Genomic DNA, 142,985 nt, shown 5'->3' on the forward strand with positions numbered 1-142,985 from the left:
CATCCAAATTGACAAAAATAAAAAAAAAATAAATAAAAAAGAGATTTTGAAAAAAAGACATGTTTTAAAACGAATTGTTACAAAAAATGAGACCTATTTGAATAGTTTGAGAACTTTTTAAAATAATTAAAAAAATAAATAAAATAATAAAAAAATCAAAGGAATCTTCACATTCAGTATGTAACTAAAACATGACTTGTAATCCTATACCAATAAAACTTTAATAAAAAGCACATATGTAATATTATAAACAAATCTTGTCACAAAAAATTCTCTTTGCTGTGCTCGACATCCAGTAACGATTTGTTTTTACTTCATGCATGACGAAAACATACTTCGTTTAAAAACAGCTGAGAAGAATTGAGTGTTTTAAATCGTATCAGAATGTCGAAAAATTTTCTTTTCAATTTTACAAAAAAAGGAAACCAAGCAAGACGATTAGCAACGAAAACGGAAGTTTTTAAGCCTTTCAATGCTATTCCAGGACCAAGTAATGCAAATTCGATTGGAGATCCAAAGAAGTAAGTACTTAAAAAAAAGAAGTTTTAATAAATTGAAATCAAACCTTCGCTTATTTCATAGTTTGCATAATACCATTCACAAGATGCACACGACGTATGGTCCAATTTTCCGCATAAAATTAGGAGAAGTAAATGCCATCTTTGTAAGCTCATCGGAACACATGCGAGAAATTTTCCGTTATGAAGGCAAATATCCCAAACACCCTTTGCCATCGGCATGGCTCTATTTTAATAAGAAATTCAACTGCAAACGTGGATTGTTTTTTATGTAAGAATTATTATAAAGAATGTTTGTTGTTTTTCCTTTTTTCACATTTTTCTCGAATTCTTTTGTCATAGACACAACAAAGAAACTAATTTGGTTCTTTTTTTTAGGGACGACGACGAATGGCTGCGCTATCGGAAAATTTTGAATCCCATGCTTCTGCAAAATTTCAATCGATATCGACACGCAGTTGAAATGGCGTGCGATAAATTGATCGATGACGAGAATAACCGCGTCGTCGCTAATAGACGGGATAAAAGTCTACGTGACACGGAATTCGTTGAATGGAGGGATTTAGAGGCACGTTTGTATCGATGGTCGATAGATGGTGAGTAATGGAAGGTTTCCCTAACCGCGTGTCAGTCTCTTAAGCTCCGTTAAAATACGCCGGAGAATGAGTTGAGAAGCCCAGAAACACTTTAAAATTATTATTCCGTGGCATATTTTTTTCTGTACATCTCTTTTTCCCTTTTATTCAGATTTATGCAGAATCATGTCGTTGTTTATTCTGTCAATTATTTATTCAAGTGTGTTCGATGTTTTAATGTGATTTTTTTTTATTTGTATGTATCTCTTTTTTTCGTTTTTGCCATAAGTGGTTATCAACGTGCTACTTGGAACAAGCAACGATAACATTATTCCACAAACTTTGATTAAGGAGTTTGGCGAAGTAGTTCACAAAATATTTGAGTACAGTGTACCGTTGCAAGCAATGTCTCCTCTCGATTTCCCGGAGAGCGTTGAATGGGAGAAATTTGCGAAAGTTACAAGCCGCACATTAGAATTGGGAAATCAAATAATTGACAAAGCGATTGAAAATTGTCCGCTTAACAATGAAGGATTGTTAAATCAATTCAAAGAACAAGGAATTGCAAAAGAAGACATGAGAAGATTGTTTACGGATTTGATTGTTGCTGCGGGCGATACGGTAAAAATTGTTTACATCTGTATTTAAAATGATTTCGTTAACAGTTCTCTTTCAAAAGACTTCATTTGCAACACAATGGGCTCTCTATTTAGTAGCGAAAAATGAAGAAACTCAAGAAAAGTTGCGACAATCTCTGTCAATAGATGATTTTGAAAAAGAATCAGAATTAATTAAAGGAGCTATCAGAGAAACACTTAGATTGTATCCGCCAGCAACATTTATTGGAAGAATAACGGCAGAATCGGGTGTTATTGGGAATTATGAGATTCCAAAGGGCGTAAGTTGAAAAATTTATCAAAAATTTTTTGTGAAAATCTATTGAGTTTTGTTTTTTTTAGACTCTTGCTTTGTTGTCTCTCTACACTTCTGGTCGAAATGAAAAACACTTTTCTCAACCTTTTGATTTCATTCCTGAGCGATGGTTACGAGATCCATCCAATTTTCACAAAGCAGATCCACAAGCATCTTTGGTAAGTCATCATTTCTTTTTTTTATTTCCTTTTAATAAAAATATCAATAAAACATTCTTTTCAATAGCCTTATGCAATTGGAGCTCGTTCCTGCATAGGCCGTAAAATAGCAAATTATCAAATGCACACGTTGCTTACAAAAATATTGATTAACTTTGACATGAAGCTGCTGAATAAAAAACCTATTGAGTCGGTAATGAAAATGGTTATTACTCCTAAAGAAACTATAAAAATCGGTCTGAAAATGAGAAAATAAACATTCGTAACGGTTCTACGAGTTTTTTGAATTTCAAATCGAAAAATATTAATCAAATACTCACAAATTTATCCAAATACACAAATATCGTACAAATACCATATGTACGCTGACCAAATATTATTCATTTCTTTGAAATTTGTCTTTTGCATCCTCAGCAATTTATTTAAATTAAATTTTTACAATTTAAATTTTTTACAAATTTTGTATAATAATAGTAAAAAATAAAATGCCAAAAATTTTTTTATAAAATTTAATTGCAAAATCTAAATTTTTAATGTAAATTCAAAACAATAGAAATAAATCACAATTAAATTTAAAAAATAAATGAAATAAATTATAAAAATTGAAAGTATGATTTAATTATGTATATATATTAATATAGGTATATTAAGTTAAATTTTATTGTAATTTTGTTGTTTTTTTTTTTATTTTTTTTGAATTATTTATTTTATTTGAGGTTTTGACTTCAACATAAAATTTATATATTTTCAATAAAAAATTTAAAAAATCAAATGAGAACGATGATTAAACAGAATTGCTTTTGTAAATAAAATATAAAAAATACTTTAAAATCTTAAAATTTTATCCTTGCTCTTTTTCTTATAGTCAGCGTATTTGGACATAAATATGAAAGTATAAATAAATAAGTAAATAAATACAAGAATTTCTTCGCAGAGAATTTGTTCTTTTTAAAATTATTTGTAATTTTATCAATAAAGTTTAAAGAATTTTCCGCACCAATAGATGAAAAGCCTTTCAACATAATTTGTATATGATTAGAAAGGAAAATGTCTGTCGTTGAATGTTGCATCAAAAGTTGCAACAACAAGAAAGTACCCGAGAGTTCTGTGAGCTTTCATTAGTAAGGAATTCATCATTAGAACATTTTTGTAAAGAATAATTTCGACTAAATTTTATATTTTTTTGACAGTATGCGCTTCGACTGGATTTTGGATCTCAAGGATAAAAACGCCATTAAAGAAGGATTGACAAAAAAACTCATTTGTAGCAAACATTTCAAGCCGGAACTTGTGATTGAACGAAATGGTCGAGAATTTCTTGTGCCAAATGCTGTTCCAACTGAACATTTGCTAAAAGTGCGACAACTATATTTACATATATCAAAAAAATTTTTTGTAAAAATTGTTTTAATTTTAGGAACCAGATGTCGATACAAAAAAGACGAAAAAACATGTTTTGACAACTAACAAAAGGTCTTCAGAAATTGAGAAGAAAACGTGTGACATAAAAAAACTCCAATTGCCAAACTGCTATGTGCACATTAATAAAATGGTTTTGAAATGTTTCGGTCCAAATTGTGGTATCATCAATAACTCTCACACTTATGTAGCACAAATTTCTTCTGATTCCGTTAAATCTCAGTACATTTTTTTGTGCAAACAACACAAAAATGTTTTCAAATCGGATAAGCAGTTTCATTTGCGAAAAACTGAAAATGCTCTATCGTTGAGAAAAGGTTCAATTTCTATTGAAGATTCAGAAACGGAAGAAATTACCGTTTCAAAGAGAGTTGAATCAAAGAAAATTGTAGAAAAACGAGCAACACGGTTCTCTAATTCACAGCAAAAGGAGAATGTTTTGTCAAAATCTGTGAAAACCCAGAAAAAGAGTGCAAAAGAGGATGACGACGGAAATAAATCTCCATCTGAGATTTGGAAAAAAATCGTGAAACAATCGAACACTGATAGCAAGAATCGAGTACGTCCTGAAAAGAGAAACGTTCAAGCGACATCTGAAATTTCTGAGAGGAGATCTGATAAAAAGGTTAAAGTCGAGCCTGAGGTGATTTGTCTCGAAGACAGTGACAGTGATGATGAAAAATCATTGAAAAAGCCAAAAGATGATGGAATAGCGCAATGTTGCATTCCCGGATGTAAAAGCTCGAGTGTTCATTCCATCATAACAGTCGGCGAATCGCCCAATTTCGAACATCTTACTGTCTGTTTGCACCATCGAGATTGCTTTAAAAATATTCACGCTGTGAAACCTATCGAAATACATCCCAATGAAAAATCCAAATACGGTAATTATGTGTTGGAAGAAGGAGAAGTACCTCCAAGTCCTGAAAAGTCTCCTGAACGAATTTTGCCAACATCAACAATTGTCGCTTCTCCGTCGCGAATAATTGAACCAATACCTGTTCAACGTGTTCGCCCAACAGTAAGTGTCAGTAATACCATAGAGGTAAATGCACAAGGACACACTTTGATTTCACGAAAATGTACAACAAATCCATCAGGATCATCAGAGCTTTTTGTGCTTGAAGAATGGAGCGATGGATCTAAAATTTACACGCCAGCGCCTCCGGGATTACCCCTCGGAAAATGTACAAAAGAGCAAATTGCTTTTTACAAGGCACGAATTCCTCCTTCCTCATCGACATCGATCATCCCTACTGTGATTCCAGATAACAATGAAATACTCTCAGCGCGTCATATTGTGCCAAGTGTCGCTCCAACCCTGCCTATTGCAGATATTAGTAAGAGTGAATTAGTATACATTGGAGGAAAGCCGTATCTTTTGACGGGTGTTCAAGGTTTAGGATTAACACGTGATGCTGTTCAACCATCGCCTTCTGTACAACCAACAATTTTTCCATCAGTATCATCGACAACGATACCAAAAGTGTTGTCAGTGAGATCTTTAAGCGATCCAAGTTCTTTTCCTCGAGCAACAATTGTTTCTGCAAACTCACAAAAAACCAGAATAAACAAAAATTCAATGAATACATCGACGTCATTTGAAGATGAGGAAGAAACTATTCTGTCGGATCATATTGAGCCCGTTCCTGTAGCTTTAAGACGCGTTGAATCAACATCAGGACCCTCGAGGGTACGACAACTACCTCAAAAATCTAACAAAACAACGCCAAGAATTGAGTTATGTAAATCCTCTGTGCCAAAGACCTCAAGCACGCCTTCTCCTCAAACGTCAAATACCCGCAAAACATCATTTCATTTGGAGAAAAGTTTGCCAAAACCAGTTAGTAAAAATCCAACAGTAACAACGAATACTTGTAACTCAATTCAACGATCTCCTCCAAAAATTGTCAAACCTCCAAATATTATCAAGACAATCAGTTTAAACTCTCTTACGATACCAAAGTTTCCCAAAGGGTTAGAAGTGACGTCGATACCTGCCATTGATGATGATTCCGACAACGAAGATCCCAAAATTGACATGATACAAAATGAAATGGAAATCGAAGATCCATCAGATCCACTCTCGATGAATGTTATTGAGTCAATCGATCTGAATAAGGACCCTTTGAATGAAGATTATCAACCATTTTCGAAAAGGAAACAAAAATCGCTTGAACGAAAACGTGGAGGCAGCTTGCCATTTCCAAGCTCTCTAAAACGTCAGTATTAAATTTTTCTCTCTAATCATGACAATGTAAGTTTTGTTTGATTTTTACAAACTGTTCTGATAAAACTTAAAATTAACTATTTTTCTTATTTTTTTTTAGAAAATCGGTTTTTATTGTGGAAGAAAAGAGTCTGTAAGATCAAAAAAGATCTTACTGTGAGTTCACTTTACATATGAATTATTGAAATTTTTACTTATAGTACGATTCGTTTCAGACAAAAGTGATTTCCAATCGATTTTTCGAAGTTTCCGCAAATATAAATTCCGTTGAATCTAACAAAAAATCTCCGAATTCTTCATTCAAAAGCACAAATCTAAATTTTTGCGATTCATGCGATATTTTGTTCAAGAGCAGCATGCGACTTTTGGCTCACAAAAAACTTTGTGCTGACAACCATTTGGATTTAAAAGACACCCGAATTTACGTTTGTGGAAGATGTCAGGCAACGTTTCATAAACGTTTTTCAATATTTAATCATGTTAGACAGTGTAATATTAAACCACAAAGCATCTACAACTCGCCATTCAACTGCGGATATTGCAGTCACTCATGTGCCTCTTTAGGCGAAATGGAAGCGCATTTTGAAATAGCATGCATTGTCTTAAATGCAAACAAGAATTCAATTAAAATGGAATCTAACCAATTAGAAGTATTTTAGAAAAAAAACATTACCTATATTAGAGTAATCTGTAGAAAAAATTGTTTTTCATTAAATACAATCAACATTTATTAAAATTTTTTGAAACAATAACATGAGGTGCTTATTAAATATATCAAATATGTACAAAGATTAACTTCAGAGGAGTTGAAGAATATTTCAAAAGTTGTTACGTGCTTTTCTGAATTTGTAACTACCTTTGTCGTTGTTTTCTATGCAAGGAACCTGTTAAAAAAATATGTTATTTTTCAATTTATCACAAATAACTTTTTTGAAGATCTTATTTACCTGAACTAGATTAAAGTAAATTGTTCCCAAAAGGTTTCCCGCAGACGAATTTGAATGTTTTAAACACGAAAACAGCATGTCGTCACAAGTACAATGAGATTTTGTGTATAACGAATTATTCTCCAATTCGTATCGTTTTTGGTAGGGACGAACTTTACTCGGACACAAATCATGCGTGCGACAACATCGATCAACATTTGATTCGGTACCCAAGTCATGATAACTTTTTGCTATGTCACCCGTTCCGCACCATTTTGTGCCTAAAAAAATTTATCGATTAGAATTTTGGCAATTTTCAAAAAGTTGACGATTTTTTTCTTAAAGGAATCTTACAAACCTGGAATTATACCACTTAACAAAGATATAGATGGGAATGCTTGATTGTCAAAGAGCCCGCCACGTGACTCTTGTATCGGTTGGTCGCTTTGCATTTCCTCCAAATAATCATCACGTGTCTTTTGTTCAGCCTTATCAACGAGCTCACATTGATACATTAGTTTCATCATATCCTTAAAGCTAATTTCTAATGGGCGGTTAATTTTAGAGAGCTTACGTAACATTGATTTGCCTTCCATGTCAGAACTGAAAACAAGTAAGAATAATAAATTACCAAAAAGTGAACAAAATGAGAGTTGTTTTATTATCTATGCATTCACTAAAAAAATCTCTTATAAAGGATAGATTTCTTTGAAACTGGATCAATTTGTTTTTTTTTATTCAAAAAAACCAGTTGTGTTAAACTCACAATTTTGTTAGAAGAAAGTGAATTATGAGCAACTGTAACAACGAAACAGAAGCTGTAACAACCAAATACGGTAAACACGTTTAGTAAATACGAAACAAAAAATAAACAAGAAGATGCGAAAAAACTGTAGTTAACAACACACGAATGACCCAATTCTATCATTTTGTAAGATTTTTTTGAGTTTTTTATAAAACATACTAAATAAGAGTACTTACAACACTTCAATTAACTCACAGCCAAGAAGAAGTTTTTCCGGTCCTAATTCTACAACAGCAATCGTTGCGTCATGATAATAGATCATTCGCAATGAATCGCGATCAATACGACGCCCCGTGAATGTTTTTGTTGCGGATGCTTGTCTTTTTTCAACATACTGCTGAAAGGGTGCGAACGATGTAAGCGATGGGAGTTGCAGAGATTCGCCAAAGTTGAAAGGCAAAACGGGCTTCGCTCCAGCGGATGTTGCTACAAGAAGCACCATAAATGAAAATCGTATCAGCAATAAAATGCATCGTTTTACACGTCTTTTGTATGTGACTGCTCTCATTTTTATGTTTTTTAACAAAGTTTTTATTTGCCAAAAAAATATTTTATAATTTTTTTTACATAATTTGCTTATACGTCATTCGTTGTGATGCGATATCGATACACTCACAACCGAGTTGATTCGAGTTTATTTCATTTTTGCACAATCTGTAAAAAAATATCAAAAAAAAAAGAGAAATTTTTATCGATCATTTAAATGACTGCGGAACGTCAAATACGTAAATTATTGATAGTTAATTTGAGAGACGTGATGATAACTTTGTACGATGGAATTTAATCTTAGACTGAAAACCTTGAATTTAGATTTGCGCCCTTTTTAACGGATAAAAGAAGTAATAAAGAAGATCTAATTGAGTACAAGTTATCCATTTCGAAATCTAAAGTAAAAAACGTAAACATAGAAAAGAATTCTAATTTTGTTAGTATTACAAATATTTTTTGTTATAATTTTTATAATTTTAACTGAAATTTTAAAAATTATATTTAAGAATAAAATTTTAGTGAAACTTATTGAAATGAAAAGAATAACGATCTCTTTTTCATATTGATTAAAAAGTAAACACAAAAAAGAGATCATCATCGATATATTTTAACTTAATAGAACACATGTTTATATAGTAAAACAACAAAAGCAAATTAACTTTTTATACCATTATTAGTTGTTCAATTGTCACACACAAAACAAGTGCACAATAGATACAAACATCAATATTGATTTTTATATGGTTCTATCGTTCACTCATATGCTCAATTTTAAATAATTGAGTAATCACGCTTATTGATATACCTACGTGAACTTGCCAGCTTTTTAACTCTTAACACAAAAAATTCACGTACTTTGAAATATAATTGCAGATTCAATCCATTTTTTGTGCAATCAAGTTACGTGAGACGTTTATTTATAAGGTTAAAGAAGTTGAGCAGATCAAAGATTTTCTATTACGATATTTTTGTTTCTATTTTTGCTAAAGTATTCATTTTTAAAGAACTGATTAAAACTCAGAAACGTTAGAGAATCAAATCATAACATTAAGAATAGGTTGAAATAATACAAACAAAATTTAACAATCATTCCACAAAATTATGTCATCAAACTTTGTTATGTTTAATAAATGAGCTTTATTGAAACTCTTTTCTTGTAACACGACAATTTTTATGTTTACTTTACTTTACTTTAACTTGTCAAGTTTTAATTCTCTTGTACGATCGTCTGAACGTGCCAAGGCAAACCACATGCACCTTTATATTCATACGAAAACCAAGTGTTACTCAAAGAGTGAATGATCTCTTTCAACTCTTTCTCCGAGTCAGTGAATATGTTTTGCAATGAAAACTTTTGTAAACAAAAAATGATCATAGGAATATTCCATGATTTGCAACGCCGATCGATATCATCAAAAACATATCATTAAATATTCATTATGGGAACATGACATCTGCAAAAGCCACGTTGAAGGTTGCAGGCTACTTTTTCATATCAATGTACAAGTATTTTCAAAGGTAAATAATTGATAAAAATGGTCATTGCATGTGAGACGACATGATGTCTATTATTGTATTGATTTTCATTTCTCATGAATGAAAATTTTTATAAAACATTAACGATGAATGTTTTATTGTAATTACAGGTATCGCTACTCATTTTGTGTAAGACAATGTTAATGTCATTTTTTATTTAATATACACTTGAATTATACCGGATAGTTGAAATTACATTGTGACATACGATTAGAGAGGCGTCAAACCTATTATTGACGTTTTTTTTATATATTTTAAAATTTTTTCGGTTTTTTGTGATTTTTAATTTGTAGATACTAATGCCTGATTATAAATTGATTATTGTTATTTAGCTTATATGAACAGTAATTTTTTAAACAAATAGCATAGAAATTGCGATTAAAATTTCTTATAGAAAAATTTTTAATACATTAAATTCAATTTTTTTTCTTATTAATTAGGTATAAATATTATTTTGTTTCTTGTATAATTTTTCTTATGCATGTGCTATGAATACTTATGCGTGATTTTAGTGACATGTGAAACTTTTCCCTTGAATTTATTACTAATTTATCATAACCAAATAGTAATTTCATAAAATGTTTTAAATGTTATAATTTGAAAAAACGCTCGACAGTTTTCTCGAAAGGCAATATAAACGTGACAAAAGTTTTTTGTTTTTAATATGTGACTTCGTTCATTCGCATAATGCTACAATTTCAATACTATCATTTGTTTACATTTAACACTTGGATTTCTAAAAAATTTCACTCTTCTTTCTGTTGTTCACTATTTTATTTTTCATACACCATTGGTTGTACACACTTACTCAACTTTCACATACATTTAATATATATATTAGCTTTGAATTATCGTTTAAAGTGTGTATCATTACAATTATTTTTTCATATTCTTGTCTTATTGATTTATTTTAATTAATTAAAATTATAATTCGTTATCGATTCCTCAGTATTTTTTTAATTAGTACATAATTTATTCTTACATTTTATATAATTTTATTTTATATAATAATATTGCGTAAAATATATTATGAGATATTATTTAAATTAAATTATTTTATTATATTATTTTGTTTTTATTTTAACCGGTATTTTCGCTTTGCCGCTGTGATCACTCTTGTGTCTGAATCACTACTAAACTGAAACATGTAAACTGAATTAAACATAGCTTTGTTCCACTCATGTGTAGATATAGACTGTTCGTTTTCTCTTACGTTTTGTTTAAAACGGTAAGGTTTGTACAACTGTATAACAGTTTTTGGACATAAATAAATGCAACTTTTGTAGGTGAATGTTTAATGTTTTAATAAATCAGGTAATTGTGATTTTGTGCTTTAGAATTGAGGAAGGAATGGATTTTGGTGCAAATATTTTTGTATTTATGAATTAAACAGCAGCTTTTGACGTCAAAATATTCGGAAATAGTTTTAAACGTGTATTTTTTTATCATTTTATTCATACTGTTGATGTTGATAATCAAATTTGGTTAGTTTGGAGGACAAACTGTGTTTGGGGGTTGTGACGTAACGTGAAATAGATAGATTCTTTAAAAAATCTCAAATGTTTGATGTTTTAAAAAAAAGAGTTATCATATTTTTTAGTTTGATTTTTTATTGAAACATTTCAAACTATTAATTTTTCATAGTATATTTTATTTTATTTCCATGGAAAAAATGTGTAGAATTTATTTTAAAAAATGTAAAATTTTACACTTATTGAGCAAAAATATACATTAACCTAAGAGAATGTTTTAAACTAAATGTAATAAAATTTCCTGTAAAGAAATTATTCGTCAAGTCTTATGGGTAGTTATGAATTCCTTGTGCTGCAAGAGCCTTTTGAATTGCTTCCGGAATAGGCGGAGGAACTGGCAAATGATTACCCTGAAAAAAACTCATTTATTGAAATTGTCTCTTCAATAGACAAATACTCACCAATGGTTGAAAACCATTTTCATCAGCTGTATAGTCGACTCTATATGTTACACCATCAGGTCCTAAGTACTCATAATATCCATGAGCTTTTATATGGGCATCATCTGTTCCCTTATTAGCAACACGTCCTGTTTCTTCAGCTTGAATATTGTTTTCAGTCTTATACAGATAATGATATCCATCTTCATCTATGGCACCCTCTTGTCGCAAGATTTTATAATCTCCGTAAGCGTTGGCGTAATTTTGACCGAAGCCGTTATTATGCTTATTTACAGTTCCAACAGTTAAACGAGTGTCTCCAAATGCTGAATTCGGTGAAGAGATTGTCTTTGATTCACTTAACGATGATTTATGAGCATTTGATCCCGTCTTCGAGCTAAATCCAGTTTTCGCTGCGTTCAACAAACCTTTATTTGTCGTCTTTGAAGGCGATTTTCTATCACTCGTTCCCAATGTCGTTGAATGACTTACAATTGAAGCTTTATTTCCTCCGCTAAACACACTTCCCGTTGAACTTCCGCCAAAATTATTGTTTCCGCTGCTTGTAAATCCAGAAGTAGCTACAACATTCGGCAAAAATCCAGCAAACTCGTCAGAATCTTCTAACAAAGGCGGTAAAACAGACGACGAGATACCAATAGCTGCAATTGCTGCATTTCTATCATGCTCGTTATAATTTCCCGACGATTGATGAATTGAATTTGATACATAATTTGAATTCGGACCAGATGATACTACAGAATTGTGATGTGATATGCCATGTAACGAGTTTTCAGATCTAAAGCCTTTACTAACTTCCGTTGAATGACCTTTTTGACCAAACCGAGATCCTTTAACAGAATGTGGTCCAAATCTGGAATTGCTTCCGAAACCTGATGGGCTAGTTGAAAATCTAGAATTACAAACAAAAGAAAACATAATGATAATAAATTCATTGGATATCTGCTTTCATAAGATGACTCATGTTGGTTTTAAAACAAAAAAAAAATTGCCATAAAAATGTTTAAAATTTAGCTGTGGGTGAGATGCCATCAAAATTTAATTACACAAATTAAAATAATTTGATCCGATTCGTGAAAGTAATTTAATTCATTAAAATTCGACATTAATTATGAATTAAACATTGTCTCCAAAATAATAATTTTAAAAAAAAGTGTGGGTGTTCAAAAACAAAAAAAAACTATTTAATCACTTTTACGCATCAAAACTATTTAGAATTAAAGACGACAAATAAGTAACTTAACAAGTAAATTCGAAATTTGATAATTGTTTATATTCTCGTTTCAGAAGTCAAAGTTAAGCAAATATTCAGGATCTACTTTAAAAAGTATATGTTATATGGTTATTATATATATGATATAAACTATATATATGTTATATATCTACATTCAAAACCAACATATAACAATCAAAGAAAATTCCAATCAAAGAAAATTTTTTACGTATTTTTTTACGAATTTTTTCCGTATTTTTCATATTTTTACAACTACAAAAATGCCTTTTAAAATGTATAAATCCAGTGCAAATTTTTAAATATCGAATAAATAACTGAAACTTGTTTTGAGCTCGCTATGTAAATAGCTAAAACTAGATGAAAACATTAATGGGAGGAGGAGTGCCATTCAAGTCGCTCATCCATCACTCGTCTATCCTAATTTAATAAATCATCGAATTTTATCTAGAACACTATTGAGTTTATGCCTTTTTATGTTCAAGTTCGCGTTAAAATAAAACTTTAAAAATTATAATGTAGATCGCTACTTTGCATAAGAAACAAATATTTTGTAGTTTAAATACAAATTCAAAAAAATGTTTTTCTAATGTCTATCCAAATTTGTACATGAAGAACTAATTTACATTCACTCTGACGATGATTCAAAGAGATGGAGATAATGAATGACATAACAATAAACATAAATGATGATCGTTTAATAAATGTTCAACAAACAAAAGAATATTTAAATGTTTAATCTTTTTTTTACAATTTTGCGTATGAATATGGATTTGATACGGATTTTATTTGAAACTGTTATGTAAGTTGCTATTTGGCAGATTAATTTACATTTTCAACAAAAAAAAAGGAATTTCCTTACTCAGAGCCGCTGTAATCGTGTACGTATCGCCCACGATCGTCATGTTGGTAATAACCTAGATAGTGCCCAAAGAGCTCAGGATAGTATTTACCGTCGGAAGGATCTTGGGGACGGGCGTCAATAACATTGAATGTTAAGACAATTATCTGCAAAGTGAGTTAAATTTTATTTTCTATTTTTTTTTTTTTTAATTACTTACCGCTGCTAAAATTTTCATATTGTTTCCGTTTCTAATTTATAAATATAAATATTTTTTTTAATTTTCTATCAGATCAAAAAACTTTTTTTCACTTTAATGTAATATTTTATTTCTTTTCTCATAAATATTACATAATAATATTTTTTTGCCACACTTTTATTGTTCTATTGTCTGCAAATTTTCATCACATTAAATGTCACTTAATCATTTATCTCATTTTTATGGTTTTAACTAAATGCTTTTTTATTTTAAATCCTCAAGTATATTTTTGCGCCGTGTGATGTCGAAGTCGTTACTCTAACAAAGGTTACTTTTAAAATGAGTCTTTTATCGAAAAATTTTCAGATATTTATACATTTTTTTGTCGCGATTTGTATTTAAGTTTGTTTTGGATTTTATTTGAGACAGTTTCTATTGGATATCACCAAATATTTTTGGTTCCTTCTATTTATGGTATTGAATATCTACGCTATGGATTTCATTCATACAGTTAGTTTTCTTATAGTATGACATTGTGACAATAATAAACTAATTTCTGTGGCACGCGACCTTAAGCGAAGAGATGATATGGAATTAAAAAGTGAAACATGAGATGAATCATAATTATAAGGGTTTATTTTCAATTACTTAATTTATGTTGTTGAAATAGATTTTTGTGTTAAAATGTTTCTTTCATTGATATGAAAAGAATAAAAAGAAGAAATCAAAAGTAAAGAGCGGTTAATACCTCGTCGTTAAGTTGAATACAGCGTGGGGATGATTTACTGCCAAAATTATGAAAAAAAAAACAGTGCTAACTCGAGTAATTTATCAATACAAATAAATCTTTATTTCCAAAAGTTTGCATGTCGATCATTAAGACAAGTGAATCTTAGATTAGTTGCGAACGTTTTCGTTCTAAATCGATTAAACTGTATTTTGGGTAAATTTAATGGTGTCTTACAAATGTGAAAGGAAATTCAAGGACAAAGTATTTTTTCTTAACGTTTTTCTGTTGTTGAATGAATCAATAAATAAAGTTAAGTTTCAAAAATTTAAAGGAAAAATTACCAATAGTTGCCTTCTTCATGAGAATTTTCCATTAAGAAGTTAAGAAGATGCAAATAGTTTAATTTAATATTATTTATGCGCTTTAGATTTTTTCTCAATTTTCATTATTTTGAGCCACGTGTCATTTTTAATATCTTAATACCACACACTTACTAATCTTATCATGATCTTGATCATTATTTTTTGACATAAATTGCTTTGATCGAAAGAGTTCATTATTTTCAAAGGATTTGAGTGACAAATGTGACAAAAATATGCAAATAAATGCTAATGACAGCCGATAAAATCATAAATTTTGTATGAATGACTACTGTTTGAATTCGATCAATATTTATAACGAAAAATTAATGTGAATATTCATATGAATTTTAAAGGCGTGAGAAAATATGTTCTTAACAAAGACTGGGTACTCCATTGCAATGATTTAATTAGATTTCATTGACTTTTGGGTGTTTGAGATGTGTATTTGAATCGCTTTAGGCGGTCATTTTGCGCCAACAAAATCTGTATCAAAGTCATGACTATTCAACAGACCAATAAAGTTAACCACCTTGAAAATTCTCTCGGAGTGTTTGGCTAATAAATGACCATAATAACACAAGAAGGCATGTCTCACGATGTTTTGTTTTGTTTAGAAGCGATTATTGTCATAAAATTATCGTAAAATCATGTCAAAAAGAGATCAATTAAAATAGAAGCAGAGCGATTTTGCATAATAAAATAATTTATGCACGTTACTGGAGACCATTCTCGTTTAGCAATGAAAAAAATTACAACAAGAAATGATCGTTTGCATGAGATTAAGTAAAATCCTGAGAAATTTGCATATTTTCTCAAAATGGATCTATTAGAAATCGATTTTTGGTTCATTTTTGATTGATTGTTGTCGTACCTACGCTCCGCATTTTCATTGTGACAAGAGATCGTTAGTAAAGCATCAATTAATTATGAAGTATAAAGTATTTGAAAAACATCGAAACTCATAATTTTCACAAACCTGCAAAAACAAAGATGAGATAAAAACATATATTCATACATTTTTGGAATGTTAACGACCTTTTGTTGAACATTAATATGGTAGATTGATTATCATGACACGTAAAGTTTGGTATGGGGCGTGTAACGGTCAAACGTTGGCGTTTTCATGAAGAGCGGCGACGAACAAATATAATCCAAATAAATGAATGAACAAGCAAAGACACTTGATACTTTTAGTTTTAATACTTTTTGTCACTTATCAAATATTAAATACTACCTTCAAAGGTCACATGGGTAAAGTTGACAATTTGATCAAAGAAAAATTAATATAAAATGTTTGAAAGAATGTTATAGAGGAGATTAATGACTTATGTTACCTTCCTGAAGGCTTATCAAAATTTCATACAAAACGAATTTTTGTTTTCCTATGTTTCGAGTTTGCATCCCCTTCGGACTCTGTGATGTTCATTGCATAACTTCAAAAATCAAAAGAATTAGCGTAAAGGCGATTTTTTGAGTTGCGTCGCAAAGAAAATTTAAAGGTACATACCTTTTTTCTGTTAAACATTTCACACAAATCCATGAAAATCTAATGAGTGAATTTGATGATGAACAAATGGTCTGTAAACTTTCTTTTGACAAATCAAAATAGAATAAAATAATGTATGAAATTTAACTTAATTTATTTATAAAACTTAAATGTTTAAAGTATCTTCTAAGTGTAGGTAATTTTTATTTACAGGCACTTTCACTTGTACACAAACTAAGAAGAAGAACACAATCACTGACTTGAAAGAATTCTTCTATTCCTCATTCTATTTTTCATTATACATAGTAAATAAAATAGCTAAAACTAAACTTTTGTCAAAAGCTAACTCTTAACTTATTTAGCAATATAAAAAGTGTATTTAAAATTACATATGTATATCACCTGACCTTTTTGCTTTGTCTTTGTTGAGACAAGAAAAAGATAGAGAAACAAAAAAATATATCTTAAAAAGTTTATCCCTTAAAAGTAATAAATTATTAAAAAATATTGTTCGAAGAAAATTTTCAAAAACTGGGCATGCGAGTGTATTGTCAACATTTACTCGGTGTGGTTTTCCTTGTCGCCAGAGTAGATATTGATTATGTTATTTATACTGACGGCAGATCCAGCGATCAATGCAAGAATGGAGAAGACCCCCAAAATGATATTTTTACACAAAATCCAATTGAAGCGTCCCAAATCATCCCAATGGAATACTGTTTCAACGATGCTTGGAACCAAAAGACCTGATTGAAAAATTTTCTTATGAGTTTTTTTCTTTTGCATTGACTTGAATGAAATTTCTAAAACTTACCAAGAGTACTAAAGAAAATTGCACCAACCAATGAGATGAAGGGCTCAAGATCGGGCACAGCAACTGCGACACAAGCCATGAGTAACATGATAACCGTTCTCAAGGAAACTTCGATGAGTCCTCTGTTGTTTTTCGGCAATTTATCCTTAATTTTCTTCATCAAAATATCCATGGGGATGTAAAATTGTAAACCAAATGTAAAAAGAATTGCTGTTGCAATCAAATATTGGGCGATTTGGCTCAGACTACAAAGACAAATTTATTTACAACATGTTTAAAACTTGAAATTATTTCGAATACTTACAGGTCATCAGCAGGCAAGTTCAATGTAACACTTCCTTTAACTTCGTCTCCAAAACGCACATATCCCAAGAACCCAAGAGAAGCATACAAGATGATCACGGTAAACATAGCAGTGTTCAAGACTCCCGGGCATCCCAAGAAGTGTTGTGGTTTTGCCATTTCGTTTTCTACAGGCATCACAGCGCCAATACCTTCCATCGCAAAAATAACAGTAGAGAAGAACAAAGGCAACGTTGCAATTTTACTCGTCATCAGAGGCTTATCGGAAAAGACGAGTGGCTCGTTGAACATATAATAAAGGGTTATTCCGAACACGATAACAATGAATATGTTGGCTAACATTGAGAAGGGAACCAAATATTTGAGAGAACGGAATTGTCCAATTAGCAGTACAGGAATAATGATGATCGCAATGTAAATTCGTACATCCCAACTTATGTCGAGGATCAAGTCCGTTGCAAGTTTTGTTGATTCAGCTGAAATGCGTTGCGAAAAGTTAGAGTTGAAGCTTTTAATTTCAAGGACAATGAACACGCGAATTTACTCACCGATAAACAAAATGTAGACACAACCGGCACTATAATACGTTGCCATCAATGCATAATCGATAAACTCTCTGAAAAAAAAGTATTAAATTAATTCGACATTATAGAAAGAGAGACACACAAACAACAAAAATGTGAGTTTGATTATTCGTTTGGAATGTTTTTATTCCCTTTTATGTTTTTCAGTGCATTCATCAGTTTTTATTCACTTAATAGCTCACAATATAAAAGTCATGCAATAACATATAAAGTCGTCTACAAAACTCATTTAGTCGAACAATCCGCTAATTTTGCACTAAAATAAAATTAAATACATATTATTTAAATTTAAATAAAGAGGAAATGAATCTAGCGTCAAAATTGGATATAAAACGTGAGTAACGTTGTTTCCTAATATCGCACGTGACGATGTTTTGAACAGTTACAGAAAAGAGTATTCGAAGAGTGAAGGAAAGAATTTTATCTGAAAATGTTTACATTTTGTAAGACGACACAAAAACGGAACAAAATGTTCATGGAATTTTGTAATTTGTCAACTTAACTAACTTAATCTCGTCTAAATGAACATCGTTAAGATAAACTTTAAAAATTATTGCTCTTACTTCACAATTAATAATCATAAATTAATTATTTACTCGTTGTGGTTATTAAATGCATCAAAAGCAGTCAACGGAAGTAAATTCACCTACAATTAAATAATTGTTTTTCTGTTTACAATACATTACAAGTTGACTTAATTACATACACAGATTTCTTTAATTATCCGACTATTATCTTAATGATATTTTGTGAGTTATTAGGAGTCGGTTTGCTGATCTCGTCATACTCAACTGAGAATCGTGTGATAGTGAATATAATTTATGTCATTTGTGCTGAGACGATGCCGATTTTCATCTGATTAACTAATTTATTGCATTGTACTTTTTTTTCAAGGGTAAATTAAAAATTAAGTATAAGCAAGCGAAAGTCTTTTAAAAACTTGTAGAAGTTTCATTAATTCGAAAAAGTAGCAAATATGTAAGTATTTGTTTAGTATTTTTTTTTTTTTTAATTACAAAAAGTTTTTTTATTTCTATCCAAACAAAAAATAATTAAGTTTTATAATAAATTTGTTACTCACTTTGCTGCTTTCGAGAACCTCCGGCATGGCAATGGTCCATATTCAAATACACGTTCTGCTGTCTCCGCAAATCCCAAAACAGGAACCTTTGTTTTCTTACAAACGTTGTGTGAGGTTTTTACCTGGAAGTGAAGAAACAAAATATGAGAACATGCATCATAATTTGCAAAACGTAAAGATGAGCTGTTGAAAAGAGAAGATGGAGAAGTTAATGAAGAATTGTGACGCAGTTATATTCTTTTTTGCTTGCATATTGTGTTCTGGTAACATAATTACAACGCTGACAGAACCGGTTATACATCAAAAGAAATTCATTCGACCTTCATCTTTTTTCACCGTGTGATAAATTTTTCAAGGCAATATTCTCGCTACCTTGATACGTTCTTGTTTCTTCTTTTTTATGGATGATCTTATTTAGCAAATAAAAATTATCTAACTTTTTTTTTATGACCTGATCTTCAAAGTTACTTAATTTCATCTTCTACGTAGCAAAGTTTTGTTAATTTCCTACTTCTCAGTTACAAAATTTATGACTCAAAACTAGATTTTATAAAATTACAAAAATGTTTAAGAAAGCATAGCCTCTCTTTTGTATTCAAATTGCAACCCACTTAGTCGTCTTCATTTGTGATATCTCTATTAAAAAATATAATACTTCTGCCAATCCTTTTCTTTAAATAAATACCAACAAAAACATTTCACTTGTGAATTTCCATACAAATTCAATAACATCGCATACGACGACATCACGTGAGCAAGTAAACATATTTATCACGATACAGTAAACAAAGCAATTCAATTCAATTCATGTCACAACTCAAGTATCGAGGGTTTCTTTCTTCCTCGATGAAAACAACAACACTATGGATTCTCTCTTCCGCGTTACAATCAACGTAAAAATTTGCATAAAAAGCTTTCTGAACAGGCGAAGGACGCCGGAAGACCATAAATCATCAAAAAAGACGAGTCGCGCAGCTTAAATATTCAAAAACTAAAGTTTTGAAGGTACGTGTTGGCCTATATCTATCAAGTGGCTCGTCGATGCCTTTCCTGATAATTGATATTAATGTCATGTCTATTCTAAAAGCAAGCATGAACATACAATACATACATAAAGTGTTCAGTGCGTCATTCGTTCAGTTCACAAAATGCAATTACATAATAATTTTAGTCGTTTATGAGTCTCAAAGGTAATTCCAATTAATATTAAACGTCGTAAGAACGTGAGTAAATGTAATATGCTTTCACAACTGTCGTGCTACTATACACAGAAAGCGTCAACTAGTAATGAATTTGTCTCTCACAGTACATTACTTACCAAAATATGAACACAATGTGTACAAATGAGACCAACAATTATCGTTCCAAGTGCACCAAATAACAGTCCAGCATTCTTAAATGCAGCAGGCATTGCCAAAATCCCCGTCCCTAAACTTGACTTTAGTAAATGTGCGAGCGAGCCCATTGTTGAATTGGGTTTTTCCGTTTCACGATGCTCAAATGGATTGTATTCATCGTAGCTCTCGAGATCCTTTTCCGCGAGTTTCGTACTGCAAGAAAAAAAAAACAGTAATTTTGTTATCAATTATTACAAATGTACGGAACTGAACTCATTAATTAAGTAATAATTTGGAAATCCCGTTAATCAAAACAGAAGTTATCTTATCAGATTAATTAACACTTTAATGATCATCGGCATTCTTGACGAAGCATTTAATTTAATTCCTTAGCTACAAAAATATAAGTTTTTTCGAATTTAAGAAAATTTAAAAGAAATCCGTCAAATGAAAAAATTTAGCGAAATATTTTTTGACCTAAATTCAATATTTTGTTCAATTTTATCCTTTAATTCAATTATATTTTTAACGAAAAAATTTCAATTGTCGATTGTTAAAGTGTTAATATCGAAACGCAATTTGAAAATTAATTTTACAGTTAACACTTACGTTGAATTATAATCCGTTAGATTGGTAGTTGATACACCGCCACTTTTTTCTCCAGTTTTTACATCAGCTACCATTTTTTCAATATTTTTCTAAACACTTTAATCTGAAAATAATGCGAAATATTTAGATTTATTTTTTTTAATTCACTTGTTTTTTCTTAATAAAATTTATTTGATTTTATAGCGATAAACAATATTTTGTTTCAATTTGGTCCTTCTCGGTTGAAGGAACGAGCTAAAATGATAGCGATTGAAGGACTGCCTTACACTTTTAACTCATTCTTAGACATTTACGACGATTGAGCAATATCTCATAAAACAACGTTATCGCATTGTTATTATCTTCAAAGTATTTAAGCTTGAAATCGAAGAATTCTGTATCAACGTGTGACTGAAGATTAAATTTATTCAATAGCTGACTGTCTGATAAATAATTGCCAAGTAGCAAATTAGTGTTCAATAAATGTTTAATTCAAGTTAGAAAGGAAGCTTCTTAGCGTTGGCGTTTAGCTCTGAGAAGATGGTTATGCAAAAAATCTCCGTTCGTTTGGCAAGAAATTCATTAATTTTGCATTATTTTTGCGATAATACGTAAGTGAGTTGAATGACAGTCCACTCGTGCTGAAATTGCTCAAAAAAGTAAAAGTATTTTACGTCATAATATAAAGGGGACAATAATCCAACAAGTCGTCAATAAAAGTGGTTAAGACCTCTCTTGATTAATTACTGCTCAAAAGTGTGAGGAATTTAATTCACTTATAAATAATTTTGAAAATTGGAAATTTTGCACAACTTTCAGAAACTTGTATCTCCTTCAGTTTCGAGTTTTCATTACACTTTTAGTAGTATCGAGAACTTGGTGGTTATCTTTTCTGACGCACTTTGTCCATTATCGAAACAATCATTAATACAACGTCATGTCAAAGTTATGATAATACACTTAGATAGTGTGATAAGATTTTTCATCATAGGTGTGAAAAAATTTGGTTAATGATAACACTACATCAATCGATGATATACATATATAGAGCGCGCGAAAAGTGTTCTAAGGTCTGGGTGAGGCCTATTTTGTAGGTCAGCGACAGTTTTCGTTACAAATAAATTATTATTTTACTTCTCGCGACGACGCTGCTTAAGTCCAAAACGAACGAAAAATTACAACATATTATTATAATTGATCATAATTACAGTGCACTTACTTATTATTATTATAATGTATGCACGAACACACTTGTTTTGCGATTTTTTTGCGCGCTTAAAGAGATAAAAGCATTCCTTTAAAGGTCGGTCATTATACCGAATCGCAACTTAACGCTATACATGAGACTAATCTTTGTGTGTGTGTATTTGCAACAAGCAAATTCTATTTATAATAAAGTTATATTTGGGTTAATTAGAGTGAAACAAATTGCAAAAATACGAACATGACAACGACTGTCTACCAAAATTCTTATCGTCTGAGTTTTTTTACTGTCATCGTCACGTTCCGCCGATAAGATTTCAGTTAAACAGAAGTAAAAAAAAAAAAGTTGTAAATCATCGTTTTTTTAGGTACCTAATTTAGAAAATCACGGGTGAAACACAGACAAAAAATTGCATCAGCCAAAATATATGTACGATACCTAGGATGCACATTCGACAAAAAAATGCGAGAATCAAGAATCGACAGATAATTGGTACGAATTTAATGAGACATAAGTAGTTTCATTCGCCTTTTTTGAGTGTAATGAGCAACGAAAAGCAAGCAAAATAATTATTTCGCATCATAAAAGGAGCCAAAGAAACCTGTTTTTCGATGGCAAATGCTTCCATTGCGCGACTCCATGTATCGATCATCATGTAAGTTTTGATATAAAACTTTTTCGGTGATTCGTTCATACTTTAAATTTTTTATTCTTTTGTATAATTTTATATTTTATACACAACTTTTTAATTCCTCATAACTTATTATGCCAAAATTATTTTAAATTTGTCATACAATTATACATGTAATGTATAATATGTATATTAATTTTCATATCGGGCGAAATGACATTTTTCAAGGATTTTCTGAAAACAAAGTTTGGTCAATGACTTTGTTTATATGAATCGCTGTTAATTAAAATGTTTCCATAATAAATAAGTGCTTGTCTAGCGCACTCCATAAATTTGTATTTGTTTGCACATTTTATCAATGAACATTTGAGCCGCAAAAAAAAATTCCACAAGATATCCGTTATACTTACTTGAGTACACTCGAAACGAGACTAACATAATTTACATCAATATTTACTCTTTATACCGATTTTTTTCGATTTCATTCGTAATCAAACAATCGCAGATAGAAATGTGCCAACTATTTTCTAATCAAATGAAATTTACATAATATTCCGGCAGGTATTTATAAATTTAGACTACCGGCACGTCTTTATCGTCGCTCGTCATCGTTTTTTTAACCAAAGAATGCCAAAAAGTGAATTTCGTCAATGTCGCAACTTGTAATGGGACTTATGACAATTATTGATTCACTTTTTCGAAGCCTGTAATTAAATATTGCCTAAAAAACATTTCTTGTAATGAATATTGATTAAATGTCATATAAACGATCATGTGTTTGCTGCCGATGGTGAACCAACATGATATATAGAATATACCGAGCGCCATATATAGAAGATACCGAGACAATCATGGAATTTTTCTTCGTTAGTATACTCATAATAATGAACTCTCGCTCTTCTCGTCTCTTGTCATGTGCAGACGGTTGTTACTTATGATGGTCTATAATCATTATGTTTTTGTTTTTAAATCACATTGTCATTATTGGCAACTTTGTTTCATCTCTTTTACAAGTTAAAATGAATTTTTTGTACATTAATTGTGCAAACTTAAATTTCTCAAACTCATAAAAAGTACATAATTATTAAAAATTAGTATTATTTAGTAATTTTAGAGAACTTATAAAAGTTTTCATGTTGACATAAAACTTAAGACATCATAATTTTTTTAAATATAGGTAATTTTAGAATTACCCCAAATTACGGTCTTTTATGATTCATAATGCAATAAACTACCGAAAAACTTAAAAATATATTTTTATAATAATGTTTTGTTAAACAATTAGCAAATATCAATTCTCGGAACAAATTGTCATTGCCAAACAAATACTGAAAAATGCGTAACAAATCAAATATGTTGACATGCAATAAGAGTATTTTTGAATATCTTTGAAAAGTTGAAGAATGAACTATTTTGATACAAATTTGCATGAAATATCTTCACAGTTGCCAAACCAGACATGAAACTGCATAACTTTCATTATCGGCTTACAAGGTCTTACATTCTTACAAATTACTATGATATAAGAAAAAAGACTTTTATAAAAAAAATTGTCATTCAAAGGCGATAATATTCCAAATTTTGTCGGACAAGTCTCAAAAGTTATAACTCATATACAATTACAACCGAATTACAACGTTATCAATTTATATGAAATTTATTAACCTTTATTACACACATTTCGTATTAAAATTGTTTGTATGTATATTGCTTGGTTAAATATAAAAGAAAAAACTGTTGATAGATAAACTTGAAATTGAATTAATAAAAAACTCCATTTAAATTTATACTATTTTTGTTCTTTTTTGTTTGTTGTAATTTACATTATATCATATATATTTTTAAAAAATGTCAATGAATGACAACAAAGTGATAAAATACAAACAAGACCATTAATATTTTTATACCTAAATCTTTTTTTATGTTCATGTTGTGGTTTTTTCAAAGAGTTAAAGTGATAAATGATTTCGCATTTTAAAAGAAAATTACTGTTTCGCTAGACAGCTTGACGACGACAACTAAGTGATCGTCAACAAGTTTTTTGTTGGTATTGCCGTCAACCACAAACTAGATGATCATGATATGGTTTTGCGCGATTTTTGTACGCAATACGATCCATTGGTGCGTCACACGAGACTCTTGACGAAATTTCAGTTTATCAGAACACGAGACATATATAGTAATAAAAATAATATTAGGAAAAAAAATATCTGAAAAAGTTTTACATTATTATTTACCGATAACCTTGTATTTAATGTTTTATCACACACAGCAGCACCAATTAAAGCAGTGAGAATAAAAATATGCTAAAAATATACTATAAATATATTAAAAGACAAAAAATTGTTTCATACTTGATTAATTGATCACTTTGATAAAAGCTACTGCTTTACAACATATTAATTTTCATTTAAAAAAAATGCGCACATGTTTTGGCGCCTGAAAATTGCAGCTGTTATAAATATCTTGTGTCAATATATAATATATTTATATAAAAGTATTCATAAAACGTGTAAAATAAAAGTGAAACTTGCTTATATACCCTAAAATAATATAAAAATGAGATTTTTATGCATTACATTTTCGAGATCATGGAAAACATAGAAGGACAAGCGATTTTATTTTCTTTGAATTTTTTTGAAGGTATTTATTTGCTTGTGGTTAATCTTTGCAGTTTTTCTGATGAAATTTGAATATGAAATTTTTCAATGATCAGTGCGCAGTCAAATAAAACAAAAATAAACTTTTTGTTCTGTTTAAAATAAAAATGAAATGTTTGTAAAAAAAATTGGTAATTTGATCCAATTATAATACTAAACTTATTAATTCAAAGAAAGCAAAATAAACAAAAAATATGATGATTTTAATTTTAATGTAAATCAATATATGTATGTATTAAGGCATTGTTGAACAAATTTTCAAAAATTAATTTTTAACTTGGTATCAAAATTTACATTGCATTCGATATCAGAAAAAAATTTCATCAAAATGGCAAGTTGATGAAAACAAACGTCAAGTGTTTTAGTAGCTATTGTCAATAATACTATCGGTGCACGTAAATTTCAAACATTGAAACAGCTTATCATGCTTATGAATTTTTCAATAAGTTAATATTTTTACTTTTAAATTTGTTAAACTTAAAATTAAAACAAACATAAAAATAAAGCACTCACCAACTATTTTAAATTACAGATTCAATTATTAATTTCAATCAGAATTATATTTTCTTTGAATGATCTTTTGTTATATTTTGAACCACTTTTTTTAAATATTAATTGTGTTTCATGATTTTTTATTATTACCGGTTTGTTGCAGTTAAGTTCGACAAGTTTTATAGTTAATAATAAAAGTAAACAATTTGTTCACTTGTCTGTTATGCAAAATAAAAGGTCAAAAAAAAATTTTTTTTTTTCACTTTTCTAACTTAATCTTAATTTTTACACTTTCATTTATTTATTTATTAGTTGTTTTACTTATTTTTCCGAGTTGCGATAACAATTTATAATAAAAATTACAACCGTAACGTTTGTTAAATAATAATAAAATTTTTAATTTAATTATTAAAAATATATATTTGTATATATAAATATTAAAAATTAGTGAAAAAATAAAAGATGTTAACATATGAACGATCAACAGGTGACTGAAATAAATAATTTTGTTTACCGTATATTTTATGTTTGATTTTTACTTTACACATTGTTGAGCTTTTTGTTGAACATTTCATTCATTGCGCGTTTCGTATATGTATAGTTCACGTAGGTGTTTTGTTGTTAATACGTGAATGATGTTGAATTTGCAAGGATTGTCGATGGAGACGAATGGTGTGTATGGAAAGAATATTCGCCGTCACTGACAAAATGTCTGCAATACTGCAATGCGTTGTATGTACAAAAATGAATGAAACACGAATTATTACTAATATGGTAAAGTTATTAGACTAGACACCAATCAACATATATATTGCATTTAGTACAGTTATCAATATATCGATACTGCCCATGTGCGAATTATAGTTGCTTTAGTTTTCATTTTCATCAACTTTGTTTTGACTCGAGTATTCGCGTTTATGAGAATTGCTTGAATTGCGAGGCAAGTACAATGTGTTAATTCGTTTCTCGGGGATCAACAAATTTATTATACATGCCATTTTATATAAAGGAACATCATTGATGCATTTGCAATTAGTAAGATTTTAGCAATAGTATTAGAGATAGAAAGACATGAAATGATAACAAAAGTATTAATATATCGAAAAATATCGTCGAAAATTTTGAATAAACTCAACGGCTTAACATTTTTAAATGCTCATGGAAATTTCAAATTATGTATTGGGCTTGTCTCCATCTTCATGCCTGCTAATTCAACAGATTTTCCTCCCATTTTCTGTTTTATTTTCTCTGCTGAAAATATTGCATAAATTTTGTCTACAAAAATTGACGTTTCAATCTCTATAATAAATATACCATTAATGTTCATAAACGATAATATACATTTTAAAAAGTTATAATAATGATAATAAAATTAATTATAATGATGATGGTCGTCAACTCATATGCACCAACACAAATGTAGGTTGATGATGAAAATCACATGTTTTTTTTATTTTCTGAAAAAGCACGAAGTTCGTTCTCCGTTATAGATACATGGATGTAGAAAGTTCTTGGCCGACATGTGATTTCATGTTGAGATGAATGAAATTTAGCGCATGTCTCATAAAACGATGTTGCAAAATATCTCTGTGTTTGTGTGAAACATGGTGACGATTTACTGTTTTTGTGCTTCTACATCATGAAAAAGTCACCCTGTTTAGTTTTTCCTTGTTTGTTTACCACACACACACAAACACACACAAACAGCTACCGTTATGCAATACTAACATCCAAGAAAAAACGAAACACACACACAAACAAGAAAAATAAGTTATTTTCATAGGAAAATGTGTCGTCTAGCAGTCTACATTCAGGCGCGTATCATTTAGCACCTAGTTATTCTCCTTCGAACGAATTGAAAAGAAATCTTTTAAAAGATTTTTATCTACATGAAAAACATTTTGAGAATAAGCAAGAATTCTCGAGAAAAACAAGCATAAATAAAATGTTGATGCAATTACCGTGAAAATATTATATTGTGCAAAAAATATAGTAATACAAGAAATTGTTTGAATTGAAAAAATATATAATATCAAACCGCACCACAGGGATAAATATTCTCAAAAACAAAATTAATTAATCATCGTTCATATCTCGCCCATTTGGTTGTTAAGTAGCATTATACTGTGTTTTTGCCTTGTTGCTGTCCCAAATTTATGAAAAAATAAAAAGATAAAACTCAGATAACATAAAAAACATCCAAAGTATATGAATAAATAACAAACATTTAAGCAGCATTATTTTAAGAAGAACAAGGCGAAGCTAAAAAGTAATTCAAACAATTTTTCATCATAATATATAGAATGTGTCTAACAAACGAATTCTAATTAAATTATAAACAAGGCAATATTGTTCATTTTACAACATTATAATTTTGGTTCCAAAAATAATATTATCACAAAGTATTAAATTATCTTTTTGATTGTCTTAAACCTCTTTGAAGGAAATGTGCATAATTGAATTAAAATTGTAAATATTTTTATAAAATACATTTTATTCATTTATAATCGGTATCATAATATTTACCATCGCAAACAAATATAACAACAATCCATCGCACTCAATACACAAATTACTTGTGAAATTACAAAGTGAGTAAATGAAAAAAGTCAGTTGGTAGAAACGCATTTATATTTGCGTGGTGACAACAATAAATGATATAGATTTTAAAGGATTACTTTAGCAAACTGCCACAAAACGTAAACGAAAAAGTTTAACTAACAAAGAACGCAGAGGGTAAAAAAAAATAAGGATAAGATATCAACAAAAACTGTGAGTATCGTTTAACAGAGAGTTTGATTAATCATTTTGTTTCGAAAGATTCTTTTATGTTTTTTTTTTGCATGGCTTTTGTTATTTTTTTTGTTTCCTTTTGCATTCTCATAAGAGAAAGGAAAAATCAGCAAAATACATAGATATTTTCACAATCATAACAGGTTTATTAAAAGATTTATTTTTGTAATATTCTTTAAAAAGGAGGAGAACTTAACAAAACCTTGTGATAAAACTTGACTTACCATTTTTTTGTTATATAAAATAGAACTCTGCATTAAATATAGTAATGTTCATTTTTTTTATTACCAACTCGATCCTTGTCACCTCACATGTCAAAAATTTGTAACCTGTCTACTATATTATCTGTTGGTATTCGAAGAAAGCGTAAAATAAATGTTAGTTTGTCATTTTCGCCTCCTTAAACTTAAAGACCTTTCAAAACAGTGTTGTTTTTCCAAATGCTTTCACATCATCCGAGCAAAGCAAGTATAAAGTGTCAGAATATGAACAAATTGCTATAGAATTCCTTCAAGGTAATTCTTGACGATCCTTTTGTGCATCTGTTATTACCTACTTTTGTTTTTTTAATGATAAGAAAAAATGTGAATATGCACAATATATAAATAAATTGCTTTTAATTTATGAATCTCTATAATAGAAAAAGAAAGGATATACGAATACTAATATCTACAGCTCTGAACTGCAAAGTTTTATTTTTGAATAGCGATAATGTAAATTTGAAACTTATTTCGTCCTTTTTTTGCTACTTAAAAAATTTTATGTAAAAATATGTATTTTTCAGTCGTGTCTCTTTATAACTTCCAAAATGTATGGAAAATCGCCCAAAAGTTTCATTGTTCTTACATTTTATAACATCTTCTTTTATACGTCGAGAACCCGTTCATTTTCAACTCTTTAAAAAGCAATCACCTTCAGCCTTTTCTCAATAAATTCATGAATATTTAATGACCTGACACACAGTTTGTGCGTATTTTTTTCGGTTATGTGACTGAGCAGGCTTGAACAAGCAAATAAATAACGTATGAGAAAGGCGCCAAAACATACACTCCTTCTCAATGATGATGACACGAAAAGCACCTGTACGTGATTATAATTTTAAAAAGGTAATATTTATGTATATATGTGTCTTATTTACCATACATACATGCAGAATGCAATAAGAAACAGGACAAAAATTGTTTTGCAGACAAGTTGCAAAAGACAAAAAAACTAAATATAAGATAGGTTAAGTAACACGCGTTTTGATAAATTGAATTTGAATATAAATTGTACCTTTTTGCAAATACAAATTTTGATGCTTATATAGTGTTAAGTTATTTTGTCAAAAGCATCTGTCGAAAATTTTTCACATCATATCACGACTAACTTGAAATAGTGATCTTTTTATATTTAAAATGCACTAAACTAACTTCTTTTACATTAAGCATTATGGAAATTCACTATTGTATTACAACGTAACGACTTGACTTGCTTTTCATAAATTTTCCTATCAAAAGATGAAAAGTATAACGACGAGCGAATGATAAATTAGATATTAAATATGTGTACTTCTGAGCTTAAGTGTTACGTTTTAAGGTACAAGCTTTATCACATAAACGATTTATACAAATTAATACTAATTCCAGAATAATGATAATAATAAATTTCTTCGAATAGAATGTGTAAAACAATATTTCATTGAAACTCTTGGTTATGATTTAAACAAAAGTGTCGTTTAATATGGTAAAGTAATAGAGAGGATATTGAAGAAGAAAAAGAGCGCGAAAATTAATATTAAATCCGGTATCATTAACGTTCCATCAGCATAAGGAAATTCAATAAATATACAGAGAGAAATAAGTCAATTCATTAGCATAAGAAATGGAAATCCATTTTTATTATCCCCATTTTACATTTGTTGCAACTATTTGAATAAATATAAAATTAAAGCGAATTTGAAGTACTGGGTATGCATATTGATTATTAACATATAAAAACTGTAATTTTCACCATTGAATATCAGAAAAAAATATATTATTCTATAACATAAGTTAATACATTCAATTAAATCGAAATTTCCTTTTTTTTATTAATTATAATACATATAAATACAAGTAAAATGAAATGTTTTGCTCATGTTTGTTTCATGTTTTTGTTCACATATACTTATACCTATATTTTACGAAATGTCTAAAAACAAACAATTATTAAAATACATATACTCACTTATCATGTGTAAGAATAAAATGAGACAATCTTAACATATATGTAAATGAACGACTTTTTTTAACAATGAAAAATTTGTTTAAAGTAGAAAAAAGTAGGACGAGCGCGTATGTGTACCTAAACTTCAAAACATTAAGAAAAAAGTATAAAACAAAAACTGTTGTAATAAAATAAATTTGAAAAAAGGGAAAAAATCAAGGTCTTCTCATAAGAGAAACTTTTATATTTGACAGTTGTGCTCCTTTTTTTCTGAAGTACTCTTTAATCAAAACATTTTCTTAAAATGAATGAAAAAAAAAATAATAAAGCAAATAATCGACCAAACGTGTCTTTTTAGAAACAAACATATCATTGCTATCTTTCAAATCCTTAGTATTTGTAGAAAGAAAAATTGCTATCATATGTAAATTTAGCATACGTGACAATAAACGATTGTTATTCAGTTTCACTCTCAACTCAAAAAAAAACTCTTTTATTGAGGTCCAAACTTTTAAATTCGCAAATCAATAATAATATTTTAAAATTTTACAAAAGTTTTAATTAATCCTTTGAAGAATTGGACTTTTTGAAGTATTTCTGTCTTTCCGTATAAATATAAATACTTTCAACAATTGCATTGATAAACAAAAGATCGATGTAATCGACATAATAAGGTAACAAAAATAATTATTTTCGAAATAATAAATATATTGTTGTTTTACGAGAAATAATACGTTACTGCATACATTACGTTAGATAAATGATAGTAGATGATGTGTATTTAAGAGTTTATCGTTGAGAAAATACTTTTATGTTGAAAACCCATGCAAAAGTTTTTAATTAAATTTTTAACCGATATAAAAACATGAAAAGAAAATGTTATGCCATGCTCTTTTTTCGTGTTGTTAAAAATCTGATTCATATTTAAACAAAATTTTAATCCATGAAGATTATTTGGTTCAGAAACGTGGTTTTCTGACCATTCTTTTTGAATAAATCTACATAATCCCTGTAACCATCAACTCTCTAAGCTGAGTTTATCATTTAGTGTGTGATTTTAAAAGCATTATGTACCGTTGTAATTTTATGCGGTTCACATTTTTACTGTTTGGACATTATGTGACATGTGTATGAGTTATTAGATTGCATAGTTTAAGTTGGTCGGTATTATGATGCAAAAAAATATTTCAAAAACCACTGCACAGAAAATGAAAAATGTGCTTTGTATAAAAAAAAGGCTTGCTCTCGATCACAAGAACAAAGAATTCATTGGACAATATTGCGAAGAAGCATTTTGGATTTGACAGTGCGAGACTTTTATAATTAAAAGATCTTTTTTTATGTAAATCGTGTTAAACATTAAAAAAAACAGAGGCTATTGCCTTTTTATAAATTCATATTTTGGTTTTAATTTATTATCAAAAAGGCTTAAATATTAATATTAATTTTAAATGATCGAACCTATAGAAGACACATTTAAATGATAAAAATTTTGAGACTGAAACAAAGCTTTAATAAAATTTATAATAAGGATAAACAGTGTGTTGAATTTAAAATTAATACAAAGCACGAAATACACAATGTTTATCCTGCTACTCGTCGGTTAAAAAGCAAACAAAAACACACTTCTATTTGCATACGAAACATTTTTAATGTTCAAAAACGACAAAAAATATTAAAGTTTAGCATCAGTGCGTTTTATTTTTATTTTAATCTATGTTCATCTTATGCCAATACGTGTCTCTCACAAGTTTCGTGAAATGTTAGTCTTAAAATCAGTTAAAACAGTAGTGCATTTCCAAAAATCAATCTTTTTAATTGAACAATGATTTTTTAAATGTTCCGTAAACAAGAGAGAAACAGCACAGTTTTAGCTAATTAACCACAAAATAGACATGACACAACCGCATGTTACATATTGATGTCGTCGCATATCTAACAAGTATGAATCTCAGTAAAATAACAACAGTGAGTCCGAATTGCAAACATGGTTTCATATGATATGTATCGTACATTAAGTCGCAAATGGAATTGTTTCAATAAACAATTTACATCATGTTAAATGTTATACACCTATTGGAAAAAAAATTTCTTTATAATTGTTTTTTTTTTAATTATTTAATAAAAGTACTAAAATTTTGTTTTTTGGAGTTTAAGTTTTATCTCATTAAACATAATAAATTTTAAATTTTCTTTCAATAAAACTAATTTTTGGTTAACTGTTGCAAATACTTCATATTGATTTGCAATTTTTTTTACACTACGTTTTTTGTGTGTCTCAAACATTTTACCATATTTTTTCAATTACCTTATACCTATTTATTTTTGCTAGATCATCTTTTTTCATTTTTACATTTTTCTTTCTTTACAGATTGTTTTTTCTTCCAAGATATAATATTGTTCTAATGATAGTTCCATCGTTAAATTTGTTGTTGTGTAGCCTTGAAACAGCATCACAAATAGAGTCGTATAGCTAATGGAGCAAATTGAGCTGTGTTCCGTTATCGCATGATAAATTATTTATACTACTTACGACAACAATACCATAGCGCAAGACTTTATTACTTCGTTAATACTCTTATAGCAGTTACCTAATGGAGTTTTAAAATGTTATGAAGGTGCATAGAAACTGACTGGAGTAGATTTTTTTTCTTTAAAAAATCGTTTATATCCTAAAAAAATAAAATATTATTTTGTATTATCCTGAACCCAAACATTTATTGTGTAGTAAATATTATAATAATGAATAATAATTGAAATGCTCGATGTATTTGCTCAAACAAAAAAATACGAATACAATTAATTCACAATGAAAGTTGAAATTAAAACTCAAATTATGAAAAAATAGATTAAAGTGCAAATAAAATGATACTTATACTAATGAAAATGGAAAAACTATAGTTTAGTGCAGTAAGTATACTCTCTAAAGAACTTTCGAAATCGATCACGCCAATAAAAAGATCTAACGCATAGAAGAAACAGAACATAAAAATAAATTTTAATGAAAACAACATTGCCACAAAAAGTGCATTCAATCAATTTTTTCAGTAGTTTTAGCATTCATTGTGTAAGAAACTCATTAGCATTCAATATCGGTAAGTAGATACTTTGTGTTTAAAAAAAAGTCTTTAAATGATGTCAATTTTATTAAATTTAATTTGTTTTTTTTTTACTTTCAGCTAAAAAAAGCATGAACGATAATGATAAAAATAAAGTAGAAGACTAAAAATTGTGTTTATTATTTAATTTGCTCAACTCAAAAAATATTTAAAAAGAAATATTAACAAAGTGTAAAATGAAACTTAAAAATTGTAATATAGTGAAAAACTATGGATATATTATATAATATAGAGGAAAATTTTTCTCTATTTAAGTAGTTCACTTTGAATTTGAATATTTACTTTAGACCTGCTTTAGACTTAAAGATGTTTGTGGTGCACAATAACATGCAAATAGTTATGGTTATTATGAGAGCAATTTAACTATAACGGCAACATAATTGGGTGTTTTTACATTGTTTCATTTGCTGTAACTGCATCATCCTCGCAAATCTCAAGAGAATTCATCTAGTAGTGTATTAGAGCAATCAAATAAATTCTGTTAAAATACACCACATACACATAAAAAAGAAAAACCGACATCATTCAACAATATATACAACAACATAGGACGCAAATACAATAAGAGAGGGTGTGAAATGAGGTTAATTCAAGGAGTGTTGTTCGTTATTTTTGCTGTTGTATCAGGTGAGTACAACAAATTTTCATTGTTATTATCATCTTAGTTGACAGTAAAATTGTTGTTTGCTTTAAGAAGAACAGATTATCTGATAAAATTCAGTATTATGTCCAAATGTGCGTTTACAAAGAAATCTTTTTATGTTTCTCTGGCACATAATGAAGATCATAATAATTGATTTTAATATAATACGAAAAGAGAAAACAGAAAATAACAGATTTTGAATAAAAATTGATTTTAAATGAAAAAAATAGAGTTTGTGTAATCTTAATTTGTTCATTAACTTAGTTAAGATAAATCATATGAACTGAACATATGAAATGGTCATTAACTTTAAATCATATGATTAAATTACCTGCATGAGAATATAAACGTTTGAATATTTTTTTAAAGAAATTTTAAAAGAAAAGTTTTTTCAAACTTTTGAAAAAATTTTAAAATAATAAACAAACGTTAAAATTAATTTGCTAATTTATTTTCTTATTTTGTACATACATCTAATATTTTTAACAATTGTCGAAAAATCCTCAAGCAGAATGTGCGAAAATAAAACATGTTTGGTATCCTCAATGATCATATATTGATATAGGTAATAACATTGTAGCCATTAACGTTGTCATTCCAAATGTATCATCTTTTGCATCTAAACAAAAACTCCACAAGTGCTTCCATGCAATGCAAACAAAGAACTTAGATGAATATGGACGTAAACATCGAAGGACTACTTATAATAATAAAAGAGAAAAGAGTATTGAATTATAGATGAGATGAAAAGTATGTATGTGTAAGTGCTCTATTCCAACATTTCTTATAAAGAACATCATATTGTTTAAATAGCACTTGAGAAAATTATACATATATGTATATATGCAATAGTATCTTACTATCCTCATGATATCACAGTGTCTACCACGATATTTTGTGTAACATTAGAATCCTTTTTCTTTCATTTATTCATTCTTTGGAGAGTGCCGCTTTTTCATCGTTTAATGTATCTGCAAGACTACTATAATACTCTTTCATCTGGATACACTTTCTATACAAGAAATTCGCATCTTATGTTTCAAAACCCATTTGGATCAAATCAAAACTTATTGAGTTTATTGTTTTTCTTGCCTATTCGTTTTATTCACTTTGTTATAGTGAAGTAATGCCCAATATAAAACCTTTAGATACCTGAACTTTGATAGTTGATTGTTAATGTAAAGATGTACATTGTGTATAAGCTGCATTGTGAAGTTCAATATAAAAAAATGAGACTTTTCAGTTATAAATATACACGTCTTGAAAGTAGAAAAGTTTTGAAGTCATAAGTTTGCGTGTTGCTTTGAGTTAAGGAGGGGCTCTTTCATATGACAAATTGTATCTCAAACTACAAAAAGGGTTCTACGTGTATACTTGAAAGATTAAAAAGTTTTTTCTTCGTCCAAAAGACGCATATTAAAGATGAACAGACAAAGTTTGTCATATATTTTTTCTTTTTGAAATAATGTGTGTCAGTGATGATATCTTTAGTTTCTTGTTAAACAAACTTTTGGTAGGAAAGAAACAGTCGATTTGCTTTATCGAATGGCATTGTTAATATAACAATATCTTTACTACACACTTTTTAATATTAAAATAAATTATTTTAATATATATAAAAGTATTAATGAATATCGAAATGACTCAAAACGAGTACCCAAAATGTATATTCTAAATAAGTAGTTATTTCATTACGCAACAGAGCTTTTGCAATGAAACCATGTTTAATGATTTAATTCTTGTCTTCTCTAAGCCACAATAAATTATTCTCAGTAAAATAATGTATGCACTCGACGGAGGACAAAAAACATAGACCTGAATGTAAACCTAAAACTTTCGGCATAACAACTCAATACATCAATTTGACCTTTGAAACTTACATAGCGGTTAAAGAAGCATTTAATGTATCATTTTAGCTACTAACTCATTTCCTTTATCTATTTCTCATTCTCGTAATATGGAAAATGTATGTTTTTTAGGTTACGGTCAGCACAATAAATTCGTATGCATACGCATTATTTTAATAACAAATGAAAGCATAATTCATTTAGTTTCTAATACTTTACCGATTTATGTACATTGTTGATATCTTAATATTTAATTTTGATAGTTGACTTTAATTAAGCTTCACCAGTCGGTTAATTTGAGAAAATTTAACATACAAAATATGCCAACATATCCTAATTACAATATACTGTGTAAAAGAGTAATTTACCGTTATTTTGGGGCACATTTAAATTTGTAGATATGGAACAGAATGAATTCGTGCGTGGAAACGAAAACTCTTATAAGCAGTCTCCTGAGTTCTTTACTTTTTCTGCTTTTGTGTATACTTGTTCAAAAGTTGTTGAAACTTAAGTTAATTAACTTACTCAAACTCCCGCTGCTCGCTTGAAACAAAATAAAATATGGATAAAACGTAAAAGACCTCAGTGAATATTTGATAAACCATAATACGGAACCATAAAAAAATTATACTTTGTGTACCTAAATTTTGTCAAATATTTTAATAAATATAATTTCGAATTATAGGTAATATTAAAGTGAAGAATATCAATTTTTCTGAAAATCTGAAATAAAAAAAAACATCGAGGACTGAAATCAATTCTGAAGGTCAAAGTATGTTGAGAATTTAGAATCTGGGCTGATAATTTGTAAAGCTAATACTAACTAAGTACATACATTTAACAACAATAAAAATATATGCGTTTTGTTTTATTCTTTCAATTTCTAATATGTGATATGCTCGTAAAAAATAAAAATAAAATCCTAATCAATAATTTTTATCTCACTTTTAACACACATAATGTGTCTAAAAAGGAAAGGGTTGAAGCGTTATATTAATATAAAAGTGCTAATAGTATTTAAAACATCAGAATTTTTTTGAGAACCCTTTAAAATATGTTGCTTATTTTTGAATTAAACGACTAAAACTTGCATAAAATATTTAGTTACTGAAAAATTTTATGTTAAACGTTGTTAATAAATATATGTAATAAGAAGCATACTATACTTACACATTTTATTATGTTGGTAGCGTATATATAATAATATAATTGATCGTTGTACATATAATTTTCCATTCATTGTTGACTGCTAACTTTTTACGTCTTTTATCCACGCAAATTTTTCATCATCATCTGATGGCAATATAATATGAACCATGACTTTTTAGTTATTGTTGAGTCAGTTGAGATGATGAGACGATTCTCTTAAAGTTCTTACTCATCACGATGATGAACATGGTTTTTGATAAATATCTACGTAGTTTTGATGAATCTATCGTGGAAATTATACAAATAAGTTGCGCGAAAAATAAACAATCATTTATTTCTTATTTCGAGACAAAATGTAACGAAATTTATCTGTTGTTAGCAGATATTGAATCCATCCTGGGTTTTTTGTAATGCAATATAAAAAAAGAAAAGATAAAAAGAGTTTTACTAAAGTTTTCCAATAATATAATTGAACGAAAAAAATTGTTATTTTTTATAGTTGATAAGAATAAACATAAATCTGTTTCAAGTACATTTAAAGTGTTAGTTAGTAGATACGTTTTACCTTTCGTTAACTTTTAATTCTATCAAATAAAAAGTATACTAAAAGGTTTTTTCACCCTAAAAAACATTTATAATTCAGTATATAACTTCTATGATATTACTATTGTACATTCCCCTGATTAAATGTAAAATTCACTTGTTTTTTCCTGTTTTTTTAAACGCATAATAACTTTATTGTTGTAGATTTTGCATGAGCAATTTATTCATAAGCACAGTGTAATAATGAAAAAGGATGTAATAGACCAACCATAGCTGCAACACTGAGTCACGTTTCAACTTATTTTAGTTACATATCTTGTGCCAAGCCCTTACGTGTATTTAACTTAAAAGCGGAAGTGAAATTATAATAAAAAAATATTATAAACAAAAACCATTTTGCAAACATTGCAATGCTTTCAAAAAGAACAAAAAATGCAAATCCGTAAAATGATATGGAAACAGATTGAATCAAGTCAATAGTCACTTAGAGAATAGAGAATCTAACTTTAGAACTTTCCTGTCATTTCTATTTAACTTTTTTTTTCGTTTATTTTCTGAATCTTTTCGTATTTGACATTAGTTTTTGACCAGCTGAAAATAATTTCATTCAGAATATAAAGGAATAGAAGCCCAAGGAAACATAACTAATTAAATTCTAAACATAAAATATACAGTATGTTATACAGTATGTAAGTATATTTTTTCAGTAAAATTTATATAAAAATGTAAACTACAAACTAAAACTTTTGCTTGAATAATAAAATGTGTAATTTAACCAAGTATTTGTTCTAAAGTGATAACCTTCATTCAACAATTTGATCATTTTTAACTATTGCTCTCAATTTTTTGTTTCTCTAAACTCAATTGACACTGAAGAGGATGCCTCTGTTTGCCAATCTACATTGCAGTAAAAATTTTCTTCTTCTTTTTTCCTTGCCAATTATTTGTGTTTTATTTATTTATCATTCATAATCTATATTTAGAAATTGCAGAAAAATTATGGAATATATTTTCATGTTGTTGAAGAAAGTACCTAATATTTTGAAAATTCGTTTACAGCGTAAATAAAAAAAAATATTTACTCTCTCAAATTATTTCTATGTTTGCTATTTGTACAATCTAAATGTGCTACCATTTAACATACTCATTAATACGGACTTTCCAAATTATTCATTACGGTCAAAAGCTATGTTAGCTACTATAACTTCCATGGAGGCTAAAAAAAAGAAAGAAATAATTTAAAATTACCAACAGTTATAGTTTTAAGAAAAAAAAGTAACACAAGAGTACATTAAAGTAAAGAAAAAATCTCATTTTCTTATTTTATTTTTTCTCTTTCGTGGTTGACTTTCTTATATTGTAACGGCAAGAACAACAATTTAATTTTAAACGTATACATTTTTAATGTATTGCGAGACTGGGACCATTAAAATATAACAATAAATGTTACTTTTCTCCACAAAAGAAAACAGAAAAATATGGATTATTAAGATCCGACAAATGCAACTTTTATGAGAGTTTCAAAATCTGATGGTACTTGATACAATCAATTTCATTCTGGTTGCTACAAATTCCATTTATCTGAATGTGATTTTTTATTTCATGTCTAAATGTAAATAAACAAATACATTTAAACCTACACGCGTGCAATTTCCATATCCCATTGCTATTTGAATGACTGAAAGGCAAAATGCTTTTATTTTATTTTTACATGAAAATCTATTGTTGCTGCTGGTATTCGGAATAAAATAAATAAATGTACATTCAAGAAGAAAAGTGAAATAAGATAAATAACAATGTTGAATATATCAATATAAGAAAAAAACTACAGGTGTACAAACTAGTTGGTCTATTTCAAAAAATAAAAATTTTCGATTTTGCTCGAGTAACTTTACCTGTTTCAATCTTTCAAAATAAATATAAGGGAAAACGTCGTTTTTGAAAAATGAACATTTGTGTAGGAAGAATTTCCAACAGTCACTCGAAAATTCAATGGTTCTGCGCAGGTCACACAACGAGCAATTTTCGACTAAAAAAGCGAAAAGTCTATAAGAATATGCCTCTCCCGTTGAATTCTCCTGTGGTTTTTGACTAATAGAGTTCTCGTTCGACTTACTTTTTGTGGCATGTATTCGGAAGAAATAAAAGAAAAAGAAAAATATTGAGCGTCTGAAATTTAGCAGCATCAAAAATAGCGTGAAAAAAGTGATACGAATATACTTTTTTGCTAAATTTACGTTAAATATTAAAACAAAAGTTTTCTACAATTAAATTTTAAACGTTATTTCAAAGCTTCTTGACAGCCGGCATTTTCGTGTCTTACAAATGGGTGTTACTGTGCTTCAAACATATCCCGTTGATAAATCGGGTGCTCAAACGATAGAATTCCTCACAAAACGAATAATTGAATTGGGAGCCACACCAGCTGGTCATTTTTTAGTCGATTGTGATACTTGCATGACGACGCCACAACTCGCAGGACAAATGCGAACATTACATGTCTTGCACAACTCCGAAATGCCTGCTTCTGTGTTTTCAATTTTAGACACGGGCAACAAACAGATTCCCGTCGTCGCAGATAATTTGTTCGATTTGCTCATTTGTAAAATGACGCCAGCAATGAATGCCAAGAAACAACCAAAAATCGAATCGAAAGGTCCGAGATTCGAATACGGAGACTTTGTGATAAAACTTGGGAGCGTTACAATGGGTCAAAATTTCAAGGGAATTTTGGTAGAGTGTGAATACAGACCTTGTTTCGTGCCATCAACATGCTGGGAGCTAATACGAGAATTCCTAACTGGATTTTTGGGACCTCAAGTACCTCCAAGACTTTTGAATCCGCAACACATCAAAGCAAATGAAATTTATCAACCGTTGGATACAATTCAGCAGTATCTCGAGCATTTTACAAAGTTTCGAAAACAGAGTTCCATGTAAATCAAAATAAAACAATATGTATTTAATTTTTATATCGATTTGTGTCTTTTAATGCAGAAGGTTGTTCATTCCGAAATTTCTGAAGTTCTATCTGTGCTTCGTAAAAACTCCATTTGTGATATAAATGATACTCAGGATTTTTGTATTTGCCATTTTTCGATACATGAGGTTTGATTTCGCAATAACAATCACATAAACTAACAACCCTATCAGGTAAAGGGGAAACTTTCGAAAGAATATCTTTCGTTTGGTCCTCTCTATCAGTCGATTTCGAATAGAGTCGACAAAATCTTGTTCTTACTGAAATGTTTGTTGGAAATAGGCAAAAAATATTACGAATATTAATTAACTTCATTTTATATCTAATGAAGTTTCTAACAAAGGTTACTGTAGTATGAATTCGTTAAACATTTGAATTAAATAAATTGTTGTAAATTTATTTTCATAAATATGTAAAAATAAAACTGTTCATTAAATCACCAAATAAAATAAGTAACTTATAAGTATTGTCCAATGACTAGCAAAGTCTAATTTACTCCATTTTTCTAAAGCATGCGTCAATGAATAACCCTGTTCTTGGATATGAAAAGCCGCTTCAAACATCACTCCCAAGTATGCAAGATGAAAAACTGTTAATAACGCAAATAAAGCATTCAAAAATGTGTTAAAATGACTTTTGGTATCATGATTGCACATTCCTGGCTTGCACTTATTTGGCAGTGTGCATGAATTGTAAATTGTGCTAAGTTTCTGACGCAGTTTGTACTCTACGTATGTATAAAGTCCTAAAGATAGTAATACTGCAGATAGTTGAAGATTGAGTCCATGTAGAATAGATGAGATCAAGTACGTGGAAAAGACCGCAAGGAATGTGCTGTGAGGTTTAATGACACGAAAGACATCTGTAATCAAAGAAATTGATAGTTCAGATATGTTGAAAAGCAGTTTATTAATAATTAAAAAAAAACTGATACTCACATTGCTTCAACCAATTGTGCATTGGAATATTCCATCCAACAACGACTTGTAATAGAGACCGTGGAAATTCGATTTTGTGCGGCTTTGTCACTTCATATCCGATAAGATTGTTATAACTATATTTCGAAGATGTGTCTGATGGTACAGTAATGAAACCCGCTGTCGTCATACTCATTTGTGACATGAATGAGACAAAATAATGGCTGCTTCGGAAAGCAAGAGCATCACGATATGCAATAACCCATTTCCATGTGTTGTCAGAAATAATTCCGTATATGAAGCAGTTTGAGACGAGCAAGAATGTAATAGCGAGCGTTGTGTTGCAGAAAATGTGAAAGACATATTTGAGATTCCATTTAGATGTTTCGAAAATACCTGTGTAATCATTAAAGGAATGCCATGGACCAAAAATAACACTTGCAGGGCACAGAACATAACCCATAAATGGCACTATTCTCGGTAAATCTTTTGTCTTGGTAGCATCTATATCGAAAGCAAGAGATATGATTTTCATTACCACAATCATTAAACAGCCTCGTAGTTGATGCCACAGTCGTTTATCTTTCTCCATGTATTCACAAGATAGCAAGACACCCAATACAAAGCAACTTATAACGAAACCCATTCGTCTCGGTCGGATCTTATGCAGCAACCACATCATACCGTATGACAGAATAACAAGTCCATAAATATAGATGAATCCTGTTTCAACGGTTAAAAAAATCAAGACGGCTCCGCAAACTGTAGAAACTAAATGACTCCAAATCTTGTTCCTTATAAAAGTTTGTGTCAAAATACGAAACAAGAAATTCACTGTGATGAATTTTAGTGCTAATATCGATATTTGTGTGAGCGTTGGCCAGATACAATCGTACCAAATATTCTCGAAACGTGGTTCGAACATTTCCAAATCTCCGATTCCATCAGTGTAGTAATCGTCAAAGTAATCATCATAATAATCATCATCCATTTGCAAGAGGAAACAGCTATTTTTTTTTTCGTCGGTGAATCAGAAAACAATGATTTAATGTACCTAAAAGTAAATTGTTATTAAAATTTAATTAAAGATGGTTATTGCTTAATATTAAAAAAAATTGAACAATTACTCGGAGTCAAACATTATTAAAAATTCGAGTTCAACAAGCTGCATTTACCTTTATTGAATGTAAATAAATTCAACCGCGAATCTTTTAATTTAAAGCGCTTCTTCCTATAACATTTTTAAATAACACAGCAGAGAAAAAAAACAACTTCACAGACCGACAGAAAAATAAACAATATAATACCGGCTGATATCTGAATCAACATGAAGGCAAATTGCAAACTCGCTCACATTCAAAATCATGTAGGAGAAAACAGTTAAACATTTATAAAATACTTTTTGGTAGGAAGCAAAATGCATTTCTCTTTTTTTTTTAGATCATAGAAATGGGTCAACATTGAAGCACGTAAAACAAGGGTAGCTAGATAAAATAAAATGAATGAATATGGCTCTGACCTAATTTGAAAAGTAGATATGTATGTTTTGTTTATTGAACAGAAGGTTTGCTTATATCACGATGTATGATTTTCGACCTAGAAGAAATGATAGCAGTTTCATTTTTAGGTGCAAATCGAATTTTGTGCAGGAAATTAAGTATTTCACATAAAAAAAATATACGTTGTAATTAGTTCTTTATCGATTGACTGATAAAATATTTAAAATCCATAAGAAAATAAGAACGAAATATAATTCTTTCAGTTGTTTTTCATCGTCTTTCATATTAAGTTTCATTGTATTCATTTGATAAAAAATACAACAAAAGTAAAAAGAAGTTGTTAACTAATCTTAACACATGTTCCTCTATATACCTATTAAGAAATATATATTTTAAAACATATACTTGTACAAATTATTTAATGCATTTTTTAAAAATCTCACATTCAAATTTTTTGATGAAACTTTGTGAAAAAATGCACATGCAATTTCCATGACAAAAAAGAATATTATTTTTTAACGCTTTACATGACATTTCTTTTGATCATATTTATCCTCAAAATCCTTCTTAGCTTAAGAGTAATCTTTAGTGTTGTATAATTAGAAACATGCGTTTTCCTTTATTTTTTTTCTACTTGCAATACTAGAGTAGCTCATTATACAAATATGCTCGGTTTTTTTTTCTTTTAAATCTCGTTACTTGTGGAAATATTTATTACGTGAAAAGTCTTGTAAATTATGAGGATGTTAAAAAATAAAATAATTAACAGAGATAGTTTTACCTCATATACTTTTGCATATTGTATCATACGCAAAACTCATGAGCGAAATTCTTATTTATTTGAAAGTAAATAGTATAATGTGTTGTAAATTGTTTCTTTTTTGCATTAAAATACAAAGCTTAGAAAGTTTTCTATTGAAATGCAAACTTATTTCTCTTAAAATTCAGAGAAAAACATCAGAGCAAGAATGATGGAAACATAAGAAAGTTTTGTGTATCTTATTTCATGGAGTAAGTTAAGTTAAGACAAATGAAACAACATGTAATATTTATTATTTGGTAGAATTTTATTAAAAATGAATGTTAAAAAACTAAATAAACATACAGTTTATGATATTGTTAAGTAATAAATATGGACTTAAGTCCATATTTAAATACTGCTAATACTTAAAATACTGCTATTCACACACAAATCGTCATTGCATATTACTATAATAACAATTAATTTTGATAAATACAAACATACGAGGGTAGAAATTTGCAGAATCAACAGTGAAAAAACAATAATTCTATTAACGCTAAGAACAATATAAGGGCATATATGAACAATACAAATTTTCAAAGAAAACTTGATGACCTGAGATGTGAACAGATAAGATACGTAGTATTGTGCATTCATCTGTATGTTAATCGAGATATCATATTTGTCAATAACTGTAACAAGTGCTTTAAAATATATTCTCTCTTAAGAGGTAGATTCTCGTCAAAAACAGTTCTCTGATCTGGACGACGTAATTAAACTGCATTTTGACATTGTGCCAAGCATATAATAGCCACGATAATAAATAGAATATTTAGAATGAAAAAATAGTTTTCAATGCTTGTCGAAATTCTATTTTATAACAATATAACTGAAGCTAAAGCTTCAACAGAAATTTGACTTCTCTATTGATTTGATAAATATGTATACATTTTCAATTTTTCCTAACATTGCAAACATTTTTTTAACCCAACTGCCAAACTAAATTTTGTGTTTTGTCATCATATCACAATTTAGAAACAATATACATCATTAAGCGTTTTCATAGCTTCATGCTACTGTAATAAATATTTATTGTCAAGCATGTTTAACCAAAGCATTAATAGTTAAAAATTTGTATGATGTGTTGGTTTCATAAAAATAAAAAAAAAAACATAAAATTACCATTAGACCCATTTTTTGTAGAGTACATCATTACCTTTTCGGATCAATATTGTAATAAAAAAATATTGCGACACGAACAACGAAAAAAAAAATACAGCATAATTTTTTGTACAAGAATTGAGTGTAAATATGTTTGATAAAATACATACATAAAAAATGACTCAAATAGTCATAAAAGAAAAAATTAAAAAAAAAACATATATTATTATAAAAGGATTTTCTTGTATGTAAAAATTTTTATGATCGACAAAAGCAAAATGAACATTTAAATAATAGCCAAAAATAATCAATCAAAATAATTACTTTTCGTTCTAATGAAATATGGAGGGTGCATGATCAACTAAATTTACTTGTTCCATGTAGAAATATATTTGAAAAAAACTCTTACATGTCTTTTTTATAAATTGGCATCTATGAGCAATTAATGTCATACATTGATATAAATGAGAAATATCGACTGACATCAGTATTGAGCTTTTTTTATATTTTTCTGTTCAGTTGCATTTGCAAGAAAAGCCTTCAAGTGTAAAACATAAGCGTAAAAACGGGACATGCTCTTCGGTTATTTTTCCTACTTTATTCGTTGTTGAATATTTTACAATTCATTGCATGTAATAAGGAAAACAAAAAGGGCAGAAAGCATTTAATAAACTCCAATTTCAACTTTACGTGTGTTGTTTTAGTAATTTATGGCAACTAATTACATTGTGATTCACCTCAATAACTACAAGAAATAAAATTTAAACGTAAAACAATCTTAAAAACGATAACGTTCAACGTTTTCTTTAATTTATTATAAAAAAATATGGGCAATAGGGAATACAAATAACTTGTCTACTATATAATGAACAGATTATTGTCCATTAGACACTTTTCTTCTATCGTAACAAAGAATACTTTTTACGGAAAAATCAAGAGCAATTATTCTTGACTTTAAAATAAAACGATTAAATTATTTGAAATGAGAAATTAAAATTAGAAAACGCTTATTAAAATTATTTTTCTGTTTAAAATGTTGTTCAATAACATAAATATTTTTTCTTATCTTTACAGTATGCGGAGGAAATCCCGATGCAAAAAGACTTTATGATGATCTTCTCAGCAATTACAATAAGCTCGTAAGACCCGTAGTAAATGTCACAGATGCTTTGACAGTTCGCATTAAACTCAAATTATCACAATTGATTGATATTGTAAGTTATTTGCTCTTTGATTAAAAACTATAATGATAATAACTTTTTCTCCTATAGAATTTAAAAAATCAAATTATGACAACGAATTTATGGGTTGAGCAAACATGGTATGATTACAAGTTGAAATGGGAGCCAAAGGAATATGGCGGTGTTGAGATGTTGCATGTACCATCAGATCATATTTGGCGACCAGATATTGTGTTATACAATAAGCAAGTTTCTGATTTATTTATAATACTATATAGCATCATTATATCATTTCTTTGCATTTTAGTGCTGATGGCAATTTTGAAGTGACATTAGCAACAAAAGCAACGTTAAATTATACAGGGAAAGTAGAATGGAGGCCTCCGGCTATTTATAAAAGTTCATGTATGTTAACTTTGTGATAAAGAAACACAATTTACAAAATAAAATACTTATTTTTTTCAGGTGAAATCGATGTCGAGTATTTTCCGTTTGATGAGCAAACATGTGTTATGAAATTCGGAAGTTGGACATATGATGGCTTTCAAGTAGACCTTCGTCACATTGATGAATCTAATGGCACAAACGTTGTAGATATTGGCATCGATTTATCAGAGTTTTATACTTCAGTCGAGTGGGATATTTTAGAAGTTCCAGCTGTAAGGTAAGAAAAAATATCGCACGAAATTCATTGATAAAACACAAGCAGTAACATTTTAGTTTGCGGCAGTTGAAAGTGTTTACCTCAAAAACTTTTAGTTACTTGCTAAAACAAATCTGTTACTTGTTTTCACCTGTGGCTTGTATTTGCAGAGATATTTAATTATATTTTGAGCAAATTACACATTTGAAATTCTCTCACATTTGAAAAATGTGTTCTGTTTACTTCGTGGTAGATCGAGAAAACCAATTATGGCTAAAAAAAATAAAAGTGCATTTTTGCAAATTGAATTGAAAATTCATGTCAAGTGCTTTCTCTGTTAGAAACAAAATCTTGATTAATGCCATTGAAAATCAAGATAAATGGTATATTTTTTAAATTTTCATATTTTCGTTATGTAGAGTTATTCTTTTTTATCCTTATAAAGTGATAAACAAAAAAAAAGAAATCCAAGATGATAGTTAAAATATATTGGATTTTCAAATTAGATTGTAAAACAGAATATTAAGAGATTAGATGACAGGAATTAAATCAACAAAAAATCCGCTCCCGGCTGGGTTCGAACCAGCGACCTTTCGGTTAACAGCCGAACGCACTGCCTGCTGTGCAACGGAAGCCGATATACGACGTAAACTAAACATTGATGTCAGTATTTTTGCTTTTTTGTGTACTATGTAAACTGTACCCATGGTATCTGTATAACATACTATTTTATTGGCTAAAAGTTTACATTCAGAATGAATTTTAATTTTGTAATAAATTTTAATAATTTAATTTTTAAAATATTTTTTTTTTTTAATTTAAAATTATTAAAAATAAATTTTCAAAATTCATACGGTATTTCAATTCAATTCGATTTAAAAAAAGACAATTTTTAAAAATTTTATAGAAATTCTAAAGAACCAATTTTTGTATTTTTCAAAAAAAACTTAAACTCGAACGAAAAAAAATTTAAATACATAATCTGATAAAAACAACGAGTTATACTTTGAAATAATTTAATATTGTAGAAAGATGCAATTTTTATTTTTGGTAAATTTCATCAATTTCAAATTCCAACTCTTTGTCATTAAAATTTTTGTGTAAAATTTAAGCAAAAAATCCGCTCCCGGCTGGGTTCGAACCAGCGACCTTTCGGTTAACAGCCGAACGCACTGCCTGCTGTGCAACGGAAGCTCTTGATAGAATGATGACAAAAATAGAACACATAGAATCCACGGTATTCGTATACATTATTTGTACATTATTCATTGTATACACAAAAAAATACTATGTATACTATCTAAAATATCGATAAAGAAGTTTTAAATTAGGTTCATTTACTTTATTGTTAATGCCCTGTCATTAAAAGTGATTTTCAAAAGTTTTATGACATGTTTGTAAAAGTTGTAGTTCAATGTTAGATTTATAAGAAAAATTAAGATAATTCCTCAAAAATCCACGTTTATCATTCAAAATTATTTTGTACCTAACAGAAAAAAAAACTCCGAGCAAACAAATAAAAAAAAATAAACGCTCCCGGCTGGGCTCGAACCAGCGACCTTTCGGTTAACAGCCGAACGCACTGCCTGCTGTGCAACGGAAGCGTACATACATATGATGGGGAAAACTACCAATTTAAAGTACATGTATTTTTTTGTGTACACATACATACGTGAATGTAAACTAACTGTCGTAAACAATGTCGTACTGAAACATTAATTTTAATTTTTTTTTTCAATACATACTTTACTTTTGTTATAATTTATTAAATAAATAAAAAAAAATATAAACAATAAAAATAATAAATATTTTGAGGCGAATTGCAAAATAAATTTTTCATCATGATAAAAAGAAATTTTTTATTATTATTTAAATAAAAACTCTTCTAACAGACTTGTCATTATAGTCTACATTTCAAACTAAAACAAGTTATATAAATTTATTTTCTTGTTAGATTTTTGTTCCTATTCTTAAAAGTTTAAATTCGAATGAGCAAAAAGAGATATAATAAAATGACACACATCATTTTATAATTAATTTGTTCAAAAATTCAACAGAACTCAACTTTGAACTATTAAACTTGATGACTAAATGTGATGGAAAATAAGTTCAGGTACAATTTAAACTTCCTTAATAACTCCAGTCGACGAAGCGTGTTTGAGGATTTTCGTTTAATAACACTATGATAACTTATTTAAATTGTACCTTTGATCAGTAAACTTTATTGTCAAACCACAAACTTATCTCAGGTTTATTTAGTATATGTCTTGGTGAAACTTAATTTATTTTTCATAGTAGGTACATGATTTTCATTATCTTTCATTTTCTTTAAATGTTTAATAGCTGTTATAACAATTGTACTAACTCTTTCATATCATTAATACCTCTTCTGTATGATTTCTACTAATTTAAATGATAAATATTTGCACTTTAAAAATTTGTTGTATTATATGTAAAATCACATCTTTATATCGGATACTCTGTGAGAAACATTAATCTGTTCAAATATTTATTGCAACACTGAATTCTTTATGCCGTTCTGATACCTATACAATTTACATTTGCATATGTACCTTTATATAGACAAAACCATATAATATCGTGAAAACAAGCTACAGTACGGGATTTTAACTGCCTTATCTTAAATCTGAATAATGGGGACAATGCAAATTAATGTCAATATTTTCAATTCACAAATTTATTCGTGTGAAAAATTTTTGATGATCAAATAAGAATATCTATGTCATATGTTGCGTGAACAAACAGATGTTGTCATTCTGATTCATAAAAATGACGGCAACACAATTGGCTGGAAAGAATATTTTTCACTTTTCTCTTCATGAATGGGGAATTTGATTGACAATACAGATTGTAGAGGTATTCCAACGGTATTCAATTTACCTGTTTTTGTTTTCTTTACTTATACTTTTTATCTCACGAAAAACGATACTTAAAAATCAATTTTCATCTCCCTTTACTTTATCTTCTGTAAGGATTTGAAATATAAAGAGGTTCGCCTTTCTTTATTTGAACTTATTGCTTATTAAGTTACTGAGTAACGTCGTTGTGCGTGCAACAAACAATTATTCATGTAACGTATTTGAAAACATAAACATGAGAATGAAACACATAAATTAATATTATACATATTTATTTTAGTTTTTTCCGTGAGTGGATATTGAAGTTAAACTATTCATAATATTATATTTATAAGACTTTAATTAATTTTTTTTTTTTATTTTTGATTTTCAGGAATGAAAAGTTCTACACGTGTTGTGACGAGCCATACTTAGATATAACATTCAACATAACAATGAGAAGAAAAACGTTGTTTTATACTGTTAATTTAATAATTCCATGTACTGGAATCAGTTTTCTTACAATTTTGGTATTTTACTTGCCATCGGACAGTGGTGAGAAGGTAAGCTTTATTAAAAGTTAAACTATATTTTTTAACAGCTGTGAACCTTAAAACTATTGACAAATATAATAAAAATCAATCAACATCATCACCGAAAATAGTTTTGTTATGTTTTGTGCAAAAAATACTTTAAGAATTCTATCTCAAGTCTTAAACACATGATAAAATTTTTAATTTAATTTGGACTAAAATGACAAGAATTTTAGAGGAAAATGTACTAATAGTAGTAGTGTTTAATGGAGGAGAATTCAAGCGTAGCTATTTCAATTAGGTTTCATAAATTATTTCATTAAAAGAAAAAGGCCAATCAGAAGCTGTGGTTGACTGCGTTCACTGTATCTAAATGTCATAAATTTAATAAAATATTGATAAGTTTTTCTTCTACTTTTACTCTCAATAAGAAAAAAGATAAACTAAGTGCTATTTTCTCCTGTGGTAACGTCAATAAAAAGGCATATCTTTATAACGTTTAATCATCTACATCATCATCATCATCATCATTTAGAAAAAAATAGGATATAAACGGAAATCGTTTGAACAGAAATTTTCATTCGATGGGTTTATCAAGCGTCATTGAATGAAAGAGAATATTAAAGCATTAAGAAATATCACGAATACACGATACGTCATTTATGTGATTATTCTAACTTTTGTAGAATATACGTGAAATAGAATCTAAAATAAATCTGCAACATATTTCAGAATTTTGAGTAAGACGATAAAAGTTCGACAATCCTTCTACTCAACTTAATGCACTAATTTTTCACTTTGTACTTTAAATATGAGACACGGTATTTGTGACACGTTTTTATTCCCTTTTTCATGTAAAAGTTGTGTAAAAAATTTAAGAAATTATATCGATTATTCACCTAACTGATACATCATCAATAAAGTTTATTGTGTTCAATCGTGTCAATTTCTTTCTGGATATTCTTCTTTCTCTCGATGATAAGAACTTCTTTCAAAAATAACAATATACATGTGTTACATCGAAAATTGACAATAGCGATGGCTTGAAGCAAAACTATATAAATCAAATAGAATATAACTTGTTAAAAGTATATGAGATAGTAAACTCTTTTGGAATTATACATACATTACTCATACAATTCATGCGGGACAAGACAGCATTATTCGATTGCCATTGAAATTTCAATCGTGCGCGTATTAGGCCGATTTTCAATTAGTGTTTGGTTAACCACTCTTAGAAACACGTCATTCAATGCGACAAAACTACCTCAAATGTAAATTCAACAAATAATGGTTTTGCGTAAAAATCGCAAAACAACAAAAACATCTATGAATTTTTTTTATTATTTTTTATTGAACCTCTAATTCAAAATTCAATTTAAATTGACTAAAGTAAAATTTGAATTGACTCCGTAATGATACCAAAGACAAGATTCAAATGACGTTGAAACATATATATTTTTTAATACATATTTCAATTTCAACGTTATTTCAAATTTTAGTAAAAATAATATATTTTATGTCGTGTTCTTCATCAAAATGTTTCAAACTTTATTTTAAAAATTATCGTAACAATCTCTTTAAAAAATATCTCAAAACGTGTTTTCCCTATCATTATTTCCTAAAGGACAAATAAACAAAAACTGAAGAAATGTAAAGCATATAATTCAAAAAAAAGAATCGTTTCTTTATCGCGTTCATCTTCCAGAAAAAAAACACATTAAATTACAACCAGTATCATTATTTTACGTACATATTTTAGTATTTAAACAACTTTCCTTTCGTTTAGGTCTCATTAAGCATATCGATTTTGCTTTCGCTTACTGTGTTCTTCTTGCTGTTAGCCGAAATTATTCCGCCGACATCATTAGTGGTACCATTATTAGGAAAATTCGTACTTTTTACTATGATATTGGATACCTTTAGGTAAGAATAACTTTTTTATTTTTTGTTGAGTCAATCGAATTTGCTTTGTTGTTGTTTTATTGCTACATATCAAAATTATTATGATTTAATAGTTTATTTGGGAAAACCTTTTCTTACTTTTTGATATTGTTATTTCAAAAAATATCTATCTATTTTTCAGTATATGTATTACTGTGGTTGTCCTGAATGTACATTTTCGTTCTCCCCAAACACACACAATGGCACCATGGGTTCGAACTGTATTTATCAAACATTTACCAAAACTACTTGTTATGAAACGTCCTATGTACTCAACGTATGAACATTATAGGTAAAATCATATTGAAACTTTAATTAGGAGAAGAATTACAACTTCAAACATTTCTTCACAGTGCCGCATCGCGTAGATTTATGGTAAGAACAGTACGTGCAATGGAATTGAGAGATCATATACCGCCTTTACCGCCTCCTGTATCACTGGGAAACTTTGAACCCAGCCTTCTTTTAGATCATCATATTGTAGATCCTTGTGATAGGTAAAACATTTAATGAAAAATGAAAACTTTTATTCAAATTTTCCAATTTTCATTTCAGGGACTTGGAAACAATCAGTATAAATACTTGTAGATTACACGGCAGCCCAAAAATATCAAGTAAGCAACCATCGCCACATCATCATCCACGTCTTAGTAGAGTTCAGACGTTGGATTTAATGGATGACATACCGTTACCATTTCACACAGGTGACTATATCATTAATTTTTATGTACCTAATGTACCATAAGCGAAAGTGTAAAAGGACTGTCTCGCAAATGGGATCGATAAATAACGATATAGTTTCTTTTATCTCATCCTTTTGTCTTCATAACGAAAGGCAAAGGAACTTCACATCCAAATGTTGTTTCTAAATTAATGTATTTTATTTCCAATTTATCAATATACTACAATATGTTTGAGCACACATTTGTATTCTTTTTATTTGGTTAAGCTTATACTAATACAATAAGAGCGCAAATAAGATTCTTCTTTTCTACCTTCTAAATTTGATCAAATTGAAAATTGACTTTTTTAAAAATAGATTTGTCAAATTATCAACATCCTGGTTCACCAATTTTGCCATCTGTAACACCAAAAGTTCCCTTGCATCAGCAACCAGCTGCCAATGGAGTTATTAGTACAACTAATAACCTGATAAACGATAACGGTAATTGTTTTTTTTTTTAAATTTAATTACAATATTATTTCTCAGAAAATGTTCATTACAATTACAATTACTCTTCGAATCAGATCTAGATGACTCACAAATGCCTGCAGTTGTTCCCGAGCCTCCGCCGAAGCCAGCACCTCAAGAGATCCCTCCGCCATGTATGATGCGAAGTCGCTGGCATGCTTGTCCAGAATTACATAAAGCAATGGATGGCGTAACATATATTGCCGATCATACACGCAAAGAAGAAGATAGTACAAGAGTAAGTGTTAATAACTTCCAAATGAATACCAAACTTTAATGATTACATCAAACAGGTAAAAGAGGATTGGAAATTTGTTGCAATGGTACTCGATCGTCTGTTCCTTTGGATATTCACAATTGCTGTTGTTGTAGGAACTGCTGGAATCATCTTACAAGCACCTACCTTATATGACACTCGTGTTCCCATTGATATCAAAATGACAAATATCCAAATGTCTAAAATAAAACATCCTTCAATGAACCCATAATCATAATTTTTAGGGATTTTTTAGAGAATGTACATACATATTAAAGTATAAGTGACATCGGAATATGTCACATTTTTTTGTTTTTTTTTAGTAAGAAAAACTACAAAATTAAAATTATATTTCATAAATTTTTATACATTTATACTTTTTTCTACATGTTACACATCACTCACTCAATTAAAGCATTTTTTACCATTGTGAAATATTTTTATATAATAAGGCTCGCTATTTATTAGGATATATCTATATTTATATACATACAAACCTTTATAGACGACATATAATAATGGTTATTGTTATGTATGAAAATTGTGATCAGGGTTTGGAGTTTCCGAATACGTTCAAACATGCTATTGAAAAATCTGCCGAGATGTAAAACAAAAAAAAATATAATTTGAGCTCAAATAAATCTTTCATTGCATCAATCTATCATAAACTAAATGAGTGAAATTTCGCTTTTACTTATTTTTTTTATAATATGTACATAGGTATGATTATTTAAAAACAAAATCTAATTTTTAAATATTTTTATGACATTTTTCATTTTATCAATACAGAATTCTACTTTCAGAACTTTTTCATTAAAGACCCTTTTCATTAAATTAAACTTCATATTAACGTTCGGTTATCGACTTGCAATAAAATTAGTTAAATTTTTCCTTTACATGATTTTTATATTACATATACAAAAAAGATATTAAGACCGCTCCAAATTTTTTTTAAACTTTTTGTCCCATGCCCCATTTCAAAAGTCGAAAATCCAATGGGACAAAATAAAAAAAAAAAGTTAAAAATGTCATCAAAAATGATCGTTTTTTGGCATATTTTCATGATTTTACAAGAAATTTTCAAAAAAAAATTATTTTTTTTAGCTTTTTGCATAAAAATGATATATTATAAAGAATTTCCTTCTCTAAAAATATTTTTTCAAAAATCAGTGAATTGATGTTTTCAAATTTTTTTTTGTGAAAAATTATTTTTTAATTTTTTAGTTGAATTGCTCTAAAATCAATTTTAAATAAGAAATTATCAATGAAGATACTTTAAAAAAAAACGAAAATATTGATCATCGGTCAAAAATTTATTGAATATTTGTCATTTTGTATGAAAAAGTATTTCAAATTTTTTTTTTTGATGCCCCTTCCATTTTGAAAAAAAGTTTTTGGGACAAAAAGTTCGAAATAAATTTGGAGTGGCCTAAGATTGTATAAGAAAAATTTAAGTTTCAAAATATTTCTGAAACATTTTAAAATGTATCAGTCAGGAATTCAAATTTCGGAGTTTTTTAGACTCTAATTTGAAAAAAAATGTAATTGAGACTCATTTTCATTGAAGTTAAATTAGTATCGTCGAAAGAGAATTTAACAAAATATTCAATGAAAAAATTTCGCTTTTAAGCTCCAAAAATATTGTTTTTCTGTGTTACATCATTTTTTCAAAATTTACAATTTTTGGAGCAACCCGAGTTGGCATTGCAATATTAATTTAAAACCTACGAACTTTAATTGTGCTCAACAGAAATATATAAATAAAAATGATTTATAGAAGCTCATAATATATTTTAAGATAAAATGATTTATCCCCATAGAGTCAGTCAGTATTGAATTATCAATCTCAACTTAAATAGAGTAAGAATGAATTGATGAAATGAAGAAATTAATTTCTTTAGTCTATGACTACCCCACATAATTATATAAATAATTGTTATTTTACATACATTTTTTCTTACATGCGATATTCGTGAATATGGACCAAACAATAATGTTTATTAACCTAAGAAAATAGGAAAGGATACCCATTTGTAATAAGCAACTAAAAAACACATATAGAAAAATCATTAAAAAAAATAAAGTTTATGCTGCGCAATAGAAGAAGCGTTCTTGTATTTAAACAGTTCGCTGTTCATTGCAACTTTTATTTTTCGTAACTGTTGAACTCAGAAAAATATGTATTTATCTTATATAGAATTCTAACATAGAGTTCTAATTAATAATATAAAGAAATAAAAATAAAATGTGATGAAACTTGTTGAAAAATTATATCAAAAATAACATGAATAATCAATATGAAATAAATTTATTGCAATATTGTATTGGAATTTACCTTCTAAAGTAAAAAGCTACTATTTAGGATAAACTTCAGTGAAAACTAATATTTAACTGATTTTGCTACTATTTCATAAATACGTAAAACATTATGAACAACTTTTCGAAGAATAATTGTAGTAGGTATACCGAAAGTATAACTGAAATAAAAAAAATGATTTTGATAAATTTTACTAATTTTATCTCTTATCTTTCTTCTAATTCCTTGATGAATGAAATAGTATAACGTAAACATATAAAAAAAAACTTTTTATAAAATAATACAAAGGTTTTTATATAAAAACAGGCGCATATTTAATTTTCTATAGTAAAAAAAGGCGCTTTATACATAATAATAATTTAAAAAAATATATGTATGATATTATTGTATGGACTTATAAACTACCTTTATATAATTAGTTACCGCTAAAAAAGAAAAGTTACAGGTATATTATTCAAGAAACTTGAAAATTAAAAAAAAATTAAGGAAATTAATACGAAAGATAAAATAGCAAAAATAAATGAAATTAAATTCGACATGAATATTACGTTAGTTAAGAAATTAATTTAGAACTTTGAGACAACACTAAAGATTTCAAATGCATACCAATGTTTATGTAATTTTTATGAATGTAGAATAGCAGTGGAGTTTTTATAAATATAAAATATATTAAACTGGCGTAAAAAACAACAACAATATTTTAATTTTGTTATAAATATAAGAAATGATAATAATAAACATTAAACAAAATAAACTTTTTTGTAAAAGTTGTATTAATAATCAGAAAAAAGAAGAAACAAATTGAAAATACGCTTAATGAATATAATTATAACGATAAATAAAATAGAAATAACAAATGTATCGTAACAATGAAAAATACAAAAATTATATGAAAAATCGAAAAGGGAATCCTATTAAAGAATAGAATAAAGTAGATAAGAAAAATAAAATGAATCAACTATGAAGTTTAAAAGTGTTTGATTTTTATTTATAGTTGAGCAGGTTTCTTTTTGTAAATAGTAAATTATTTATTTTTCATAAAAATAATAATAACAGTTTTAATTTAATTTTGATTTATTCGACATTTATATTAAATATAATTCAAAACTCTTAAATAATAATCATAGGACATGAAAAATGGAATGAATTTCGGGACAATTCGTCTTTTTTATCTAAGGGATAATTGGTCTACTTAGCTAACAATAAAAATTATTGCTTTAAAATTGTCAGATCAAAAAAAGTCAAATATAAATAATTTATTATTATTTTTTTTTTTTTAAGTTTTAGTTGCATTATCATCTTCTGTATCTGAATCTTCAGATACTTTTTCACTTGTACACACATTAGAGGTTCCGTCTCGTGCTCTTATACGTCTTAGTTTTCGTTTGAGTGCCATTATGCCTATATTTGTAATGAAAAAAAATGTACTGAATAAGAAGAATAATTTATTTGAAAAATGAGAAGCTTACACTTTATTGTTTGAAAAGTTTTTGCAGAAGATGTCTCTTCACTTCGAAGGGTCTTTTCGAGAAGTTTTTGCCTAAAAATATGTTTATTCGTAAAGAAGAAAAACAATAATTAATTGTTGAGAAAAACTTACTTCTGAATTGTTTTCAATTCCACACAAATTCGTTTCATTGTTCTTAGGTATTTCTGTTCTGGCGTGTCCTCCAATAGGATACACTTGTACACGGATTGATCGCCCACACAATCTCCATTTATGTGATATGTTTCGTGGTAAAAGTACTTTAGGAAGGGCGAATTCCAAACACGAACTATATACCATCCCCAAAAGAGCAAATTCAATTCAAGACTGGCCTTTTGCGCGCTCGCATTGATCGTGGGAATCAAAAAGTCGAACGGCAATATATTAAGATAAATGAAGATCCACGCAAGGAGTCTTACTATCACATTTATTTGCAGGAACGTGTGTCGCTTAGTGCTAATATTTATTGCGAAAAAGTGTGTAATATGAACAATAATACCGTACAAGCCAACATAAATGTTTAACAAGACACTGTAGTTTTCAAGACGTTGTCGGTAACAAGTCAAAAGTACGGCAGAAAATAAGAATTTACTTAGACTATTCGCAAAATTTCGTTCGTTTAAGTCAATAAGTGCCTCGAGAATATAGAAGGATGAGAGGATAAGAGTCACAAGCATAAACTTTTTCATGTCACAAACTTTGAAGAATAAAGAGTTGCTAAACTTTGGAAAAAGCTGTCTCGTTTCGCGCTCGAACTCCGGGCTAATGAACTGTGAATGATACATTTCCAAAAAAATGATTTGTGTCATAATGAAGCAAGTTGACCAGATGATACGGATGTTTTGTGACACAAGAGATGCTTGTCGGCATTTCGCTTTCTTGTATAACGACTGAAAAACAACAAACATTAGACACGTTTGATAAACGAATATGCAGTTACTTACTTGAAACATCCGTTTAAAGCTAAAGTAGAATCCAGAGATGAAAATGAAGGAATATAAGAGGGCATTTCTGAACGATAGGACTTCTGAGTCGACCCATTTTCTCCAGAAGCCATGCATAAACATTACATAATCGTGCAGCAGATATTCGCTGAGACGAAATCGATTATCATACATGTCTGTAAATCTTTCGAACAGTTCCCAAAGAAAATCCATCGAAGATTGAGATGTAAATCAGATCTTTCTCACATATAACACGATCTCAATTTCACGACAAAGTCTTCTCCATTGTTTTGTTGTTTCCCGTCGTCGTCGTCGCATACACAGCACAACAGATTTAACTGCCCTTCGCCGGAAATTTCAGAGGAAAATGAGGAAAATCATCCGTGGTTTGTTTAGATGTTGCTTTGAAATCGCCTTTTGCTGATTTCTCCATTGCCCATGTCACAAATGGAAAAATCGGTGCCGGAAATGGAAAAATTGGTGCCGGAAATGGAAAAATCGGTGCACTTCCGATCGAGAGTAGCGCCTTCTGTTGTGTACTAACGCCTGTCAAATTTGACACAACAAATTTTGTTTGGTCCGCGATTTTTCAACAATTAATGCGATAAATTGAGCGCAAAATCAAACAATTATTGTGAAATTCACGATTCAAGAGTATCAGACGACAGGATAGTACGATAAAACGTTGCGGAAATTAAGACAAGTTGGATTATTAAGTGGACAATCTTTCCCTCCAAATTTTTAGTTGTGCTTTGGAGGAGCAGCTGAGACTACAAAAATGCCTTTATTGAAGCGAAAATCATTCGTGAGGGCAAAAAGTCCCGAAAGCCTACGAGATGACGAAGAGGTCTTCTACTGCGAGCAAACAAAGGAGATTTTCCGTAATTACGAGTAAGTGGATATATTTCGTGAGTTCTTCTTTTTTTTCATCAAGCAGGCAGGTTTCTATCATACACAACACATTATGTTACGACAATGTTACCTTTTTCTTGTGTGTTACGAAAAGGCACGCCATTCTCATTTTGCATTGTAAAATTGGGACAAAATGTGCGATAAGACGGAAACTTGTGTCGCAAACCATTTAATTTTTCACTTAAAACCTCGAAAAATCTCATTTTTCCGTTATTTCAAATTTTTAACGAACAAATCATATGTTTAATTGAGGAATTTCATTGAAATCCATCTTTATTTTTCAGGGACTACTTTGAGCGTGTTATGCTCATTAGCAGCATGGTTTGGACATGTGCATACACAGGAAAGCCAAATTTAACGTACGATGAAGCAGTTGAGTCGGAAAAAGCCGCCAGAACAATTCTAAGACGTTTTCCAAATGCCATTCGAGGTCCTGTAATAATGGTTGCTTCGCAAACTAAACGCTCAAACATCTCGGAGCTCGTCGACGATGTATTCAATTTCGTCAAGGATCGTTTTTATGTAGGAGAACGAGTTGATGTTTTGCACGGAAATAAGTATCGTTGTTGCAAAATTACAGAAGTACTTAAACCAGCAAATTCGAATTCCGCAAGTCCCGTAAAGGCAGATAAAATCCGATACAAAGTTTTTGCACTCGATGACAAACAACCAAATGAATGGGTTGCTGTGCCTGAAAACATCAAACGCGACAAAATTGTCTTTTCAAAAGAGAAAAGCAAACTATTTTTAAAGCAAAATATCGAAGTAGTAAATAACATGATCAAAATTAAGGACGATTCCTTCAAGAAGTACGTTACCGATAGAGATATCAAGTTTGAGGATATCTTCATAGGAAAAGCACCCGACTTTGAACTTTCCAAACAACTTGTAAAGATCGCAGAAAAGGAGGCTAAACGAAAGCTTGATATAGAAAACGGGACAAGCAAGCCCAAGAAAAAGAGTGAAAATTCAACTACGACAAAGATGAATAAGAAGAAAGGACAAAAGAATGACAAAAGCCAAACTAGCATCGACAAGTATTTAAATAAGTCAGATTCGAGTGCATCTAAGCCCAAGATGAGCGCAAAAGAACGTGAAGAAGCACAGTTAAAGTTAAAAGAGGAAATGGAACGTCGTAAAAAAGAGCAAGAAGCAAGAGACGCTGAACGTAAGAAGCGCCTTGAAGAAGAAAAAGCCGAACTAAATGCGGAAGTTAGTTCAGCCATTAAAGATTTCAATCAACTCAGAGATGACTTAGAGCTACAAGATCAACGCCCTCTCCCAAAACCCAAAAAAATCACATCGCTTATCGGTGATAAGCAATTTGGTGATTTCGTACAAATATTGGAATTTTTGCATACTTTTTCGGAAATCCTTTCGATGCATGACAAATTTCCGCAAGGTGTGACGATGCCCGTACTTGAGAGAGCACTTATATTGCGAGAACCGAATGGGCCATTGAGTGATATTCTACAAGTTCTATTGTCTTCAGTGTTTTCTCTGCAAATTGAAGAAGCAAATGAAATTGCAATTCAGTACGATCCGAACGCCGAATTGAGTCAACGACGCAATGACGTAGAAAAGTTAAGAGAAGCTTCTCGTGTTGGACTATGGTGTGTTAAACATTACAGTACTCACTTAAATGAATTAGTTATGGATGGCACGACATTAAGTGAGCTTTTGCGCCTTCATTTTCTCTCATCAGGCGGCCTAATAAACGGACAAGGATCAAATTGGCGATATCAACAACGTGGCGGATACTTGAGTCACGACGATCCTGGATATTTGTTTTGTCAAACGAATCCTCACATAATCAAAACGCTTGGCGTAAATACGGTTTATAATTTGACACAAAACGACATAATAAAAATTATTAAATGTCTAATGGATCAAATTTTATCCTACAGTTCGGTAAGAGACTTGTTGGAAGAACGACTTGAAAAAGCTGCAAAGGCAAGGTACAATTACAAAGTTTTATGTATATCCGAGAAGAAACGTGAAGCACAAGTTCAAAGTGAGAAAAACAAAATGAAAGATGAATTGAAGAAAATTTTGCAGGATTTCAAAGGCACGCAAGCAGAAAAGGAAGAATTGAAAAAGAAAAAGGAAGCAGAGAATGCAACTAAATGTGAGCAACTGGATGCACAATCAGAAAGAGAAAAGACAAAATTTATACGTGAAAGTCAAAAATTGAAGGAAGAATTTTTCAACTATCAAGTTTTTCTCGGATGCGATCGAGCTGGTCGAAACTATTGGTTATTCGAATCGGTGTCTGGATTATTTGTAGAACACGACATGACATTTGCAGGCAATTGTCAGGAAAAGTCAACTGTTAACCTTCCTGGACTTGCAAATTGCCCCGCTGATCAGCGTAATAAGTTCATCAAACAAATGATTATCGATCGAAAAAGTAGTAATTCGAATGACAAAGAGAACAAAGTTGAGAACGGCATGAGACAACCGACTATGAATGGTATCATCAAAGGATCAGATAACAAAGATGAGACTGAAAACGATCAAATTGAATCTAAATCTACGGGCGAATTGATGATGTGCACCGCCGATCCAAACAATTGCCCCGTTCATACAATCGACTATCCAGGACACATACAATGGGGATATTTCAATACGGCAAAAGAGCTCGATGAACTAATTGCAGGTCTGAATCCCCGCGGTTACAAAGAAAAGGTACTGCGAGACAATTTAGAGGTAGAACGTGATCTTATTGTAAATCACATTCAGTGGTGTCCTATTGATAAACTCACTGTAACTGAAGACAAGTTCGAAACCACATTAAAGCTTGCTGTCGAAAATAGCGCGCGCAAATACGCAAATCCAAATTGGCAATTTGATTCGGATACCGATGTCAATTTGATGATGGAGGTTAAATTGCGCGAGGATCTTCTCGATTTCGAGTTTAAACTAAAATCTGGATATCTTGGCGATATAAAAGTAAAGGATCGCGATGCTTGGCGAACTGCACTCGAAAACTTTCAATATGATCAACAATCTGATGCACTTCAATGGGGACCTGATAAGAAGTTATATGAAGGAAAGGCAAAACTAAATGGTCACGATACACCAAACGAAAAAAATGAGGAAAAAAATGACACGCAAAACGAAGATGAAACAAGCAAATTAAAAGAAGATGACGATGAACAATTGGAAGCCAGTTTTGGGCACATTGAAAATGATCCTGGCTATAATTTGAGTGAAAATTTAGTAATCGAATCAGAGTCTGAAAACGATGGTACATCAATGCATACATCAAAAACTCTAAAGGACAAAGTACATTCTCTTGCAAAAGCACTGTTACAAATTGAGCAGGGAATTGATCAAAAATTCATTCGTATGCCGTTTGGTAAGTCTTTATTTTATTTTATTTTTAATATAGCATTTCTACATGTACATATATTTTAAGGCCCAAAGAGAGATTTCAAAGATAAGGATATCATGGCACGCAAAAACGCTGAGCGTCGACGAAAATTAGAACGTTGGGAAGAATCTCTCATGCGTTCAACTACATACTCTCAAGTAAGTACAAATTAACTTATTTCAAAAAGCACTTTATGCATGACAGTAAAACAAAAATATTACCTAATATTTTATAGGTTTATCTTCATTATAATATCCTTTACGATGCAGTAACATGGTCTCGATCAGCAGCTAAAACAAATTGTGTTGTTTGTCGCCGTGCAAAAGATCCTGAATATACGTTACTTTGTGATGATTGTAACAAAGGATATCACACTTATTGCTTGAAACCCAAAGTAAAGACTATTCCAGAAGGTAATTGGTATTGCCCGAAGTGTCACCCAGAAGATTTTATTGTCAAACGAGGGAGTAAACGTAAGATATTCGAAGCTGAAGAAGAGGAAGTTGAAGACACTGAAGAAACGACACAAGACGAAGATACACTTGATGAAACAATCGATGGTAAATTGAAAAAAATAAGGATTTTCTAAAATAAAAGAAATCATGTTTATTTTTTTTTTTTTTTAATTTTATTGTAGAGAGTGTAGTAGATGACGATAATGACAGCGATTATGGTCGCCCGAGTCGAAGAAGCAGAGCTAAGAAGGAAAAGAAAAAACCGAAAATCACAGATATATTCCGTGGTCGACAAAAAGAGGAAGACGATAACTCACGTCGATCGAGCATTGCCGATGATTCCATATTCGAAAAGCCATCGCGACGTCCCAAGAAATCTGTAGCTGCAAACTCTACTATGGATGAAAGTGATAGTGATACAACTGACGATATTCCATTGATGTCAATAAAGAAACGCAGTACACGATCAAGAGGCGGAAATACGGAGACATCGCCAAGAAAACGTAATAGTCGACATTTGACAGTTGACAGTGATGACGATGAACCACTATCTCGTACACGCGCCAAACGAAAACGCCATTCTTCGGATGAACAAACTTCACCAACCACATCAAATAGACGAAGTGTAAGACGAAATGGCGATAACGACGATGAAAACCTTGTTTTACATGCACCCATTTTGTACACTTTGTTAGATCAAATTAGTAAGCATTCATGTTCATGGCCCTTTAATCGTCCCGTCACACTAAAAGAAGTACCCGACTACCACGAAATCATAAAAAATCCAATGGACTTTGCCAAAATCAAATCTCGACTTAATATGGGTCACTACAAAACAGATTACGATGTCATGAACGACATTCAATTAGTGTTTTCGAATTGTGATTTGTACAACGGAAGTGGATCGGAGATTTACAGGTAAATCTTTACGCTTTCAATGGATAAACATTTCTAAATAACGCTTTATCTTTCAAATCCTTTTAGCGCTGGCATTGAGTTGGAAAACTTTGTAAACAAAAAATGCAAAGAGTACAAGTTGCCTTTTCGCCCAAGCGACATGACAGCTAACACATCAACTAGCGAGCCACCTAATGATGAAGGAAATTCAAAACAAAATAGAAAGAAACGTACATTGTAGATAATTTATGATATAACTTCTAAGCATTGATGTTTAGTTCGAAGATCCACATTCAATTTTTAGACTAATTTATGATATTTTGTAGATTTTTTTTTGCAGTAAATTTCGAATTTCACCATTAAAGGGAAATTTCAAATTCTTTTAGTTTTCTTATAGTCTGTTAGTTACACAATTCGCTTTGATGAATAAAGAATAACACTAAACCTTTATTGAACTGTATCGATTTTATTGATCATCTATCATTGATTTTAAGAATTAAAGTTGTTGGTGTATTTGAAGCGATTATTTCAACATTCTAACACTATAAACAGATTTAATGATGTTCTGCAGCTTCCTTTCGACGAATCTCTGCCCATTTTGCCACATTTTCGGGTGAGTTTGCTGTGTTATGAAAATGCAAGACATTTTAAATTTCAGTCGAAAAATTCTTTCTAAATACTTACATAACTTGTGAATTTTATAGAAAATGGGAAAGCTGGCAACACAACCAAAGACCCAATACTTCCAAACCCATTGGTTTTGGAAATGAAACTTAAATGGGAATTGAGCGATTTTTGCCGAGAATGTGTACGGAAATTTCATTGGACGTCCAACTTCTTCAGCCATGTTTTAGAGTGTTATATTTAGTTGCTTCCAAATTAACACAACCTGCAATATCCAATAATCAATAAAATTTCCAAAAAATCAAAGAAAATCTCTTTAAAAATACTAATTAAACGAAAATTACATAAGAGTCAATGTCTCACCTCTTCGCTGACAAAAACAGTGTAACGATTGTAAACTAGGAACAAATGACTCCCCTGAACATTTTAATGACGTTGTCAAATTCGAAAAGCGAAAAAACGTTTCATAAAATTTTCAATAGAATTTCTCGAAGAATTATCATGTTTTTATTAATCGCATTTGCAAATTTGACTATTTTTTTTAACGAAATTAAATATTTTTCACTTATAATTTTCGATTTGCTATTTGGATCTGAAAAAATATTAATACCTTTACTATATTTTATTTTTTTATTTTTAACTTTTCAATTTTCAAGCTTAAGAACCATCCAAAAGACATCCAAAAAATACGGCCCATAACTTTTGTTCAATTTCAAGCTTAAGAATCATCAAATATGCTTTTTAAATGAAAATTACGTATTTTTTACGTATTTTTTATTTGTCAATATTCAAGCTTAAGAACCATCCAAAAGAGATCCAAAGGCATTTTTCATAACTTTTGTTACTACCTTTACTACCGTTAATACCTTTACTATATTTTATTTTTTTATTTTTAACTTTTCAATTTTCAAGCTTAAGAACCATCCAAAAGACATCCAAAAAATACGGCCCATAACTTTTGTTCAATTTCAACCTTAAGAATCATCAAATATGTTTTTTAAATGAAAATTACGTATTTTTTATGTATTTTTTATTTGTCAATATTCAAGCTTAAAAACAATCCAAAAGACATCCAAAGGCATTTTTCATAACTTTTGTTCAATTTCAAGCTTAAGAATCATCAAATATGCTTTTTAAATGAAAATTACGTATTTTTATTTGTCAATATTCAAGCTTAAGAACCATCCAAAAGAGATCCAAAGGCATTTTTCATAACTATTATTCAATTTTCAAGCTTAAGAACCATCCAAAAGACATCCAAAAAATACGGCCCATAACTTTTGTTCAATTTCAAGCTTAAGAATCATCAAATATCCTTTTTAAATGAAAATTACGTATTTTTTACGTATTTTATATTTGTCAATATTTAAGCTTAAGAACCATCCAAAAGAGATCCAAAGGCACTTTTCATAACTATTATTCAATTTTCAAGCTTAAGAACCATCCAAAAGACATCCAAAATATACGGCCCATAACTTTTGTTCAATTTCAAGCTTAAGAATCATCAAATATGCTTTTTTAATGTATGTATTTTTACGTATTTTATATTTGTCAATATTTAAGCTTAAGAACCATCCAAAAGAGATCCAAAGGCATTTATCATAACTTTTGTTCAATTTCAAGCTTAAGAATCATCAAATATGCTTTTTAAATGAAAATTACGTATTTTTTACGTATTTTTTATTTGTCAATATTCAAGCTTAAGAACCATCCAAAAGAGATCCAAAGGCATTTTTCATAACTTTTGTTCAATTTCAAGCTTAAGAATCATCAAATATGCTTTTTAAATGAAAATTACGTATTTTTTATTTGTCAATATTCAAGCTTAAGAACCATTTAAAAGACATCCAAATGCACTTTTCATAACTTTTGTTCAATTTCAAGCTTAAGAATCATCAAATATGCTTTCAAAATGAAAATTACGTATTTTTTACGTATTTTTTTACGTATTTTTTACGTATTTTTTATTTGTCAATATTCAAGCTTAAGAACCATCAAAAAGACTTCCAAATACATTTTCCATAACTTTTGTTCAATTTCAAGCTTAAGAATCATCAAATATACTTTTTAAATGAAAATTACGTATTTTTTACGTATTTTTTATTTGTCAATATTCAAGCTTAAGAACCATCCAAAAGAGATCCAAAGGCATTTTTCATAACTTTTGTTCAATTTCAAGCTTAAGAATCATCAAATATGCTTTTTAAATGAAAATTACGTATTTTTTACGTAATTTTTATTTGTCAATATTCAAGCCTAAAAACAATCCAAAAGACATCCAAAGGCATTTTTTATAACTTTTGTTCAATTTCAAGCTTAAGAATCATCAAATATGCTTTTTAAATGAAAATTACGTATTTTTTACGTATTTTTTATTTGTCAATATTCAAGCTTAAGAACCATTTAAAAGACATCCAAATGCATTTTTCATAACTTTTGTTCAATTTCAAGCTTAAGAATCATCAAATATGCTTTTTAAATGAAAATTACGTATTCAATATTCAAGCTTAAGAATCATCAAATATGCTTTTTAAATGAAAATTACGCTTAAGAACCATCCAAAAGACTTCCAAAGGCATAACTTTTTTTATCGAAAATTACGTATTTTTTACGTAACTTTTTTATTTGTCAATATTCAAGCTTAAGAACCATCCAAAAGAGATCCAAAGGCATTTTTCATAACTTTTGTTCAATTTCAAGCTTAAGAATCATCAAATATGCTTTTTAAATGAAAATTACGTATTTTTTACGTATTTTTTATTTGTCAATATTCAAGCTTAAGAACCATCCAAAAGACATCCAAAGGCATTTTTCATAACTTTTGTTCAATTTCAAGCTTAAGAATCATCAAATATGCTTTTTAAATGAAAATTACGTATTTTTTACGTATTTTTTATTTGTCAATATTCAAGCTTAAAAACAATCCAAAAGACATCCAAAGGCATTTTTCATAACTTTTGTTCAATTTCAAGCTTAAGAATCATCAAATATGCTTTTTAAATGAAAATTACGTATTTTTTACGTATTTTTTATTTGTCATAACTTTTGTTCAATTTCAAGCTTAAGAATCATCAAATATGCTTTTTAAATGAAAATTACGTATTTTTATTTTTCAATATTTAAGCTTAAGAACCATCCAAAAGAGATCCAAAGGCATTTATCATAACTTTTGTTCAATTTCAAGCTTAAGAATCATCAAATATCCTTTTTAAATGAAAATTACGTATTTTTTACGTATTTTTTTACGTATTTTTTACGTATTTTTTATTTGTCAATATTCAAGCTTAAGAACCATCCAAAAGGCATTTTTCATAACTTTTGTTCAATTTCAAGCTTAAGAATCATCAAATATGCTTTCAAAATGAAAATTACGTATTTTTTGCGTATTTTTTATTTGTCAATATTCAAGCTTAAGAACCAAATATTTTTTAAATGAAAATTACGTATTTTTTACGTAGACATCCTAAAAGACATCCAAATGCATTTTTCATAACTTTTGTTCAATTTCAAGCTTAAGAATCATCAAATATGCTTTTTTTGTCAATATTCAAGCTTAAAAACAATCCAAAAGACATCCAAATACATTTTCCATAACTTTTGTTCAATTTCAAGCTTAAGAATCATCAAATATACTTTTTAAATGAAAATTACGTATTTTTTACGTATTTTTTATTTGTCAATATTCATGCTTAAGAACCACCCAAAAGAGATCCAAAGGCATTTTCCATAACTTTTGTTCAATTTCAAGCTTAAGGATCATCAAATATAACTTCAAGGTAAAAATAACGTTTGTTTTACGTTTTTTTGAAAAAAAATTTATGAAAAACATTGCTCAGGACAAGTTTTATGGGAAGGCGTTTAAGGAGATAAATTTTTGTACTTAACAAACCTCATAGTTCTACAAATATATACATATATATATATATTTTAATACAAAAGACAAACAAAAATGCTTCAACAATATTTTTTATTTATGTATTTATTATTCTTTTTTTTTTGTTTAAAACTAAAACACGTACATCGTGTTGATACGTTACAAATATTCCCTAATAACGATAATTTTACTTTCATTAATTAATTTATAAGCGTAAATCAGGTTTTAACATATCATCAAAGCAAATTTTAAAACAAAAAACAAGTAGTTTCACTTTAGAAGTGTTCTTTCTAATAATTGTGTGAACGATCAATTTTCTTATTATTTAATTTATTTAACAATTTCAATAATTTTTACTGTTCATTAAAATATTGAAGTAAGATAAGCTACATTCAAAGAGTTTGAAAGATACAAAAATGACATACTTTAAAAGACATTTACTATTAGGTAAATATATTTAACACAATTATTATGGTGAACTTTGTTTCAATTATGTTTACATTTTTACTAACAAATAAGATTTCAAGTGTTTTCCGAAAAAATTCTAACAAGTTTAATTCAAATAATCTACATTTCATTAACACTCAGCTTTCCTCTTTTGAATTTTTTTCTTTAGTATAATAACTAGTTTCACATTGACTACTATTTATATTAAGCATCTCTAGTTCGTCTCTGTTATTCGCATCGTCGTGTCCATTTAATAACACTTGTGCATCATTCTGTGACGAATTCAAACCCTTAACAGGAGACTTTATGCCATTGGCATTATTACCTATACCCAATTCGATTCCGCTATCTTGTCTTGCACGAACCATTCCCGGCAAAGCTTGTTCCAATCCAAGTACGGAAGATATCGATGGTGATTTTGGTTCTGGACTAGATTTGCTCTCGCTACTCGGATGATCAACCATAACATCGTCGAGTTCTTCGTATTGTTCGAAAAAGCTATTCAAAATGCTACTTTGTTCGAGCGTTGTTGCATCAACATCAGTGTTTTCAACAACAGACAACTCTGCAAACGACATAGGCGACGATTTATCGTCGATGTTTGGTAATATCTCGGATGTAAGACTTGAAATTGGAGGCCAATTCGGATTACGTCGTAAATCGTTTTCAATAGCAAGGAATTTTTTATGTGACTTGTGAATGTTGTGAAATTTGTATCGTAATTTATTGGATAGGAAATACTCAATTATAAGCATTTCAATGATTAAGGCAATGATAAAGCTGACAATTCCGTATCCGATCAATGTGAGGCGAAAATTCATGTCTGGAGGAACAACGAGACCCATATGTTCAGCTAGCCAATCTGACGGAAAAAGGGCAATGTAAACTGTAATTGTAGTATTTACGAGAATGGAAATGAGAAAACCATAGTTAGATATGACAGATTTTCTGTACGGCGCTCCTTTACTGAAAACGAATGCTAAAATGATGTATTGAAAACAGGATATGACAAAAATTGTATAATTCTCGTGACAACCAAGTTGATTTTTCTCTTCTTTATCTTCCGTAAATACGAAGGGCTCGAACCATGGTTGAGCTTTAACATGATACCATCCGATAATTTGAAAGCTAATTGCTACTATCAAGTGCAAAGCTAATGATGCGATGGGGCTCATAGCAATAAGAGAATTAAGTGGCGCCTGTTTAGTTAAAGGACCATCATACGATTCTGTTTTGCCAAAGAAAAAGGCGAAAATAGATATCATGAATAAATCAATGTACAAGTATTCCCAATCTGTCAAATTCGAGTCGATCGAATATAAAATGATAACGGATGCAAACTGAACCAAGCTATATGCTGCCATGTATTTGAAAATGCCAAATGACGTGACTAAAGCAGCTCTACCTTCTTTCACGATACTCGGAACGCATGCTATTGTGGGATTTCTTGAAGTAAAAGGAGATGCTACAGAGCTTTCAGCATCTGACAAAGAAATTCCCGTGTGCGCAGCTTTTAATGCTCCACAATCATTTGCTCCATCACCACACATAGCAACATAGTAACCTAAATCTTGTAGCTCCATTACCAATTGTTGTTTCTGATCGGGCGACATTCGCGCAAAAATTGTTCCTCTTGTAACAAATTTCGAAACAAGATCCGGGAAGTATTCTCGAATCATAGCCCATGTTTTTCCCGTCATTGCAAATCTGTAGTTGTTTTTGTCATGTTCCATACGCCCTTCAAGTTCGTCAATTTTAAAACCAGCCTCGACATCTTTCAGAGATACAGATGTTGTTTGCGTAAATGTGTCTACTGTTTGGATGCTTGCCATACTATTGCTGTTACTCATGAGCGCGTAATCTCCCCCGCATCCATTAGGAGTTAATGCTTCTGTTGGACTCTTGCTCTCGCCATTTCCCTGTCCTGATAAATTATAATACAATTCGTGACCATTTGCCTTCATGTTGTTTTGGCGTGAATTTACGATAATAACATTTTGTCCTTTGGTAATCATCCCACAGTCTTTGGCAACACTCAATGCAGTTAAAATGTTATCTCCTGTTACCATAATTGTTCGGATGTTGGCTTTCATTAAACTACTTATGACACTTGTTGTATCTGCTTTCAGACGATTCTCCAAAATTACAAATCCAAGGAATTCCAAATCACATTCGATTTTTTCACGAGAAATACGCTGTATCTTTGGATAATTGACTTTTGTGGCAAGCGGTTTGTATGCGATGGCAATTATACGGTAGCCTTGTTGCGCATATATATTTAGTTTTTGATGAAAATCAATAGGTATTGTATCCGGACGACATAACGTAGAGATCATCTCAGGAGAACCCTTGCAATATACATTAAAATGTTGATCGCACAGACGTCGAGTTATCACAGACATACGTTGAAGGGAACTCGTGAATGAAAATTCACGCACAATACCAATTTCAAGAGATGCAAATTCGCCCGTAATTGTTTGAATTTCTACAAAATTATATTTAATGTTAGGCATACTCTTTCTCTTTTTCTCAAAAAATTGATACTTACCAACTGCATTTGGAGGACGCACAATTGTTGGAAAAACTAAGTCGAATTTCGTGTCGTCAGAAACATTTGGCTCTTCAAGAATCCATTGCGTAGACTCAAACATCTACAGAAAAGAGAATAATGATTAAATATAATACGATAATATAAACAATAATGATATTTTTTACTTTTAGATCTAATGGATCTCCTTTCATTTCTCCCTGCATTAGAGTAATCGAATGACAAGTAACCATTCCATATAACAAATGATCATTTGGTAAACGTTCTATTTGTCTCAAAGGAATTTGGAACATATTCGTACAAGATTTTGGTACAACTCCCCACATATCTAAACCATCTTCTGTTAAAGTTCCGGTTTTATCGAAACAAACGCAATCAACACTTCCAGAAACATTGATCGATCGAGGACTAATACAGTAAATGTTTTTCTTCTTTAACCGTTGCTGTGCGTACATTCTTCCTACTGTCATAGCAGCTGGGAGTGCAGGAGGAACTGCAATAGTTACTAAATCCAAAGATTCGACTAAAATTTTACCACTCGGTAAGCCTCTCATAATTTTCGTCACCAAAGTGTATAAAAAGCCCAAAGTTGCCACGCATCCAAGCAGAAAAACAAATTTGTACGAATCTTGTTCAAATTTGTAATCGACAGGCGGCGGATAAAGAATAGATCTGATGAGACCTCCTTTTGCAGTAATATTTCCCGTATTTATGACTACAGCAAGTACCTTTTCACTGCCAATATAACGTGTTTGAATAACCTTTGTTCCGCAGAAAAGTGTATGGCGTGCGTGTTCTTTCGTGTCAAAGATCAATTCTTTCTTGCAGGGCAATGGCGTTTTAGTTACCGGAACACTTTCTCCCGTTAACATAGATTCATCGAGAATACAGTTGCCCGAAAGAAGAACGGCATCACATTGCATTGTACATCCATTCGACGGAATCTCCAAAATATCACCGGGAACAAGGATTTTCGTATCAACTACCTCAGATTTTCCGTTCGCTCGAAGAACACATGCTGTGTCAGAGTTTGCAACCGTACTATGTAGCGCTTGTTGATTCTAAAATTGATTTAATAATTCATTAATATAAGATTTTTCTAAAAATCATTAGGTCAAATTTACCTTTCTCGTTTGTATGATGGAAAGCGTTATTCCAAAACCAGACATAAGTATAATGACGGAGGCATAGTAATAATAGTCATACGAGAACCACAAACAAACGGAGAATACTTGAAAAACATAAAACGGATTTAAAACTTCCAAAAATAACAAAGTCAGAATTCCACGCATCGGAATAACGATCTGATTAAAGCCGTAAATAAGCCTTCTTGCATATTGCTCTTGTTCAGACAACCCCTTTTGATGATGTAACGTAGTGCTTGGAACATTCATGTCTAAACCGCGTAAAGGAAGAAAAGTGCCCATTTGTGGATCCCAAATGTATCGTAGTTTCTTGCAAATGAAATAACGAACGCTGTCAGTGTCTAAAATGCAATAAAGAAAGTCAGAAACAAGAATTTATTTGGTGAGTAAAAGAAACTTACACTTAAAGATCCCCCTATTAAGATGCACAGCTAATTGAAATCCTTTTTCATCAATATCTTCATATGGATCATCGAATTTCCCTTCATCTTTCATTTTCGCTATAGTGTTTGCATTCAACTCAAACACCTTTTTTACATGATAAATTGTATGCTTTCCTTGATAATGTTCTGTAATGAGCATCATTTCTGCACAATCAAGAGGACATTTGGTATGTGTAGCAATTAAATGCCAATGTGACCACCAATGCATTACCAAACGTAACAATCCGAGAGTTAATACAAAAGATGTGTAACAGAGAAACGCTCTCCAGCGACAATGTTTGTATCCAGTGATATAAATTTCATCGTCTTGGCTGCATTGTAATTTTGCAGAACATGATGCACGAAGTTGGTCTGAAACAAATAAAAAGATTTTTTATTATCGTAAGTAAGGTCTTACAAAGATCCATTAAAAATATAAAATTATGAAAATATTTGGATGTGAACTTAAAAATTGCAAGTTAAACATTTGATTTGAATTAATATATATTTGTTCATTTCAATAACTTAACAATGTCACCAACATTATGCTAAGCAAATATTTCAAAACATTTTTTCCTGTTATTTACCTAATATGACACTCAAAAATGCCTTAATGAGCAACTTCGATTTACTAAATTTTGCATTCAAAATATGTACCTTGAATCAGCAAGCCTGAGAATTTTATGTCTTTATTAAAATTTTAAAAGGTAAATGACATAATTAACATTACGTGATAGTTGAAAGATGAACTGATAATGAAATTGGAGCGGATTTAATTTGCTTTTCGTTAAAGTGAATGACACTCCAAAATATTCAGAAATCAATCAAGTTCATTTTCTCATAAATTGTTATTTAATCCAAAAAAAAAATCTCAATATTGACCAAGTTCAATTTGTTTGTTACAACTTAAATAAAGAAGAAGAAGTGTAATGAGAGTTGTAAGGCGTCTACGTCATATTTGTAGTTGGTTTTGTGTTTTTTTTTAGAATTAGTTAAAATTCTCAATAAAGTGAAGTAATGTAACAAAACAATCACTTTCAATTAAACACAAGTGAATGAACAGTGTTGGTAAAAATACGATGATCGCAAAATTACTTGTTACCGTAGACATGTTTTAACCTCAAATCGGTGTCATTTCAAATCTATTTTAATTGATTGTTTTGTATCTTTATTGATTTTTTCATGATTAATAATATTCCAAGGTTCTTTCAATTGTTATTCAGTTATAACTGTAGAAATTAAGAATCTCAAGAAGCAACCAATTAGAGTTTTTATAAATCACAAAAACTTGCTATACTCTTCATGTCAGAAAAAAAGGACAAATTTAATTTCAAAAATTAAGATTAATAATTTTAAACGATAAGTTAATTAAAAATTTTCTAAACTGCAATATTTAGACACAATATAATTTATTCAATAATAAAAATAAAATATGTAGGTATCATAAAATGTCCAATTTCTTCATGCAGTTTGAAAAGTTTATTTTTTTTATCTTTGTTATGTTTTGTATATTTTAAAATAGTTGATTTAAAACAATAAATAAATACTTATGTTGCGCCAGTTTTTTAACTCAGATTACATAATGAGTGACATTTATTTTATCAAAATACAATACGAAAACTATTTTTTTTACCTTTTCCAAGCAATTTTGTAAATTGCTCAGGATGAGCGGCTATTTCGCGACATCTTTCATAAGAACGTTGTGTCAATAAGACGCGGTTTTGATGTTGCTGCTCCTCATTCTGTTGATTTTTCTCAGAAACGCGATGGCTGTTGCCGTTATTGACACTATAGAAGTTGTTCGTACTGTCACTGTCTTTTCGTTGGAAACGCAATGAAAACCGAGAGTAATTCTTACGATTAATATTCATTTTGTCACGATATTTTTTTATTTATTTTACACAAATAAACACTCTTGATTGGAATTTGTGAGTGTTCAAGAAATTGTTTTGTGATCTAATTTATATCACTTCTTGTTTCACTTATATTTATTATTATTAAATAATTATTCAAAATTAAGTATATTTGTTGCCTACTATTTGTTATCATTAAATATTTATTTATTTTGCTGCACTTCTATTAAAGTTTTTTTTTTTTTTGTTTTGCAATTCATTAAGTCATTACGTATTTTTATCTCTTATTTATGTACATTATCATAATATTAAATTTTATATCACACTTTTAAATGATTGATATTGTCTTTAAGTATAGTTTAAGTAATTATATATTTTTATGTATATGAAAAAAAACGGTTTAAGTTTATAGGACTTTAGTATTTCGTGTCCTTTTGAACGGGATCAGAAATAACTCAAAGATGGCTTAGAATCAGTCATATCCTCGAAGAAGCCTTGTGTTATCTTGTCACACAATCGATTTAATAAATGACATGAAACGTTGCTGTATCGAGTGTCAGTCGCCAGGATCTGGCTTCACTCTCCAACCAACGAACGGAAGTCCAGTTGCGAGCATTTCTACTAACATTATTATATTGGTGTGCAAATTGAAGACTGGTATTGTATTAAAACCTCCCAAGAAGCGCGATGCAGTAGCTTCAGGATAGTCAACACACGAACTACCATAAATTGATTTGGTCGATGTAAGATAATGATGTCGTTGATTCGAATTTTTGTCAACTATATCCCGTAAATAACAGATACTTGGTAAGGAGATTGATGTGACGGTACTCGACGATTCTGAGGCAAACGACGACGAACGAATATTGAAAATTTTGTTTATGAGCAATCTGAATTTGTTTCCAGAAATCATTACGTTTCACAAGCACTTTTATATTTGAATAAGAGCTGCATACAATTGTATAATGTTGCAGCCGATTATGAAAATTATAATTTTCAAAGTCTTTTTTTAATATGATATCAGTAAATGTTCTTTTGATCTTCTTATCTTCAACTTTGTGAGGCTCTTGTTGAATAGGTAATATCTAGATATATTAAAGAAATTGAAAACACTTTGGTTGTTATGTCGGTAAGTTTTAAAGCAGACGAGCTGTAATAATATTGACTTTAAAAAGCTCTCAATGATGCGATAAGGAAAATAATTCACACTTAAAGCTTTATAAGTTTTTTTTTTTGCTTATTTTCATTATCGCATTTGTTGTAATTTGCAAAACACATTTTTCTTGATAACTTTATCTATAAGTACTCACAGATTTAACTACAACAATTTTTGTCAGGTATCTTTATTATCTTCTTCTTCTAATAAATACGTTCTTTTAAAGAAACATTATACTCTGAGATTGCTTAAAGCTCAATGAGGCTCTTCTAACAATCTGACTAATGTTTAATATCAAATCACTCTTTTCAAGATGAACGTTCATGATGAAATTTGGTTTTGTTTTTAAATTGGTATCACACTGATTAGTTGTTCATTCATTAGTTCAAACTACAGCAATGCAGACAATGATTATTATGATGGTCAGGTTATAGTTGAGTTGCCAAAAATTGATTAGAATCGAAAATTTCTTTTTTTCTTTATATGTTCTATAAATCAAGAATTAAGTATAAGCTGCAATTACTTTGTTTCCAAGTATTATATTTTACGAGTAATGTAAGTAAAAAGATTTCTTCTCAGATATTAGGTTTGTGTAGAAAACAAAAAAAATCGATTGTTGTTTTCTTTTTTTATACTATATGGCTCTCTTTATGTGTCAAAAAACAATCGATATTTGAATGACTAGTTTTTTTTCTTTAATTATTAAAATAATTTTGCTCTTGTTTTCTCTCCCGAAAACCATATGTTTTAAACTATTTCCGTTCGATTAGGTATTCTTCACTTTTTTTGTTATTCAGGGTTATCAGTTTTGCGTTGATAGTATTCAACTATGTCATTATTATAATATTATGAAACAGTGACAAATTTTTTTGATAAGTTTCATTTGTAGATAGAATTACACGTCGTCGTTGTTAGGTCGTTGACGAAAGAGTGTTTCTATATTCCAAATTTACGTTTCTTAAATCTTATTCACAGAAAAATTATCCGATTTTCTACTTTTTGTTATAAAATGTCTATTCAATGATGGAGGTTCTTGTCTTCTTGGCAACCGTGTTGTTCCTCATTTGTATACACATAAGTAATATGAAATGTGGTGCACTTTTTCTGCTGTTCTGTCCAAATATTTTTCTACTATTTCTGTGCTTTAATTTCATAAAAGTGCTCTGTAACAATATTTTGTTCGATTTTTACTTGCTCTTCAATAATTTTATAGCTAAAGCTATGCTTGCATAATTTTTTCAATGATTTTTATATTAATTTTTGTTGAGAGACTTAAGGAAAACAATGTTTCACACGAACCGATATAATAAGACTGAAGGACTGAGAGAAAATGTCACTCAATTTACTCAATTTTGTTGTAATAGAAGTACAAGCGGTGCTTCATTCGGTGATTCAGAGTCTATGACTTGTTGAATGCCGGTAAGATATATCAATAGATGAAATTTTAATTCAATTCGTTTTTAATTTATTGTTTTTTGTTTCTTATTAGAATTCATTATGACAGTATCTAAATGATAGACTGAAATCAATCAGTATAAATAAAAGTAAAATATTATTTTAAAATATTGTATCTTTTAAAACTTTAAGAATTACTCATGTTTTACAATAAACTGTTTTTGAATAAATAATTGAACAACATTTGGATTGAAAATGTAATATATCGAAACGCCTCTTGAAAACGCTATTCCTCTAAAATACTGAAGTTATATTCTCAAACTCTTCTCTCACACATGCGCATATCATATCAGCACATTCATATTAAGAAATTGTATCATCAGCAACGTGACTTTTATTCATAATATAATAGTACGAAATACATATCATAATTCCATTTTGTGTGATAAATCACGGGAGTATGTCGAGACATTTGTAAAAATATTATTTTGGAGAAAAAATAATTTCAACAAAAGAGCGAACGTTAAGACATGAATGAAACAAAAACCTAACCTACGATTTTTTCTCATATTCTTTTTTTTTACAGTTCAATGTCGTTTACACTACTATTTCCAAAGACAATAAGTGTGTAAAAAAATTATTGTCTGTCTACCCTATTTTATTATACATATGAATGAGGGTTAGGTTCGTGTGTGTTACTTATGGTATGAACACCATGACGCATTTAAGAGAAACAGCTGGCAGAAGTAAAAAAATATTGTAGAAACATAAGACTTTCCTGAAATAAACTGCATATTTCATGTTGTAAAATTTATAAATGTTAATTTTTTTTACATGAAATTTTTCGCCAAATTTCTTCCCATTCAAATCACATGTTAGAATGACTCACTTCAGCTGAGGCAATTTAAAAAGTAAACATCAAGTGAAGACTCTCTACAGAACAAAGCTCAAGTATGAAGTAATAGATTTTTCTCTTTTTTGAATGAACATCACTAATACTAATACAAAATTTAATGTTTGGCAAACTCGACAATTTCTCTTAGAGAGAACACACTCTGGCATTATCGTAGTTTTCAGTGCAAGTTGTACCCAAAATATAATGTATTTTATCATGATTCAAAATACTTAACTGATAAAAAATAACAAACTTGAAATGAACGCGTCATTGCTGAAATCATTTATCACATTTAATGAACACTTATTATTGTTATTACTTATCATTACCAAAACAAAAAATGAATAGCTAAAAAAGCTAACAAATCGTTTATTTATTTGATAATAATCAGACATTAATTTAAATATCACATCAACAAAGCATTAATGATCGCCGAAGGCGGGAGAGAAAACCCGAAACAAAGAAATAAAAGTTGGTTGGTGATCACTAATGAGCCTCTTGCCTTTTGTGTAAATTATTATTTGGTAAAATCATCTAATTTGGCCTTCTTTGACTAATGAAAACCAAAAACAGACGTTTTTTGCACTTACTTGTTTCAAAGGTATGATATTTTGTAGTCATAATTATTGCTTGATTTTTTCACTTTTTAATTAGCTCCTTACAGCTTAGAATAAAAACACAAACTGACCTATAATGCACGTTAGTGTAAGAAAATAAATATCTTTGAATAAACGTGTTTACTGCTGTTATTCTATGTTAATATCATTTTTCAAAGCAAAAACGTGTCAAACGAACAGAATTCTGTAAACAAACAGCTGATTTGCCATCTATTGTTCCATTTTGTTCTTATCAGTTTGTATTGAATATTGTCGCAGAAAGTAATAGTTATATGTATTATACTATGTACTATCAAGAAAAGTACATTAGAGTGGAAAATTTTTAAACTCAAAAAATAAAATTTTTTAACCAATATCTTAGTAATAACTTTTTTCTCATGCAAAATAAACATATCTAAAATCCTAATTGCATTTAAATGTTACGAAGGACAAAAAAGAGACTGTACTTAAACTTCCTGCCGAATTTTTTTTTTGTAGTTTCAAAACAAACAACTATCTCACGTTCACTTGCAATTTATAAGTTATGTTCAGCAGTCGAAATTGCTAAATATATTTTCCAACTTACCTTCTGATAATGTAAATCTATCCAATATAGCGATCGTCATATTTTCTCATGGAACGTGAAAAGTTTCTGCTTGCAATGTTGAAACTTTGTGATAAACAAAATGACTGATACACAAATGTCTACACTGTTTTATGTAAATATTTGATAAATGTGCTTTTATTATAATAAAATTATAGTTATAAAATGTTTCACAATCTTTTTTCTTTTTTTGGTATTTAATATTTTTTTTATCAGAAAATATTTTATCTTATCACAAAAGATTTAATGTCTCATTATGTGTCTACTTCACAAGACAAAATACTGTTAGTTAATTTTTGATTTTTGTACAGAAAGCAAACGTTGAACTTGTCCGTGAATCGTTTTATTCTTACATGATAAGATGTTTTTGAAAATAACTTTGAATCATAATGTCAATCCAAAAAGCTTTTCAAATCCATTTAATATATGTATTTTCTTTTTTGTTTTATATTTATATCATTTTTGTGTGAAACGGATTAATATCAATCTTTTCTGCAATAATAACATTCTTAAATAAAAAGTATAAACAATAGCAACTACAGTCTTTCCTGTACGACGATACACAAACAACTAACCAAAATGTAATATAAAGTTTCTCTACACCGGCTATTATTACCAACACACGTTAAATGATCGTGGATATGGTTGTGTTACTACAAATTTTTATTTGAAATACAAACAAAATGATAACAAAAACGATCTTCGCTTCGTGCGATTTATACCATAATTTTTTTATCTACATCAATTGAACTTTTAGACAAGAGATAAGTACATATCTTTGAGGGAAATCAGAAGCGTACCTTTGCAATTAAAAATCACATCGCCTGTAAATGCGTTTAATGGCAAGTTGTAAATTGGGTCAATTAGTATTGGAGTTTTTTGCGAAAAACCTGACTCGGCTGGTTTTTTTGCAAGTGTTGCAATTGTAGTAAAGTTAAGGCGTCACAGTGTTTGTGTCTACGAAAGCAAAAGTTTGTGGAAACCTTTGATTTTTCAGTAATGAATAAATAAAATACTCAATAAAAAGTTGAGTAATTAGAAGCCGGTTTACAAGTACTCTAAAAACGTGTAAAGAAATAAAATTTCATTTATGTTACAAGATAATTAGTCTATGTGCATCTAAATGTCAGCAAAAGTGCTTCCGTCAACAAAAAAAGTTAATTAACGATAAAAATCAATTTTGGACAATTGCTCCATTGTTACTAAGTAGTAAACGATTGATTAGATATATACAGGTAATAGATAGTCAATTGACTAAACGTTCATTGATTAAGATTACTGTTTATGTATGTCATGTTATTTACTTCCCTAATTTAATACATTAATGACCTTCCGCAGTAGTATTATTATTAGCTCATTGTCTCTTGATGTCATTATAAACTGCATAATCAGTTTGATGCAACAAAGGGGAATAATTTACCTTGAACTAGACATTTTGTAACATACATTCAGAAAGAGAGACAAATCACAGCTGATTTATAATATACAGTTGTAATATCGCCTCTATTTTTTTTTTCATAAATCTCAAACAAGATATTGCAAATACATTGTTGAACACTAAACCATGGTATAGAGATTTGCTTTTGTTATTGTATACATTAAAATAACGAATATTCACAAAACGAACATTTGAAATTATGACTGACATCTGTTGGGTAGATTAGGTAAGTACTATTTAAAGCATATATTTCATTTGTTTTATATAAAATTTTACATTAATTGAATAACTTAATATCTGTTTTTCTTTTATACATGAACTTCTAAATTGTGGCACATTTCTTATTCATCATCTTCTTGAGATTGCTGTTCTTTAGATTGGCTTCCATAACTCAACATCGTACCGGCATGATTTGGTTTCAGCTCATGTGGATTCATGGCAACTTTTCGTTCAACAACAAGCGATCCGTGCGGTCCATGCACAAGATGTGCATCTTTTCCAATATTTTCGCCAATGTGATGATGATGTCCCATCGGTTTATTTTTATCTAAATGGTGTAACAATTCTTTTGATCCTTGTTCAAAGCTGTGCGGATCATAATGATGAACTTCATTTGTTTCAATGCTTGGATTACTTTCATCTTTTGTTTCCTGCTGTTTGTTTCGTGAAATCTCGAATTTGAACAAAATTTCCTTGAGTTTTGGAATTTCAAACTGTACTTGATCTTTTTGGAACATTTCGAGAAATTCGGCGATGCTCTCATCTGTTACCTCATCTTCCGGATATTCATCACGAATCATTTTTAGTAAATCAATTAATTGTGCCTTATCCTTCGCCGAATTACTTTCGTGCATATTTTTTACGAGTGTCATTAGTGTATTATTCAACATATTACGAAGACTCTCTCGATGTTTCATCTCTACTTCATCTCGTTGTGTATCATTCATCATATTTATGGATTCCATCAAATCAGGTACATCACGAAGCAAAGACGGAGATTCATCTTCAATTGCATGTTCATGCTGTCGATTATCTGATCTTTCACAAGAACTGCATGAGCAATTTTGTATCAATTGAACACGTTTAACAAGCTTTGGCGTCTGTTCTGGATCGTTTTGATGTCCTTCGCGACAATCTAAGGTTACTTCATGCCATTTAGTATCCGATGGTTGACAACTGTCGCAATATGGAACAATGACTTCTCCGGGATCTGATGGCTCTGTATGGGGAATTGAATAACTAAAACAAGCTCCAGCGCAAACGTTATTGACTATCTCAATAGATTTACATCCGGGAAAACTAATCACTTGCTTGATTTCATGCATATCACACCAAGAATGACGCTCCGGGAAAAGAACTAAATTATGAATCTGAAAATCATATAAACATAACAATAAGTATAAAATTTCAGATTCATCCACACAATTTTTTAAATACCTTGTGTTCTCGCGGTTTTTCATCTGCAATAACTATTTGGGCAGAAATAGCAAACACCAACAAGGGCAAAAAGCCCTTCATTGTTTCTAATTTGTATCGCTGAAAATAAAAAAAAAGTTTTTTAAAACACATTTGTTGTCTTTTAAATGTTTTTTGAAAGCGAATTACAGTCGAAGCAAATGCGAGCCGATTAGAGAGTAATATCAGTTCTGTTTTTTATTATTAAGTAATTATCATATGTGTGTGCAAATCAAATAATAAAATTGCTTCTGTATACATAGTGTAAAAACAAAAAAAGTCTAGATTTATTCAAGGACAACCAGTTTTTTTACGACACATTGATAAATAAAATTTTCTTTACTTATAATTGTTGTTGCATATTAAAGCAAGTGTTTTGTCATAAATTTTCTTGCAAAATTAAAAAAAAAAAATCATTATTTTGAACACTAATCAAAATGGTGAAATATTTATTGATATAAAAATGCCGGTGATACAAGGCTGTCAAAACAAACATACTCAAAAATCAACAAAACAAGTTTAAATTCACACGATCAAGTCACAAAATTTATTTGACTATTGATTTGTAATATCTGTAGATCTCAACACATCCATACAAATCGTGATTTAAGAGTACTTGTTTCGCCGGCAATGTACTAATATTTTCAAAACACAGATCTTAGATTGTAATTCACTGTTTGTTTATTTCATCTGTATAATGGTATGTGTTGTTTTAATGTAAGCCATACGAAATATGTTTTAAATATTAAACAAACATATTTTCGTTTTGTGCAAAATATTGTATTGATTTGTGATAGATATTTAATATACCTTCAATACACCTATTCAATGGTTTAAAAAAGTTTTTGCAATACAATAAATGATTAGGTAATGTTTTAAAAATATATACTCATTTGCATATTTTTGACGTACGTTATCTGTTGTTTTAAATTCATGCGAATAGGAATAAAGCAAAAATGAAAGATTTTTTTCTCAATAGAACAATTTATCTTGAAATTTTTTAGAGCCTCTTGATTTAAAAGAAAATCTACATATTATAATGAAAGTTCGTCACTTCATATCCATCAAATCTTCCGTTTCATAAGAACATAACTTTTTTCGTGAATTAAATATTTGCATTTAAGAAATACCTAACTATTAGAAATTGTTTTAAGTTTTGCATCTTCTTCAAGTCTTATACTACAGATTTGAAATAATTTATTATATGGAATAAATCAAGTTTGACGAGTTTTTTCGCGTTCTGAGTAATATGTTCATATGAATATATAATTATTACGATGATTATTAGGAGCTTAGAAGCATTGGTCGTACATAATAGGTATTGTTTTAAGCACACATAAAAGTCCTCTTTTGTAGGATTCAAAAATAATTAAAATTCCTTCGTTTAATTTGTTCAACATTTTGATTGACGCACTAAAATGTGAAGTCATGTACTTTTCTATTTGCATTGATGCTTGATATGCCTCTGGAGAAATTCTATACAAAATATTAGTTTGATCATACATAATGAAACACATAATCCGTGATGAGAATTTATTTACAATATGTAATTATTTTTCAAAGACAGAACCAGTTATAAAGTTAATTTTGCACATTTGTTCACAGTACATATTTCACAAATATTTTACTAATATTTTTATTTATTTATGATTGCTAATTATTTGTATGAGCTCGAGAAAATGTTGAATTTAAACAATTTTAGAGATAGCGTGATGTTCTGAAGTTTTATCTAACAAGTTAACCACAATTTAAACTAAACTATGAATTATATATAATTGATATGACCATATTATACATAAATAATGGTAGAATTATAATTTACTTGCTACTCAGTAGTACAAATTCTTGCGGTAACTTTTCATTATTTTCTTTACTTATCGGAATCTCATTTTACGCTAATTAACATCGCAATGTCGCCTTCCTCTTGTAATATTACTTATTGTTATTATATATTCTTTGAAGTATGTGTGTTTATTTATAGTTTTTTAATGTTAAGAAAATTAGTGATGTAACGTTGGTTTTTTTGTTTCAGCTAAATTTTACAGTTCTTGTATTTCAGCAAGAATTTCAACTTTATTGACTCACTAACTATAACTAATACAAACTATCGATCTATAACTACAATTCGCTATAGATGAAGACTTTTATTGCAATGAGTAAAACTTTCTTTTTACAACTTTTTAGTCAACGACTCTTAAATGTAGATACCTACATATAATATGATGATTGTATTTGTTTTATTTTTGAATATATAGTATTATTTAAAAACAATATCGAAATTTGCTTTGATTTTTCGCATTGAAATACAGCGGTTGCAAATATTAAATAAAAAAAAATAGCAACTGTAACCTGATCGTTTATTTGTTTAATATTAATATTAATAATCGAACACGAATGACAACTACGCAGTTCCTTGTACAAAAAATAAGTATATGACGCGTACAGGTTAACACGTATTTACATTATATTATACCGAGACTCTTGAAAAACTTGTTGCTGCTGTTATTGCTAATATTACTGCAAGTTTTTTAAAAAGATAAATGAGATTTATGAAGTATTTGTGATGATAAACACGGCACACTTATGATATGATATTATGATATTTGGCTATCGACATTATTTTTTAAAATTGCTTCAATTTCTGAAAAATATATTAGGTACCTCTTTGCACCTTTTGTGGATCGTATACTAAACTTATAAACGTGTTTCAACACACACTTTTACCACGACAACACGTTATATACGTTGTTGAAGATAAATAAAAATCGCGAAATTAATCGGTCGACCGGAGTAAAATATCTTTGCTTGTATACTTGCTGATTTCTCTTGCAGAACTGTTAATGAAACGGCTAACTTGTGTAGTCTATAGCTCGCGTTACTCTTTATATAGCTACAGGAGAGTATTGTACAACGCGTTTGATTTCTCGCGTAGCTGAAGCAAAAATGTGTCTATTTGTACGCTGAATTTTGCTTCTCGCTGTTTATCTACAAAGGCTTGAATAAAGAGATCGACCTGTACATATACGGAGCGCAGCAGAGATTATTTTGCGTTCAAAAAGAGCAAAAAGGTGAGATAGTCTGAATGATTATAATTATACAGCTTTGATATCGAAACACTCTCTAACTAACTGTTCTCATCGACCCTTATCTATTCAGTCAAATTTTGTTTTATGTTGATCAATAGTGTGTTTTTCTTCGAGACTTTAAATTTACTACAAAAACAAACTGTTTTATACTTCTTCTTTTATTTGTTCGTTCCTCGACATAATTTATTCCACGCTTTCCTTTCATTCATAATTTTTAGTACTTGTGTACGCGAAAAATATATATGTACATAGTATATAAAGAGAATAAATATGAGATAAATAAAAAAAATCAGTCATTCATATGTCAAGTAAAACGATGTATATTCTACACGTGTCTTGTTATTGACCAATACATTACCTATATCGTTTACATTTCAATTACGAAAAATATACGCCTAAAACAATCTTACTTTTTAGACTTTATTATTAGAGTTATTTATTCTAGTATATTTTTTTCGAATAATTTTAAAGATGTTTACATTAAGTATATTCTTACACAATTAAACATTTTGTGAGATAATCCTTATAATAACTTCTATTACACATTTTTCTAATGTTAATTTGATACATAACACGTTTAACGTTTATTATTATTATTATTTAATTTTCAAAGTTAAACAATAAATAATGATTATAATACAATTGATGATACATATTTTTAAGCTAATTTGTATTTATTTTATATGTCATTTTATTAATCATAAAAGCATGTCAAGGATACGAAATACAACAGTTTTTCTCAAAGTAATATATCTTATGAAAATACTATAGTCTTAAGATAAAGATATTTTTGTGTGATCATTTGCTATAGTTTTATTTGGACTTTTGTTATACATCAATATATGAAAATAATGAATATACAATGAAATGCATTAATTTAAATTTTAAAAATTCATTTGAACTTTTTCAGCTTTTATCTAAATTGATAATTATTAACTACACATGTTATTTATTCTCTTATACAAATGTTGGTTGAATTTTAACGCATATTCTTTATTACAATTTGGAGGATACCTATATAAAGTAAATTGTATTCTTAAAATTAATAACTGGCTATGGTATCTTTGTCGCATGTGTTTTGGTTCTTAATATTTACAAAAATTTTAAAGAATAATTGTAACTAACGTATTTAACAGTGTGCATTTTATATGTTTTCAAATAGTAAGATATGCAAATAATTCTTTGACATTTAGTCAATGATTACCTAATAATAATTGAAACGATTGAAACCTTGTTTGCTGATGATCGAGTCGTCTTAACACCAAGGTCACTGTAATCGAGACCAATATTGTGCCGACATATCTGTTGTCGTTTGTCCCGGAACGGCTAATGGCACGGAAACGCCTGGCGAAATCAATCCTAAAATGTTTAAAGTTTATGTTCTTGTTAAAGAAGCTAAAAGAAATTACAGCTTACCTGCACTATTTGTATTGCTTGTTGCGTACATACTACCATTCATTTGATATCCTTGTGATGGGCTGCATGGCGAATGTCGAGGCGCATATCCGCCCAAATTAATAGTATCATAAGCGGAATGAGGATTTGATGATGGGGGAAGTCCGCCAGAGCTGAGTGTTGCTGGAGGAATTGAAGTTCGCGGAACGTGACATTGATATGGGGAAGGGGGCGTTAAATCTCGTTGCTGTAAGCAACCGCCAGAATTATTATTTCCTAACCCGGGCGAAGATGAAAGCGCTCCAATCGATGGATGCGAGTACGAAGACATTGACGAAATTGTGCTATAAATGTGATTGTGTTGCTGTTTAATTTCTTCGCTACTCTTGTTAGTACTTTGTAAATAGGCGTCATACCTATATGAATCAGACATCGGCATTGCCGGAGGAATTCCTGATGAATACATCGAAGACATTGTGCTACCGAATGCGTGATTCATATTAAGACGAGATGGCGATAATGATGGAATTGGGATATGTGAGCTACCAATCAAACTGTTGTGAATATCAGTTGGTCCAGGAGTGTCGGCATTACCTCCAATTGTTGCCGTTGTACTGATACTTGTGTTTGTGCTTTGATTTATTGCGTTGTTACTGCCAGTTGTTCCAACATTTGTTGGTGTCCTTCGTTGATTTCGAAGTTTTTCTTCACGTCGCCACTTTGCACGACGATTTGAAAACCATACCTACAATAAACAGAAAAAGAGAATATTATTGTACGTAAAAAAAACTCTCGTCATCAAACTTTACTTGTATTCTTGCCTCGGGCAATCCAATCTTCGCCGCAAGTCGTTCTCGTGCAAACACATCAGGATAATGTGTCCTTTCAAACTCTTTTTCCAAACTATCAATTTGGTCATTTGTAAAGGACGTTCGATTTCTTTGTAATTTTCGTTTTAATCTTAATCGAGCTTGATCATCGTCACTACCAATTAACGATCCTGTATTTGAATTTTCGCCTTCTGCGGAACCTCCTTCATCCGAATGTTGACTCTCAATTTCTGTAAAGATAACAAATTCGAGTTTATGCATGGTTGACTAATGTTTAAGCTTCTTTTTGTGCATATTTAAATATGTGTTTCGCTGAAGATTTATTAAATATGATTTTTTTTAATCATATTAAGGATGTTTATAAGTCGATAATATATCATAATAAAAAAGCGTGAACAATGGAATAAACGATAAGAAACAACCCTTTTTTCAAACCAAAAAGCAATGAAAAATTGGAAAAAATCTAAAAAACGAAGAGATATTTTCAGGTGTTTGTCGACAACACGAGCAACATCCTGCCTATTGTTCTGTGTTTGTTTCTTCGATGCTGTTTGAAACATTTTTTTTAATAAAAGGGGAGATATATCCCCTTTCCGTAATATTTTACAAAAACGTAAAAAATCATATTTTCATAAATAGAGAGCCCAAAACATCCCTTTTGTTTTTCTGTATGGTAAAATACATACCAGCAATAGGATTCAGCATAAAAGGGAAAATACTCTCTCTACCAGTTCTGTTTCCGCATATTTCTCCATTGTTGTGCCAGAGTTTAAATATTGAATCAGTTTTAACACGTTTACTAAATACATACATAGAGAAAACGATGAACAGCAGCGCACACGTTGCAAATTCGTTCAAGCAGAAACTTGTGATAAGGATATGAAAATGTAACGTACACACTTCTTCTCTTCATGCATGATGGCAACGAAAAAAATGTTACATTTGTATGCGTAATGCTGGAATACGTGGTTGCGAGTGTTTGATTTATGGATACGGTTAAATCACTGCTTCTGTCTTGATCAAAGCGTACGCTGCACGTGCTATCTTTCAAAGGGGAGCAACGGGTGCTTTTGCCATTAAACAAAATAATTTTAAAGGGATTTTGAGCTCTTTTTGTCAGGATAAAATGAATAAAAAAAAACTAATCGGACATCACGGAAAAACACTCACGCATCCAGAGTCTCACACCGGATCTACTTTTACACTTCGTTCCGGAAACGACAACTTTAAATGCACGTTTTCATAGTCTGATGGTTCCTTTCTTGCAGCTTCTTGCAATATCATCATTAAATTATTTCTCTACAAAAGGGACTGAGATTATCATCATCATCTAAATATAATACGCAACAGATTTTATTATAATAAACATTGCTTCCGTCTTCCGGACTCCCCGCTTTTCGCATTATATTTTTCTGAAACGTTGCAATGTCTCTTATGATTGTATATCAGCGACTTTCTCAGAGATTAAGAATAACAGTATAACTATTTAATGCGAAGCACGTGCTCAGTTATGATTAAAACGCCGTTTATATTAATTTAATTTTTGATTTTTAGTACCAACAAACGTATGATAAAATAATGAAAGCAGTAATCAAACTCTTATTTTATATTGTACAAATACAAAAAATACGAATACAAAAAAAAACTTGATTTAAAGAAATATCATCAAGTCAATGATACAATTCTCATTCAACTTTACTTCTCCTTTTTCGATATAGTATTAGCCGTCGCTCTTTTGGTTCAACTCCAATAATTTACATATTTTTAATTAATCATCCATCGTCATAACATTTTTTGCTCTTTCAGACATCCTGATTTTCGTACATATATTCGCTGTGCCGACATCCATATCACAACTGTGACAAATGACAAGATTTACGAGACATAAAATCAATAATATGATAATCAAGACATCATCTTTTTATATTTAGTTCAGGCTATTTTTTATTTATTTATTTCTTTTATGTTGATACAGAGAAATCCCGCATAGAAGAGAATTTTACTTGTTTCTTCAATGATTGGGAGACTGAATTTTAATAAGATGAGGAATAAGCTGACATTATCTTTTTAATCAGAAGTCTCTCGACAATTATGTTATGGTCAATTTAATTACAGACCACTTATTAGTCCGTCGTAGAATTCAGATAAGCATTAACGAAAATAACATGAGCAAATAAAAAAAATTGTTCAAAAAAGTTTTTCAATATTTTATAGCATTTTTTAGTAAGACAGACAAGAAATTACTTTGTTAAATTACTCCTCTAATTACATTAAATCAATAATCCCCTTTTATGAGGTATTAAACTGCCGTAAATATTTATACAATCACTTCACTCAATTAACTTTAAATCGCCCAAATCCCGAATATATACCAACACACTCTCTTGTACTTTGAATAAATTTATCATCATTTTCATGTATATTCTCAAATTACTTTATTCCATCTTTTTCCGCCGTTTTTCATTTTCTACAAGGACTTTGTATATGTAAAATGTAGGCACACCATTTGGGTAACCGAAAAGTGTGTGTGTTTGTAAACCAAGTAACGAACCATGTATAAAACCAAAAAACACAAAACCAACAGCGGCCTATGTGTATACATATCAATTTACGTTACAAATTATAACAGCAGAAAATTTTTAATATCCCCATGAGAGGGATTTGTTATCGTGTAACGAAACGATCCAACGAATAACGTTTTAGACTTTTTCCCCATTTTGTTTACCCTTATACTTGTTTCACCAACTATCATTTGTGTGTGTTTCTTCAAAATTTATTTAAGCCGATGACTGTGTGATACGCTGCGAAAACAATGTTGACGTCTGTTTAATTTTTCTTTTTATTCCTCCTGTTTTGGCAATCGAATAAGTATCTCATAATAATAAATAATATAGGAGACAAAGGAAAAGGCTTTGCTGTTATTTTCATAAAATGTAAATCAATTTATTTAATATACAACATGTTATAAATATTTGTATTAACATCGTTTGCACAGGATTGACTCTTTAATTTGATTTGAAGGATTTGGATAATGATGTTTTCGTTATTTTTTTTTTTTTTTTGTTTGTATTTTATTATCTTTTAGTATAAGCCAAAATCAATTTCTATTGAGAAGACTTTCTGTGTATGAACTATTTTATGAAAAACATCATGACATTCCTGAAAATGTTTTAAGAAGACGAGAAAGAAAATAGAATTAAATAATAATTAACCGCCTAATGATTATCTTCAGATAACAAAGAGCAATAATACAACAGAAAATCTAATAGAGCCTTATATTATAGTGAAATACGACATTCTTGTGGTTTACCTTACACTTGTGCTAATTTTGTATTGTTCTCATCTTGTGAATAGTATTTGCCTTGCAACAAGTCTGTTCCGGAATTCGGATTTTGCGTTGAAAATTCGAAAATCTTCAGAAATTAAGCAAAATTATTTAATGAAAAATAAGCAAATGAAGGCTTGGGTAAATGCTGAGCGTCTAAAAACTTCCGAAATTTGTATTCTGAATTGAAATATTTTTTTAAAAAATTTTGAAGAAATATGTTTTTTTTTCTAATTTATCTTCAAGCTTTAAACCATCAAATTGAAAGATAAATAAAATTCCGTATTTTTTTACGTATTTTTTTTAAATATTTTTATGTTTGTAAATTTATTAATTTTTAAGCTTTGTAAACATCAAATAGATATTCAAAGATAATTTCCGAATTTTCAATAATTAATTCTGAGAGTCTGTATTTTTTCTGAGTTTGGATTTTGAACTGATACATCAAAAATTTTGAAAACTAAAAGTTTAAAAGTTAAATTTTTGTTTACAATGTTTAATACTTATAACAATATAACAATTTACGCGCCTGCAACAAATTCTTTTTCCTTATCTTTTCTTATATTATTATCAAAGAAAAACTTACAACACAAGATTATAATTCTAGCCACAATAAAAAGTAATTAATTTGCGATCGAAGAAAACGATAAGCAACTGTTCAGTTTCTCGCGCACTTATTTAATGCACCCCTATAACATTGTATTTTGCATGCTATTTTTTATTAATATTCTTATTCATTTTTATTACTCGTTTAAAAACGACCTTTTCATTCCTCTTCCGTTGCTTTATGACGTTTTTTGATGTGATACATCGAAAATATAATGGAATAATTGTCACCCTTTCATGCTGTCATGCCACACTTTGGCACCCTATTGATCGTGTTTACCGTATCAAAGACACAACTTAAATAAATAGAACATACGCACATGCTGGAAAAGTTAACAAATGATCAAACTAATAATAGGTACTTGAATATACAGTGTTAATCACTTGGCAAATAGTAATAATAAAAATACGAAATTCGAACACATACAGCATTGAAGAAGGGAGAGTATATATCAAAAATTATTATTTTTATAAAATATAAAGTTATTGTGATCCCATTTGAGAGTTAATTTGTGTAAATATTTCAAAAGTTGGATAATTGTATGTTGCAAAACAAGATTAAATTGTATCGTTTTTCTTAAGTGACTTGTGAAGTGCGTTTATTTCAATTTTGAAGAAGTTTTTGAATAATGTTTGAGAGCGGATGTTTTACTCTTCAACAGTTGTTTATTTTTCTAAATGATTTGGCAAGCTCAAAGTCATTTTTAAGACTGAGAACCAAAAAAAGTTTAGTGACTTAAAAAACAGTGAACAGACAGTAGATGCTTACTTTTAATCTTTTAGCGTAAAGTAAGAAAAAACTAATAAAAAACTGTTGAATGCATTATGTTGTTTTTCCCATGTCCTGACGTCGTTAATTTAACACATTCACACATATTTTAAATGATCATGATCAAATACGTAGATGGGGTTTGAATGTTTACTGAGGGTGTTAAGAATGTTCAAAAGGGGTTAATAACTCCGTAATAACAGTAATAATGATGATGACATAAATGAATCTACAAACAGTTTTATAATGTAAAAATAAAATATTTCTAAAGATTCTAAAGATGTTGAATGGAACTTTGATGATGCTTATCAAATTTTATGAGTTTTTGAATGCAAATTGAAGTTTTTCTATCAAAATGATTTACAAATTGAAAGACTAACACAAAAAGTGTAAAAAATGTCGATAAAATTGGTATTCCAGTAGAAAAAAAAAGATTAAAGTGTTTGTATTTTTCTTGAATATATGATCAATCGGAAATGATTCTTAAATTGAATTATTCAAATACGATGAAAATATGTGATCATCATAACAAACAAATTTGAAAAATCAATGTCTTTGACAGTTTCTACAGTATCCAACGTTTTTTTGTGGTTTTACATTGATGTTGGTTGCTTTTTTCGTTACAAGTTCTGTGTTATACTTCACAGCTGTCTTTAATGAAAAGCAAAAAATGCTTTAAAGCTTCTTTGCAAGACAAAACGAAGCGTTTCAGAAATAAAGTAGATCTGTACTGGCTGCTCAAAAAATAATAACCGTTTTATGTTATACCGCTCTTGCCTTTATATCTTTCTTTGAATGCGAGCTCTGCTCAAAAAAAATCCTATTACCAAAAATCACTGTACCGGAAAATGTGTGGCATCAAGAAAAAATTTATATACATTTGGATACGTTTTTTCTGTTTTTGTTGCCGCTGCTGTTGCTTAATGTAGAATATAAAACAATATTTTTTGGTTGGAGGATTAAAATATATAAAAAATAAACAGAAGAGAATTGTAATAAAAACGAAACAATATCTGTGAAAAGAACTTGAAAGTGGGCAGTATTTTTTTATTCGTTCAGGATTATTTTCAACGGGAGGTAAACAGTAGCAACATTAAAAGCCAGCAAATAAAATGGAGTCTCCTTCAATTTCAAATATACGATTGGACATATCTCATTAACCAAAAATACTGTTTTCATGCATATCAAATAAAATGCATGTATAACTGCATTGATTTCATTAAATACGTGTCGTGTGTCATACATTTTCCAGACATTAATTTAAGTGTCATCGCTTTTATGCGGAATGTTTAAAATGCAAAATCACATTTAGTAATTGTATCTTAAATTATTTATTTTGGAAGAATTAGAGTTATACATACATTTTTTTGAATCAAGCAGAAAAAAAGTTGCACGACACAACACGATATCGAAGCATTAAAATATTAATTAGCAGAAGCACTCGCGATTTCGCAGTAGAGTTTCTAACATAAAAAAAATAAAAAAAAAACGCTGCAAGTAATTGTTTTCTTCGTAATACACATATAGATTTCTTTCAATGATGTGCCGGTTATTAAGACCTACAACAGTGAAAATCTCAAACAAATGCCGATGACAATAGAAACGTGTTTGTAAGGGGAGGGAAATCAATTCAACTTTTTTAAGGTACTATAGAAGAACACAATACAGAAAAAATATTTTAAAATGCATTGAGAAAAAAATCAAAAGGATAAGATTTCGATTGGTTTCCCGTTGTGTCAAATGTTAATATTTTTCTTACATGAACAAAGCGAAATGGTTTTGTTTTCCTATAGTATTTATAAGAAATCGACAGGCACCGGTTACAGAAATAATAGTCTCGTTTGTGTATGTAGTAATTATTGTAAAAGGGCAAACAATTAGATTGAAGAGTTTTTTCCCATAGAACAACAACAATAAGGAAATATACAAGAAAAAATTCACATCAATATGTGATCAAATTTTGTTTCTCATTTACTTGCAAAATGCTATAGCAGGGTACATGCTAAAAATTGAAGGCATGACAAATGTATGCAGAAGGTCGAAATCGCCGAAAATGATGAAAATTGATTTCTTTTACGAACCGCTCTTAGGCGCCGTTTTTATAATTTTACACATGTTACTTTTGTTGGAAATTTCTCACCGCCAGTCACTCGTGCATATTTATTTATATTTTAACATGCCATTTAACAAAATAATTCATTTAATTAATATTGAAAAGCATTCAATTATCAAATTATCATCACAAAAACACGACAGCCACAAGCGAACAAACAAAATCAGAGAGAGAGAAGATATTTTATATAAAAAAGAGCTATGATCAAAGGGAATTTTGGTTAACCAATCTCTCGTTTTTCTCTTATTTTATTTTTTGGCATACACTCAGACACACACTCGACTCGTATCAAATTCATTTTTGTGCCCGACAGTCTGTTTATTTAACATTATACCGCAACAAAGTGCTGTCATTTCATTGAGCTGCATATGATTTGATACAATTGTAACAAATTAATAGTCGAATTTGCCAACGGGTATATTATTCAACCCTCGTTTGATAAGCAAACAATCCAAAAACCTTACCTTTTCTTGAACTGTTATCATCACTTAGTGTCCCCATTCCATGTCCTGTTGGGCTTATCGGTTGAATTGGAAATGGTGAGCTACCACTCAAGCTACTACTATACCATGCAGGAGCACGAGGCCAACAACTTGCTGTTGTCGATGGATTTGTTTGATGCCCATTTAGCAAGCGTAATTTATCATATACTGATTCACCGAGTGATGGCGATGATGAATCTGGCATACTTTGTTGTTGCTGTTGCTCCTTTTGTGCTGCTAAATTTCGTAAGACGCGATTTATGGAAGACACCTGAAAATTAAAGAAAAAAAAAAGCAATAAGTTTAATTAATTTATTCATATTTAATGGAGATTCTTATCGCATTCGTCGAGCTCATCTTACACACAATATTTATAGTCAAGAGGAGATTTGATAAAATCAAATTATATATGTAATAATAATACGATTTTATCTCACTTTATTAAACTTTGACAACAAAAACATCATACAAAGTTTCAAATTTCATACGAGTAGCAATTTATATTAAAATTACTCCCCCTCTTGACATTGTTCTATCAAATTTGTTGTGTACTTTAACACCCAATCATCTCCTAATCCTGTTTCACTAACATTGAGATAAAAATTTTATAACAGTCTGTCTGTTTCTACAACAAAATACGATTTCATCAAAAATTTAACTGTAGATACAGAGAAATCACATACCTACTTAAATAAAAAAATTATTTTAATAATATTTTCCGCAATACGATTGAGCTTACATACACAACTACACACACAACTGAAAAGAGGGTGCTGAGAGGAAGCTCCTCGCGCAAAAAATAAAACAGTTTCATAGATGATTAAATCTTCAATCTTTTAGTACTGAAATCATTATTTAAAATACAAAATAATGATATAACATGGAGTGAAAATAGCGTATCTGATGTTCTTGACGCCAAATAACAAAAGAAAAAGAATATTGTTGTCTCACACGTGGCGATCACGTGTTGACCAAGGCAATAAACATTAAGGATTTTTCATTATATGAAGATTATATTAAATTTTCGGAAAATAAATGTCTTAATTTGTAGATTTTTTGTGTATTTTTTTTTATTATTTCTACGCATAACGCAACGTTTTTCATGCAAATTTTGAAAAACTAGAAGGGTAAAAGAGTTTACAAGGAGGTCCGATTCGATCATTAGTTTTGCACAAGTTCAAGTTGCATTTAACTGCTTTTGCACACGTTCGATAAATTTTAACCAATTGTAAAAGTTCGTTTTTTTTTTAATAAAAACATACAAAAAACAAGTATTTTCACATCACTTGACATAAGAAAAGAAGCTTGATGATGAAAGTATGTATTTTAAAGGCTTTTTCATAAAAAATAAACCGGTAAAGAACATCTGTTGGTTTTCATATAATTCAGAATATCGTTAGTTTGGGTCCTCTTTTATGATGAAGGGCTGAACTTATTTCAGTTTCACTAAATTTACGCTGGAAATCGCTTCAATAACCTTTTTTGACAATCTTCTCAATCGTTATCAATTGTTTTGCGACTGCTTTCTTGTGTATGCGGAAAAATCTCTGTAGGTATATCATACATATTCGTATTATAATGATAATGCTTCATCCCCCATTTTATATTACTTTTTTTTTGTTCAAGGAAAAGAGAAAAGACATTAACTTGCTTTCATTTGTGACACTTTATTTGGGTACGCAATCTGAATAAGAAGACTATTTCCCATAATTTTTCTTTCCTTTTTGTTATATACATTCTTTGACATAGACGATTATTTTTCCGTTTTCCTCTGTGGTACGTCTTCTATTAGGTACAGTAAGAAAATTTGTGTTTACACGTAGCAGAAGAGATAAAAAATTTTCTGCCTGTCATCCAGAGTATTTTTTATTATTGATTCTAATGGAGTCAGTATTTAACGTTAAATGTTTTAATGGCGACGGGACTTGTTCAAATATTGTTAAAGAGATTTTTGAAGAGAGCTTTAATTTTAAGCTCCGTTAAGATAAATTTCGTGCGTGACAAATTAAATTTAGCATTTGGTAAATCTGAGTACAAAATAACCCTCTTTAATGATAAAATGTTTGTGAAAATGGTGTTAATTTAATAAAATTTAAAATAACATGGGGTGACATTATTTTTAAGAATTATTGAGAAAATTAAACGGAAATTCGTTGTAAACTAATTTTTAAAAAGTTTATTAAGGTCAAAGAAACAAGACAAAACTTACGTATTTTTTCGCATGTTAAAGTAGTGACCGTTAGTTTTAGTGATAGAAGATGGAATTGAAGGAAAAGTTCAATGCCGATTTTTCCACGCCATTTCAAGTGTAATGACCCAAATATGGTGCGCCGGTGTATATTGAACTTTGTATTTCTCCTTATACGAACACTGAATCCCTTTTATTATTGCTAAAAATCCAGACCAGACAATTAAGTATTTGATTGTTCATTCAAATGAAATGGTTTTTGTTTAGTTTTTCATTATATCAACACAGCTTTCAACATTTAATCAGATGAATACAAAATACTTTATGAGTAGTTTTCAACAATTAATTTTACATAATGAAGTGATGAGGCAAAACCTTAAACCACAAACTCACGTGTTAAACAAAATATTACACACACACACCTTCATGAAACAAGTATAAATAAATTTCGAATAGGCAATTCTAAATTCTAAAATATATCAAATGTCATTTTGATTCAAATCCTTTCCACATAAGTGCCCTTTTCATGTATTTATAAGATTATTTGTCTAAAAAATAAGCTGAAAGGGTCAACATACTTTTCCAAATTATTTTTTAAGGAGACAGAAAAAACAATAAAAGACTTCTTTTCAATAATAAAAAAAAGAAGAATTTCTTACACATATTATGTTATACCGTGATAATAGCTGACAAGAAATACACAATGTCATCATTATGCATGATTAAGAATTGATTTGACAGACAAAATGTTGATCGGGTATTTTTATAATTTTATTGGTAAAGATCGAAAAACTAAAGCATAACAACATACTCATCAGAAAAAAAATATTCGAAAAACAAATTAAGAACGATTTTTATCAGATTCTAAAAGAAATTGCGGAAAGTATTACTTGCACTTGAGTGACTTTGCACAGATTCAAGGGTGCCTCCGCTTATTTCCTTTTATGGTGTGATGATGCGTTCATCATTATTTTCCGTTTTATCACGAACAATGTTGCGTTCTATTTTCATTTTTAATATTTTTAAAGCGTTTTCCTCCATTTTGTTGTTATTCTAAAAATTCAACCACACAAAAATCAATTTTCAAATTCCTTATCTTTCAATATTATATTTTTCAGGCAAAACTTTTAACACACCCATATAAACAACGTGTAAATTGAAAATTTTCTCTGTTATACGTATTTTGATAAAAATATTTTCTTACCAGTCAACCACACACGTTAAACACACATTCATACAAAGTGAACAAAAAATAAGGGAAGCTCAAACAATGAAAGAAGCTACAGATGCAGAATTCCTTTAATTTTTCGTTCATGACTGGAATGTCTTTTTTTTTATCGCAAACTCAGGAACATTTATTATATTTTCTTCAGAACAGTAAGTGTGTCGTAAACGCTTTAATAACAAGGAGATAACAGAGCGTGAAAATTGTTGTGAATGACACAATCTTTTTAACTTTTCACACATTTATTTTGTACATGCTTCAAACAGCTTGTTATTTATTACTCCGCATGAATGTGCGTAAAATTTTCACTTTCACATTTCGTATTGGAAAAAAAATCTTGTTAACTTTATGGTTCAGTTAATTTAATCACATAAGAAGAAAACTCAATTCTTATAAAAAGACATTGAGGACATCTTAAAAAAAATATAAGTACTTGAAATTTTTATTACAAAAATAAAAAGATACGAATTAAAGTCAGTTACTTTAATACGTTAAAGGATTAAAACATGCCGCATGACCACAAAAGAAAAGTAGACTTTTATAAACGTGCTACTCTAAAAATCATGAAACGTATCATCTGCTTGTTAAATATATAAATTCGATACTCAACCACATCGACAAAAAAGGTTTATAGAACGATAAGATTATATGTTTTTCAATTTCTTTATAACATAAGTATCTTATCTGTTTAATTTTTTTAAAAAATATGAGAGTCCTTAAGCCCTTTTTTAACAAAAAAAAAAAAGAATATTGTAGATTCTTCTAATAACATTAAATATATGATTTCTTTGGTTTACCTCTTTTTATTACTATATGAGATATAAACCGGACTTAAACACAAGATTTGGCGCTTTAGATATTACCTATTATTTTTTAAAAATATGTTCAGGCAAAAAAGATGTGCAAATAAGCTTGATAGATGCTACAAGTGAGTACTCTATTGCGTTTTTTATTTGAAAGATATATTTGTATACAGTTTTTGCCATCCATTATGGTAACAAAAAAAGGACAAAATCGTTTACCACGCCTCTTGAAGTACGAACAACCGGAGAGACGATCATCATTGATATCACCTTTAGCACCCTTTTCATATTTCATGCATTTTTCACACATTATTTTAAACGTGTACACAATTAGTATTATTAGATACGTTTATACGCATTAAACTCTCAAACATGAACACACCTTTAGCTTATTCGTACATGGCACCCCTATTTTTAAAACATTACTTGCGTTACCTCTAACATTAACAGAAAATTACATACTTGGTAACAACGACATTACATGGCTAATCGCCCATTTAACCATCAATTGTGTGTTTATCTCATCAGATGATGATAGGGTTTCATTCGATTTCCTTATTTTGTTTCAATTACTCACATGGATCTTAAATTTTTGTTCAAGTTCATATATGGTTAGGCTTTAACTTTCTTTTATTTTATATACCAACTTCTAAAGCGTTGGTAAAAGTATACAAGAACTATTTATACTTCAATCTTAATAAAGTAAAGCACTTCTTTGTGATAAAAATAGAAAAATTATGCTAAAATATTCCATACTTGCAATAACATAATCACCTCATTACCATTTCTTGTCACATATCGTGTCTCATAAGTTATGTGTGTGTTTGTTGTTATGGAAGAATCATTTTTATTTGTTGTCTTGAGAGAAATTTTCAAACACGATAATACTTATTCTTATGCTTTTTCATCGGTTCGAAAGCAGTAAAGTCACACCACAAAAGAAATTAAAAAACGGTTTATAGGGTGCATAATAAATTCAGAGCCAATAAAAAATTCGAAGCAAACACACCGAAATGGCAAAAAACAATGGAGTTCTGACGAATTTGGAAAAATTTCACTTTCAGAAAAAGTCACCCCAATAAAATATTTCTGTTGGGTTGCCAGAAACGTCATATTTATATAAAATACTGACACGAATAACAATGGAGAAAAATCGGTTATAGAAAGGACTAAAAAAAAACGAGGAAATCATAAAATGCGGATTTAAAAAAAAACTGTTCAGGGACATTATCGATTCTTATGTAAAATAAGGGAAAATTGTAACAAAAAATGGAAACTATTATGTACCCTTAAAAAAGAGGGAATAATCTCTATCTGTTTGTGAATAACAATCAGTTTATGCGACGATGAAACAATCATCTGCCTCGCCTGCGTGTTCCCTGCGTGTTTCAAAACTTTTTATGCACAGAAACTAGTTGTAACTTCACATCGCCCTTTCAGTATATCTAAATGCTTTTGCTATTCGTCTATTCATGTGCGATGACTACATGATGATAGTTCTGTGTGTACCTCATTTTAATACATTAAACGATGCTGCATTCACCATTATTATCATAATATAGTTATTATATCCAATTTCATTGTATTTAATTGACTTCAGTACAGAGCAAAATGGATGGATAAAAATAATTGCATTATGCAGACAAATAACACAAATACACACAACATGTGTGATGATAAAATATAAAACAAAAATATGCCTGCATTGAAAAAACCACAATAAAATTGGTTGTGAATTTAAACAATAACGTTTTTCTCTTTTTTATTTTGTTTTGTTAAAATGGTCGGTAAAAATGTAAGTATTTCATATTTGTGGACTTTTATATGAAAGAGGATTAAAACTTTTTCGTTTCATCGAATAAAATAGAAATGTGTTTAATCACTGTATCTCCCTCATCATACTTCTAACAGTCGTAAGTATTGCATAATTTGATGATTAAATATAAATAAACTACATTTTTTAGGTACTCACGCTTGGTATATTATCGTTAGTGCAAACTTGATCTTGCAATAATCTATCTCGAATTTCCCATGCAAATATGCTTGGGCATTCTCGTTTATAATGTGAAATTTTATTAACAACTTCCGCTGTTGCAACTCTCGGTTTTGATCCGCCAATGGCACGTGGTCTAATGCTGCCTGTCTCATAGTATCTAAAAAAAAATTAATTAAAACATAGATGAATGTGATTTAAAAAATTTTGTTTTTCAATGATCAACTTGCCTGCCTAATATTTTACTAACACATCCATTTGATACTTGCAGAATACGTGAAATATCACAAGGACGTGCTCCTGAATGTGCTAATTCAACTATTTTTTGTCTAGTTGAATCAGGAAGTGGACGACCGCCGACAAATACTCCGCCCAATTGATTGACTCCGCTGTGGCCTGAAAAGATATTGAAACATTTTTTATCCGTTTTTTTTTTATTTGCAAAAATGTATAACGAGGAAATATAACATTGAGTGTCAAAGTAAAATTTATAGTATTTATGGTAAATTTTGAAATTTATGATGCTCATTCCATTGTAAATAGCACAAAATATTATCGTAAATTTCAGAAATGCGGAAACTAGAACTTCCGTAACTACTTTCATGAATTTGATGACAAAATTTTTCCTTTTTTATATGATTGTAACGGAAAAGAACACTTTAGGAATAAATAAATTAAAATGTCTTATGTCAAATTATTTTCTGCTCAAAATTATTTTTAAATTATCGATCAATTGTAACATGATTTGGACCTCACATCTAGCTTTTTTCAATAAATATCAAATTATCTGCATTATTTATTATGAAGACTGCAATGAAATGGCGTTAAATCTGTTGCTTGTAATAAAATATTACATGACATTTTTCTCGTCAAACGACTCATACATGTAAGGAAAAAACGAACAAGAATATAATTTGATATTCTCGTTAAAATAATATTATTATTACATTATCACACACATCGTTTACAGCACAACACATTCCTTGTTTTCCGTTTTGAACTTAGTATGTTTAAAAAGAAATCAGTTATAAAAAAACTTTTGCAAAATCATTCCAAAACTGATAGCTGTTAAAAAAAACAAAACAAATTTCATCTATTCTCCTCGAAACTGTCAGATGTCAATTTTATATTTTTTTTTTCCTCTTGCTCTAAAAACAGTTTTTTTTTTTAATTTAGATTAAGATTATAATCTTCTTTTTCATATCTTCAAATATGATTGGAGTGTTTTTTATATGGTACATATGATGTGATAAAGAAATGTATTACGAAAAGATGAAAACACGAGTTACAATAAAACATGCCAAAGTACTTATTTCTTACATGTTATATTCCTTTGTGTTTCATATTTTTGTATGTAATGCCCGATTAAGAAAAAAAATCTTTTATATATATAAAGTTAGAACAGCTAAAGTCACAAAATATTTCTCAAGGCCATTTATATCATTCTAAAAAATGTTTTGCAATAATTTGTGGTCGATAGAACTGCATTGAACGGGATATAAAAAGATTTATCCTAGTTCAGAAAATTATAAAATTTGATAGATATTTTCAATAACTTCTACTTTGGTTTTTGCCTCTTTTTTATTATTAATTTTGTTTGGTTTTTTTTTTATGAATATTACTAACAAAAGGATAAAATCGTCTTAATATCTGAAAAGATAGTTGTATTTGGAGTAGGCGATTGAAATTCTTTAAATTTTCACATGGTTGCATCTGAAACAGTATTTCTTTTTTGTTACACTTCTTTTATTCTTCTTGTTTATTATAAATAACGAAAGCTATTGAAGTAACTACGGAAGAGTCTCTGAAGGAGGTCTATTGTGCTTCTACTTTTTGTATTTTGAAATTTCCCATAAGCCAACTGTTTTCCTGATGATTATTATTTACCAGTTCGCAACAACGACATTGCCTGTCAACAGGATTGGGTGTCTTACTCTCGATTATGGAACGAAAAGAAAATGTATGCTCATAAAAAATAGCAACAAAACTAAGAACATTGGAAGAAAAAACAAATGACACACATATATCGGTTTGAAAAAGGGTGATCAACAAAAAGACGCAATATGTGTGGCATGAAAACACGCATATATACTATATAAGCAACATGCTGCATTTTAATGTGCCAGGTGAAGCATAAGTAAATCTATGTTGACATTTTCGTAGAATGCCATACCAAATCATTCGCTTGATTGGCCATTTCTGTGGCATCACACATGCGGCGGAGGTCTACAAGCAAGAAACTACACACATGTTATTATTCTCGTATTTCTATATTTTCCGTGAATTAGTCCAGCTAACTCGAATTCTAACATTGACAAGTCTAAAATAGTTTATTAGAAGATAAATTAAACTCAAAATATTGAAAATAAAAAATATTTTGATAAATATTAATTTTGAATGATGTTAACAACAAAATAAATAGCTGTAAATATTTAAAGTTATGGCATGTAAAATAATGCAGAAACTTAAAAAGACAATAAAATGAAATTATTATTGAATAGACATGATATTTCGTTGCTCGGTTTTGAACGCATGATAAGAATAGACAATTTTTTTATATCTAAAATTATATAAAATACCACACGTGTCTTTATTTGCAATCAAGTCTTCATTTGCACAATTTTGAAGCTCCTACTAAATTATTTCTAATGAATATAAAATGAATTAGATATGAAATACCTATATGTATTTTGTTTCCTTTAGAATCAAGATGAAAAATAAAGAGGAGGACTTGAAATACAATCTGTCTAATTCTTTGCCAGACATCAGAAAGTCCTAAAACCAATCAACAATCAACTTTCATTTTTTATATTCATATATGTCAAATGTCGATTCTCAAATTTGAACATAAAAATATCGGATTTCAAGCCTTTTTAAAAATGGATCTTCGATAAGGTCTCAATTTATTTCACCGAGAAATCGATCATCTTACGAAAACTATTCTTTGAAACAGGTAACAAAAAAGTGGTAAATTGCTTTGTTTGCATCTCATTTAATACTCTTTACTACTTATTTTTGTTTCTCATTATTATTATCGCCTTTCATACTTTGTTCTTAGCTCAAGCGTTTAGACTTAAAGTGGTTTCTTAAGTTCTCTTTTTTGTTGCAAGCTTTGTTAATTATCCTTTTAAACAATAAGAAATATTCTCTATTACGACAAATGTTTTCTTTAATAATTTTTGGATGGCATCATTGGCACCTCACCTGTTTTAATGTAATAATTGTTATATTTGTGTTTCAAAGAGGATTTCAACTCAGAAATTATTGTTTTGTTAAAAATGAGACACTTTAGGTATTTTTGTTTTAAAAAAAAAGAATATAAATTCAGTCCTTCTAAATATTGTACTTATTTGTATACATGCTTTATACAAAAGAGCGTAAAGAGGGTACTTAAGTATCTCTTTTCTTGTCATGTTAATTTTGAGTGTGCAAGAAAATTGCAACAAACATTGTCTTTGATTATTCATTTGTGTAATGAAGTGCTTTTGTTTTGTAGGAGTAAACTTTCCGTTCAGTGGTTATGAGTTTTCTTTATATTCTTACAATAATCTATGAGAGAAAAAAACCTTATTCTTGCAATCGAACTGTAAAAATTTTAAATGAATTATTCCGCTCGAGCCATAATTTGTCTTCAAAACATGTATCTACTTAATTGTTTCTTATTAAAACATATTCAATTTTTGAATGAAGAGCTAACAATAGGTTTACATCTGTATCATCATGTCAAAAAAGTCCTTTATAATAAAAGTTTACAAAATAATTTGTGTGAAATTTCGATCCGTACCTCAAACTAAGATATTTTAGTAACTTTTTCATTTTTGCAGAAAAAACATGCAGATGTGTCATAGATTCCCCCATATACCTCACATAAAAATGGTCATGCTCGATTTACTTTTGCTTACCATTTATATTTTCTGAACATTTTATGCCAATTTTGTTAAGAATAGCTGTAAAAACCATGCAAAATATATTTAAGGACACCCCTTAGTTACTTTTAAAGGTAAAATATATCTCTTGGCTAGATATGTATATTGGATTAAATAAAGTTGTAACAACACAAGGGCAATAAAATAAAATATCATAGCCCAACAGAGGTAATAAGAAAAAGTTGGGTAAATTTATGCAGAAAAAGGGAAAAAATTTAAATATGTATCTGGACAGGAGATTTGGATAAAAAAGTAAAATCCTTTTGATATGCATCGTTTAGATAACAATCTTATCTCATGCGTTCTAAGGTATAGCAATAAAAATAAATAGAGAGATTTAAAATAATAATTTGATTTAAATTGATTCAATATAAACAATGATATTTCTCATATTTGTTAAAATTCTGATTATGGTGATGTATTTTTGTGTGAGTTAGGTGATTTTTATTTAGTATGAATTGTGTATGACTTATAACTAAACTTATTAAAAAATTTAATTTTGCATTAAACATAAATTTACGCTTACCAGATGCGTCGTCAAACATGTGGATGCGATCACCTGGTTAGAAAAAATTAAAAAAAGAGAAAATTTTATGTGAAAAAACAATAAATTTTAATATATTTTTTTATTGAAGAAAATCTATATTTAAATACAAAAGAATCACCTAACTTACTCAAAACTTAAAAAACTTGTTTATTTATAAAGTCGTTTGCTATACGAATTCATAGGCGCCTCAAATAAAAAATTATAAAATTCAGGTTAAGTAGGTACTTGTGATGAGGAAAAAATATTAAATACGTCAGTCTCTTGTCTTGTTACCACTGTTTAATTGAAATATATTCCGATACCATACATATCTCTTTTAGTAAAACGTTCTTAATCGAAAAAAATAATTCCTACTGTTTCTGGGATTATAATTTTTTGTTTCTTTTCTCTCTTTTATGAGAAATTTGAAATTACATGACAAGAGATATCGTAAAAAAGTAGCATTTTAAACTGTCAGTTTCAGTAGCTTCTTTATAAACAAGCAGAATCAAGTCAGGTATTCATATGGTGAATAGAAAATCGTATAAAAATTTCATAATGTCTAACAAAAAAAAATATAAACTTCATAAATTCAGATCAAAAACCCTAAACAAAGACGGATGGGATTCCAATGTAAACATTTTGACGTAGGTTATTTTATTTTGCTTTTCACAATTATTTTTGACTCAAGAAGATTTTTAAAGCAGATAAACAATTTTACGTCATCTTCTGCTTCTCAATATTCAGTGAGTCACTGTATTTTAGAAAATATCGCAGAAATAAAATCAATATTTTGTCTTTTTATTTTTTGTTCGTGACTGTGAGACAAACTCCCTTCAAATGAATTTATTCGATTTTCTCGCCTCGAATAATTTATTTTATTTAATGTCCATTTCCTTCGATTTTTCTTTAACGTTTTTTTGACACATCTAACAGATGAGAATAATGAAAAGAACGAATCGAAAAAAATAGAGACAATGACAGTCGCATTCAATGTCAACCAGCAAAAGAAAATAAATCGAATATGAAAATTCTCTTCATTAGAAATTGAGATGATTTCGATGAGTTCTAACTGCTAATGAATTGGTTGAATTGACCGGTAGCTTTCAATAATTGTATTATGGAAAAAAAAGTTTGCATACATAATGCTAAAATATTGTGTGCTAAGTAATAAAAGCGAAACTAACTATTATTTTTTTATTGTTTGATGTTTCATACACCATAAATAAATGTCGTATTCGTAATAACCATCAATAATTATGAATCAAAGCGAAATTTCTTATTATAGCCTTGATAAAGCTTAACAATTTTAAGGGTCTATTCTATAGTTCTATATTGTTAATTATTACAGATATACTTCCAGGTGTTACTGACCCACGATAACTACACTATTATCAGCTTAGCTTTTTTACGATATATTGTTCTCAATTATTCACGTCTTGTTAAGTGAAGAATATTTATAGCAATAAAATGCATTCTCCAAGCACCGGTAAAATTGTCGCATCAAACTAAACAAGAAACGCACCCTCTTGCGTGGACAACAATTGACAATGTACAACATATATACATAATCTTCACTAATAATGATATTTCGATACAGAAAATTATTCTATTAATAACTATTACAGAGCAGAAAAAACATGACCCGACAACATACAAATCATTCATCCTGTGATGACAATACCTTTCAATAAGTTTTTTTGTTACAAAAATTAATGTTTTCGGTTCAAATTATACAAATAATCATAAGAAATTACAATGGAAACACAACAACTGAATCTTTTTCGCTTTTGTCAACTCTCACACATGCTTATATACAAAAAAAAAATATATTAACTTTAGAGGAGAATATCTTCAAAATTTTTGTTGTTGTTATTGAACAGACTGCTTCAAAGCAAACATATTTTACAAAATTTATTATTGTAACAATACAGACAAATAAAAAAATACTATGAACCAATATAGATATTTTTGAATGAACGATACAAGAGAGTCCCAATCTTGACATTTTATTAACTAAATTTGTTGACAATTTATTGACACTTTTAACTTTGCGGTATTTTTACCTTCTGCTCTAACTATTATTATTTATGGTGAGAGTTTACAGCTTGCTAATGATCACACAACATTTTCTTTATTTACAAAAACGTTCGTGCATTACGGTTCTATGAATGAAAGGAATTTTTGAAGAAGGGCGCCCTGCTGCGTATTTAAGTAGTTGCATGTCAGGAACTTGAGTTGTGAAATATCATTATTTTTTACTATAGGAAAAAAATGCAAGAAAATTTATGTAAAATTGGTTAAAAAAGACAATAATAGTTTTTCATTTATTTATAGTAATAATCAAAGAACGCCATGTATGACCATCATAAATGTAGATAGCGTCAAAGAAAATATTATACTAAGAGCACCAACAACAAGAATAAAGAGAAAAGATTTCAAAATACATCTTATCTATTGAAGTGTAAAATTTGTGTTTCTTGTTATTTTATCGTTTATATATTTTAAGAAGCCTGATACTGATTACTTACAGTTCTACATTTACGAAAAAAGATCAAAGCCTTATCGTTGAAAGCATATATTAAAGAAATCTTCTTTATTCTCTTCATTTTAAAGAAAAACAAGAAACACTGAAATTACAATTTGATGAAAGTTTTTTTTTCTTAGACATAGTTTTATACTTTGTCTTGGGGAAGAATTTAAATGTAAAATTTAATTAAAATGTTGCCTCATCATATGTCAATACCATTTCGATCAGTTTCGGACATTCGACATCAATAATACATTATCAAGAGAAGAAAAAAAGAAAAACTAAACTTGCGCTTATGTTCGTAGACAAATCTGACCCATATCTCGAATCATACACTTCAGCACCTTCGTCAAAAGAAATCTCAATTATACATTATGTATATAAAATACATAGGTTGATATTTTTGTACAATGATGATTGAAAAAATTGATTATCTAGCAATGATATCTTTCAGAGTCTGTCGTTTTTGACATGATACTGAATTAAAAAAAAAAAAAAAAGAAAGACAAAACAAAACCACAAACGTGACAAAATTTGTTCAGGACAATTTCATTTCTGATGTCGCTTTGGCGATGCTCCATTTGTGGTAAATTGAGCGCCAATATTATCAGATTCATGATTTATATCACATTGCTTTTTGCACGACAAACGCAACAACACTATGTGCTTGGCTGTCAAGGCATGTCTTTCACATGTTTTTATAACATTTGTACATGTACAAAACGAATGCATGCCAAAAAAGTAGATGGACAGCTTTGAACCACATCATACATTGCGCGTTTGATGTCTGTCATATTTTTGTGTTTTCTTTCCATTTTTCTTATTTCGCGTTTATTATGCTTAATTTACAGTCATTCAAAAGTTTATGCGCTAAAATCAAGTTAAATTACGCGCAGACATGATGCGAAGATAATATGAAGCGAACATAAAAGGCGCAATGTCAACAATATATTTTTTGGCGACATGACTCTGACAATCAGACACGCGTCAATATGCATCCAACATGATAAATTATTATTTGAAACAAAAAAAATGACAAGAACGAGAAAAAAGTTTTTAATTACCTTTATGTGGCATATCATCCAGTGACATTCGATCCATCATTGTGCCAGGCCAGGGAGTCACTGCTGCTCCCATCATGGTTGATGGTCTTGATTGTAACGCGAAAATCTTCAAAAATATATTGGCGCAGTCACAAAGAAACACTTGATTATTTTGATTAGTTTTTTTATAATGAATCAAAATGATTTTACAAACATATTAATTTTTCTGTAGCACTATAAAATTTTCAGTCCACGTTGAATTTTTATTCTGTAAATACAAAAAAAAAAGAAAAGAATTAATTTTAAGAGACAACTAGACAAAAATAAATTTATTTGCATTGTATTGATTTTTCTCTTTCTCACAATGTGAATTTTGATTTTCCCTTCTTACGGATGGTGTGCTGCTTCGACGCGTATGTACATCAACAATAATAAAAAATAAAATATATTTTTTCAAGCGAATTGATTACGTAGAGTATATATTGTGAACATAGCAGTCTTAAACGTCTTATAAAAGGTCTTATATTTACATATTCAATAATATAATAGGTTCGATTTTTTTTTCTTCTTCGTCTTTCGTTTATATCTTGTTGAAATGCCTGTTATGTCATTTTATTGAAAGAATAAAAAGTAATATAAAACAGCAGAAAGACGTTTATATTCACTTTATATATTCTATTTAAAATCGTTTTAAGAACATAAAACTACACGAACGTTTATTTTATAAGAGGAAAAATATGAAAAAAAAACTAACAATTATAGAAAAAATATTTTTTTAATCATGGAACATTTCCTATACGATTTTCTTCATTTTATTCTTTTTTCAGTACTCACATTCTTGCTGCCGGCATTCAAGACTTTCAACACCAACATTAACTTAACACCCTCTTGACAATTTTTTCTCATGAAATGAAAAAGCAAAATATCTATTGACAATGGCAGACAACATTTTGTCAAAAGGGGGAATAAATCGTATTTTTTACGGAGCATTGTTTCGTAAATGGACAATAATTAATTCAAATGATAACAGTTGATAAAGTAAATTTCGCGGAGAAAGAAAAAACGCATTTATATTATTTATTTGTAACGTTGATGTTTGACGAGAAAAACTTTTTTTCTTAAAACTGTTGTTTTTATAAACAAAAAACTCGTCATCGTTCACTTACAAGATTTGAGAAATCATAAAAAAGGAACAAAAAGTTCATTTTTATAGAGGTTGCATCTTTTCAGAAAAATGTTTATGCTATCCTTATTGTTTCCTCCCGTATGTGATAATTAATATCGCTAAAACAACAGCATATTGCACACAAAGAGGCAAACTGTATGTTATTTAAATACGCGCATCAATGAAACAGCGGGAAACGCTTTTTGCAAAAAAAAGGTATTTGTCTTTTTCAGCTTGCCGTTACTAAATCGTAAAAATACTTAATTTTAATGAAAAAACACGTAATGCTCACATAGTTGAAGGAAAAAAAATGGAGATAATCATTATTGTTCTCGTTTTTTATGCATAGAATTGCGATTAAAGAAAACATCACGGGAAAACCATTTTCATTATAATAATTTACCGTCATGTGTAGAAGTATACAAACCATTGTTTCATAATTAAAAAAAATACTTTCATAGTTATATGTATTTTTTTATAAATTGAAACTTATTGGAAAGCAATATTTTAGTAAATAGTTAAAGTACATCCGACGGTTAATATAATGTTTTACTAACCTGATTTTTTCTCACGAATTTTTAAACACTTTTTTCACTTATAAATTATTTTTTCTGCCAAATGGCTTTTCAAACACTTTTTGTACGTTTTTAGGATTTTTATAGGTATTTTAATAGTTTACAGTTACAACATTATCCGTTCAATATCTTTGTAGAATTCAATCACATTAAATAAAATGATTTTTTTTTAATTTGAGCTTTTCTTGTGTTTTTGTGTTTTTAAGTCCTCCTCAATTTTAAAGAAAAAAAATACTTTGATATAAATATTAATATTTTATTATTTGATAAATTGCACCAAAAAATCTTCCAACTGCGACTACCGCATTGATACGAACCGCTTGCCTTTCAAGTACTGAACAAAACAAATATTGTATTTTGCTTCGCAACTACCTGAATCTCGTCATCATCAACAAAAATATATAATAATATCACACAACAGTTAAAAGACCCTCTCTTTCTACATATATACATATTCATATGTTGTTTGTACTAATATACACATTGTAGAGGTAATGGTAGATGAAAAACGTAAATATTTTCCTACCGAATCATAAATCTATACGAGGCACGAGCGATAGAGACAGTTGCTTCATTTGTGTCGAGTCGTGCAAGAGAGAAAAAAGATACGATTAAATTACTACCTTGTTGAGCATGTCGATGTATTTGTGTGTTGCGCTCTAATGTTTGCGCAGAACAACGTAAAGCAACAAAAACCTAAATGAAAAAAATTAACTGGTTCCTTGACAAAACACACAAACTCCTCCCATTTTGTCGTAGATTTTCTTTGGAAAAAATGCATATATCTATGAAAATTTCTTCGTTAATAAATTTGTTGCATTTTCTTTACGACGATGATCGTAAAAAAAGTCGCAAGGCTAGACAGAAAAGCAACAGAACAGACATTTTCTATGTGATTTTATTATAATTTTATTTATTTTATATACCTATCTTATTTTATTTTATACTACAGTATTCAATGGTAGGTTCCATGTTTCACTATAATAAAACGTAAAGAGGAACTTTAGTGAAAAATAGCACAATAAAAATTACATTAAATATTATATGAAACTAAAGAGAAAGTGATTTTGAAGATGAAATCATATTGTTTGTACGTCATCAAACTTCAAATGTATAATTTATTCACACTAATCTGACAAAAACCGTCGGAAAAATAACTAAAAAAAAACATCAATATAACTTTTTTTTTTAAATTAAATTAAATTGCAAAAAAATTATTGAAACACATGATGCAATTTTTTCTATTCCGTTGAGACATATGCTAAATTTCACTTTCAACACCACTCATTTATACGTGAATAACGTGTATTTTCTTGTTAGTCATTCTCCTTTTTTCACAGCACATTATTACTCTTCATTAAACAAAATCATGTACGACAAGTGCTCGAGATTTATGCTTAAGCATATTGTCACACAAGAATAAGAGGTATTGTTTTTTTGAAGTAAAAATTAAACAGACAAGAAATTTCCAAATAATTTTTATTAGACTTTTAATTTAATACAACACAACAAAAACACTTTTTCACATTCATCATCAGCTGATTTTTCCAATCCATCGCCTTTAATACCCTTGTTTTATGAATAAGTACAGTTTTCCTTATTTTATTACATTAAATGCATACAAAAAAAAAGTTAATGATTTGTATCTATATACAATCCATAGTATAATGATATCAAAAAATCTGAAACCGAAAGTTATTTCATTCATCGTGTACATAAAAACGATTTTTGAAAAAAAAAATCGTGAATATTTCTAAGGTATTTATCCCTAAAGAAATATAGACTATATTCCGTCTACTCTTATCTCAAACTGAATCAAAAATTTTATGAATGCAGCACTCTTCAACAATCACTAACACTAAAGCAAAAGCAAATAGGAGGAGACGTCTCTTGACACAACCTCTTTTGGTTTATTTTCATAACAGACATTTATTAATGGAGATATTTTCGTTGCACGATATGTGTCTATAGCATATTTACACGAACGAAACGCATGCGTATAAAAATGCAACCATATGTTTAACATGCATGTCTTGCAACGAAATTGCACGATATTTCTCTCACATGTTTTTCCTTTTTCGAGCAATTAATTGGAAAAAAGAGTCAAAACAATGAAATTCCTTTTAAACTGAAAAAAGCCAAAGCTTTTAGTTAGCAATTTTTAACAACTAAATTTAAAATTATCTCATTAAAAAACATACTTCAAATAATAGTATTAGGTAATACTATGTTAGATGCACTTAATTTTCTCTTTACTTTATTCCCGACAATTGGGAATTAACTTGCTATCCTTAATATTCATGATCTACACTTACCTATATAAGCATTTTTACTCAAAAGGTCGAACATTATTGTCTCACACAGGGAATGATAGTTTATCTTGTTTCATATAAAATGGGTATTTATAATACTAAACTGTTAGCGTATATGCAGGAAAAAAATATGTCTGTTAATTATAATCATGATTACAACTTTTATGGTTGTACTGAGATTGTCAGAATAATATTTGTTAAACTTTATACATTTAAACCAACTCACGGAAAATAAATGGAAAGCAAAAAGAACAAAAACTGACAATACAGCGATAAAATATTTATTATTTAACAAAATGATAAATAATAATAAAAGGACATAAAATATGATGTTTTATGGTTCTCCTACACTCTGAGTTAGCTTTTCTCGCTCTGAATGTTTGACTACATACCACAATTTCCTTTAGTTAGGGTGAAACAATCTTGAAATGTAGTATGTTCTGAAAAACTACTCGATTATCATAAGTTGTCACCCTACCATTCACAAAAGACTTTCACAAAAACCATATTTCATGTGGAAACGCTATTTATTATGTTTTGCTAAATTTATAATATTCTTCATGACATATCTGAACGTCACAGAAACACAGTGAAACTATGCCTAAATAACAAGGAGACACCAGAAAAAGGAAATGTACACGACAAAACTAAATTAAATTATGCGAGTCAATTCACTTGTTTCCTCGTTGTCGTTGTCGTCGTCTGTTCCTTACTGTGCGAAACATATCCTGGATAGCGTTTCTGCCATGAAATAGTGTTAATATTGTAATAATTTATATTTTACACTACATACATCATGCAATTCGTATTATCTTTGTTTTACATGCGCCTTTCGTTCTATATATTTGCGGTTCTCATCTGCAGTAAAAAGATACGAACTTTGAATAGTGTTTTTCAAGCAGCGCGTCCTTGGTTTAAATCGACGATTAGATCTATTTCATTCAACTGGAATGTTTTTAATCCATCAGCTTTTACGCCCCTAATAAACACTATTTTACGGCACCGACATCCATTTAAGACATCTTTTGGACTCCTGAATTTGCGGCATTTTTTAATCCCACATTATTTTATATGTTGAAAAGAGAAAAAAACTCCAACAAACAAACGAAATAAAGAAAGTACATAAATAGAAGAAAAACAACTATAATTACTTTTATAAATCTCACAAAGAATCTTTCCTTCTTTTTGTTTAGATACAAAGATGGGTTACAAGTGCAATTGCATTCAATTCGGTCTTTCAAATCTTAAGCCGCCTTTGTATATCTAGATCAAGTACATGGGCCAAAAACATAAATGTTATTTTTTTTCTTAATTATTATTTAAAACATTTATCCTTTTTTACCTTTTATACATTCCAGCTTATCGCCATTTCTATCACGTAAAGAGTACAAGCAACCAGTTTGCTTTATTCATATTTGCCGCACAATTGAATGAGTTTTGATCCTTTCTATCGATAGTAATGCATATTTCAGATACCTGTGAACAAGAAATAATGCCTTTTAGGTAGACACATACAAATGAAAGGATTATCTTTAGGCTCTCTTCATCGCTCATCGGTTTTTTCAATTGCATCACACATAATTCTTTTTCTAATAGATATATTAAATTAATAAAAAAAAAGTAAAGGTGTATAAACGTCGGCGCCTTTTAACCTCAAAAACTCAAACAATATTTTGAAAAAAAAAAGAAAATTTTATTTAATACATTATCAAATATAACATTTAAGTAAATGTTTGAGAAAAAATTTCGTTTTTCTTGAATACAAATGTATTAGGCAAAACATTGTACAGATTCTCTCATGAAGAACCCTTATCGTCACACTTGCAGACATAAACTTGATTCTTTCAAGTAAATTGCACGTTATGAAAATACCTTTTCTTCAACACATAATAAATAAAAACATATAATTATGGTTTCGTTGTAAGAGTTTTCAATAAAAGTCAAATATTTATACAAAGATTCTGATGGAAATATTTTGCTACATTTTTTTTTATTAATATCATTCTTTAAAGTATTGAGGGGTGAAGTTTAAGCAAAAAAGTAAAACGAGCACCACGTGAGTCAGTTCTTTCAAATTTTCATTGTTTAATACAACAATAGTTGAGAGGCTGGAAAGCAATTGTAAATGTACTTATTAACTTACTGCTTTGCAAAATTCAACGTTTGTTGTCTTCATTAACTTGACCTCCTTTTGACTTGAATGAGCTTCAAATGTCAATGCATGTCACTCTTATCAAAGAATAAAATCTGTATCGAAATAATCGTATAATCTTTATTCCTACCGAATCTCTTAACCATTTCAAATTTACAATTTAGGGTCTAGTTGATGACATTTCATTTGAATACGCAACAAAAGAAAACACTTGTTCGAATTCTCACCCCATTGTATGTCATTCATTGTGACATCAAAATAGTAACCAAAAAATAGCAAGAATCAAGGAGATTTATCTGTAACAAATAATTATAATTTTTGTGGTTTTACATGAATGTGTGTGTCATTACCATCCTTACGGAAAAGTTACATCTTATCTGAAATGAGAAATCTCTCAACATATCACAGATGAAACAAAGCGGAAAAATAACTTTTCATGTGCCTATATGAGTAAAGCGCATATGTTTTGATAAAATTTATTCAAATCTGTCATTTCTTTAATTGCTTGCTTGTTTGTTTATGCAAAGTTTAATTTCTTAATGATACTTAATATATAGAATTTTACTTTCTTGAAAATATTAAACATGAAAATGAAGTTAAAATTTATAATGAAAGACATTATTTGTTATGGTGATGACAGCAATTTGTATTTTCACAATGTTTTCAGTGCTAATGCAATTGAATCCAAATCTAACTGCAGATGCTAACATCTGTAAAAGTTTAGTTACGACACATAACAAAATCAAATAAATTATCGACATAATTTATTTGTTGCTTTCCTTGTACCTATCTACATTGTACACATTGTATTATTTTATGTTGTAAATAAATTAAATCAAAATTCACTGATTTCAGACAAAAACTCCTGGGTAGTTTAATGAAATGTCCCCTGCATTGAAACAGCTAACATTTATGTACTATTCCTGATTAGTATGAACAACAAATCGATTCATGTTTTGCATGATGACGATCAACAAAAAACTTACAATATTTTCTACATCTCGAATTTGATTTTTACAAAAGAATTTCTTAAAAAGAATCAAACCAAGTTAACTTTCACACAATTTCAATTTTACTAAAATTCTATGAGTAAACTAAACAATCGCCCGAGGCGATTTTCTCCTGTTGCTTCAGTATCGAATTTCAACTGATTTCTCAACTTTTCTAAATTTCTGTTAACATTTCTGTTTTGTATATAACTTTGATCAAACCACTATAAAACATCCTAAATTTATATTTTGAAAAGAAAAAAAAAACATTTCATTTAGGGAGGGGAAGCTTTTGTATTTTTTTTTGTCTAAATAGTTTCTTTAAACGTGTAAATCTTCACTCTTAAGAACGTGCATTGATTCACGAGACTAAGTTGACTTTTGTACAAATATAAGTTATTTGAAATTTGAGACACAAGAAATTCAAAATAATGACTATCTGCAATATTATAAGTTTAAATCATTTGTCAAATTGACCCGCGTTGAAAAGTATTTTCCATTCCATTTGCTCTTAACACTGACTTTTTAAATACTGACAAAAAAAAATAAAACTACATTTTTAACATTAATGATTTTGATAATAATAATTTTGTTTTATTTGTATTATAATGGCCTCGTCGTTTCTGTACAAACATTCATTACGTACTTCAAATTTTGTACAAATCATAAATCAATGTTAAGTACCATCACTAATTTACTGCTCTTTCTGCTTTATTACATTAGTTTTGCACTAAATTTCAACAACTACTGTAGGCCCTTTTTTTAGCACATTTTATTATAAAAAATAAGTTGAAGGGATGCCTAAAAATATATACGAAAAAGAAAATATATAAAAGAAAGGAATATATATTTTTGTTTTCCATTCAAAACAACTCATGCTATTATTTCTTTGAAATATTTCTTATCATTGTTTTGCAAAGATGCTTTAATTTTCCACAACGATTAGTTTCATACAATACTTCTTGTACATATATATTTGCTTTTCAAAAGACGGTTTAAATACTTATTCCTTCACGTCTTATGGAAAAAGCGGATGAAAATGAACTTTGTGATCAGAAAACACTCAAGAAAAACATTAACTTTTTCAGAAATAAATCTGCATAAAAACTCAAAAATTCTCATAAGAAGGTTCTCACGGTTAATGATTATTTCAAAATAATGAATCTACAATCAAAATAAGAACGCCCTGTTTATTTCTTAAAAAGTCAGGCAATTTCTTTGTAAATTTTTAAAATAAATCTACCTTTATTCTTATATAAAGACATCAATTTGATGACATGTTATCCAACCCACAATTAAATTTCAAGTATACATATTGGCACCGCAGGCAATAATTGAATTGCGTGTGCAAAGTTGAAATCAAAAGGCAACATGTTGATTTCATAGTTGTATGTAAGGACATTATGTTGAGTTTGACGACAAAAAAAGTTTGTGGGAGGTAGTATCTGTATGAAAAGTACTTACTTTGAATTGTAGTACATATATGTTTGTATTTTGGTTCCGGATGTTTAAATTAAGCAAATGAAGACTTAAATTAATGCTGAGGGTTTTAAAACTCTTGGAGTTCGGATACTGAAAGTGGTTGTTATTTTTTGACGATTATATTCTTTCATGCAAAATCAAAAATTTTATTGAATTTATTGTAACTTTTGTTTCGGATGTCTTTTTCATGCACCAAAAACATAATAGTACATAGAACATATACGAAAATTAGGTAATTGTCTAATAATTAAGAAACAATTAAAATGATTGTAAAATGCTCAATTAATAATACAACTATAAAAATTATTTGAAAATTTTTTTGAAGCGGTCATTTTTAACGATTTTTTAAACAATTTTGAATAACAAGAAACGAAAAATACAATTATTACCGATTTTACACATGACTTACTTGACTTTGAACACAACAAGAAAACAGGGCGCGTAAATAAAACATAAATTTTTCAGAATTTCCCCGTTATAAAATATATTATATTTATTAATAACAATGATTAACGTATATTGCAAACATAAAATTGTCTTGCTTGAATTGTATCGCGAGTGCATTGTTGGATAAATATTAAAAATCTGGCACATTATTTCCATTGTGTTGAACTTATTGATACTTTCTATTGTTTGTGTAATATTTAAAAGATGTTTAAAATGAAAAAAAAACATACATATGAAAACTCTTCAACTCATATGTATTTATTTTTGGGTTTCATGAGTATGATGCATTTAAAAAGTCTATATAAAAGTCAAAGTAATATATAAGTTAAGAATTCGCAATGTATGCGCATTTTCATCATATCTTCATAATCGAGAATTCTTAATAACTTTTTTTTTCATTCGATCGAACTCCGCTGAAATAGTAATAATCATAAATATTTTTAATGTTATTATATTTATCCATCCAGCCCCGTATTTTGTAATATGTTAACTATTTATTACTTTTATGATGACAACAAAAGAATACATGACGCGTAATTATGAGACATTTGACTGGTTATGAATGAACAAATTGTGCAGTCATTAATTTTTAGCCGTTATACCTACTATTTAGTGACATTGTTTACTTTTATTATTTTTAATCATCTGAAGTGGGTTAGTAATTGTTGTTCTATCGAAGGATGGTGTTGAAGAACGTAAACTCGACGAAACAAGAAGAGATATAATAATTCAGCATGTCCAATTAAATTCTTAAAAAGCTTGGCACACGCACGTAAACAGTGATGTGCAATGAATTGTACTTCAAAATCTAATGAATGAATTGTGATGATGAATAACTTCAAAGCAAACTTTGAAATGCACCTTTAGGTACGTGTCGCAAACACATAGCTACAATATGTGTTTTTGTGAAAACGAAAATTCTTTTCCACATTTTTTAACAATAAAACGAGTACAATTGAAATTGGATACATTCAATGGCTCTTTTGTAGCGTATATCTCACCTCACCGAAATCCTTTTACATTGATCATTTTCGAGGACAACAGAGAGATTTTACCGAAAAATTTGTATGACTATTATTTACACTTATTTGAGTTGGTATTCAAATCGTGTATGTTCACTTGTGGTTTCCTAAAATTATCTACATTATTATTTATTATTATTTTAGCAACAAACAAATATAACAAATGGATATCTGTCATTTTGAATCTCACATTAGAAGAATGACACATATCCACGCATGCTTTGTATATATGTACCATTTCAAAAAGGTAATGTAGCGTAATCAAATACATTTTAAAGACCATTCAAGTGATCACTCGTTTGAAGTGATTATGGATTATGATTATTATTATTATTAAATGCGTGTGTGTGTGACGGCGTTCTGGATAAATGGTATGAAGAAGGCTGATAACGAAACGCAGAAAGGTTTATCGGAGATGGTATGAGTGATATATAAGCATAAAGAGTTTTTCTTTTATTATATATATTTACAAACAACTTTTACAAAGAGTACAACACGATTCAAGTGGGTGTCATTACTTTCAGGTATTTGCGTATGAATTGGCATAAAGGTGTATTTAAGTAAATTCGTCAATTCAAAATGTTAAATAAAGTAAAATAAACATATACAAAACACAAAATATGATACGGAAACGCCTCCAGGAGTGTATGATGAGATAATAATTATGAGCAAACAAATGTAATTAAAGGATTTCAAATAAAGGGTTATATTGTCGTAAAATACATTAAAAAAGAGCTACCTTTTTCTTCTACTGAGTTTCAGAGTTTTTTTAGACTCTCGATAAAAGATTAAATTACTTACGCGTCTTTAATTTCCTTTTTTTTATTTTGATTTATAAAAAAGTATCAATAACTCAACTAAATTAAGTATGTCAACTTTTTAACTTTTCGAAGATATTTATGTAACTTGATACACAAAATCTATCTTTTTTATACGATTCCGTATCGCTTGCAACGAGATAATAAGTTATTATCCGATTTTTCATTTCATTTTTTATAATGTAATAAAATTTTAAAAATAGCTTTTTGTTAAACATTTTTTTGTCATGATAAAAAAGACAACTTAAAAAGAAATCAAAATGTTTTGTTTTTTTTTAATACTTCAAAGTTTAACTTTTTCAAAGAAATTTTCATTTGGTTTGTAGTAGTGTTAAAAAATATACGCTACGATTTTCCAATTAAAATTTAATTTTACGAATCATTCATAACGGTTGAAATAATTGGATTTTTTATTAAAAATAACCAAATATTCAAATAAAAATCGTTATGTATAATGAAAAAAAAATAAATATAATTTAAATTTTTCACTCGTGAATTCACACAAAAATATGCGTATAATTTGAATTATATGTCATACATGATATTTTCAATTTATTTATTTTTGTTTTTGCGCAATTTCAATTTTAATCTCTTTTGTTTCAATTAAATATATATATAACTTAAATTGACCTCTTCTTCTAAGCTTCGTGTGAAAAAAAAAACAAAAATCTGTAAGATGAAATTTTTGTCCTTCGGAAATTGTTTGTCATAAGCAACATTAAAATATATTTATTCACCTCAGTTCACATGCAAGAAAATCATATCAAAATCTAAAAGATTTACTATATTATGTGTATTGAAGGAGTTGTTTATCATTATGAGGATTATATCAAATCTAATTTCACATCATAATAACAAAATTTTTCATATGCGAAGGCATGAATGAGTGACTATCAAAGAGAAAATGTTTTCAATTTTGTTATAAATATAAAGATTTATTTCACAGGTGGTTTGTGTGTTATCATCGGCATTAATGTTGACTAGAAGTAAAACATGAAGACGAAATAAAGCTTTTTGAACTAAGTTTATTTATTTTTATTATATTATTACTGTTGTGAAGTTTCGAAATGATGATACTTTATACGAAGTAGCTTATGTTAAATTTTGTTATTATGTCGAAGGACTTAAAAAGAAACATTTAAAAAAATAATATTTATCATGTAATCGGAAAACCAACCTATTATATCAAGGAAATATGTTTTCCGCCTGTTTGAGAAACCATTCAGGCGACAAAATTATCTCTCGAATTTTTCTATGTATGATAATAATTGGCTAAAAACCTACAATTTATCAGAAAATGAAGAAATCTATCGAAAAAATTAATGAAACTTTTTATTATGATAAATTATGATATAAGTTCAAAAAAATCTAATTTTTGGAAAAAATTATAACTTTTTGATTTTTTACAAAAAGCAAACACTCAAAATTTCTTTTTTCTTCGAATTTTTGATCATGCTTCATTGAAAAATTGAAATATAAGTAAAACAATATAAACTTATGTTGTCGAAGATTCCGATTATTTTTGATCCTTAAAAAAAATTAGATGGGAAAACATTAAACACATTTTAAATTATTGTTTTCCCCCAATATCTATCGATTATGTATTATGATGAAAATTGGCTAAAAACCTACTATTTAAATAAAACTATTTAATAAAACACATTTTGGGATTTTGGGAAAACACATTATAATTGTCTCTATTTCATACTCAAAAGCTTTTCATTTTTTCATGAAATTTTCTTAACAAATACTTGCTGTGTATTTGGATTTACACTTTACATTTGCATTGGGCATATATGTATCTGCATATGTTTTAACACATTGTATTTATAATGTGTGAGAACATTGTGCTTTTGCTATGGGTTTCGTACGCTGCATTAAAACAGTCTAAACTTTTCAACATTTTCAAAAAATGCCCGATTGTGACACAACAACGAATGCAAGTAGCTCTTCTAGCTGTGGAACGATAGGCAGCAATGAAAAAAATCAGAAAAATGATAAGCTGAAGGTTCTCGCTCTTCATGGGTATGTAATGACTAAAGAAATATAACAATAATAAATATTTTCATGAATGTTTAGGTATCGTCAAACGGCAGAGTCTTTCAAGAGCAAAATTGGTTCGTTTCGGAAGTACCTGAATAAATATGTTGACTTTGTGTTCGTAACAGCGCCTCATATTGCTCCCGTTGAGGGCGACTCCGGGAACTCTTGGTGGTTTAACAAAGATGACGGAACATTCAAGGGTACAAATTTAGATGGACCGGCAATCGGATTTGAGAAAAGTTTACGATTGATCGAGGAAGTTTGGGAAACGCAAGGCCCTTTTCAGGGCATCCTTGGCTTTTCACAAGGTGCTTGCTTTGCAGGAATTATATGTAGTTTAGCTGTAAGAAGTAGTAAGTGTTCAAAACATGTAATATATTAAGAATTTTTAATAGCATAATATTTTTGCAAACATATTTTATTTTAGTGACATCAATTAATCCCAGATTCGCACTTCTTGCTTCAGGATTTCGTTCAGGCAGCTTAGTACATCGAAATGCGTATGAACAGAAAATTCAAATTCCAAGCTTGCACATTTATGGTGAGACGGATGAAATTATACCAAAAGAAATGAGCTTGGCTCTTGCAGAATGCTTTGATGAGCCAAACGTTTTATCTCATTCCGGAGGACACTATTTTCCAGCTACTGCAAATCAAAAACAAATCTACATTGATTTTTTTCAAGACCAATTACAGGATTATCTGGAAGCCAAAGAAATAGCAGAAGCATCACTCGCAAATATGATAGAACTCAAAACGGCTAATAATGACGAATCTGATAATGAATAAAAAAAATACATTTTTCATTTTTTTTTTATTAATTTTTTTCCATTTTACATGATTTTTTTTTAATTTTAAACAAATGAAAGAGAACACAATGTATCCAAGTCTCAAAATTTAGAATTATTTTTTTTTTTTTTTGGTAATTGCTTGTATGAATGTATGCATTGATCTTTATTACAGTGATTGATATAAAATTTGCGGAGGAAGAACCAAATGTTGCTTGGATTGATTATTACATAGTTCTTTTTTACTTTTGGCTTGTTTCATAGAAATGATAAATAAAGATCTGAGTCTCAGTCAAGAATTTTCTTTTCGATTTGCATTTATGACAATGACAATTTTTTATGTTTTATGGGTTTTTTTTTCTGAAAAAGTACAAAAAGGTATATTTTAGTGTTTCAAGTCGAGAAGAAAATCCTCTGTGATGGCCCACAGATGAGAATTACTAAATGATAATAAAAGAAAATCATATGAATGACTTACAATTAAAATTTTATTGAAAGTCATATTTTTTTTATTACAATGTGAAAATGAAGAAAATAAAAAGAAATTTTGAGATTCTTAGATGGTCAAGATCTCATGTGTTCCTTTATTTGATGTCCATTTTGATCGATTTTTTTTTTCAACTATTTTATTGAGTTTGACAAATCATCTTTTTTTGTTTCGGGGATCTGTTTCTTATTGATCTTCATTTAATTTTTATTAATTATTTTCTTATTTAATTATGGTCTTACTTTTATGTTTATGTTATTTATTGATTTGGATATTAAAGTTGATAATATCGAAAAAATAATACAAAAAAAAAATAAATGAAGACTGAACGAATAATGTAATTTAAAATCAACAGATGGTGTTATAAAAAATCAAAACAAAAAAAACTTAAAACGCACACAAACTTTTCCAACTTCTTGTTAAAAATTACTGATTTGATTTTTTCTCTCTAATCGTACAGAAAAGCTTAGGTAGTGAAAATCTATGTGCTTCTTGTCACCTTGCTTTCTCATCTAATTAATGTTACATTACTGGGTAGACACTTCTCGCTATAATAATAATGTGTTAAAAAACTTAAAACCAAAATCCCGCTCATACCGTATTCCTCGTCGTTTGATATTCTCATCATGAAAGAAAACGAGATGTCATTGATAACTAAGTAGGATTAGACAAATCTCTCATCCTCACACCGAATCGGATAGTGATCAAGACAAACACTCGTCGACGAGACGGAAAAACGGGATCGTGTCAATCGATTACAGAATACAGCATATATATTTTTATATAATAATTATAATTTGACGTTGCACAAGGAATCGCTAAACTGTTTATTCTGTTACGCGATGTTTCTCTGAATAAAAGACGTTCTAAATGTAGTATAAAATCGAAAACCGTTTTGTTTTTCATCACTCAATATTTTTTTCTTTAAATTTACTTCGATTGTTTAAAATGATCTTTCATACAGTTAGCGAAACCTTATGCAAGTCTTCTTCACACAGTTTTTTTTATTTCCTTATAATGATGTAAAAATGATTCTTAACGTTCTCATGTGTAGTGTATTTTATTTTAATGAACGTTTTCTTTTAAATGTATTTTGAAAAACTTTACACAGATAGCGTTTAATATACTTAGTAATATATTAATAGTACTTATTTTTTGGTAAAAAGGATTTTTTTTCTTTTTGTTAATTAAATGTTCAAGGTCAAATTATTTCATGCTTTTTGTCAGAAGAAAAAAAATTCTCGCGCCATCTCTGTGTATTGTTATTATAATATTTATATGTTTGTAATAGTTCTTATGAAGTTTTACTATGTAGGTATGATCGATTATTATTGTTTAGTAGTAGATTGTTATTAAATCTTGTTGTTATTAGTTTTTTTTTCAATTTTTTGCTTTTGTTGTTGTTGTTGTTATAATTTAATCGTAAATTTTTGAAGGGAAAACGTATTCGATCAAATTATGCGGTACTTTCTGTAACTGTATTCTGAACTTGTTGGTTATCTTTTGGGCCTTTTCCACGGTGTGAAGATCTTGGCGCGCCTCCACGTGCTCCGCCAGATCCACGATTTCCGCCTCGAGGGAATCGAGGACGAGGACGATAGTTATCATTGCGTTGTTGATCATCGACCATATCTCCATTTTGTCCATCGTTGTAATCTAAACGAAATGAACATCATAATAAATAAGACAATTTCTCAAAATCAAACAAGACCGTTCTAAATTTTTTTCGATATTTTTGTCCCAAAAGATTTTTACGAAGGCAAAGTTTTTAAAATATTTTGAAAATTTTTTGAAAAAACCAAAACAGGGTAAATTTTGATGAAATTTTCAACGTTTTTTTTTATTTTGCCCCATTGGATTGGAGAAAAATGTAGAAAAAAAATGAAGCAGTCTAAAGGTTATTTAAATTAATGTACCGTGTCTTGGGGGTCCTCGACGAGGGCCTCCTCTTTGTGGACCTCCACGGAAGTTACGACGGAAGAAACGTCTTGGAGCTCCTCCTCGTTCACCTCCATCTCCATTTCCGTCTCCATTCATTTGCTCACCATTTGATTCTGATATGAAATAAAGAAATGATTATTTTTTTCTTCATTTTTTCATGAAAAAGTATGTAATATCTTACGATCTCTATCACGTCGTGGTTGATTGCGATAATAACCTCTTTCTGAACCGCCTTGATATCTTCCAACGCCGCGTGGAGCTCTTCCGCCTCGTCTGAAGGGACGCTGTGATTGTCTTGGTTTGCGTTCGCCGCGTTCTGGTTGTTGATTTTCATCGGAGTCAGCACCATTTGATTGTTGTTGACCATCGCCTCCCGCTTGATCTTTAGAGCCTTTTCCGCGTGGTCCATTGCTTTGACGACGTCTGCCTTGCCAATAATAGCGATAGTTTCTGCGTTTATCTGCTGCATATGGACTTCCCTTGACAGCTTCTCCATTAGGCCCTGTTACATTGGCTGCTTCATTTCCCTTTTCGCCAATTACGACATCGAACTCGACATTTTCGCCATCGCCCACAGAACGCACAGCTTTCTTGGGATTATTGCGGGCAATCGCTGACTGATGTACGAATACATCTTCCAGTGTATCATTGCGATTTATAAAACCGTATCCACTCTTTACGTTGAACCATTTAACGATGCCGGTTACCTTAGTGGCTACATAAATAAGCAAAAATAATATATATACATATATATGTTTGTACATTGGAAAATAAATATGAAGAAACAAACAAACAAATAATAATAATAAAAGGGGGTGAATCATATCAACGACAGTAAACAGACAACAAAGACACGCAGCAAATATAAGTACAACATACAATACGACAACATAAAGTGCAGCAAAAAATATATCCCCCATATATGCATTTTGTCTTCTCTACTCTACACATTGCCCGTCTTTCATTTGTTCGGAGAATGTCTTCACGTAGTAAAAAAATAAATAGTAAAACTCGTAGTAGTATGCGTAGCATGCGCGTCTGTCGACCGATACACATAATTATCCGACGAGTACTCGAGTACGAAACTTAAGCACCATGTGCTCCGATCTTTTTCTTCCTTGAGGAAAATTGGAAATTTTCATGCCCATTAAAGACTTAATTGTCAATGTTCACATGTACCATCGTATTAGAAATAGTACTTGTATCATTCATTCAATTCTCTCAATTGATATGCACTTTTTATCGAATGTTGCAAATGGCAATATGGCGGCTAATAGTAATGCACGGAGAAAATCAAGCGAAAATGCCATTTCCTCACACGCACATACACACATGTAGACAAAGACGCAGCAACATTTTGCTCCTTTAATTAAATTAGCGCTTACCGATAACTTGTTTTTGTGTCTTCTCCGGTTGTTGTTGTTGTTGTTGCTCCTTGTTGGAATTGTTGGGATTTTCCTCTGTTTGGTTTTCTGCAGCCATGATTTTCTCAAGATGTTAATTCTTTGAGTGATGAAAAAGATGTTAAATCCTCACAGTTGTCTCTGTATGGGAGAGATAAAGGAAGGGCTTAGCATTAATTTTGTGCACTTTTGGAGTCTTCGGGGTCTCTTTTCCCCATTTAATTCGCAAAAAAGCACCGACAAATTACCTCGTGCGTGTTGTTTCTTCGATTTTATTCGAGTCCCTACTTGGTGAAATATTGTGACTGTCAAAACGTCATTTTTGTTTTCAATGTTGGAACAATCAAATTGCAATATTAATAAATACTCACAAACCTTTTGTGGATTTGTTGCACTTTTAACCTTAATTAATAGTTGTATTTGATCGTATTTACCATTGAATGACTAACTGTACTTTGAGTAATTTTATTTGCAAAGAATATTAATTTAATTTTTGATTTCAATTTATTTTAGTGAATAAATAATATTGTTCCAAGCACTAACTAAATGATTCGAGCTGTCAAAATACCGTAAAAAAATTTGCACAAGTCCCGTGACAAACAAGATGTTAAAATCCTCAATTTCAGACCCGACAGTTCGTGTTATTCCCTCGGAGAGACTTCGGGAGTTCTTGAAAGATCACGTGAAGGAAAAATCAGCATTGCCTGTGAATGTTCAACGATTCCTTGGGATAGAAGAAAAAAACAAAGCAATAACAAAAACAAACAAAACTATCATTCAATTCTCTCCAGAAGAACAAAAAGCCCTACGCCATTTGAATCAAGAAGACATCGTATCACGAATCGAGGAAAATCAAGAGGATGACTCAAAAAACGAAGTGCCCTCAGGCGTGGAAGATCTATCAAAGTCGACGACCGTTCAAGATGCTCTGCAAAAAATTGAAGAAAACTCAGTGCCCGATACGAAACCAAACAACTCTCTAAACAACTCTGACCTGAAATGGATTTACAACTTTTTATGCGAGACACGAAAAACAGATACTGATACGCCATATCTGCATGAATTATTGGAAGAAAGCGAATTAATTCTGCCGGAAAATCATTTTGTCGAGAGAAATCCCGTGCTCGAAGAACGATGCAAAAAACTACGGAAGGAACAAGAGCAACGAGAATACAACAAAATGACCAAAAACGTCGACAGTGTTCGTAAACGAGATCCCGAAGACACAATTGGATATCAGAGTGAGACTTTTTCTGTTGCTTTATTTACATTTCGACTTATTTGATTTTTTTTCTTTTCAGTGCGTGCAATCAACAGTCAACTAATTGCAATACTGCAGTTTTTATTCTCCGTAGCTGCTGGATTCGCTTTTGGATTTGTTGGCATTGCCCTGATTGTGGGAGACTTGGATTTTGGTTTTAGACTTTTGTTGGGTATCATGTTTGCTCTGATAATTGCTCTGGCAGAAATTTACTTTTTAGCAAAGAAACTAAACGAAGACTACGAAGTCAAAACAGATGGGCCAACGTACAATGATTATTATGGAGCAAAAGAAACGACAACAAAAACCAAAAAAGACAATTAAAATTCAATAAACAGTACATATTTAAAATTTTATTTATTTATTGTGAAATGATTTTTTTTTATCACTGAGCAACAAAGTTTATCAGAAAATTTTATTGATCAATTTCAAGCTTAAAATCATTAAATATGCTTTCAAAATGAAAATTACGTATTTTTTATTTTTCAATTTTCAAGCTTAAGAGCCATCAAAAAGTCATCCAAATACATTTTCTATAACTTTTGATCAATTTCAAGCTTGAAAACCATCAAATGGGCTCTCAAAATGAAAATTACGTATTTTTTACGTATTTTTTATTTGTCAATATTCAAGCTTAAGAACCACCCAAAAGAGATCCAAAGGCATTTTTCATAACTATTGTTCAATTTCAAGCTTAAGAATCATCAAATATGCTTTTTAAATGAAAATTACGTATTTTTTACGTATTTTTTATTTGTCAATATTCAAGCTAAAGAACCATTTAAATGACATCTAAATGCATTTTTCATAAATTTTGTTCAATTTCAAGCTTAAGGATCATCAAATATGCTTTCAAAATGAAAATTACGTATTTTTACTTTTTACATAACTTTTGTTCAATTTCAAGCTTAAGAATCATCAAATATACTTTTTAAATGAAAATTACGTATTTTTTACGTATTTTTTATTTGTCAATATTCATGCTTAAGAACCACCCAAAAGAGATCCAAAGGCATTTTTCATAACTATTGTTCAATTTCAAGCTTAAGAATCATCAAACATGCTTTCAAAATGAAAATTACGTATTTTTACTTTTTACATAACTATTGTTCAATTTCAAGCTTAAGAATCATCAAATATGCTTTTTAAATGAAAATTACGTATTTTTTACGTATTTTTTATTTGTCAATATTCAAGCTAAAGAACCATTTAAATGACATCTAAATGCATTTTTCATAAATTTTGTTCAATTTCAAGCTTAAGGATCATCAAATATGCTTTCAAAATGAAAATTACGTATTTTTTACGTATTTTTTATTTGTCAGTATTCAAGCTAAAGACCCTTCGAAAAGACATTTTATATAACTTTTGTTCAGTTTCAAGCTTAAGAATCATCAAATATACTTTTAAAATGAAAATTACGTATTTTTTATTTGTCAAAGAGCCATTTAAAAGACACCCAAAGACATTTTCCATAACTTTTGTTCAATTTCAAGCTTAAGAATCATCAAATATGCTTTTTAAATGAAAATTACGTATTTTTTACGTATTTTTTATTTGTCAATATTCAAGCTTAAAAACAATCCAAAAGACATCCAAAGGCATTTTTCATAACTTTTGTTCAATTTCAAGCTTAAGAATCATCAAATATACTTTTAAAATGAAAATTACGTATTTTTTATTTGTCAAAGAGCCATTTAAAAGACACCCAAAGACATTTTCCATAACTTTTGTTCAATTTCAAGCTTAAGAATCATCAAATATGCTTTTTAAATGAAAATTACGTATTTTTTACGTATTTTTTATTTGTCAATATTCAAGCTTAAGAACCATTTAAAAGACATCCAAAGGCATTTTTCATAACTTTTGTTCAATTTCAAGCTTTAGAATCATCAAATATGCTTTCAAAATGAAAATTACGTATTTTTTTTACGTATTTTTTATTTGTCATTGTTCAAGCTAAAGAACCATTTAAAAGACACCCAAAGGCATTTTTTATAACTTTTGTTCAATTTCAAGCTTAAGAATCATCAAATATGCTTTTTAAATAAAAATTACGTATTTTTTACGTATTTTTTATGTATTTTTTATTTGTCAATATTCAAGCTTAAAAACAATCCAAAAGACATCCAAAGGCATTTTTCATAACTTTTGTTCAATTTAAAGCTTAAGAATCATCAAATATGCTTTTTAAATGAAAATTACGTATTTTTTACGTATTTTTTTACGTATTTTTTATTTTACAATTTTGAACCTTATGAACCATTTAAAAGACACCCAAAGACATTTTTCATAACTTTTTGTAAAATAAAAAAATAAATAAAAGCTTATTAACGGAAAATGTGTTCAAAATCAAATGAGACAAATGATAAGTAATTTGCCTTAAGAATCATCAAGCTTTCATGATGAAAATTACGTTTTTTTTTTCAATATTTCATGTTTCCCGCAACTACTGCTTGCTTGAGAAAAAATTTGGTTTCGTTTTTTTCGCTCATTACAATTTTAATTTTTGCGACGAAAAATGCAAAAAATTCTTAGCTGACAGATGTATAACAGTTCAATTTCATTCGTCTCACATCGTCTCACTCAGTCACTATGGATTTCGCATGCCATCGTGTCACGAGCCTCACCCCATCCAAAATAGGGTTGCCAGAGTCGAATTTGTCTAAATCTGGCAGCCTTACTTTAGAGACGAATGAAAATGTTAAAGAGGATTATAACTGGATGTGCCAGTTCACTTTCGTTCGTCTCAAATTTGTCTCTCGGAAATTTGGAAGCTCCCGAAATTAAGGCGAAAAGCCCGTCAAGAAATGCGGATTAATTGCTGAAAACTGTTTAAAAATGTGCACAAGTGCCCATTCGCTCGAGAGACGTGATCGCAAGCACTAAAAGTAGGTAAAAAGTGCGCAAAACAAGAAGGAAAAATTTCCTTGTTTTTTGTGTGGCGTGCGTACGTACGTAGGCAACTAATTTTCAGGAATTTCGGACAATTTTGAGTGTTTAAAGAGCCCAAATGTGAAAATAACGCAATATCGAGGGCAAGTGCAAATGCATCGAGAAAAATTGCAATGAAAATCGCTCAGATTCACGGCAAAAAAGAGATAAGCATTTTCAACATGTCCGAACGAAAAAAATGTCACACATAATACATATATATTTCTGTGTGTGAAAGAAGCTGAATAAAAGAAATAATAATAGTATGTAGTAGTAGTTGTTGTTCAGTGAGAAAAGAAAGTGAGTTTTCATATAAAGGAGAAATAAGAAAAAAATAACAAAACATGTTACAACTCTTACAATTTTCCGGCATTTTTTCCGTTTTTCAAAGTAATACACACACACACACACTCACACACCCTAATTTTATGACTTTCCATAAATTTTTCAAGAACGCAAGGGCTGATCCAGAAGGTATCCAAGTGAATATGTTTGTTTTTAGGCATCCAGGCAATGTCTCTCATTGTGTTATAATAAAAAAAAATCATTTTAATGTTTCGTTGTCGTTTTATTGGACAAAAACATGAAACAAAAAAGTACAGGTACTTGAGACGAAGAGTACCGATTTAATTGTTGGCTCTTTTAACAAATTTACAATGTCTTCTCATGAATGAAAACATGAAATCACTGTGTATCGCCGCCACTCCCTACTATCATTCAAAAATCGTCAACAGCTATTGTGATCCGACAATTGTCTTCAAAGATCACATATATTACTATATACTATTCACATTTCGCGACACGACTCGTTCGTCAACTTTTTTTTTTTTTTGTCATTATTATCGATTATTATTAGGTACTACTCCTGCTACATGTTTGTGGTAATTTGCATTCTATCGACTTTATTACGACTCAAATTGCAACGAGACATTGTCCTTATATGTATGTACTTACAACATATATAAATATTGATTGAAAGAAATTAACCCTCACGTTTAATTTCTCCTACTTATTCTGAAAATTAAAACAATAATAATTTCATTGTGCATCTTTGTATGAGTATAAAAAAAATATATATAATGTACCAATTTAATGTGAGATGGAATATCGCATGAATGAATGGAGTCTTTTGTGTTTGCTAAAACAACAGTAAGAGAGGATAGATATACATTTAAGACGACTTATATACTTTACTCAACTCGTCAATGTGTGTCTCAAGTATTTGTAGTGTGATAAACAAAAAAAAAACAAGGATATTCTTTTTTCTGTTTTGACATGTTTCAAAAGTTTCAAGAAATTGTGGCTAATTTTTTTCTTTTTTTTTCTTTGTAGGTCGATATAATTCACTTGAATGGATATCAAAAGTTTCGGAAAAGATATTTAGTAATATCAAAAACATTCAATTCAAAAAGATAAAAGTGAAGAAGTAAACATGACAAAAACGACAATTATAACACAGTGAATGACGAAGAAACATATGTATTTCTGAGTTGGCATAACAAAAAAACAAAAGTAGAATTTTTTTTAAAAATAAAACGTTTAAAGCTGAAATAACTATAAAATGAAAGTCTAATGTGCAATACGAAGGTTCGATTTAGACAATATTTATCGCTAAAAATATATCAAGTAGAAAAGTGCAAACAGTTTTATATAAAAAATTGATTAACGAACAAAAGAAACAAGGTAAAAGCACATCAAATATTTATAATTTGTACGATGTAGGATAATTAGTTAGAAAATTCTCATATTGTTGCCTGTTCATATTTACAAAAGTCAAATATATTTCAATAATTAAATAAAATCCGTTGCTATTGAATGAATAAAACCAAATTCATATTAATAGCTGTTGGACCATATCATACCTAACTTCGAATTTATATCGAAATATTCGAAATATTGTTAACTCATCCACAACATCCGTCAATATACATTGTCAGTGATACTAATTGTTGCATTAACAAACAAAAAAAAACACACAATATACATATAAATTGAAACTATTCGTAAAACTTACAATATTAAATGTACATTTATAATTAGAAATTAAAAGTGTTTTTAAATTTCAATGTTGTAATTTGCTTTTTTTGCTCATCATTAAACTAAATACACAGACATACATCTCTAATACTATTTAACAGCATGTATTATCAATGCAAAAAAAATAAAAATATATGGAATGTTTGCAATGATAAAAAATTAAACAAGTTCTCCAAGAAAATATGTCATATAATTGTTATGTGAATATTTAGCTTCATTTGTCAATAGTTTAAAACATAAATTTCAAGTTTACTGCAGAAATTACACAAAACAACAAGAATGAAAGAGTTAGAAAAAGTAGAAATCAATATTTGTATCAAATAATAAAAATTGTACCTATAAATATTAAAAAAAAAGTGTCGTGCATAATCAATTAATTCAACTTAATGAAATGGCAAAAATCTGTCGTGAAGGATGTGTCTTTGCATGATGATTTTGTGAAGAAAAAAACACACTTATAACGGAATATTGGTATACAAAATTATGCATTGCACAGAAGAAAATACATATATGAGTTAAGTAGATAAATTGATGAATCGCTTCCTCTTTATGTCAATAATAATTAATTTTGGAGTTTAAAATATCAAATGCATATTCAAAAAAATTTCTTACATCAAAAAATATTAAAAAAATATACAGAAATTTGAAAATTAAGCAAAAAAAATTTAATAATTCACACAATTTTATGAGTACATATGTAGTTTTTATACACATATGTACAAAAATTTAGTTATGCTTACTATTTTGAATTCATTTTATGATAATAATCTAATTCTTTTTATTTACTAAGTTGAAAAAAGAAAATGATCTTTACTTCCTGTTAACAATTTTGAATTGCTTTAAACCAGATGAATTAAAAAAAATACAAAAAATTAATGCATATGTGAAAACATGGAATGAAAGAAAATACCTTTCATATGTATATAAAGTTCACATGGTATTTTGAAAAATAACATTTTGTGAGCTACTTTTATTTGTTTATTATTTTTTTTTTTATAGAAATGAAAACGGAAGAAAATACCTTTTTGTTTCCATTGAAATCGAAAGTGTTGGTTTATTTTGTAAAATATCTTTGTCATGTTAAGAGTAAAAACAAACTATCTTTATTGTTGATAAAAATATTTCTTGCAATACTTTTTATTTTAATTTTTTGTATAATGTCTTATTATAAATGATATATGACCTAAAATTTAGACAATTGATATAAAATTAATACAACGTTAATTAACAATATTTTACATTTAATATGAGATACGATTAAAAAATGCTCTTCTATAGCCTATGTCTAATTTATTTTTATTACCTTTATAATTAAAAAAAAAACAAATGAATTAAACAAAATTTTATACTTTGCAGGAATTTTTACTCTGGAAATCAGATATATTTAAGGCAAGAAAAGTTATTTGAATAAAATCGGAGATGCAACATTACAAGTAAGTCTTTACAAAAATAAATATAAATATGTATATAATATAATATAATATTTGTAATAAATAACGTAACTGTTATTATATTAATGTAATGCGGAACAATCTAAATGAATACTTGCTTTAATCTATATTATTATTATCTTTTATTTCTATAAACAGCTCTCTTTCGAGAGGCGCTAGCATAAATAGTGATAACCCATCGAACGCATACCATCATAATAATCATCATAGTAATGGACATAATGCAGAACACTCACCTCAGTCTTCGCATTTGTCAGTACACACGGAAGATAGTTTGATTGCACGTGCTGCAAAACATCAGACAACACAACAGGTGACAACTGTAACGAAAGTTGTACGCGAAGTTAAACACATTGGTCCTGATGGTCAACCATTAGATTACGTAGCAATGCCATTAGATGTTGGTCCTGATGGACAACCGCTCGATTATGTTTCGATGCCGTTAGGAGTTTATCCAACTCCGCGATCTGCACAGTATTTGAATTATAATCATATGGATAATCAAGCGAGTGGCGGACAAATGTATGTTCATAGCGGAGGATTGCCCGACACAGGACAATATCATGCACATTATCAGGATTATGAACACTATCCCCCGTCAGCGCAATACGCAAATTCGGGTTATGCGCCATCAGCAAGTGGCGTTCCTGTTTCAGGGCAATCGTATTTAGGTGAATATGGAATGAATGAACATCGATCGGGAACTCCGCCATCTCCGAGTGAACAAAGTGCTTCACCATTGCCGTTAAATGCTGTTGCGCAACCTCCAGTTGCTTATATGCAAGGCCCATATGATGAAATGCCCGATTATCGTGTTACGCCTTCGCCCGGAGGAACTCTTGATCCACGATTTGCCGAAGATCCGTCAGCTCTTGTTTATGGATATGTTTCTACATCACCTTACGGAACAACAGGTAATAAATTTTGTATTTACATTTCTAAAAAGTAAATCGAAATAAAAACCATGGTGAATGGGCGATATAGAAACTTCATATAGACTTTCGTTTTTTTTTTTATTTTAAACAGAAAATTTATAAAAATGTTCAATGTATTTCATATTATATTGTTATTAAACTTAATTAATCTTATGCGTTTTTACTTAGCTTTTCTTTTAAAAAAATTTTCAAAGTTTAAGTCGTTATTTTTTGTAAAAAAAAATCATTTTTGATTTTTTTATTCAAAATGTTTATTAAAAAAACTTTAAAATAGTTTAAATAAAAACATTGTTTGAAAACAACGTAAATTTCGCTAAAAAAAAAAAATCTGGTAAAAAAAACTAACAAATCTTGATTTTTTTAGTTGTTTATTATAAATAGTATTTCAATTTATATATACTATATATTATATATTTATCGAAATGATCATTTGGAAATTGGATTTTTGATAAAAAAAAAAAAAAAAGATAGGGGAGGAAACGCGAAACAAGTTTTTAGAACACCCTTGAAAAACGAATATTTAATTATACCTCTCATTTTAGGAGCAGTATCGGGAAGGATGTTCGAGGACGAAGAAGAATTGCAAAAACACATGTCAAATTTGACAATGCATAATCACGCAATGTTAGGACATGGAATGCAATCTCCGGGAGGTGCCGTTGACGATGATGGTCGAGCAATGCGATGGCGTGATCCAAATTTGACGGAAGTCATTAGTTTTCTAAATAATCCAAATAATGTGGTGAAGGCAAACGCAGCAGCTTACCTTCAGCATTTGTGTTACATGGATGATCCAAATAAACAAAGAACACGAACACTTGGAGGCATTCCCCCATTAGTCAAGCTATTGGCTAGCGAAAGTCCTGATGTTTTTCGAAATGCATGCGGAGCTTTGCGAAATTTATCATATGGTCGACAAAATGATGAAAACAAAAGAGCGATCAAGAATGCTGGCGGAATTCCATCACTTATTAACTTATTAAGGCGTGCACAAGAGGCTGATGTCAAAGAATTAGTTACCGGAGTCATTTGGAATATGTCTTCGTGTGAAGACCTTAAACGATCAATTATCGACGATGGTATCCAAGTAATTGTTTCATATATTATTATACCACATTCTGGCTGGGATCCAAATAATCCGGGTATGAATATCATACTTGTTCAAACATATCGTTGTTTAAAGGAATTGTTTTTTTTTCTTCTTTCTATAATTCAGGTGATACATGTTGGAGTACTGTATTTCGAAATGCCTCAGGTGTATTACGAAACGTTAGTTCCGCAGGAGAATATGCACGTACTAAATTGAGGGAATGTGATGGACTTGTTGATGCATTACTTTATGTTGTACGAACAGCGATCGAAAAGTCAAACATAGGGAATAAAATTGTTGAAAATTGCGTTTGTATACTGAGAAATCTATCATATAGATGTCAGGAAGTAGAAGACCCTAATTACGATAAGCATCCGCTTCCAACGCAAACACGATCTACAGCAACGGGTAAAAGTGAAAATTTGGGCTGTTTTGGGGGCAGTAAAAAGAAAAAAGAATCGGGAGATCCAAAAGATAACCCTTCAACGAGTGGAAATGCAAGTAGCGGCTTAAGCGGAGGAAGCGGAAATGCTTCAAGAAGCTCAATTCAACGAAATGAGCCAGCAAAGGGATATGAGCTTTTGTGGCAGCCCGAAGTAGTGCAATCGTATCTTGCGCTGTTACAGAGTTGTTCGAATCCTGAAACATTGGAGGCGGCTGCAGGTATGATTTTAGTTTTCTTTAAAAAAAAAATACAATTTAAATGAACTTTATCCTTTAGGCGCCCTTCAAAATTTGGCTGCGTGCTATTGGCAACCAAGTATCGAGATTCGCGCAGCTGTGAGAAAAGAAAAGGGACTCCCAATTTTAGTTGAATTACTACGTATGGAAGTTGATCGTGTTGTGTGTGCTGTTGCAACAGCTTTACGCAATCTTGCCATCGACCAAAGGAACAAAGAGTTGATCGGCAAATATGCGATGCGAGACTTAGTTCAGAAATTGCCTTCAGGCAATCCACAACATGATCAAGGCACATCGGATGACACAATTGCTGCTGTGCTTGCAACTCTCAATGAAGTTATTAAAAAGAATGCCGAATTCTCGCGATCTCTTCTTGATGCTGGAGGTGTTGAACGTTTAATGAATGTTACACGACAACGGCAAAAGTACACACCACGCGTATTAAAATTTGCAGGACAAGTGCTATTTACGATGTGGCAACATCAGGAATTGAGAGATGTTTATAAAAAGCACAATTGGAAAGAATCAGATTTTGTGACAAAGACTGTTGCAGCGAGAAACGCAGCTCCAAACTCGCCCAACAATGCAAATAGTACGTTGAACCGTCCAATGGCTTCACAAGGAGGTACAAGATATGAAGATCGTACAATAAAACGACAAACTGGTAATGGAGGAGCACAAACTCAAGGAAACAATATGAATAATGTGGGCGGAGGACAACCAATGCTTTACCAAAGGGTATACTAATAAACATTATTCTAATTTTATTATTCGTTCATGACATTCAAATAAATCCATTTAATTTTAGGGTGCTGAAATTCCAATTGGAGATACTTACCCAACTCAAATGCAAGGAAATGGCCCAAATCATCCTCCGGGTAGCGGTACAGTAAGTCATTAATTCCATTTAATTACAATGAAACACACACAATTTTTGTATTAATCGAAAAGAAAATGCAAATAATGATGCATTTATTTAAAAACAAAAACCCTAATGGCATGTATGATTTTTTTAACATGTCTTGTTTTACATTGTAATAACAAAAGAGAAAAAAAACAAGACAAGTAGCTCATTTTATGTATTTAATCAATGGTCTTGTGTAATTTTCGTCTAACATAAAGCAAAAGGAACAAAATATTAACAAAAATGTTGTATGCATAAAAACTTCACACAGGGAATTTATTTACATAATAAATAATAATAATATTTAAAAAAAAATTCAATGTTTAGGTTATCGGTTATTCATTTAGAGATCAGTGTGTGTTAAGATCGGCAGTTAATTGTCAAAATTTCTAGCCTAAATACTAAATGACAGATTAAAATGCTTATAGATCTAGAGGTACTTTAATACATTATTATAAATTTTATAAGTTGTATATTATAAAACATAAAACAAAAAGCAGACACCAATTTTTATTAAATATGTTAGGGCATAGCAGCGAAAAAGAGACGTATGTATACAACGAAACTTTCGTCCTTTATATCTGTGCAATTAAAGATCTTTTATCATCAAGGCACATGACAAATTTCTGCTTCAGAATGAAACCGAGCTAAACAACTCTTGCCTTGAAATTTTGATAATTTTCATTTTCAGATTTAAATTTTTTTTCTCTGTTTTCGTTTATATTAATAAAAATAAATTTATGTAAATATTAATGCAAAAGTAAACAATTAAATTGACCTTAATAATATTTATGTGACGGTAGTATATAAAGAATTTTATTTTGGATTATAATTAACAAAATAAAAAGTACTTATTGAATTTTAAAGGCAGCTAAATTTGAATACTCTCATGATCAAGGACTTCCTACACATATATATGTTTATTTTATTTCTTTTTGTACATGATTAATTTTAATCCATAATTTTTTAACTTTGACATAAATGCTTATATATGCTTTTATAAATACGTATTGAATAAAATTAAAAAACCATTTAAAGATAGAATCACAGTCATAATCAAATGTGCACTTTTAATAATCAAAATTTTAGATGCAATGCACCTTTTAAATAAACAAAAAAGATATACAATAATCTAAATTAAAATAAAGGGACAAAACGTTATATTTAGGTATATATATATATATTTTTTTTTTTTTTTGTAATTATTTTGTACATATCATTTTATTTTATTAAACAGTTTTTTACAGATATACTAACAATAAAATTCAGATAATTTTTATACACATGAATATATTTTATACACACAACTAAAATAACAATGATTTTTAAGGTTTTTATATAAACTCAGACTAATGACACATAAAACATTATTAACAATGGATATAAAAATTGATTGTGGAACGTGGTAGCTTTATAATCTAATTATTATTATCTTAGTTTATAGGTGACAACTTAAAACAGAGAAAAAAAACAAATTATTGTTATCAATGAAAAAAACATTAAAATTAGATAAAAAGAGATGAGGTCATTTCTTCATTCACATATAATACAAATAATATTATAAGTTAAAAAAACACAAGATACATATAATTAAAATATGCTGCAATAAAATAATTTGACAAACAAAAAAAAAGTCCGCACTTATGCTAAAGATTCAATTATTAGTATTAATGGAACAAATATGGATAATTTCAATTTCACTATTTTCTATTATATTATAAATAATTAATAAAAAAAACACAAATTTATTGACTAAATTTTATTATTATTATCGATAAACCTCTTAATGGCAATTGATAAAAACAAAGTGTTAGAAATAATTAATGAAATGACAGCTAATTAATTAAAATTAAATCAGAACTAAACATTTACTCTAATGAATAAAAACATAAAAAAATGATGAATATTATATTATTAAATGAATATGTAATAACGATAAATAAAAACAAATTAATTCATACTTATTATTATAATAAAATAATTACATACAACATGATAATGAATATATAATAATAATATATATATATTGAAAATATATAAGAAAAAAATACACGATACATTGGATATAAAATTTATTAATTGAATACGATGAAAAATAAAAATTTAAAATACATTACATGAAAAAATCACAAAATTAACAGTGTTTGATTTTCTTTTTGATTTATTTTTGTATGTTTATGTAAATTTATAAATAATTTTAGTTTGTATTATACTTTTTTTATTTTATTTTTTTTTTCATACTAACTTACATTTTACTTTTCTAACTATCCTTATGTTTGTCCCAACACAGTAATCACAAAACTTTTGTGTGGGACATTGTGACATATTTTGTATAATAAAATTAAATTATTATTTGTTCGTTTTTTCAAAACAATATTATTTTTTGGTCGTTAAATTTTCATACTAAAGTCTATTTATACATTTTTACTAAAATTTGATCAAAGATGTCTTAATTGCATGTCAGGTAAGAGTTTTCATTAAAAAAATGTTATTGATTGCTGTGTGGGACCCTATTTTATAATTATCATTTTTGCATTGTGTTTTTAATCTGTAATTCTTTCACTCTATAGAAAACATAAATCGAACATACATAAAATAAATATGAAAAGAAAATTTTGCACATAGTTTCAAAACATTGAAACGATTTTTGGGTCCTGCACTTGCTCATCTTTTGAATCGTTTAACAATTTTATATGTATTAATATACTATATATTTTTGAATTTAGATGATGATGGCAATGAATGGCGAGCCGTTGTACGCTCAAGTAAATCGAGAAAGTAAAAGGACACGAGCTCGTACAACATCAACAACAACATCCATTGGAAATGGTAGTATCAATACAAGTATTTCATTATCATCAAACAATGGTGGACAACACAACTATGCGGAAGCAAAAAGTTTAATATCTCCCAATCCTAAAAATACCAAAGGACATGTAATTATAGATGAACGTCTTACAAAAACCAGCAGTAATGCATGGATATAAAGTTTGAATTTCATATAAAAACTTGAAATGAAATATTAACGTACTACTCTGCAAAAATAAAAGAATATCTTGATTAACTTGCTTACACAATTTTTCAAAATGAAATCTATGTTTTTAAAATATTTCATTAATATTTTTTTTTAGTTTAATAACATTTCCATATTGATACATAATATTCCAAAGGTCATGAAGTCATGACATATTAGTTAAAAAAAAACAGTCATAATAATTATTGAAAGCAATTTATTTTTAATTATTTACATAATGCATAAAATAAAGTCATCTCCATATAATAATTTTAATGGCGGTTTGGAAAAAAATATATTTCATCACATATATTTTTAAAAACAAATTTTTCGAAAAGTTTAAAAATCTTGACAAATCTTAATAAATAATTTATAATAAGCACTGATTAAAAGTAATTTAGATGCACAATAGAAACAAGAAAAATATATGTCAATATTATAGACTCGCTAGCTTTTATAATAATTAAGAAATGTATTAATATGAATTAAAATTATTCAATAAATTAATATTGTATTATTTTTTATATTATTTTTATTATTATTGAAAATAAATGTACCTACTGTGACTTGTCATCTATGAAATTAAAAATAAAGTTCAATTGAAAATTTATCATTTGCGTTATTGATCATTTGTACCAAATTTAATTTTTTAGCTTTTTACTCTTTTATTAGAATATTTATGTACTTATGAGTTTTTACAAAATATTCAATTAGGTAAATAAATTATCGTCCATTCATAAAGAATTTTTTTTTTGCAAAATTTGTCATTTTGAAATATTTTAGAGGTGAGTATGGTCATACTTTTGCTGTTTAGTTTGTTTTACATGGATATCGACAAAATCTAATCTAATCTAATCATAATCAAGCAATTCTTTCAAAATATGTAAACCAATAGTTTTGGAAAGAACTCGCATAAAATTAAATTTATATCAATTTTCAATCATTCTTACTCATATTCTGTAAAACAAAAAGAAAATAAATCATATATAATGAAATAAATAAATATAAAAAATATAACCCATTGCCTTTACATGATTGTTTGACTTTTTGTTTTAGCATAATTCGCTTTCTTCGGTGCATTTATAAATTATTTTTTATTCAAGGCAAGTACAATATTATTATAC

The 142,985-nt window shown here is 29.3% G+C and overlaps 16 protein-coding genes and 3 non-coding genes across 28 annotated transcripts; 8 read left to right on the forward strand and 11 right to left on the reverse strand.

Annotated features, from left to right (window-relative positions):
• The first annotated feature begins 360 nt into the window (after positions 1-360).
• Positions 361-2,585, forward strand: LOC134834731 (cytochrome P450 315a1, mitochondrial). Its single transcript, XM_063849485.1, has 7 exons — positions 361-521; positions 583-789; positions 897-1,114; positions 1,383-1,714; positions 1,773-1,991; positions 2,053-2,184; positions 2,252-2,585. The coding sequence occupies exons 1-7, from the start codon at positions 385-387 to the stop codon at positions 2,438-2,440; spliced, it is 1,434 nt and encodes a 477-aa protein (XP_063705555.1). The 5' UTR covers positions 361-384; the 3' UTR covers positions 2,441-2,585.
• Positions 2,586-3,181: 596 nt separating this feature from the next.
• LOC134833254 (uncharacterized) lies at positions 3,182-6,701 on the forward strand. Of its 5 annotated transcripts, none has more exons than XR_010162115.1 (5): positions 3,182-3,305; positions 3,375-3,540; positions 3,602-5,864; positions 5,934-5,989; positions 6,049-6,117. XR_010162115.1 is itself a non-coding variant. In XM_063847515.1 (5 exons), the coding sequence occupies exons 1-5, from the start codon at positions 3,232-3,234 to the stop codon at positions 6,490-6,492; spliced, it is 2,964 nt and encodes a 987-aa protein (XP_063703585.1). In that variant the 5' UTR covers positions 3,182-3,231; the 3' UTR covers positions 6,493-6,701. The 5 variants fall into 5 exon arrangements, 3 of the variants coding, with proteins under 3 accessions (XP_063703585.1, XP_063703586.1, XP_063703587.1); XR_010162116.1 differs by having other exon boundaries at positions 3,602-5,860; positions 6,049-6,111; XM_063847515.1 differs by having other exon boundaries at positions 3,602-5,825; positions 6,049-6,701.
• On the reverse strand, positions 6,561-8,151 carry LOC134833256 (uncharacterized). The gene is made up of 4 exons (XM_063847518.1): positions 7,741-8,151; positions 7,118-7,362; positions 6,781-7,040; positions 6,561-6,717 (listed from the first exon to the last, which is right to left on the reverse strand). The coding sequence occupies exons 1-4, from the start codon at positions 8,070-8,072 to the stop codon at positions 6,652-6,654; spliced, it is 903 nt and encodes a 300-aa protein (XP_063703588.1). The 5' UTR covers positions 8,073-8,151; the 3' UTR covers positions 6,561-6,651.
• Positions 8,152-16,528: 8,377 nt separating this feature from the next.
• LOC134834376 (proton-coupled amino acid transporter-like protein pathetic) lies at positions 16,529-26,105 on the reverse strand. Of its 2 annotated transcripts, XM_063849017.1 has the most exons (8): positions 26,087-26,105; positions 21,100-21,202; positions 20,472-20,703; positions 19,154-19,275; positions 18,037-18,104; positions 17,490-17,964; positions 17,186-17,430; positions 16,529-17,117 (listed from the first exon to the last, which is right to left on the reverse strand). In XM_063849017.1, the coding sequence occupies exons 2-8, from the start codon at positions 21,171-21,173 to the stop codon at positions 16,930-16,932; spliced, it is 1,404 nt and encodes a 467-aa protein (XP_063705087.1). In that variant the 5' UTR covers positions 21,174-21,202; positions 26,087-26,105; the 3' UTR covers positions 16,529-16,929. The 2 variants fall into 2 exon arrangements, with proteins under 2 accessions (XP_063705087.1, XP_063705086.1); XM_063849016.1 differs by lacking the exon at positions 26,087-26,105 and having other exon boundaries at positions 21,100-21,324.
• Positions 26,106-34,720: 8,615 nt separating this feature from the next.
• On the forward strand, positions 34,721-54,484 carry LOC134835571 (acetylcholine receptor subunit alpha-like). The gene is made up of 13 exons (XM_063850450.1): positions 34,721-34,791; positions 46,720-46,859; positions 46,917-47,071; positions 47,134-47,231; positions 47,292-47,490; positions 50,722-50,890; positions 52,650-52,786; positions 52,947-53,096; positions 53,158-53,301; positions 53,360-53,508; positions 53,844-53,969; positions 54,053-54,234; positions 54,290-54,484. The coding sequence occupies exons 1-13, from the start codon at positions 34,743-34,745 to the stop codon at positions 54,482-54,484; spliced, it is 1,893 nt and encodes a 630-aa protein (XP_063706520.1). The 5' UTR covers positions 34,721-34,742.
• On the forward strand, positions 40,468-41,318 carry LOC134834865 (mediator of RNA polymerase II transcription subunit 20). The gene has a single exon (XM_063849661.1). The coding sequence runs from the start codon at positions 40,672-40,674 to the stop codon at positions 41,284-41,286; it is 615 nt and encodes a 204-aa protein (XP_063705731.1). The 5' UTR covers positions 40,468-40,671; the 3' UTR covers positions 41,287-41,318.
• LOC134834864 (protein-serine O-palmitoleoyltransferase porcupine) lies at positions 41,345-43,570 on the reverse strand. Its single transcript, XM_063849660.1, has 3 exons — positions 43,419-43,570; positions 42,265-43,297; positions 41,345-42,188 (listed from the first exon to the last, which is right to left on the reverse strand). Exons 2-3 carry the CDS (start codon positions 43,232-43,234, stop codon positions 41,758-41,760), a joined length of 1,401 nt encoding a protein of 466 aa, XP_063705730.1. The 5' UTR covers positions 43,235-43,297; positions 43,419-43,570; the 3' UTR covers positions 41,345-41,757.
• On the reverse strand, positions 48,032-48,104 carry Trnan-guu (transfer RNA asparagine (anticodon GUU)). Its single transcript has one exon. It is a non-coding gene; the product is annotated as a tRNA-Asn (tRNA).
• Positions 48,591-48,663, reverse strand: Trnan-guu (transfer RNA asparagine (anticodon GUU)). The gene has a single exon. It is a non-coding gene; the product is annotated as a tRNA-Asn (tRNA).
• Trnan-guu (transfer RNA asparagine (anticodon GUU)) lies at positions 49,001-49,073 on the reverse strand. The gene has a single exon. It is a non-coding gene; the product is annotated as a tRNA-Asn (tRNA).
• Positions 54,485-57,651: 3,167 nt separating the features above from the next.
• On the reverse strand, positions 57,652-59,408 carry LOC134833159 (uncharacterized). Its single transcript, XM_063847389.1, has 4 exons — positions 59,000-59,408; positions 58,170-58,945; positions 58,039-58,109; positions 57,652-57,970 (listed from the first exon to the last, which is right to left on the reverse strand). Exons 1-4 carry the CDS (start codon positions 59,210-59,212, stop codon positions 57,846-57,848), a joined length of 1,185 nt encoding a protein of 394 aa, XP_063703459.1. The 5' UTR covers positions 59,213-59,408; the 3' UTR covers positions 57,652-57,845.
• Positions 59,409-59,558: 150 nt separating this feature from the next.
• LOC134833157 (bromodomain adjacent to zinc finger domain protein 1A) lies at positions 59,559-65,089 on the forward strand. Its single transcript, XM_063847386.1, has 6 exons — positions 59,559-59,890; positions 60,196-63,272; positions 63,333-63,445; positions 63,523-63,847; positions 63,925-64,660; positions 64,727-65,089. The coding sequence occupies exons 1-6, from the start codon at positions 59,778-59,780 to the stop codon at positions 64,878-64,880; spliced, it is 4,518 nt and encodes a 1,505-aa protein (XP_063703456.1). The 5' UTR covers positions 59,559-59,777; the 3' UTR covers positions 64,881-65,089.
• A 4,288-nt stretch (positions 65,090-69,377) lies between these two features.
• LOC134836167 (polyamine-transporting ATPase 13A3) lies at positions 69,378-81,184 on the reverse strand. 4 transcript variants are annotated; one of them, XM_063851413.1, is made up of 7 exons: positions 76,875-77,995; positions 75,333-76,637; positions 73,679-74,071; positions 73,257-73,618; positions 72,300-73,193; positions 72,133-72,235; positions 69,378-72,069 (listed from the first exon to the last, which is right to left on the reverse strand). In XM_063851413.1, exons 2-7 carry the CDS (start codon positions 75,568-75,570, stop codon positions 69,722-69,724), a joined length of 4,338 nt encoding a protein of 1,445 aa, XP_063707483.1. In that variant the 5' UTR covers positions 75,571-76,637; positions 76,875-77,995; the 3' UTR covers positions 69,378-69,721. The 4 variants fall into 4 exon arrangements, with proteins under 4 accessions (XP_063707483.1, XP_063707482.1, XP_063707484.1 ...); XM_063851412.1 differs by having other exon boundaries at positions 76,863-77,995; XM_063851414.1 differs by lacking the exons at positions 75,333-76,637; positions 76,875-77,995 and adding an exon at positions 80,181-81,184.
• A 670-nt stretch (positions 81,185-81,854) lies between these two features.
• LOC134834079 (uncharacterized) lies at positions 81,855-85,912 on the reverse strand. The gene is made up of 3 exons (XM_063848614.1): positions 85,753-85,912; positions 83,074-83,172; positions 81,855-83,006 (listed from the first exon to the last, which is right to left on the reverse strand). The coding sequence occupies exons 2-3, from the start codon at positions 83,152-83,154 to the stop codon at positions 81,978-81,980; spliced, it is 1,110 nt and encodes a 369-aa protein (XP_063704684.1). The 5' UTR covers positions 83,155-83,172; positions 85,753-85,912; the 3' UTR covers positions 81,855-81,977.
• Positions 85,913-87,255: 1,343 nt separating this feature from the next.
• On the reverse strand, positions 87,256-110,040 carry LOC134835572 (paired box protein Pax-6-like). The gene is made up of 8 exons (XM_063850452.1): positions 109,953-110,040; positions 106,359-106,391; positions 102,137-102,302; positions 101,886-102,066; positions 95,680-95,968; positions 88,382-88,632; positions 87,594-88,317; positions 87,256-87,536 (listed from the first exon to the last, which is right to left on the reverse strand). Exons 1-8 carry the CDS (start codon positions 110,026-110,028, stop codon positions 87,445-87,447), a joined length of 1,812 nt encoding a protein of 603 aa, XP_063706522.1. The 5' UTR covers positions 110,029-110,040; the 3' UTR covers positions 87,256-87,444.
• A 12,710-nt stretch (positions 110,041-122,750) lies between these two features.
• Positions 122,751-124,269, forward strand: LOC134835977 (esterase CG5412). The gene is made up of 3 exons (XM_063851056.1): positions 122,751-122,918; positions 122,973-123,289; positions 123,364-124,269. The coding sequence occupies exons 1-3, from the start codon at positions 122,806-122,808 to the stop codon at positions 123,723-123,725; spliced, it is 792 nt and encodes a 263-aa protein (XP_063707126.1). The 5' UTR covers positions 122,751-122,805; the 3' UTR covers positions 123,726-124,269.
• A 1,201-nt stretch (positions 124,270-125,470) lies between these two features.
• On the reverse strand, positions 125,471-127,936 carry LOC134835976 (Y-box factor homolog). Its single transcript, XM_063851055.1, has 5 exons — positions 127,804-127,936; positions 127,538-127,696; positions 126,334-126,867; positions 126,128-126,265; positions 125,471-125,867 (listed from the first exon to the last, which is right to left on the reverse strand). Exons 2-5 carry the CDS (start codon positions 127,632-127,634, stop codon positions 125,668-125,670), a joined length of 969 nt encoding a protein of 322 aa, XP_063707125.1. The 5' UTR covers positions 127,635-127,696; positions 127,804-127,936; the 3' UTR covers positions 125,471-125,667.
• Positions 127,937-128,134: 198 nt separating this feature from the next.
• On the forward strand, positions 128,135-129,275 carry LOC134834415 (uncharacterized). The gene is made up of 2 exons (XM_063849063.1): positions 128,135-128,796; positions 128,857-129,275. The coding sequence occupies exons 1-2, from the start codon at positions 128,160-128,162 to the stop codon at positions 129,138-129,140; spliced, it is 921 nt and encodes a 306-aa protein (XP_063705133.1). The 5' UTR covers positions 128,135-128,159; the 3' UTR covers positions 129,141-129,275.
• Positions 129,276-131,573: 2,298 nt separating this feature from the next.
• On the forward strand, positions 131,574-142,114 carry LOC134833158 (splicing regulator ARVCF). Of its 2 annotated transcripts, XM_063847387.1 has the most exons (9): positions 131,574-131,707; positions 133,083-133,433; positions 135,144-135,220; positions 135,377-136,152; positions 136,716-137,315; positions 137,390-137,926; positions 137,985-138,682; positions 138,753-138,833; positions 141,575-142,114. In XM_063847387.1, the coding sequence occupies exons 3-9, from the start codon at positions 135,207-135,209 to the stop codon at positions 141,833-141,835; spliced, it is 2,967 nt and encodes a 988-aa protein (XP_063703457.1). In that variant the 5' UTR covers positions 131,574-131,707; positions 133,083-133,433; positions 135,144-135,206; the 3' UTR covers positions 141,836-142,114. The 2 variants fall into 2 exon arrangements, with proteins under 2 accessions (XP_063703457.1, XP_063703458.1); XM_063847388.1 differs by lacking the exon at positions 133,083-133,433.
• The last annotated feature ends 871 nt before the right edge of the window (positions 142,115-142,985 follow it).

This window comes from Culicoides brevitarsis, chromosome 3 (assembly GCF_036172545.1).
Source record: "Culicoides brevitarsis isolate CSIRO-B50_1 chromosome 3, AGI_CSIRO_Cbre_v1, whole genome shotgun sequence".
Classification (NCBI taxonomy): domain Eukaryota; kingdom Metazoa; phylum Arthropoda; class Insecta; order Diptera; family Ceratopogonidae; genus Culicoides; species Culicoides brevitarsis.

Excerpts from the sequence above, each read along its gene's own strand:
- LOC134834079 (XM_063848614.1), bottom strand. The coding sequence starts at position 83,154 with ATGAAGGGCTTTTTGCCCTTGTTGGTGTTTGCTATTTCTGCCCAAATA. Across the intron at positions 83,007-83,073 it reads AAAAACCGCGAGAACACAAG|ATTCATAATTTAGTTCTTTT; the intron begins GTATTTAAAAAA and ends TATGATTTTCAG.
- LOC134833254 (XM_063847515.1), top strand. The coding sequence starts at position 3,232 with ATGTCTGTCGTTGAATGTTGCATCAAAAGTTGCAACAACAAGAAAGTA. Across the intron at positions 3,306-3,374 it reads AGTTCTGTGAGCTTTCATTA|TATGCGCTTCGACTGGATTT; the intron begins GTAAGGAATTCA and ends TTTTTTTGACAG. Across the intron at positions 5,826-5,933 it reads ATTTCCAAGCTCTCTAAAAC|AAAATCGGTTTTTATTGTGG; the intron begins GTCAGTATTAAA and ends ATTTTTTTTTAG.
- LOC134834865 (XM_063849661.1), top strand. The coding sequence starts at position 40,672 with ATGGGTGTTACTGTGCTTCAAACATATCCCGTTGATAAATCGGGTGCT.
- LOC134834415 (XM_063849063.1), top strand. The coding sequence starts at position 128,160 with ATGTTAAAATCCTCAATTTCAGACCCGACAGTTCGTGTTATTCCCTCG. Across the intron at positions 128,797-128,856 it reads AGACACAATTGGATATCAGA|TGCGTGCAATCAACAGTCAA; the intron begins GTGAGACTTTTT and ends TTTTCTTTTCAG.
- LOC134833158 (XM_063847387.1), top strand. Across the intron at positions 137,316-137,389 it reads CTGGGATCCAAATAATCCGG|GTGATACATGTTGGAGTACT; the intron begins GTATGAATATCA and ends TCTATAATTCAG. Across the intron at positions 138,834-141,574 it reads ATCCTCCGGGTAGCGGTACA|ATGATGATGGCAATGAATGG; the intron begins GTAAGTCATTAA and ends TTTTGAATTTAG.
- LOC134836167 (XM_063851413.1), bottom strand. The coding sequence starts at position 75,570 with ATGAATATTAATCGTAAGAATTACTCTCGGTTTTCATTGCGTTTCCAA. Across the intron at positions 73,619-73,678 it reads TAATAGGGGGATCTTTAAGT|ACACTGACAGCGTTCGTTAT; the intron begins GTAAGTTTCTTT and ends ATTGCATTTTAG. Across the intron at positions 72,070-72,132 it reads GCGTCCTCCAAATGCAGTTG|AAATTCAAACAATTACGGGC; the intron begins GTAAGTATCAAT and ends ATAATTTTGTAG.
- LOC134835976 (XM_063851055.1), bottom strand. The coding sequence starts at position 127,634 with ATGGCTGCAGAAAACCAAACAGAGGAAAATCCCAACAATTCCAACAAG. Across the intron at positions 126,266-126,333 it reads ACCACGACGTGATAGAGATC|AATCAAATGGTGAGCAAATG; the intron begins GTAAGATATTAC and ends ATTTCATATCAG. Across the intron at positions 125,868-126,127 it reads TCGAGGACCCCCAAGACACG|ATTACAACGATGGACAAAAT; the intron begins GTACATTAATTT and ends CATTTCGTTTAG.
- LOC134835977 (XM_063851056.1), top strand. The coding sequence starts at position 122,806 with ATGCCCGATTGTGACACAACAACGAATGCAAGTAGCTCTTCTAGCTGT. Across the intron at positions 122,919-122,972 it reads AAGGTTCTCGCTCTTCATGG|GTATCGTCAAACGGCAGAGT; the intron begins GTATGTAATGAC and ends ATGAATGTTTAG. Across the intron at positions 123,290-123,363 it reads TAGTTTAGCTGTAAGAAGTA|TGACATCAATTAATCCCAGA; the intron begins GTAAGTGTTCAA and ends ATTTTATTTTAG.
- LOC134833157 (XM_063847386.1), top strand. The coding sequence starts at position 59,778 with ATGCCTTTATTGAAGCGAAAATCATTCGTGAGGGCAAAAAGTCCCGAA. Across the intron at positions 59,891-60,195 it reads GAGATTTTCCGTAATTACGA|GGACTACTTTGAGCGTGTTA; the intron begins GTAAGTGGATAT and ends TTTATTTTTCAG. Across the intron at positions 63,446-63,522 it reads GTTCAACTACATACTCTCAA|GTTTATCTTCATTATAATAT; the intron begins GTAAGTACAAAT and ends AATATTTTATAG.
- LOC134833159 (XM_063847389.1), bottom strand. The coding sequence starts at position 59,212 with ATGGATTTTCTTTGGGAACTGTTCGAAAGATTTACAGACATGTATGAT. Across the intron at positions 58,946-58,999 it reads GCTTTAAACGGATGTTTCAA|TCGTTATACAAGAAAGCGAA; the intron begins GTAAGTAACTGC and ends GTTGTTTTTCAG. Across the intron at positions 58,110-58,169 it reads GAATTGAAAACAATTCAGAA|GCAAAAACTTCTCGAAAAGA; the intron begins GTAAGTTTTTCT and ends ACATATTTTTAG.
- LOC134834376 (XM_063849017.1), bottom strand. The coding sequence starts at position 21,173 with ATGGTAGCTGATGTAAAAACTGGAGAAAAAAGTGGCGGTGTATCAACT. Across the intron at positions 19,276-20,471 it reads CACATTGTGTTCATATTTTG|GTAAAAACCTCACACAACGT; the intron begins GTAAGTAATGTA and ends CTTCACTTCCAG. Across the intron at positions 17,965-18,036 it reads TGTCTACATTTTGTTTATCG|CTGAATCAACAAAACTTGCA; the intron begins GTGAGTAAATTC and ends AACGCATTTCAG.
- LOC134833256 (XM_063847518.1), bottom strand. The coding sequence starts at position 8,072 with ATGAGAGCAGTCACATACAAAAGACGTGTAAAACGATGCATTTTATTG. Across the intron at positions 7,363-7,740 it reads TGTGAGTTAATTGAAGTGTT|TTCTGACATGGAAGGCAAAT; the intron begins GTAAGTACTCTT and ends ACTTGTTTTCAG. Across the intron at positions 7,041-7,117 it reads GTTAAGTGGTATAATTCCAG|GCACAAAATGGTGCGGAACG; the intron begins GTTTGTAAGATT and ends AAATTTTTTTAG.
- LOC134834731 (XM_063849485.1), top strand. The coding sequence starts at position 385 with ATGTCGAAAAATTTTCTTTTCAATTTTACAAAAAAAGGAAACCAAGCA. Across the intron at positions 522-582 it reads TCGATTGGAGATCCAAAGAA|TTTGCATAATACCATTCACA; the intron begins GTAAGTACTTAA and ends CTTATTTCATAG. Across the intron at positions 1,992-2,052 it reads ATTATGAGATTCCAAAGGGC|ACTCTTGCTTTGTTGTCTCT; the intron begins GTAAGTTGAAAA and ends TGTTTTTTTTAG.
- LOC134835572 (XM_063850452.1), bottom strand. The coding sequence starts at position 110,028 with ATGATGGGAGCAGCAGTGACTCCCTGGCCTGGCACAATGATGGATCGA. Across the intron at positions 106,392-109,952 it reads GGATGATATGCCACATAAAG|GTGATCGCATCCACATGTTT; the intron begins GTAATTAAAAAC and ends TTTTCTAACCAG. Across the intron at positions 102,303-106,358 it reads CATGTTTGACGACGCATCTG|GCCACAGCGGAGTCAATCAA; the intron begins GTAAGCGTAAAT and ends ATATCTTTTCAG.
- LOC134835571 (XM_063850450.1), top strand. The coding sequence starts at position 34,743 with ATGAGGTTAATTCAAGGAGTGTTGTTCGTTATTTTTGCTGTTGTATCA. Across the intron at positions 46,860-46,916 it reads TATCACAATTGATTGATATT|AATTTAAAAAATCAAATTAT; the intron begins GTAAGTTATTTG and ends TTTCTCCTATAG. Across the intron at positions 53,970-54,052 it reads TAACCTGATAAACGATAACG|ATCTAGATGACTCACAAATG; the intron begins GTAATTGTTTTT and ends TCTTCGAATCAG.
- LOC134834864 (XM_063849660.1), bottom strand. The coding sequence starts at position 43,234 with ATGGATGATGATTATTATGATGATTACTTTGACGATTACTACACTGAT. Across the intron at positions 42,189-42,264 it reads GCACAATTGGTTGAAGCAAT|ATGTCTTTCGTGTCATTAAA; the intron begins GTGAGTATCAGT and ends CTTTGATTACAG.